Source organism: Procambarus clarkii, chromosome 63 (genome assembly GCF_040958095.1).
Source record: "Procambarus clarkii isolate CNS0578487 chromosome 63, FALCON_Pclarkii_2.0, whole genome shotgun sequence".
Lineage (NCBI taxonomy): Eukaryota > Metazoa > Arthropoda > Malacostraca > Decapoda > Cambaridae > Procambarus > Procambarus clarkii.
Window position 1 is genome coordinate 7,667,422 of NC_091212.1, and position 144,179 is coordinate 7,811,600.

The 144,179-nt window shown below is 43.8% G+C and overlaps 4 protein-coding genes across 5 annotated transcripts in view; 3 read left to right on the top strand and 1 right to left on the bottom strand.

Annotated features, from left to right (window-relative positions):
- Positions 1 to 16,754: 16,754 nt before the first annotated feature.
- Positions 16,755 to 87,319, top strand: LOC123769557 (gamma-tubulin complex component 3 homolog). The gene is made up of 17 exons (XM_045760793.2): positions 16,755 to 17,005; positions 24,440 to 24,612; positions 32,066 to 32,179; positions 34,503 to 34,704; positions 35,547 to 35,660; positions 35,924 to 36,042; positions 36,292 to 36,513; positions 39,372 to 39,539; positions 42,496 to 42,689; positions 46,133 to 46,284; positions 48,481 to 48,673; positions 48,841 to 49,045; positions 49,558 to 49,693; positions 57,827 to 58,047; positions 69,226 to 69,351; positions 76,323 to 76,457; positions 80,466 to 87,319. Exons 1-17 carry the CDS (start codon positions 16,942 to 16,944, stop codon positions 80,637 to 80,639), a joined length of 2,712 nt encoding a protein of 903 aa, XP_045616749.2. The 5' UTR covers positions 16,755 to 16,941; the 3' UTR covers positions 80,640 to 87,319.
- A 4,726-nt stretch (positions 87,320 to 92,045) lies between these two features.
- Positions 92,046 to 118,518, top strand: LOC123769558 (sodium-coupled monocarboxylate transporter 1). Its single transcript, XM_045760794.2, is given in 13 exon segments — positions 92,046 to 92,622; positions 96,276 to 96,573; positions 96,751 to 96,884; positions 97,311 to 97,499; positions 103,406 to 103,426; positions 103,428 to 103,561; positions 107,736 to 107,876; positions 110,406 to 110,624; positions 110,801 to 110,919; positions 111,382 to 111,536; positions 112,398 to 112,621; positions 114,679 to 114,779; positions 116,455 to 118,518. Coding segments are annotated over 13 exon segments (2,841 nt in total). The 5' UTR covers positions 92,046 to 92,343; the 3' UTR covers positions 117,282 to 118,518.
- Positions 118,519 to 124,059: 5,541 nt separating this feature from the next.
- LOC138354437 (leukocyte elastase inhibitor B-like) lies at positions 124,060 to 132,059 on the bottom strand. The gene is made up of 4 exons (XM_069308629.1): positions 131,941 to 132,059; positions 131,722 to 131,827; positions 129,819 to 130,107; positions 124,060 to 124,337 (listed from the first exon to the last, which is right to left on the bottom strand). Exons 1-4 carry the CDS (start codon positions 132,057 to 132,059, stop codon positions 124,060 to 124,062), a joined length of 792 nt encoding a protein of 263 aa, XP_069164730.1.
- A 535-nt stretch (positions 132,060 to 132,594) lies between these two features.
- LOC138349699 (uncharacterized) overlaps positions 132,595 to 144,179 on the top strand; it is a 96,738-nt gene continuing 85,153 nt past the window's right edge. Inside the window, exons 1-3 of one of the 2 annotated variants that reach the window (XM_069308685.1) lie at positions 132,595 to 132,820; positions 134,101 to 134,246; positions 136,828 to 136,931. In XM_069308685.1, the coding sequence (XP_069164786.1) occupies positions 132,621 to 132,820; positions 134,101 to 134,246; positions 136,828 to 136,931 (450 nt within the window). In that variant the 5' untranslated portion in view covers positions 132,595 to 132,620. The remainder of the gene's footprint in view (positions 132,821 to 134,100; positions 134,247 to 136,827; positions 136,932 to 144,179) is intronic. The other variant, XM_069308684.1, reaches the window with a different exon arrangement.

Consider the following 144,179-nt stretch of genomic DNA (forward strand, 5'->3'; position numbering starts at 1 on the left):
GCATAACTGTGGTCCATCGCTTTGCTGTTGGTATTGCTGCATATCGGACTGCATTGATTGCTCGTGGCCGTTTCTTGTGTTGTCGAAATCTGTGCATCTCTCCCATCCAGTATTTCGTTGTTGATGTTGCTGCATATTGGGCTGCATAGATTGTTCATGCCTGCCTCTTGTGTTGTTGGAACCTATGCATCTCTGCTGTTCAATACTTCTTTGTCGGTGTTGTTGCATATCAGACTGCATTGGCTGTTGGTGTCTGTCTCTTGTGTTGTAAGATTCTGTTAATCTTGAGTTACCACTGCTTGCAGTTGCTTTTGTGAATGTTGATGTTCTTGTGGCTTGACTACCCGACTGTTGTTGGTAGTCTGTATGTCCATGTTGCTTTGTTTGTCCTCTTGGGCTCCGTCTTGTCTCAGACTGTCTATTTCTTGTGTAACTGTGGTCTGCTGCACGATCTTGTCCATTGTTACACAAGTTATTTCTTGAGTCTGTTGTTGTGAGGCGTTCTGCGTCATCTGTAGACAATTGATAATGGTCTCTGCCATGATCTTCACGATGTATTTCAGCTGGACCTCGGTAAAACTATATATTTGTTGTGTTGATTCCGATACTGATTGCTTTTTGATTTTGCTGTATTTCTGCAGCATTTTTGTGTATTTTCTGATTTGGGAAATTTTGCTCGGTGAGAGTGGGCGTGTTGTGGCTGTGCACGTGTGTTCCAGACGTTGGAGTTCATGTATATAGTGATGGTCTGTGTGTTTATCCTGGCCTGAGCTGTCTGCACTTTTTCTCTCCGTGCAGAACAGATTGTGCTCCAGGCATGATGTTTGCCTCCACAATTTGGACTTTTGGCTGTTGTGGTCTGGTTTGCCTTGTGCTTGGCTATATAGTCTTTGGTTGGATGCCTCAGGCTGCACACTCCGCATCTCTCCTGTCCGGTGCAGCATGATTGATGGTGGCCATATTTCTGACACCTGAGGCAGCGCAGGGGTTCTGGGACGTATGGTCTCTGTCGGTATGTTCCTTAATTTCCAAGACTGAATGTTTCTGACACATGTCCCATGACGGTCACCAGAACCTGACGTGTCGCTGCCTTGTCTACTTTTGTGCGGCATTGTTCCGCATTCAGGATTTGCTTGTGTTCTAGTACTGGATTAGGGGGAAAATCGATTGGGTATCTCAAAAGCACGACTCGTGTGCGTCTTTCTGAAGGGTCCAGCTTTTCCAAGCATACAGGTTTATCTTGCAGGACTTACTTTTTCTAAGTAATTTGCAGTCTGTTGGTCTTGTGGTGTCATTATTATTTCTCCTTTCATGTTGACACTGTGATGGAAAGTTTGAGCTCTGGTTGTTCCTTTTCCATTGTTGTTACTACTCCATATGCTGTAGGAAAGTGGTTTGTCTGCAGTATCTTGAATTTTGGAAGATGTGCAGAGTCTGGCGATGTCGGGTGTGAGACTGTTGGTGTCCTCTCCTGTCTCTTACTGTTGTCCTGTGGCTGGGCTGTGGAGAGAGGAACATTGTCTGACACTGGCTGGTGTGTGACTGGTGCTGTCCTCTCCTGTCTCATACTGTCGTCTTGTGGCAGGGTTGTGGACAGAAGCATTGTCTGACACTGGCTGGTGTGAGTCGACTGATACTGTCCTCTCTAGGTCCCATAATGTCTGCTGTCTTGTTGGTAGAAGCACGTGATGAAGTCTTGATAGCAGCTTTCTTCGGTGCCTGCTGCACCTCGGTCCACTGTCCCTCCTCGTCTGAAAGCTGCCTCCATTGCCTCTTTCTCTTTGACTTCCCCATGACGTCTCCATGCAGTGAGGACCAATTCACTGCCGTACCTAATGCCTGAGACACTCCTAGGCCGATAGAAATCAATTCCCCTTCAACCTAGGTCGTAAAATGCTTCCCCAGATGGAATTAGGAATACCTAACATCTAAATGAGCAGTTTGGTCTACCTCTCCCTGCCAGGCTCAGTACACCTTCAAAGGTGCCCCCCTTGTGGTGATGCTCCCAGGGTATAGCCTCGCCCTTCAGGGTAAGACTGACTTGATTAGTGATACGGTCCTCACAAAAAAAAAAAAAAAAAAAAAAGTTACGGGTGTCGAGAGTTTGGGTTGCCTGCGTACGTACGTACGCAGAATACCAGTCAGCTGGACAGCAGGTAATCAACAACGTTGTTTCTCCATCAATTGTAGACGAAATCGGAATTGTTTCCTTCCAAACAGAATATTGTCTGGGTCTTGGAGTATTGATGTATTCTTCCTCATAAAACCACGATGATTTGAGCTGATGGGTGTTCAGAATCGTAAGTTTTTCCGGGAACAAATCCGTGTGCGGCCAGCTAGCAGTGGCGCCGGCAGCGAATCCTCATCTGTGGGGTCGACCGCTGGATGTAATGGACTTGAGTCGAGGACAGGTTGAAATGCTTCACCCACGTACTACAAATACAAATAATTGCCAACAGAACCTAAACACCTAACTTATGCCTATATACGCACAGTATGCTAATATATTATAATATTAATTTATATTTGAGAAAATTCCCGTTTTGAATGAACAGCATGTAAACATTTAGAATGCGTCTGTGGGGTCGACCGCTGGATGTAATAGACTAGAGTCGAGGACGGGTTGGTGAAGCAGCAGCTCATGCAGCACGAGCCTATATTAAGCACCTTCCAGAAAATAAGGCATTAATTAAATTAGACTAAAAATGCCATCAACCAGGTAAAAAGGGGATGTGGTACTGGAAGCAGTTCGAACAAACTTTCCTTGTCTACTCCCCTTCGTTTCAGCGGGGTACAGTAGGGAATCGACACTGTTGTTTGGGGAACATGAAGTTGTTTCCGCAGGTGTCCAGCAGGGAGGCCCACTTGCCCCTTTCCTTTTCCGCATGGCTGCTAACGAGGTCTGAAGAAGAAAGAGGTCACAAGCAGGTTGACCAGCGAACTCAACATCTGGTTCCTTTACGATGGCACCCTGGCAGGGGACACAGGAGTCTCTGCTAGGGGATCTACGGCTAGTGACATCTAAGGGAGAGGAGTTAGGACTCACCCTAAATACCCCAAAACGATCTGAAGAATTACCCAAATCCTGCTAGCGTTACGTAAGTAATGAAGAAATATGGTATATTTACTAACTATAATGTTGGTGCTGAATGCAGAACATGATCAAACCTATTTTTACTCTGAAATAATCTAATTTCATAACGAAATTGGAAGTAAATATGTAGCAGGTGACGCTATAGAAGTCCACGGTCCAAGCGACAATGTTGTGGAGTGGCTTATCCAAGATATCTTGGATCACTGTGTACAGGAGGCTGATATGCCAGCTTACACACTCCAGACGACAATATATCTTGGATAAGTCACTCCACAACATTACCGCTTGGACCGTCGACTTCCTGTCACGTGCTACATATTTACTTCTAATTTCGTTATGAAATTAGATTATTTCAGAGTAAAAATAGATTTGATCATGTTCTGCATTCAGCACCAACATTATAGTGAGTAAATATACCACATTTCTTCATTACTTACGTAATGCTAGCAGGATTTGGGTGGATTTAATTAGATTTGGATAATTCTACGGACCCCATCAAAGTGTGAAATCTTCTCATCTAGCCAATCAATCATAGATGCAGTACGAACCATGTTGTCAGGAGCCCCAGTGATCGCTCCCACCAACAGTTGCTAGGGGCACCTCTGGGCTCGAGCACCATTGAGGTAATCCTTGAAGAAAAGCTGAACGACCTGAGGAGGATGGAGGGAAGAATAGGGACTTTGGATGCTCGTGATGCTTCGTACCTTCTCACAAGGTGCCTGGCTTTGCCCAGACTTAGCTATTTCCTAAGGTGTGCTCCCTCCTTTGACAGCCCAAAATTAACTGAATATGACAAACTCCTAAAATCAATAATCACGAAAGTGCTAAACCTCTCCCTGCAAGATGACCAATGGGACCAAGCAATACTTACAGTTAGACTCTGGGGTATAGGTATTCGCAAAATCTATAGTTAACATTGACGGCTGTTAGGATTAAGGTGTTTGTAGGATTTAGTACTACAGACGTTAAGTGTAGCATGTTTTCAGCAGATGCTCTTTAATTGTTTGTGACATTGTAAATAGTAAGTTATTTAATGTATACTTGTGACGTCATTATTGTTATTGAGAATAAACCATGAGTGGACGAAAGTTGTTTCTCTTCTGGCCTAAACATAACAGTGGCGACGAGGACTATTTAACACCTAAGGCAGAGAGCCCAGGTACAAGACGAGGTGTGAGGATCAGGAGAGAGCAGAGTACGTCGTGTGGGTGGGTGGAGAAATTGTAAACTACAGTGAGTTGTGGAACCCACCATGTGGCCATAGCTACCCCACTCATCTCAATGGAGCCATTTAATGCCACCAAGATCTCGTTGGATCTGTGGGTCAGCTTGCTGGAAGCATACTTCCAGTACAGTGAGATTAAGGAGGATGCCAACAAGAAAGCAGTACTCTTAGTTTCACCGAGTACAGAAGTATATAGTGTCCTGGGTAACTTGTGTGCACCAGAGCTACCCCACACGAAGACCTATAAAGATCTCATTACCCTGCATAAACGTCATTATGTAGTGAAACCTACATAATGATTTATATGCAGAATTGAAGGCGTTGGCTAACCACTGCAACTTTGGAGCAGAGTTTGACGGTCGGGTGAGGGACCAGTTGTTCATGGCAGTAGAAAATTAGATATTTACCCCTAACCTGGTGGGAGAAAGCATGGATTTACAATCGACGACTTCAAGTTGCAGTGGTTAGCCAACACCTTCAATTCTGCATATAAATCCTGTACGGATTCCTGCTGCTTTTTCGTCCTCTTCTGGAAATCCATCAAACTCCTGTGATATGAAGGTTTCCCTACATAATGACGTTTAAGCAGGGTGATGAGGTCTTCATAGGTCTTTGTGTAGGGTCCCCCCTCCCTGTTCAGCTCGTTGATGCCGTGAGGGGGGCTTAGTGGGCAGCTGCCAGAGTGTGATGCTCCTTGGGGCAGTCCTCTGTCCTTTTGTAGCCTTGTGCTCCTGCTGCTGTCCTCTCTAACTGTGCTAAACGACTTTTCCTTTTCCTTCTGTTTCGTTTTTCTCCCCCCTCCCCCCCTCAGCTCCTATCTGCTTGTCGTTTCCTGCCGACCTTTTGCTTGTTTTGGTTATTCCTTTGGACTTCTTCTATTTTGACGCCCGGTGCTTGACGAGACATACTCTTGCACCCGTAGAACTGTAGTACCCAACGTCAAGAGCGAGGGGAACCTTTTATTGTCAATCCTCCTTTCGTCACTGAACCCGATCTCGACGGACTGACGGTTCTTAAGGTGGTGTTTATGGGGCGTATACTCACTACGCACCCCTAGGGTGCCCCGACATGATCGGCGATAGCTTCTTGTTGGGTGTCCTGCGTCTAATTGTGGCTCCATGGTGGGTGTGGGGGCACATTCGTAAACGAATGTTTTTCTTTCGTACTCATGTCGAATTCTGTTTCTCCTTTACCTTCTCAGGCTCGTGGGGTGGGCGACCAAGCCCCCGAGTTGGTCCGTGTTGGAAGACCGGGCTCTGTAGCCTCCGCTGCATTGGGCCCCGACCTTGCTTCTCCTTTGGCCTCTCTGACTACTCCCCCTCGGCTCCCCTCCCTCCTCTGTGGTTGGGTCGAGCCCCAACCCCCCAGTGGTGACTACCTCGTCCCCTGGCACGGCTCAGTCTCTAGTTGTGACTACTGCACCTTTTAACCCCTCTCTCTCTGGGGGTTCTCAACGCCGTCCTTGACACGGCCGCACTCGCTCGATTCCTTCCCGTTCTGATACCTATCAAGCCTTGTTTGGTCCCGCTTCGTGGGCCAAATACTTTGATCTGCTCCCTCTTGATTCTGCGCCTCCTGACGATTTCTTCCTTCATAGGAACCTTGTTGATTCCGTAGATGCCTCTGTCACCTTCAACCCCACCCATCTCGGTACACATGTCGTTGCTGCTCCTTCTCAGGATGCGGCCTCCCGCTTGGCTACTTTATCCTGCCTTGGCGAGACCCCTGTTCGAGTCTCCAAGAACGCTGGGTTGAGTGCCAGTGTTGGCACTATTCTCCTTCCGCCCCATGTTGCAACCGGTGTTCGGAATCTGCAGGACTGCCACGATGATATTCAGCATTTCCTTGAGGCCCATGGCCATTCTGTCCTCCAGGTAGACACGTTTACTTGCCCCCCTTGTGGTCGTCGCTGTCAGCCCCTTCGGGTTGTGAAGATTACTTTTGATGGTAGGACCCTTTCGCCCTCTGTCATTCTTGCTGGTGCCAGGTGCTCTGTCCGGGAGTACATTCCTTCTCCTAGGCTCTGTAACAAGTGCTGGAGGTTGGGCATGGTGCCCTCCACTGCTCTGGGCCTGTCTCTCTCTGTCCTTTGTGTGGAGGCGAAGGTCACTCTAAGTCGGAGTGCACTTCTCCCCAGGCTCGCTGCTCAACTGCGGTGAGGCCCATCCTACCTTCTCCCGTGCGTGTATCTATTACAAGCTTGAGGCAGCTGTCCTCAACTTGAAGCACCGGGAGCGTTTATCTTTACCCGAGGCGAGGCGCCAGGTTCGCCGGCTCCCACCTTATGGTAACGTCTCTTATGCTCGCGTGTTGTGCTCTTCCTCTCCTCGTCCTTCCCACTTTCCTCAGACTCACAACCGTTTCTAGGCCTTGGACCCTGATACGCCCACTGCCCCCTCCTCTGTTCCTTTGAGTTCTGTCCCAAAGGGTCCCCCTCCTGGTCCTCTGTCTGGGGTTTCCCTTCTTTCTACCCGGTCTGTCATGTCTCCTGTGTTTTCTTCCTTGTCTCCCTCCGATCCTCCTTCCCATCCTTCTCCTCCATCTATTGACTTTCCCTGCCGCCTGTCAGTGCGGGCTGATGTCCATCGCTCTCCTACTCGCCGTCGTGTGTGCTCGCGTTCAGCTTCTCCTGTTGAGACGCTGGAATCCGTTGCCCAGTACGTAGTTGCTGGGACACTTGTCTCTTTAAGTCATAAGCGTAAGCTTGGCTCCTCTCCTTCCTTCTTCCCGGCGGGTAAGACGGCTTTGCTTTCTTCCTCGGCCCCTACTTCTGACTCTATCGCTCCTTCCCCTCCCATTTCGGTGGTTGCGCGCCCTGTTCCTGCTGTGGAAGTTTCTTTGGCCCCCACTTCCCTCTCAGTTGCTGCCCCTGAGGTGTGCTCCCCTCTTTCTACTTCCCCTCTTCCTGCTGCTGTCCTTGACTGCTCATCTCGGTTGCCTCCTCCTCTTCCTCCTCCTCCGGACCCTGCCCGTCCACCTCTGGTCTGTTCTCCCACTTCTTTCCCTCCGTCTTTGCTCAGTTTACCCATGCCCCCCTAACCCTGACTTTGCTGACCCTGATCCCGACCCTGATCTTCTTTAACGTGCTATGTTGCTCTTTCGCCTTTGTTTCTTCCTTGTTCTCTGTTGTTGTCCTTTCTCTTCTCGTCGATGTCTATTTTTCAATAGAACGTTCGAAGTTATTACGCCAATTTCCTTGAACTCCAACTTCTGATTTCGCAGTTTTCGCCCCTTTGTGTCTGTCTCCAGGAGCCGATGCTTGATGTTCGTCCTGGTCGCTTTCGTGGCTATTCCTTTCTCTCCCCCCCCCCCCCCAGCTGTTGCTGGGGCTCCTAACTCTTCTGCTCTCTTGATTCGCTCTGATGTTCCCTTTGTCCCCATACTTTTTCCTTCGCCTCTCCATTGTTCTGCTGCTTGTATCTTTGTGGGGAAATGGTACACCATTTGCTCCATTTATCTCCCCCCAAGTGTCCGGCTTTCTCTTCCTGATCTGAAACACCTTCTGGACTCCTTGCCAGAGCCTGTGCTCCTGCTCGGTGATTTCAATTGTCGTCATTCCCTTTGGGGTGATGTTCTGACGAACACCCGAGGTCGCCTTCTTGAGCCGTTTATCCTCTCTTCTTCCCTGTCTCTTCTGAATTCTGGTGAGCCCACGCATTTGGATTCTCGGACTCGCACCCTTTCCTGTCTTGATCTTTCTCTTTGCTCATCTTCTCTTTACTTAGATTTCACGTGGCAGGTTCTTGATGACCTCCATGGCAGTGACCATTTCCCCATCCTTGTTACCTTTTTCTCTTTTTACCCTCCCCCTCTCCTTTCCTAGGTGGCAGTTTGCTAAAGCGGACTGGAACCTATTTACCCTCAGTGCTGCTCTCTCTGACCTCTCCCTTCTGCCTCTCCCTCGCTCTCTCCTCCTTTTTCATGACACTATCTTCGATGCTGTCCTCCGCTCTATTCCTCGCTCTTCCTCTCGGGGTCCATGGAAATGCGTTCCCTGGTGAAATGCAGACTGTGCTCGGGCTGTCCGCTGTAAGCGTGCAGCCTGGAAGAGACACCACCGTCAGCAGACGGCCGATTCTTTTTTTTTCTTTCTGAAGGCGAGTGCAGTGGCCTGTAGGGCCATCCGTATGGCTAAACGTGAATGTTGGGCATCTTATGTCTCCACCATTACGTCCGAAACTCCTCTGCCACAGATCTGGAACCGTATCCGCAAGATAGGGGGTAAGTTCGTTCCCGATGTTTCACCGGTCCTTCACCTCCATGGTACTCTTGTGGCAGACCCGTTGCAGGTCGCTACCAAACTAGGTTCCCACTTTTCTTCTGTTAGCTCTGGTCTTCATATTCCCCAATCTTTCCTTCTTCGTAAACCTGTCCTTGAATCTCGTCCTTTAGATTTCTGCACTCGTCTTCGACTTCCCTATAATGATCCCTTCAATCTCTCTGAACTTCGTCCTGCCCTGACCCTCTGCGGTTCTATGGCGGCAGGCTCTGATGGCATTCATTATGAGATGCTACGCCATCTCCCTCCGTGCACGTCTCAGTATTTACTGAGTCTGTATAATTGGATCTGGGAGTCGTTGTCAGTCCCTGAGGACTGGCTCGATACCGTTGTCCTCCCTGTTCGCAAACCAGGGTCTCTGGGAACATCCCCTAAGGACTTTCGCCCTATTGCCCTCACAAGTTGTGTCTGCAAACTCTTTGAACGTATGGTTAACGTTCGTCTGATGTGGTTCTTGGAACACCATCACCTCTCCCCTTCTCAATTTGGTTTCCACAAGTGCCGCAGCACATTGCTGCGAAGACCTCCATTGTTGCCGTCCTTTTTGACCTGGAAAAGGCTTACGACACCACTTGGTGATATCATATTCTATCCCAGCTTCATTCTTTTGGCCTTCGTGGTCATCTCCCTCTCTTTCTCTGCAGCTGTCTCTCTTGTCGTTCCTTTCGTGTGTGGCTTGGTACCACTCTCTCTGCCTCTTTTCAGCAATACAAAGGTGTGCCCCAGGGTAGTGTTCTGAGCACTACTCTTTTTCTGGTTGCCCTCAATGGTCTTCTTTCCTCTCTTCCTTCAGGCGTCTTCTCCACTCTCTATGTCGATGATCTTACCCTTTGCTGTCAGGGTGATGATTCGCCTCTCCTTCAACGCTGGCTTCAACTTGCGATTGATGCAGTGTCGTCTTGGGCCACCGATCATGGCTTCAAGTTCTCTACTTCTAAGACTTGTGCCATGACTTTTACTCGGAAACGGGTTGTTCTTCGTCCCTCTTTGTCACTTTATGGTCATCCCCTTGAGTACAAAGATTCCGCGAAGCTTTTGGGGTTATTCCTTGACACTCGTTTGTCTTGGTCTCCCCATATCTCTTACCTCCGTGTTGAGTGCTCTAAGGCCCTTACCCTCCTTCGGGTCTTGTCCCATACTTCTTGGGGAGCGGATAGGCGCACTCTCCTTGCTTTACATTTCTCTCTCGTCCTGTCTAAGCTCGATTATGGTTACCCTGCATACTCTTCTGCTTCTCCTACTCTTCGCCGTCTTGATGCTTTGCACCATACTAGGATGTGCCTCAGTTTATGGTGTCTTTCGTTTGACTCCCATCCTCAGCTTGTATGTTGACACTGGCTTCCTATCTCTCCAGGACCGCCGTGATCGCTACTGTCTTCACTATCTTGGGCGGTCCTTGCAACATCCTTCCTCTTGCCTTTGTCGTGCTTTAACTTTTATCCCTCCTGTGGTTCCTGTTCCTCTTCACTGCCTCCCTCTTTCTGTCTGGTTATCTCGCTTGCAGGATTCTCTTTCCGTTCGTATTTCTAATATTTCTCGTCGTGTTGTTCCTTCTTTGCCCCCATGGAGAGTCCCCCTTCCGCAGTTTTATACATCCTTGACCCGCATCCCTAGAGCTTTTACCCCTCCTACGGTTCTAAAACGCCATTTCCTTGAGCACTTTTCTTCTCACTCCCACTCCGTTTCCGTCTTCACCGATGGGTCTAAGTCTGCGGACAGTGTTAGCTACTCTGTTGTTTTTCCTGATCACACTTATATGTGTCGCTTACCTCTGGAGACTAGCATCTTCACAGCGGAGCTTTATGCTATTCTCTATGCTCTTCGTCTTCTGCTCTCTCATTGTCAATCTTCCTTTGTAGTTGTTGTTGACTCTCGTAGTGCCCTCATGGCTCTTGGGTCCTTTAATCCGGTTCATCCAGTGGTTGTCGAGATGCAGCATTGGCTGTTTCTTGTTCACAGTAAATTTAAGTTGGTTGAGTTTTGTTGGGTTCCCAGCCATATTGGTGTGTCTTTAAATGAGCGTGTGGATGCTGCCACCGTGGAAGCTGTCCGCTCTTGTCCCATCTCTTGTAAAGGTATTCCTTATTCTGACTTTTACACGGTTATACATACCTCCGTCCTTACCCGTTGGCAGGCTTGTTGGCCGTCTGTTACTGGTAATAAACTACGTTCTCTTAAAAGTTGTGTGTCCTCGTGGCCATCTTCCTACCACCATAAGTGGCGATGGGAAACTGCTCTGGCGAGGTTGCGTATTGGCCATACTCGCTTAACTCATGGTCACTTGATGGAGTGCCGCCCTGCTCCTTATTGTCCTAGTTGCATTGTCCCTCTTACGGTCGTGCATGTCCTTTTTGAATGTCCTGACTTCCAGGACGAGCGTGTGTCTTGTTTTCCGACCGTCCCCCGCGGTCGCTTGTCTCTCGATAGTATTCTTGGTGACTTGGATACTTTTGATATCGTTCGCCTTATGCGTTTCTGTTCTCGTATTGGCATCCTTGGTGATATTTAGCGCCCTCTGATTATCCCGCACATTTGATGGTGCTACATAGCCTTCCCGGTTTGGTGCCTTCTTTTTGATAATTACTCACTTCGTGTAGGGTATCTCTGGCGCACACAAGTTACCCTGGACACTATATACTTCTGTACCTAGTGAAACTAAGAGTACCACTTTCTTGTTGGCTTTCTCCTTAATCTCACGATACTGAAAGTTTGCTTCCAGCAGGCTGATCCATAGGTTCAATGAGATCTTGGTGGCATTTAACGACTCCATTGAGATGAACAGGGTAGCCATGGCCACACGGTGGGTTGCACAACTCACTATTGTATACAATTCGTCCACCCATCCACACGACGTACTCTGCTCTTTCCTGATCCTCGCACCTCGTCTTGTACTCGGGCTCTGCCTTAGGTGTTTCATAATCCTCATCGCCACTGTTACGTTTAGGCTGGAAGAGAAACAATCTTCATCCCCATTGTTTATTCTCAACAAAATGAATGTATGTATCAGTACTTTAACCGCCCAACATTCTGTCTCCCAGCAGGATGAATATGACCAGCAAAGGTTGATGGACTCTGTTATTTTGTCATCCCAAGACATCCCAGCAGAAAGTGAAGGTGAAAAGTGCATTGACATTGTACGTGCTTTCATAAAAGACCAATTGCTCGCTGAGTTCAACAAATTTGACATAATTGCTGCCTACAGAGTAGGTAAAAAAAATCCATCAGGTCAAAACCAGAGAAAAATTCGCCTCAAGCTAGCTACCCAGTCAATAAAATCAGATCTTATCCAGTCAGCACGATCCTCACGAAAGGGGATTTACATCAACGAGTGCTTGACTAGAAAAAGACAGGAACTCTTCTATCGTCTGCGTCTAATCCGAAATGAAAACCGAGATGTGATACATCAGTGCTTTGTTAGAGATAGCATGATAAAAGTAAGGAAAACTCCTACAGGTAAATTGTATACAATTTCAAATGAGTATAACCTCAATGCATTCCTCACCAAATGTGGTTTGTCTCACCTGATTAACCCTATCAATGCCTCATCTTAATTAACCCCTTGTCACCAAACCTAGGTAACCTAGGTTTCTTTATTGCCCTGTTATATTTAAATTAAATTGGAATTTGATTTATATTAATCATTTATTGGAATTAATTGAGTATTTTTATTTTCTTAGGTTCACGTTAATTATAGGAACGTAAACAAGCTAATTATAGTTAATTATCATTAATTATTATAGTTATATTATTAGTTTGTTTTTTCTTTATGATTATTATTCAACTTGTATTTCCTTGTATTCTTTACTGTACCTAGGTTGCTTAGCCTCTCTGTACTCCCTTGCTTCATTGTACCTCTGTGTTAGGATTAAATACTACAGAGGTAAGTGTAGCATGTTTTGAGAAGATGCTTTTATTGTTTTCAATCTTGTAAATAGTAAGTTATGTACCGTATACCTGTTGTTGTTGTTGTTGTTTGTTGACAATAAACCATGTGGACGAAGATTGTTTCTCTTCCACCTTAAACGTAACAGTGAGGCTGAGAGCCTGGGTACGAGATGAAGTGTGAGGATCAGGAGAGAGCAGGGTACGTCATGTGGACGGGTGGACGAATGGTATACAACAGTGAGTTGTGCAACCCACCATGTGGCCATGGCTACCCAGCTCATCTCAATGGAGCCGTTTAATGCCATGTTAACATGTGTCTGAGTCTGTGGTATTTTTCTGGCAAGGTTAGTATCAACCGATGAAAAGAAGCTATTAAATTCAGTTGCCGGTGTACAGCCATCCTTTGAGAGTTTTATCTGGTTATGTGACTGTTGTTTAGTTCCTAGGATGTTAGAGATGGCTCTCCATGTGTTTTTCATGTTGCCTTTTGCTATTTTGAATCTACTCTCATAATAGGAAAGTTTTGCTTTTCTTATTATACTGGTAAGCATTGATGAGTACCTCTTAACTACTTTCTTTACAACTAGACCAATCCTAAGTACTGTATTTTCATATTCATGTTTCTTGTCGATTGCTTTGAATATGCCACTTGTGAGCCAAGGATTGTTTATTCGTTTGTCAGTTACTAGCTTGGTGAGGAGGGGACAGTGAGTGTTGTAGAGGCTTAGTGTTTTGGAAAAGAAGAGGTTAGCTAATGAATTTATATATATATATTTTTTTTATTTTATGTCCACTTATGGATGTCAACCAATAAACTCATACTAAACATAGAAAAGACCTACTACATCTTATTTGGAAGCAAATCAACAAATGCAATTCAGCTTCAGATAGACAATGTTAACATCAGCAATAAAAAATGATGGAAAGTTCCTTGGCCTATACCTAGACAAAAGACTCAACTTCAGCACCAACACACAACACCTAAGAAAGTCTATAAAACTAAATCAAATCAAATCAAGTCAAATCAAATCAAATGTTTATTCAGGTAAAAGTACATACATAGATGAGTTACAAACATAATGTTGGATTTATAGATAGAGCTAGTACATACAATTCCTAAAGTCACTAATACGCACAACGCTTCGGGCAAGGTGTGGGGAAAAAAAAAAACTTAGACTCATTGAGATTAAAGTTTTAATTGTGTTTTAAGAAAGAAAAGAAAAAAAATAATGAACATGGCAAAAAACAACAATTATACAAGTTGGTCACCAAACAGTATTGATTGAAAATAGCAAGACATGGGTTGACATTTATGGGGGTAAGGTAGGTTACATGGAGTTTATTAGGTATGTAGCGAGTATATTATGTCAACAATATATTCGCTCCAAGCTCTCATTAGCTTAAGGAGATCCGTCTTCTTAATCCACGAAATTCATATCTTTTCCTTAATTACAGGTAACATTCCTTCCAACATATTGGAGGATGATGAGATGAGGTGTAGTCCAATCATATAAGCAATCAATTCAATTTCTTTCTTTATTATGTACCCCATACCCATCCCGTGGACGGTGGTATAAGAGTATAAGAGTACAGACACTTTGGAATTACCACACCTCTTCAGCCTCAAGAATGTAGCACTCGGTGTGTGCAGTTCTAACCGACCCCAAGACGCTGCAGCTTCGACACAGAGCAAACATAGCAGACTACAACCACATCGACTTCGACACTCACCATTCCATATCCAGCCGCCACGTTCTCCCACATAGTGCCTCAGCGTCTACGACACTGACAACAACTGACTGATGTAAATATTTGAAAAAAGATTTTTCAAATATTTGAGATTTTGAGAAAAAAAAATTCTAAAATATTTGAAAAACTAATCTACAAGCAGCTTTACTCTAATCGAGCCAAACACAATATACTTAGCTCTTGTCAATATAGATTCAGACCTAAAAAAAGCACTAACGATGCACTTATTTGTATGATTAACTTGATACATGCAGCTCTTGATAAAAATGAGTTCCCTGTTGGGTTATTTGTGGACCTGGGTAAGGCAATTGACACTGTCAACCACCAAAACCTTCTTCTTAAATTACATCATTATGGAGTCAGAGGTAACTTCCTGCAATACCTTCAGTCATACTTTACTGACAGGCTCCAGTTTGTCTCTGTGAATAATTCCATTTCTCCTACACTACCCATCAACATTGGTGTTCCACAGGGCAGCATACTTGGCCCTCTCCTCTTTCTCATCTACATTAATGACCTTCCAAATGCCTCTCAACACCTCAAACCAATCTTATTTGCTGATGACACAACTTTCATTTACTCCAGTCCTGACCCGCTTGCTCTAAATGTCACTGTGAATACTGTACTGAACTAAATAAATTTCATCTTTGGCCAACTGCTAACAAACTCACCCTTAACATTGACAAAACTTTCTGTATTTTGTTTGGTAATAAATCCTCAAATGAAATTAATCTAAGAATAAACACTATACAAATCAGTAGTAAAGTTGATGGTAAATTCCTTGGTGTCCTCATCGATAACAAGCTGAATTTCCAGGGACACATTCTAAATATAGCAAAAAAAGTTTCTAAAACTCTTGGCATTCTTTCTAAGATCAGATATTATGTTCCTCGCCCTGCCCTGGTGACTCTCTATTACTCTTTCATCTATCCTTATCTCAACTATGGTATTTGTGATTGGGATTCTACTACCCAAAATCATTTACGTCCTCTAATTACCCAACACAAAACTTCTATTAAAACAATATCTAACTCTGGCCCCAGACAGCACTCGGTACCCTTACTCAAATCTCTGAATATGTTAGATATTAAGTCACTGCACATCCTCTCATGTGTACTCTATATATTTAAAACTCTGAACTGCAATGTCAATCCTGTCCTTGAAAGCTTCTAGAAGGTTGTAACAGAACCCATGGGCATCACACCAGAAACAAATACCTATTTGATATGGCAAGAGTACGACTTAATCAAACTAGAAATGCTTTACAAATCAAGGGACCCAGAATGTGGAATGACCTTCCCAATCATGTTAAAGACTGTACCTCTCCCAACCAGTTTAAGATAAAAACTAAGTACTTTGTAACTAGCTCATCAAGATTGTAACTGGCTTAGCTAAATGAATTGTGGGGTTCAGTCCCTGAGCCCATTATGTGCCTCTGTAACCCTTTCCACTACCGCCCACAAGATGGGTATGGGGTGCATAATAAATGAATTAAGTTAACTAACATGACTGTAAAACTGCTGCTCAGTTGGGTGGGTGTGGAGCACATGACTGTAAAGCTGCCGCCCAGTTGGGTGGGTGTGAAGCACATGACTGTAAAGCTGCCGCCCAGTTGGGTGGGTGTGGAGCACATGACTGTAAAGCTGCCGCCCAGTTGGGTGGGTGTGAAGCACATGACTGTAAAGCTGCCGCCCAGTTGGGTGGGTATGGAGCACATGACTGTAAAGCTGCCGCCCAGTTTGGTGGGTGTGGAGCACATGACTGTAAAGCTGCCGCCCAGTTGGGTGGGTGTGGAACACATGACTGTAAAGCTGCCGCCCAGTTGGGTGGGTGTGGAACACATGACTGTAAAGCTGCCGCCCAGTTGGGTGGGTGTGGAGCACATGACTGTAAAGCTGCCGCCCAGTTGGGTGGGTGTGGAGCACATGACTGTAAAGCTGCCGCCCAGTTGGGTGGGTGTGGAACAAGACGAGTAACTGTGTGACTCACCATAGATGTAAAGTGCCTTGTATAGTGACTGTTGTGAGCCTCTTTTTGATCACTTGTGACACAAAAGATTATTGATGTGTGTATTTGTGTGGGTGATTAAATATGTATGTGCATGTATATATGTATACGTATATATATATGTACTTGTATGTATGAGAATGTGTACATGTATATATAACATTAATAATTTCGTAACTAGCGTCAAAAAATTGTTATTTGCTAAGCTAAACGAACTAGAGGGTTCAGTTCCTGAACCGATTATGTGCCTCTGTAATCCTTTACACCACAGCCCACGGGATGGGTATGGGGTGCATAATAAAGAAAGAAATTGAATTGGGCACCCACAAAAAGGCGTAAATACCAAGACATTACTCATGTTCAAAATCTAGTTGGAAAAATCCTCAGGAATAATGAGGGGACCTTTGACAAGTCGTCGGCTTCCTGTTCCCGTCGAGGCGCCCCCAGATAAATATAGGTAAATTCGGGTAAATATGCCACCATTATAATATCAAGCAGATACTGCCCAGACCAAAACACAGGGAGCACCAAGCTGTCCCGGGATTGGCTGGCCGCGCCGCCGCTAACCAATAGCAGCTTCGAACTCAAATGAAAACAAAACGAAAATAAATGGCGCCATGAGAATCAAGGAGGTGGTCGATACGCGCAATTTAATGTCAAGACTTAGCAGTTATTCCCTCTGTTTCTTAATAATCAGCTGTAATGATGGATGCGTCAAATACGCTTTTGAAGAGGCTATGTTCTCACGTCACAGGGATCAACGATGGTAAGAGACGGGATTAAGTTTCCAGGGACCAAGTCCTCTGAGGTTCTTACATATTACAAATATATTACACAGACGTTTCAGACGTACCTCGTTTTCTTAGTTTAAAAACTATATATTTGTAGTTTGGTTGGGTTGCTATTTTAAGCAAATCACACCTTATCTAACCTATCCAATTTTAACAACCCTACCTGACCTAACTTAATCCTACCTTACCAAACTTAACCTTACACAAGTAAAAGGTAAACAGTTTTTAGGTTCTGTGCAAGGTGAGCAATGCCACGGGGATGTAATCAGGTTGCTTCAGGGGGATCTTTTTGATACTACTGAGTATCTAGAAGTGGTAATCACTTGTGGGTCTGTCAGAGGATGGAAGTCATATATTCGAGATGGTTTGCCAGTGTATTTTAAAGCTAGCCTAACCATAATCAACCTAATCCAATTTAATCTAATCAAACCTAACACAACCTAACTAAATAATATATACGGTATATTGTTTTGGCAAAAATAACATTAGTATGGTTGAAATTTCTGTGTATGATTTGACTATAGCACCCCCCCCCTCCCCGCTGTTATATAGAGAACAGCTGTGTGGTGTTTGGTTCCTTAGATTTGGGATCTGCTCAGGTCTGGTTGGGGGTATCAGAGCTCTGCAGTTAATGCATAAAATTAACGCACAGATAATGCATGAATTAGATTAAATTTCTCCCTCCCGTTTAGTCACACTTTTCTAATAATAATAATACTGCAATAATAATAATAATAATAATAATATGAAGCAAGAGAACATCCATGCATGTATAAGATACATGGACAGTGAAGGATTCATATATAAGAAAGTTAGGCTTATGTTATGTTTTGTTACTTTTAGAATGGAACAAGTTTGAAAGAGGCAACAACCCTTACATGGTCATGTTATGTTTATATGTGAATAGTGCTTCATACACCATACAGTGCTAGTGTCAGGTTGACTGTCTATCCAACCTGTTTAAAATTTAATATTTCCTAATATATCCTAACTAAATATTACCTAGGCTTTTCCTAACAAAGTGTAATCTAGCCTTACCTAGTTTAATGCTGAATGACATAGGGTCAAAATGTGGATCATTGCAACATTCATTGGTTAATGATTGCAGCAGATAATGGGACATTCCAAACAGCTGTTTCTTAGAACTAATACAAAATATTATAATGATTAATAATTTATTGTGTCAGTGGACAGGCAGCCAGAGTGTATTCACATATACATTAGGCTTATATCGATGCCCCCCCCCCCTCTCACCCTTCCAAGGTCGAAATTACTAACCTAGCCCAGGATGCAACCCCACAACAAACTGACTAACTCCTGGGTACCTACTTAATGCTAGGTGAACAGAGGCATTAGGTGATAAGAAATGCGCCCAACCATTTCTGTCCCGCCCGGGATTCGAACCTGGAATTCCCAATTGTCAAGAACGTATCCGACTGTACTGCCAGGACCCTTATGTTAGAGTATGTTTGGTTTGGTTAGAAATTAAATTTACAGTAGTTTTAGTTAGGATGATCACTTAGGTTAAACAGTTTAAATTTAAATGATATACTGTACTTACATTGTTCCATATTTTCTGTTCTGGTTCCAGACCAAAAGCACAGAAACATTGTATCTGTCATGTGTGTGTAAATAGTGCAGCACCCCTATGGTTGATGGTGTACTCACTTTGGTGAACGTGTCATTAGTTATCTAAGATGTTAAGCTTACATTGAGCTTGAAATAGGCCCATGGGGCAATGTGCTACTGTATTTGAATACTTGATATTGACCTTAGGTTATAAAATAACCTGTATACTGTGTGTATGTGGCATCACTTGGCATCATGTGGTGCCACATACACACTACTGTATGTGTAGCTTCATCAACCCGGGGAATTCCTGGTTTTGCTATCATTTTATTCCAGCATAGTTGAGGCAGTTAATAGTGGTAAGAATTGTGATGTTGTGTACCTTGACTTTAGCAAAGCTTTTGATACAGTGCTACATGAAAGACTGATTAAAAGGATAGAGGCTCATGGTACTGGGGGTGCTATATTAAGTTGGCTTAGGGCATGGCTATACCAAAGGAAACAGTTAGTATAAATGGGATTAATTCAGAGTGGGAAAATGTTGTAAGTGGTGTGCCTCAAGGCTCTGTCCTGGGACCTCTGTTGTTTATAATATATATAAATGATTTAGATTCAGGTTTGAGTAGCAACATTTGCAAATTTGCCAATGATACAAAAATTGGTAGGGAATAAACACGAAAGAAGACTCACTATCACTTCAATTCGATCTGAATAGGGTTTTTAAATGGTCAAAAGATTGGCGGATGCAGTTTAATGCTGATAAATGTAAAGTTTTGAGGCTAGGTAATGATGATAGAGTTACAAGATACGAGATAGATGGTGTTGAGATTGCGAAGTCTGATTGCAAAAGGGATCTAGGAGTTATGATTAGTAAGAATTTAACCAAAGGATCAATGCATGAATGTTTGTAATAAGGCAAATAGGGCACTGTGATTTATTAATCGAAGCGTTTGTAACAAGACACCTGGTTGTGTTCTTCAGCCATATCTTGCTCTGGTCAGGCCCCATTTAGATTATGCAGTTCAGTTTTGGTCACCGTACTATAGAATGGATATAAATTCACTTGAACGTGTCCAGCGTAGAATGACGAAGTTAATTCCCCAAATTAGAAATCTGTCATATGAAGAAAGATTAACAAAGCTTAAATTGCATTCCCTGGAAAGGTGAAGAGTTAGGGGTGACATGATAGAGGTTTACAAGTGGATGAATGGACATAACAAAGGGGATATTAATAGGGTATAAAAAGTATCAACACAAGACAGAACATGAAACAGTGGGTATAAATTGGATAAGTTTAGATTTAGGAAAGACTTGGGTAAATACTGGTTCGGTAACAGGGTTGTTGATTTGTGGAACCAATTACTGCGTAACGTGATGATGGCAGGGTCCCTGGGTTGTTTCAAACGTGGGTTGAACATGTATATGAGTGGGATTGGGTGGTTATAAATAGGAGCTGCCTCATATGGGTCAATAGGCCTTCTGCAGTTACTGTACCTTTGTTCTTATGTTCTTATTTAAAGGTTCACTTGGATCAGCCAATTTTCAAATATAGGGTTGTCAGGTTTACAATTCAGTCAAGTTCTGTACTGGCCAATTAGCATTGGTTCCAGTATGTTTTGTCCTTTTCCTTTGTATTGTGTTTGACACTATATCATGAGACATTTCATTCGCTTGCAGCCCTTCCTATAAATACAGTACCGTACTGTACTGTACTGTACTCCGTAAATCACCTCAGGCTGACCAATCCTAGTCAAGGCAAGAATCCTTAGTATATAATACTACTGTATTTACATTTGATAAACTGCTATTTTTATGTATTAAAAATACAACCTTCTAGGTACCAGATTCAGATCAGATTCAGATTCTTTATTCAGGTAAAGGTACATACATTGCAGATGAGTTACAAACATAATGTTGGATTTAAGCTGCCTTTATAAATATGTATTAGCTAAAGATGTATTAGTTAAATATAGTATTGGCATATTGTACTAGTATCACTTGATTTTTGTACTTTTGTTGCAGGGTGGAGGATAGGTTGTTATGATTCTGCCTATAAAATAGCATGTTTTCCTTAAATATTGCCAAATATGAAATTATGTATACACATGGAAATTTTGAACTGTCTAACTAAACTATCCTAATGTTAAAAGATGCATTAACCTTGAAACATTGCATTCCCTTTCTACCCATTCATCCTGCAAAAAATAGACAAGGAAATTTTTTGACAAATGTTACATTTGGTACTAGGCTAGGATAAGCTTGAAGTCCCATGCTCTTCAACTTTCTTTCACAAAATAAAAGAAATATTTCTGGGTTGAAAGTGGATGTTTTCAGAAAGGTAATTGGAAAAGTTTCTCTAGGAAGTGCTGGACCAGCCAGGTTGTAATGTATATGTGGACCTGTGGGCTACTGCAAGCAACAGTCTTATAGATCAAATTACACCCAGACAAGTCTAGTATCTGGCTGGTCTTGGGAAGTAGAACTCTCAAAATCAACTACAGGTAAATTCACTTGTTCTTAGAAGGTCACCGGTTGTTGGCTGACTGGCAACAAAAATCCTTCAGTCACCACCATAGTACCATAGTTATAAATCTAAACCCGCAAAAAGTCACCAATATTTCAAATATACAGGCCCATTCAAAGCTGGAGAAATTGCTAACCTGGAGAACGCTAGCTACTCGATAAAACATCAAAATTATTGGGTCCGCTTAAAAAATTTAAATCTGTATTTTAGAATGCAGGCAGGAGAGATACATAATAATCTGCATTTGGAAAATATTAGGAGGAATGATTCCAAATCTGCACATAGTAATAACACCACATGCTATCTAAGTTATCCAAGTTATTTTGCACATCCAGAAGGCATGGCAGGATGTGCAAAATAACCCCACTGAAGAGCAGAGGTGCAATAGGCACTCTGAGAGAGAACTTGATCAGCAGCAAAGGCCCGAGACTTTTCAACACTCTTCCCCTACACAATGGAGCATAACTGGATTCAAAGATTCTCGCAGTGTTCAAAAGAGAACTCGACAAGCACCTTTAAGCTTGAGAACTCGACAAGCACCTTTAAGCTTGAGAACTCGACAAGCACCTTTAAGCTTGAGAACTCGACAAGCACCTTTGTGCTTGTCGCACCTTCGACAAGCACAAAAGATACCTGATCAACTAGGCTATGACTCATATGTCAGGCTGTGAGCAGCCACATCAAACAGCCTGATGGATCACACCAGTAACCAGGAGGCCTGGTCAGGGTTCAGGCCATGGGGGACATTGATTCCCAGACCCTTCAACAGGTATAACAGGCGACAGGTATGCTAAAATAACATGTTTTGTTATGAAAGTCTTTTAAAAGAAATGCAATACTGTACAGAAGTTAGAATAAAAGTAATTTAGTTTTGTTTTCCACAACAGCATGCCTCTTACAGAAATTCTAATGAACTTTTTTATTACCAAATTTAAGGCTTATTTTTTATTTTGTTGTAATTTACCCGACTGTTCAGGTGGTTAGGACCCATTCATTTCCTTCATCCTGTTCCTAAATCCTTAAAATCATATAATTTCCAAGTGCTGTATGTTGTAATGGCTTAGGGCTTTCTGCTGATAATTACCTCATCATACTTATGGTGGATATATGGATCTTAAAACAGTAGAATGACACAAAAACAGACACCTAGAAAGGTACATTGTCCAAAAATTGTGGCGACCACTGGTATCACCAAACCATTGAAAACCCCTTCATTGAATGTAAAACACACCATGTTACCCTGTACAGTATATTGTTATTAGACTAACACTTGAGCTGTTCCCTAGAAATGAGGCACTGATCATTGAGGTGGATGATGTTGGCCCTCAGCCTTAGATTGAGCTGTGCCAGGGGATTCTTGGATTGTGTGTCTGGGAATTTCCGGACTGTGAACGTGGAGATTTTTGGACTGTGTTATTGGGGATTCTCGGACTGTGTGCCTGGGGATTCTCGGACTGTGTGCCTGGGGATTCTCGGACTGTGTGCCTGGGGATTCTTGGACTGTGTGCCTGGGGATTCTTGGACTGTGTGCCTGGGGATTCTCGGACTGTGTGCCTGGGGATTTTTGGACTGTGGGGTGGTGGATTCTCGGACTGTGTGCCTGGGGATTCTCGGACTGTGTGCCTGGGGATTCTCGGACTGTGTGCCTGGGGATTCTTGGACTGTGTGCCTGGGGATTCTTGGACTGTGTGCCTGGGGATTCTCGGACTGTGTGCCTGGGGATTTTTGGACTGTGTGCTTGGGGATTCTCGGACTGTGTGCCTGGGATTTTCAGATTGTGTGTCTGAGGTTTGCTGGACTGTGTGTATGAGGATTCCTGGACTATGCCCTTGGGTTCCCATTCCGTGTACCCGAGGTTTCTGAATTGTGCGCCCAGCTGAATTTTAACCATGTGCCCAGCTATTTCTGGGCCTTGTGCTCGAGCAGTTCTTGTCCTTGTGCCTGGGCATTTCTGGGCCTGTGCCTGGCCATTCTGGGCCCATGTGCCTGGTCATTTCTGAGCTGTATGCCCAGCTGTTTCTGGGCCATGTGCCTGGCCACTTCCAGTCTGTGCGCCCAGCCGTTTCCGAGTCATGTGCCTAACTATTCCTGGTAATCTCTCTTTTGCATCATTATGTTTTGATGAGGACAGTTAAACAAATTTTTCTCTTGTTGCACTGGAGAAGTGGGGAGGTGTTGCATTAGAAAGCAAATGAGTGTATTGTTCAAAGAGGTGGCTGTGATAACTTTGGGGCCCATCAGGCTATGAAGGCAAAGACCTTTAAATTTCAGGCAATCACCAGGAAAGGCTGGCCACAGGCCAGGCTGTGGGAGTAGAACTCTCAAAATCATCTAGAGGTAATCAACAGGTAAATTATGCACTCATAGACCTGATTTTTGTGGTACCATTACTTTAGCAATTTTTTAGTTACACCTTAAGAATTTAATCTTCTCAGGGATTTATAGTGTTATACAGTGGTACCTCGGAACACGAGTGTCCCTGTATGCGAGTTTTTCGGAATACGAGCTGGATTTCCTCGGAAAATATGTCTCGGAAGGCGAGGGTTACCTCGGAACGCGAGTTTGTTGATACGCGTTCAGGGCGACCTAGCGCGTGGTGGTACGGTGATCGTCGTCCCTCCGCCCCTCAGTTTACCATTGTCTCCCGCCCAGTGACTATCCCTCCTGAATTCTTCACAAGGATTTACAGTTTTATGTCGGTTTTTGGCCATTTGAGCATAAAAGTTGTTATTATATATATCTCGCCATGGGTCTCAAGAAAGCAATTGATATGGTTCAACCTAAGAAAATAGCTGTGAGTAGAGATAGTAGAGGATGTCCCTTCTTGATTAAGAAAATGTGTGAAGTATGGGAAGAACTGCAAAGTTGAAAATCGAGCAGTGAGCCTCAACCAGGACCTAGTGGCACTCAGATAAAACGTGCCAGGGAGAGCACACCAGTAAAGTCCTCACTGCCTGATGTGATAATGGAAGGGGACTCCCCTTCCAAACAGTAACTCCTCTCCTCCTGCCCCCTCCTCACCATCTTCCATACGCCTACAGCATTCAACAGCAAGGTAAGTAATAACTTGAACATAGTTTTGTAGGTTTATTTAGATAAATTAGGTATAAAAATTTAGATTGATGTGGGGTTTTTGGGGTAGTCAGGAACGGATTAATTCATTTCCCATTATTTCTTATGGGGAAATTAGCTTCGGAATACGAGCCGTCTCCAGGAACAAATTAAACTCTTAAACTGAGGTACCCCTGTATAAGCGATTGCCGGTTGTAATCTAGTTTTATGAAACCATAAAATCTTCCAATTGTGCCTTTTTCAGATCGATTGGTGACACATTTTCAGCTGGCTGTGAGTTTGTTAAATGAGGGTCCCTCTCATCTTTCTGTCAAAGATCATAATGTTGCTGAGAAAATTAAGCGACGACTGGTCAGAGAAAAGCGACTAGAAGATGCTGCTCGGTTTTCCGGCTTGATGAACAGACTTCTAAAATCGGTGAGAGATTTGTTCAAAGATATAACTAGATATTTAAGTGGTAATTTTTCTTCTCTGAGATAGCTCCCATTGTGACTAATCTTGCTTTGATCACTGGCATGTCCTTTCAATACTGAGCAAGGAGCACGTAGGGATCAGAGGTCAACCCACAACTGAAAGATATCACCCACTTAACACTTAATCTCCAAACAGGTTTTTGAAAACTACTGAATCATCCACTGCACTGAACATCTTTTCCATGAGAGGGTCAGATCTCCATCTCATTTTTTTTTTCTGGTGTGGTTCAGCAAACACTTTAAACATTTTAGCAGATATCTCTATTCTTTGTTAAATGATTCTGGTAACTTTTGGATTTTGCTGTCAATGAGTAGGTGTTCCATGCTTTGAGAATGCATCACAAGTGCTCCAAGATTTAGTCATTAAATGAGCCTCTGTAACTGGAGTGTAAATTAAAAAGAAAAAATTAAGCTACAATTATCATTTTTGGACCAATCTGGATTTGTGCATAATCCAAATTTCTAGATAGTCACTATCTAGAAATTTTATCGGGGCCTCGTAGCCTGGTGGATAGCGCGCAGGACTCGTAATTCTGTGGAGCGGGTTCGATTCCCGCACGAGGCAGAAACAAATGGGCAAAGTTTCTTTCATCCTGAATGCCCCTGTTACCTAGCAGTAAATAGATACCTGGGAGTTAGTCAGCTGTCACAGGCTGCTTCCTGGGGGTGGAGGCCTGGTCGAGGACCGGGCCGCGGGGACACTAAAGCCCCGAAATCATCTCAAGATAACCTCAAGATCTACTCCAAGAAAATGAACTAATAATAATAATCATACTTGTACTGGGTGGTACAAATATCATTTAGGAGACGAGGAGTCGCAATAACGTGCCTGAAATACGGTATGAACTGCCTTGTATGGGCCAATAGGCCTTCTGCAGTTACCTTTGTTCTTATGTTCTTATTCCTATTACTATTCCCTTTATTACACTTTACCTTTCATACCTTTTGCCTTGCTTTGTCATTCTCTATGATTTTTCTCTTCTCACTTCTCTCTTGCCTATTTATTGCCTCAACTCCTTCCCTCATCGCACGACACCTGGGTCTACCTAAGTCTGCGAGACGAAAGACGAAAACACCAACTACGGAGGTTACGGATTCCTCAGACGAGGAAATCTTAGTAGGAGCTCCACCGCAGCACCACAAATACGACACCTACTTGGTTCAAGACTTTCTCATGGCGGCCACCTCACCAAACGACAACGACAGCACGGCTCAGCCAAAGTCTCAGGCAAAGGAAAAAAGGAAAACCTAGAGATCTATACTAACCCCACTAGCTCCATAACTGGTACCACCAGCCATCCAGGGCTGAAAATCACCATGAAGACCCCCCATCCATTGCCAGATCTCTAGTATCAGCTATTGATACAGATAATGGCTCTTAAGAGCCTCCACTTACGGGCTCATCATAGCCTGTGTTACTGGAACTTATTGTTCTGAGTAGCTGAATCTAAAACGACAACAACATTCCCTCATCACAATCGACTTGAGAATGGTCCGGAACGGACCGAAACATCGTCGTCCCTTCACTTTCTAGTGTGTGATGTGATAACACCTATTTAGGATTTCCTAGGGCACTGTTAAGAATCAGCAAACATTAATAGAAAGGTGTTTCCAAGTGGCACATTTGTTTTACCTTGAGTCATGGAGTGTGTGTATATACCATCATTCTGACAATTTGCTCTCATCAGAACTAGGTAGGGTGTTCTAATTTAGGCTTTTTGAGATGGAATAGATCAATGTATAGTGGCGTTCACTTAAACTCCTCTATGGCAGTGTCATTAAGTAATGGATTTAACCTATTGCTTCCATGAATCCTGAAGCAAATATAATTTCCTGGAAATGTATTATTTTTCTGTGGAGAGCCCCTCCAACTCGCCAGAGCTATACCTGGGCTGATATGTATTAGACTGTGGCATCAGTCAATTTGATTGGAGTTCTAGCCTACTGGAGCCTACACGAGCCAGAACCTGACTCCCCTCAGAGCAACATAAGGAGCAATGGCCTATAGAAACCCCCATGTGGTTGGAAGTATTCTATGTCTGCCATCTACTGGGTTAGGCACCCAGAAAGGTAGGCGTCTCAAAACAAACTCCACCTAGTTAAAATTGCTAACGAAAACTGAACTATCAAGCAGAATGCCACAATCTGAAAACAAGCAAACAAGCATGACTTTACAACTGCTGCCTCTTTCGCATCTTTCGGGTTTCTCGTAAGGGGCGTTGGCCCTCTTGCGGTTCGCCCCGTTGATGGGGCGATGGGGGAAAGGCTCACTCTGTTTGCTCGTGCCTGGTTCCACAGTTTGTGGGTGTTTCGGGTCATCTAAAGCCTGCGGTGGCGTTGCTTGGCTCCTTCTTCAAGGGGGTTCAGGGGTTCATGGGGCAGGCCTCTTCTGCTGTGCTCTGTCAGGTCATCTTGGAGTGGGAATGCTTGGGTGTGGTCGAAACGACCCCGTTTCTCAGGTGGGTTTCCTGCCTGTTTCCAGTTCTGAAATGGGACTGTGTGGATCTCAGGTTCATTCTGGACTTGTCCCACTTGAACCCCTGAATCTTTTGCCCTTTCAGATGACCACTCTGTCCCAGGTCCGGCTTCTTTTGGAGCTGGATGCTTGGATACTGTGTGTGGACCTCCGGGAAGCATATTGACACGTTCCGAATTCATTCGAGGTTCAGGATCTGGCTCAGTTTTGTCATAGGGCATCAGGCTTACCACTTTCATTGCCTTTCATTCGGCTTGAATCTGGCACCTCGTGTTTTCACACGCCTTACCCAGGTTGTGGTGACCCACTTGCATCTGCTAGGGGTTCAGATTCTGTCCTACCTTGACTGACTGCCTGGTATGAGCTCTCAGCCAATCCACGTGTCTGCTCGCCAGGGGTTTGGTACTTTCCAGCTCGCCGGGTTCGAGTTCTTGGTGAACTGGAGGAAGTCCCATCTGGTTCCCTCTCAGGTTCGAACTCGGCTGGTTCTTGTGTAGGACTCTCGGACCTGCTTCCTTGTCTCCTCTCCTGTGGCAGTTGTTGCAGCTGCGGTTCCCGCCTACGACTGTTTTTCGAGGGCACCCGGGATACACATCGGTTGTTCGAGCGGGTGCAGGAGCCTGAACTTTGTCCATGCTGGTCTACTTGTCGAGACGGATTTGGCTTTGACGGCTGTTCTGGTTTCTTCGGGGACGTCCCTTCCACTGCTCTCGTGATCGCTGGTTCGGATCCCAGGAGCCTTGCATTGGCTGCTGTGTCGCCGGCTTCCTCTGTGGTTTTTTTTGGGTTCTGTGCCGTGGCGCCTCCCCAGGTCCTCGCTCGATGTGTTCATGGATGCCTCGTCTCTTAGTTTGGGTTTTGTGACTAGTGCTCACCAGACCGGCCAGGGTCGGTGGGGTCCGTCCTTCCATCGGGCTCACAGCAATAAGGGAAATATAGCACAGCAAGAGGGAAATAACTTTGTAACGCACCACCAACATGGGTTCAGGGATGGTAAATCATGCCTCACAGGTTTAATAGAATTCTATGACCAGGCAACAAAAATTAGGCAGGAAAGAGAAGGGTAGGGCCGACTGCATTTTCCTGGACTTGCCAGAAAGCCTTTGACACAGCACCCCATAAAAGGCTGTTAAAAAAGTTGGAACAACAGGCAGGAGTAAAAGGGAAGGTGCTCCAGTGGATAAGGAAGTACTTAAGCAACAGGAAACAGCGAGGGTATAGACTCGTTCCTCTCAATGTTTGCTGATGATGCAAAAATTATGAGAAGAATCAAGACTGCTAAATGAAAATGACTGCTAGAGTTCAATTCAGGAAAGTGTAAGGTAATGAAATTAGGCAAAGGGAGCAGGAGGCTGAACACAAGGTACCATCTGGGAGGTGAAATCCTGCAAGAGTCAAATAGAGAGAAAGATCTGGGGGTTGATATCACACCGAACCTGTCCCCAGAGGCCCACATCAAAAGAATATCATCAGCGGCATATGCTAGACTGGCCAACATAAGAACTGCCTTTGGAAACTTGTGTAAGGAATCGTTCAGGACCCTGTATACCACTTATGTAAGACCAATCCTGGAGTATGCAGCTCCAGCCTGGAGTCCATACCTAGTTAAACACAAGACAAAGTTAGAGAAGATTCAACGGTATGCCACCAGGCTCGTCTCGGAACTGAGAGGAATGAGCTACGAGGAAAGGCTAAAGGAGCTAAACCTCACATTCCTGGAAAACAGAAGAGTAAGGGGAGACATGATAATCACCTACAAAATTCTCAGGGGAATTGACAGGGTGGACAAAGACAAACTCTTCAGCATGGGTGGGGGACACGGAACAAGGGGACACAGGTGGAAACTTAGTACCCAGATGAGCCACAGAGACGTTAGAAAGAATTTTTTCAGTGTCAGAGTAGTTAATAAATGGAATGCACTAGGAAGTGATGTGGTGGAGGCTGACTCCATACACAGTTTCAAAGGTAGATATGATAGAGCCCAGTAGGCTCAGGAATCTGTACACCAGTTGATTGACAGTTGAGAGGCAGGAACCAAAGAGCCAAAGCTCAACCCCCGCAAGCACAATTAGGTGAGTACAGCACGGCGCGGGAGTATGTAGTGGTGTGGCATTCGCTTCAGAGGGTTCGTGTCGCTCGCGGAGCAACGATCCGGCTCCATTCGGACTACTCCCCTGTGGTTCATTGTCTGTACCATGGGGGTTTCGATGCGGTCCTTGGTTCTTTGGGGCTGGTTGCTTCGGGTGACTCATCTGCGGAGTTCTCGGGGTTTGGCTCTCCTGGCGGTTCATGTTCAGGGGGTGTCAAATGGCCTGTCTCGGTTCTATCCACGGAATGGATGGTCAACGCCGACTTGTTCAGTTGGCTCTGCTGGACGTACGGGCGCCCGGAGGTGGACCTCTTCACAATGGCGTGGTCGAGGCGTCTTCCAGTGTATGTGGCGCCCTTCCCAAGCTGCGAGGCTGTCAGGGTCGATGCCTTTCGACTGGACTGGTCGAGGTGGGGTTACCTATACCTCTTTCCACCGGTTCGGTTGTTGCTCCGGGCCCTGGCTCACTTGGAGACTTACCAGGGGAGAGTAGTCCTGTTGGTTCCTTGGTGGCCAGCCCAGCTCTGGTTCCAGGCGCTTCTTGCTCTGAACCCGAGGGTCTTCCAGCGGCTCCGCCTCTTTCAGCAGATCGGTCTAGTATGTGGCTGATTCAATCTTCTCCACGTCTGGTCTTTTTGACGTGGGTTTATAACTACTTGTATGGTAATCAGGTGGTTTTGTTGATGGTGTCCCACCTGCGAGTTTCGTTTCGATGGCAGTATGAAATTTCCTGGCTGCCCTTTCGACACTTTTTGTCTCTTCGTAGGTTGTCTTCCATTTCTGATCAGGTTGTTTTGTCCTTTCTCTCTTTTGGTTGTTTCAGGACCGTCATCTTATGCTAGATACTGTCGCCTCATATTGTGCGTAACTGGCGGAGCTGCTGCAGCTTGTATTTGGGGGTGAACGTCACTTTTGCTTCATTCTGCCAGCTTTCTCAGACGTTGTTTCACCTCTGGCCTGCTCTTACCGGAGGTGAAACAACGGAGACCTGAGCCGTCCTGGTCGTTTGACTGGGTGCTCTCTTTTTTTCTCTTCTCCTCGGTTTGTGGTGGTCCCCCTCGGTTCAGGACTGTTTTTCTAAGGCTCTTTTCATGTTGGCATTGGCCTCTGGGGGTTGGGTCGGGGAGCCTCATGCCCTCCTCCTGCGCAGGGGCTTCTGCTCTTTTGATCCTGGTTGTTGTTTCATTCGTTTGCAGCCGTCTCCTTCTTTTCTGATGGAGACTGAGTGCTGCTTTTCGAAGGGGGGTCCTGGAGTTGTTAATGCATGGTTGGTTCGGTCGGGGGTGCATCATGTTTTGTGTACGGTTGTGGCTCTTTGCCGTTATTTGCGCTCCACAGCCTCTGTGGCAGGGGATGTGCTTTGAGTGGACCCAGTTTCTCTTCTTCCCTGTTCTAGGGTGCGGGTCTCCCAAGTCGTCTGCAGGATTATTCGGTCCCGCCAGCCTGCGGACTATCCCTGTGCCCACGACGTTCATAAGTTCGCGGGTTTGGCTGCTGTTTTTGGTATTATGTCCTGGGCTGACATTCAGGCACGGGACTTTTGGAGTTCGAACAGGGTCCTGGTTGCACTGGTACCTCATTAATGTTCCTTGCCCTTCTCAGGGGTGTGTGTAGCCTTGAGTCGCAGGTTGCAGCCAGTTGTCTTGACTTCGAGTTGAGGGGCGAGTGACGGCCGCCTCCCGGGTAAGTCCCTTTGCTTTCTTCTTTATCTTTGGTTAGGTAGCTATGGGGAGCCGAACTGGCTCTCCACAGAAAACCAGCGTTGAATGTAATGAAACACCATTTTCTGGGTGAGACCCAGAGGCTCCACATGCATCCCTCCCTCCAGTTGGCGTTTTTTTTCGCGTTTTGGATATTCAGCCTCTGAACTGAGGAGAGTAACCGGCAGGGGTGGTCTGGAACCCTTCCCCCCTTTTCCCCTCCCGGGAAGGGTGGGGGGTTGCGCAGACGGATGCGTAGCGGTTGTGGTGACTTCGTGCTATTTTCCCTCTTTTTTTTGATTGGGGAGTTCTGCTTGCTAGTTCGGCTTTCAGTTTGCAATTTTTGACCAGCAGGACTTTGTTTTGGAATTCCTACCTTTCTGGGTGCCTGACCTGATAGATGGCAGACAAAGACTGCTTCTAATTACACAGGGGGTGTCTTTAGGCCATTCCTCCTCATGCCTCACCTTGAGGGGGGGTCAGGTTCTGGCTCTGGTCCCCTGTTAGGCCTTGAACTCCTTCGATCGACTGTTGCCACGGTCTAATATATACACATCAGCCCAGTATAGCTCTGGGGAGCCAGAGGGACTCTCCACAGAAAGTAATACAAATTGTATGTAAAACACAAAAGTGTGAGGAGTCACAAGGTCAAAGCATGTTGTTTGAGAGCCTGTTCAAAGTGGCTAAAATGAGCAAAAAATGTGACAAGAGCAGGTCTTGTGCATTGCTTAGTGTTCACTCCCTGTTCACGCCCATGCATAGATCACCTCACCTTGTGCAAAATATCTCGTATCTATTTGAGTACATGTACTTGCAAAACACCCCTAGCAATTAATAATGTTAAAAAATAAATAACACTTGTGAAATTTTGACTTTTTATACTCAAATTGGGGTTTACTCTACAGTACTGTATATATATTGAAGGTTGGACATGAAAAGCTGGTTGAAGGGCACTTGGAAGAGAAGACAATACTTTGTGAATGTTTGTGATGGATATTTGGTAATTAAATATCCCTAATTACATTTCTTTTTGCTATAAGACAGGCTGTTTTTGCAGTCTTGAGAATTAACCTTCAGGCTTTTGATTAAATAACCTTATAAAGGTATTAATTGTGTGTGTTGTGTATTACAGGCTGTCCTGCAGAATAAAACGAGCATTCTTAAATTTTTCCTGGCACTGAGTCAGGATAATGCCTCATACAGCAGCATGCGGATTGGGTCTCCATCGTCAACTGTTCGAGCATCAGTAAGTAATCACGAGGAGTTATATGAAAGTAATTCACTTCTAAGTAAGAAAGTAAGTGAAAGTCACTTCTGGAGTGTGAGTTTTCAGTTGCATATAGTCCTGGGGACCATTCAGGTTTGTTTGCATTTGTGTTCCTCACATGTGCCCCAAAGAATGAGGTGATTTGATAAAATACCATGCCCAAGATTACCAACCGAGTGCCGGCGGGGGGATGGAAATAGCCTCGGCTACCATCCTGTTTTGTCCGGTCGTGTTGGTCGAGCGGTTAAGGGATCCTGTACACCAGCAGAGTGCTCCTGGCAGTATGGGTTTGAGTCACTTCTGGCATGTGAGTTTTCAGTTGCATATAGTCCTGGGGACCATTCAGGCTTGTTCGCATTTGTGTTCCTCACGTGTGCCCCAAAGAATGAGGTGATTTGATAAAATACCATGCCCATGATTACCAACCGAGTGCCGGCGGGGGGATGGAAATAGCCTCGGCTACCATCCTTTTTTGTCCGGTCGTATTGGTCGACCGGTTAAGGGATCCTGTACGCCAGCAGAGTGCTCCTGGCAGTATGGGTTCGAGTCACTTCTGGGGTGTGAGTTTTCAGTTATATATATATCTATATATATATATATATATATATATATATATATATATATATATATATATATATATGTATGTATGTATGTATGTATGTATGTATGTATGTGTAATTATCTAAGTGTAGTTACAGGATGAGAGCTACGCTCGTGGTGTCCCGTCTCCCCAGCACTCTTTGTCATATAATGCTTTGAAATTACTGATGGTTTTGGCCTCCGCCACCTCCTCACTTAATTATTAACTTGTTCCAACCGTCTACCACTCTATTTACAAAAGTGAATTTTTGTATATTTCTCCGGCAGCTTTGTTTCGTTAGTTTAAATCTATGACCTCTTGTTCTTGAAGTTCCGGGTCTCAGGAATTCTTCCCTATCTGTTTTATCGATTCCTGTTACTATTTTGAACGTAGTGATCATATCGTCTCTTTTTCTTCTATCTTCTAGTTTTTGCATATTTAATGCCTCTAACCTCTCCTCGTAGCTCTTGTCCTTCAGTTCTGGGAGCCACTTAGTGGCATGTCATTGCACCTTTTTCAGTTTGTTGATGTGCTTCTTAAGATATGGGCACCACACAACCGCTGCATATTCCAGCTTTGGTCTAATAAAAGTCGTGAACAATTTCTTTAGTATTTCTCCATCCATGTATTTAAAAGCAATTCTGAGGTTAGAAAGTGTAGCATAGGCTCCTCTCACAATGTTCTTAATGTGGTCCTCAGGTGACAGTTTTCTATCTAGAACCATCCCTAAATCCCTTTCTTTGTCAGAATTCTTTAAAGATTCCTCACATAATTTACAGGTTATCTTGAGATGATTTCGGGGCTTTAGTGTCCCCGCGGCCCGGTCCTCGACCAGGCCTCCACCCCCAGGAAGCAGCCCGTGACAGCTGACTAACTCCCAGGTACCTATTTACTGCTAGGTAACAGGGGCATTCAGGGTGAAAGAAACTTTTGCCCATTTGTTTCTGCCTCGTGCGGGAATCGAACCCGCGCCACAGAATTACGAGTCCTGCGCGCTATCCACCAGGCTACGAGACCCACAAAGGTTGTGTGGGGTCTATGTTCTCCAATTCCACATTCCATAACATGGCATTTATTCACATTAAATTCCATTTGCCAAATGTTGCTCCATATACTCATTTTGTCCAGGTCTTTTTGAAGGGCATGACAATCATCTAGGTTTCTTATCTTCCCTATTATCTTAGCATCATCAGCAAACATGTTCATGTAATTCTGTATTCCCACTGGTAGATCGTTTATGTAGACAATGAACATTACTGGTGCAAGAACTGAACCCTGTGGTACTCCACTCGTAACATTCCTCCAATCCGATACCTTGCCTCTGATTACGGCCCTCATTTTTCTGTCAGTTAGGAAATTTTTCATCCATGTTAGTAGCTTACCTGTCACTCCTCCAATATGTTCCAGTTTCCAGAACAGCCTCTTATGGGGAACTGTCGAAAGCCTTTTTTAGGTCCAGATAGATGCAGTCAATCCAACCATCTCTTTCCTGCAAAATCTCTGTGGCTCGATCATAAAAACTGAGCAAGTTCATTACACAGGATCTTCCAGATCGAAAACCATACTGTGTGTGTGTGTATGTGTGAAAGGAAGTAAGAAAAAAACTATTAAAGAATTGTTATTAAATTGATTTAACTTTTGTTTAAATATATTTTACTGTTCAGTAATAGGTTTTCATCTTTCTTGATATATATAGTAATTGGTGAATTATTTTTTCCTCAGCATGAAAATGGCCTGTGTAATGGACATAGAGATGATATGCTCCACTTGCCCAAACTGCATCAACACCTTGATTCAAGTGTTCCCTCGGAAAACATTTTAGCTGGCACTTCACCAAAATGCATTGTCCCTGAATCAATTGAAAGTAGATCATCACTTGCCACAGGAAGTAACAGGGTGTCTCGTTTGGCAGAAATGTATAAAGGTATGAAATGTAATGGTTTATGATTGGTTTGGTTTATTACTGCATTTTAAAATTAGAACAGCAATTAGGAACACACTTACTTGTATTTCTTCTATTAGAGGAGACCTTGTTGGACTTCTATTAAGGGTTACCTTTATGCAGTGCTAGAATCCAACCACTTGGGCTGGACGATAGAGCGATGATCTCGCTTCGTGCAAGTCGGCATTCAATCCCCGACCGTCCAACTGGTTAGGCTTCATTCCTTCCCCCTGTCTCATCCCAAATCCTTATCCTGATCTCTTCCAAGTCCAATATAGTCGTAATGGCTTGGTGTTTTCTCCGAATAATTCCATTCCATTCTATTTATACCAGGATGTATATCTAGAGTTTTCACAAAGACAACTAATAAGTTAGCAAGTGAGAGTGCACTTGTCACTGAGAAAACTGTGTGGTTTTAACCAGTCTGGGATTTCCACATATGGTGGTGACAAAATTTTGCATGTTGCAGAAAAGGATCTTGTGTTAATCCAGGAATAGGTGTACTGCTTCAGGTCTAAAAACAGTAAATGAGTAAAAGTAGTTATTCCAATTATGGTTATGATGCAGTATTTAAGTTTATTACTTGAAGTTTCTTCAGTTTTGGGACATCCATACATTGATATACTGGGCTAGCTTGTGCTCTTTAGCTGTGTGTGTCATGGATACAGCAGCAGATATCTCAGTGGAGTTCCTTAGAAACTCATTAAATATTTTTCTATTCCTAAGGCCTCAAAAGTCTGAAATTTGTTCTGCTTGATAGCTTCAGGAACCTTATGGATCATTGAAGGTGATGTCCGAGTTCATTTGATATTTTATATTTACAGTAGCAGCAAGAAAGATTCCAGACTCACCTTTTGCAGAACTTCAGCACAGTTCACCAACAGTTGATAGATTAAAACTTCATCATCAGCATCATAAAAATACTAGTTTTAAAGAAGGTACAGTATGTTTATTGCATGTCTCCTGGAACAGTGTGAGTTGAACACAGTGCTGGAAATATTTCAGAAAAAATGTCATTTGATATAGAAAAGTTGATTGTAGCATCAGATTATTAAAAAAAAGGATGCTGTAATAAACTGTATTCAACATTCCTGTGATATATATATTGTATTACCAATTCATGAATTATTATAATTGTATAGCCTGTATATTATGTTAGAACTTTGAGGATTTATGGTTTAAGAACTTTTCATATTTGCAGCACTTATTGAGGTGACGGAAAAAGTGTTAATCAGAGAGGTGCTCTTTATATTCCAAGGGATAGAAGGTAAAATTATCAAGATGGATGCTAATAAAGATGGATATAGATTAGATCCTAAGGTAGGTGTGAATGATTAGGTTAGCTTGTTTTTGGCTGGATTGTTATAAATAGTATCTTATATATATATATGTATACAGTATACTGTACACATGTTTTTTAATTTATGTAATATATTCTTTTATATCACTACTAGATTGTTGTACTGTCCATGGATGTTTAATGCTACCTTAGCAATTTGTTGGTGGTTATAATTTGGAATGTGATCCATATATGTTGCTAATACTGTGTTGTAAACCTTATCATTTTAGGTTCGTCTGTCACACAGTCAAAAGGAGATAATTCTCAAGCTATCAGATGTAGGTTGGTTATATAACAAAGTACAAAATTTTTGTGAGTGGGGAGGGAGTATTGCAGGGAATGAGCGCACTAGTGACCGAACTGCATCTGGCCTTGTCAATCAATCTCTGGTGTTGGCGTTGAGAGAAGAGCTAACTGAGTATTGCAGACTCATTGCTCTGCTGGAAGCACAGGTAAATAGTTGTTCCATCTGTTTAGTGATTTCTTTTTGTATGCAGAGTTGTGAAGATGTAATTCAAGAGTGTTAGGATGTAATTCAAGAGTGTTAGGATGTAATTCAAGAGTGTGAGGTTGTAATTCAAGAGTGTTAGGATGTAATTCAAGAGTGTTAGGATGTAATTCAAGAGTGTTAGGATGTAATTCAAGAGTGTTAGGATGTAATTCAAGAGTGAAATATGCAATTATTTTATTTCTTTATCATGGAAAAGGATTTCACATGTATCGCTATAATTTTGTATGGAACACTATCTGGATCAGGCCATGAAAAAGATATAAATAATTACATAAAAATTGGAAATATTGGAAATTACTGTACTTCAATATTTATATTAATCATTGTAATTATAATTGCTAGTTACACTCAATACCCCAAATATTTGGGGCTGAACTAATTGAAAATAACCTGAGCTTTCAGATTCTTTATACAATAGACCCGTGTTCTGTTCAAGTTTGGATAATATAAACTTGATTGTGGGCTGTTTTGTTTAAAGAATGAAATTTTAATATCTTGAGAGTGGGATGTGTATGCAAGTTGATGTCAGATTTGTGCAAAAGAGCATAGATTTGATTCAGAGGCATGGTCTTGGTTCCGCAGAAAGAATAGAAGTCCCACTGAGAAACCCTCAAATGAAAGCAGGGAACAGAAAGCTGAACTGGAAAAACAGTGAGGTAGTGGAAGAGTGTCTAAATTGTACTGTGATGGGAAATATGCGAACATGCCTAAATAGAGCAACATACCCCTGAAGCCTTACCCAAACTCCAGAGAATCAAAGGGCATCCAAATGGATTTGGGTTGCCAGAGGGGTCTTGCAATCGCAAATGTCTGTGATCATACCCTGCCTTAGAAGGGGGAGGATCATAAGGAAGCTTTCATTCCTGCTGGAGCCCAGTGCTTCAACAGAGGTAATAGACAAGGTGTCAACTAGAAAAATCTCAGGAACCCTGGAAAGCCAAATCCCGAGACCCCTCATATACATCAGGGGGCAGATCCTGATGCTGTCACTGCCAGCTCTACATTCATCAGTGCCTGACAGCTCTGAGCATGAGTCTAACCTTATAGGAGTCTAAACTAACAAAGAAGACAGAGGCCAAGAACCAAAGTAAACCAAACTGGCCACTCACCTGCAAAGGCAGAATGAGCATAGGAAGCTGGCTGATACATCACACTAATATCTATGACCAAATGGTCATAGGTATTGTTTAGGTTTAGGTTTATTACATAAATTTATTACATCATAGGTTTATTACATAACCCTCCTTGAAAAACAGAGTATTGGCATCCATACCACCCATTACAGAGGCAACAAGAGCCTATACTGTATCATAAGGTTGGGTCCCACATAGGCAGCTGCTCAAGAAAGTGGTTTGGTCAAAAGAGAAGTTAAGCACTAAGAAACAGAACACAGCTGAGGTTGAAAGACCCCTGAACCCAACAGTTCAAATGATGGAGGTATGGAATCAAATAGGAATCAAATTTGTTTCAAGATAAAACTAAACATGTTCCTGCAAGAAGTACAAGACAAACCAGGCTGTAGTGGATATGTGGGCCTGCAGGCCAAGCTATTACAAATTAAACTTGGGTCCAGGCCAGGCTAGGGGAGTAGAAGAACTGTTAGAACCCGCTCCAGATATATTCCAGGTATAACCCCCTCAGGTATCTTTGGTTGTGCATTGGGAAATACGAGCTGACCTGAGGGAAGGTAACCCTGGTTGCAGTCAAAACAAAATATAATGCTAGGATACACACACATATTGGGTGATGTAAACAATCACGAAGTGAAGCACAAGTGAAGATTAAAAATCAACAGCCCCAGTGGAACAAATGTTACAGGAAAACCCAGCATCACTTAGCTGAAAGTGTTATGTAGGTAATATGCCCCTTTCATCCACAACTTGAGGAGAGTGGCTGGCTGGGATTCTTGGTAATCTGGACTATTGTCTGGTGGTGGCTTGGAGAATTTGGACAGGTGCAGTTTGCCTGTTTCAAGTATCAGTTTTTTGTTAAGTTTTTTCTCATACAGGCATTAGCTGTGATGCCATACAGACATTGGCTGTGATGCCATACAGGCATTAGCTGTGATGCCATACAGACATTGGCTGTGATGCCATACAGATATTGGCTGTGATGCCATACAGACATTGGCTGTGATGCCATACAGACATTGGCTGTGATGTCATACAGACATTGGCTGTGATGCCATACAGACATTGGCTGTGATGCCATACAGACATTGGCTGTGATGTCATACAGACATTGGTTGTTATGCCATACAGACATTGGCTGTGTTGCCATACAGATATTGACTGTGATGCCATACAGACATTGGCTATGATGCCATACAAACATTGGCTGTGATGTCATACAGACATTGGCTGTGTTGCCATACAGACATTGGCTGTGTTGCCATACATACATTGGCTGTGTTGCCATACAGACATTGATTGTGATGCCATACAGACATTGGCTGTGAGGCCTATCAACGTTCTGAGCAGTTCACTTTGTTATTGGTTTAGTTTTCCTTTGATCCTTAGTACTCCACTCGGCTCATTGAGGGGGCCAGATATTGGGCATTGCTTTTGGCAGGTTGAGAAAATGTCAGGATCCTGACATCTGGGGAAGGCTCTGTTGTGCCATTGCTACAAGCTCCAGGGAACTACTGAGATGCAGCACAGAAAGCAGTATTTTATTACACTCCATTTTCTACTTGAATTATTGTTAGTAAGGCCAGAACTTTAATACTGATGAAAACAAAATTAGTCACTGTTCATTGTCAAATTGTGCAGTGGAATATTTTATATAACATTTGATCAGATTCAAGAAGGAGGAGACACACCAATGGGAGAGCCTTCTGGTGGCCTTACTTTACGTCGTTTGGTGATGTGGACTCTTGAACCTCGGGCACGTCTGCGAGCTCTGGCTCATCTTACACATGCTGCTCGTGAAGTGTATGGTGGTGCGTGTGTCTCGGCTATATATCAGGTCAGCTGTCTGAATTATATTGTTCTTTAACAAGAATGTATGTTATTGTATAAAATACTGTTTAAATTTAATGATTATCGGTACTGTATGTTTAAAATGTTGTTATAACTTTATATCTTGAAGTCCATGATGAAGGCAATGATTTTACTGTTTTCCCCAAAGAGTTATATTATGAAGCCTGTTCAACAGCATTTTTTTAAGTATACATTAAATTAAAGTTCAGAATTCAAAGCTAATATACATGTTCATTATTATAAAAAAGGCTCTGTTTATATTAACAGTCTGGCTGCAACTTTTGCTAACTTTGATCATCAGCTTTTATTATTTAATTAAACTGCCATCTCCTAATTTAAGTAAAGTACTGTGTCTCCAAAATTTCCAAAGTGGTTCTTTGGAGCTTCAGTTCTTGAGGATGAGTGTCATGGTCTACCTTGACAAGTGGCTTATTTTGGCTCCATGCTGTCATATCTGCCCGCTAGCCAGAGAGGCTATGTTGGTGATGCTGGGCATATTCAAAGTCCGTTGTGACTGGAGAATTTTGTGGGTTGCATGATTTTACGTTCTCTTCTGGCTAGTTCAGCCCTGGTTCAAAGTACTGGGGCCAGATTCACAAAGCTGTTATGCAAGCACTTATGAACCTGTACATCTTTTCTCAATCTTTGGCGGCTTTGTTTATGATTATTAAACAGTTAATGAGCTCCAAAGTAACAGGAGGCTGTTTATAACAATAACAACAGTTGATTGGGAAGTTTTCATGTTTGTAAACTGTTTAATAAATGTAAAGCAAAGGGGGTCAACAATGGAGGAAAGATGTACACGTTCGTAAGTACTTGCGTAACTGCTTCATGAATCTGGTCCCTGGTCTTCACATGCCTTAACATATCTTCCTTCTTGCACTTGTGCTCAAGCAGGGGACTGGCTGTTGATGTTCTGGAGTCACTGTACTTAAGAGGATCCACGTTATCCATAGCCTTCAGCTTCATGTTGGTGGCAATATTAGATGGCTTAGCAGGCACTGTGGCATTCATTCTGTATCACTGCTCTTCTCCTTGTCTTTCTTGTCTGATCTTAGAAAGGCAGCTCATGTTTATTACAGCCCATCCTCATAAAGTGAAAGTACTTGTAGCAACTATGTGGCCAAATATACAAATATGTCATGATGGACTACCAGAAGGTGGACTTTTGTATTTTTTAATTTGGACAAACAGAAAAGATTTTATATTTATGTAGCTTAATAAGACCTAACCTAATCATCCTAGGCCTATCTGAGACCTATTATAGTACATATATATGTGCTATACTAGGCCTATGAATATTTAAATTTAGTTTTTAGCTTTATCTCTGTGGGAACACGAACGAGCGGCGCACGGTGTGATGACGTGTTGCTTGTTTGCTTGTTTTGCTTTAGGGGAGTTTCTCGCGTCTGTTCGGTCTCAGGTTGCAATATTTCTACCAGGAGGGGTCTGTTTTGAAGTGGCTACCTTTCTGGGTGCTCAACTCCAGTCAATGCCAGACATGAATACTTTCTTTCATGTGAGTTTCATAAGGCCATTGCTCCCTTTGCCCCTCGGAGGGGACCATGTTCTGGCTAGTGGTTCCCGGTAGGTATGACGGCTCCAAATGACTGAAGCCCCATACTATTATTAGCAAATATCAGTACAATAGCTCCAGGGAGCCTCCAGGGCTCCATACAGAAATTCCAGACTATAAAAAAAACACAAAAAGTAGCCTAATGGGGCTCCATTACTACATATTGTTACTTTAAATCACATAATTGCAAATGTATTATCATTTCAAGAGGATGGGTTACTTTATTACCATAATTTCTTATAGGGTAATTTCCTTAATTATAATTTCCTTCCTGAGGAGCAGCTTTTGCTGGACTTTAGACTTAATTGTTTTCTTTCTCCTTTCTGAAACTTGGCAAAATATTTTTTAACATCTACCTTGCCTGTTCACTATTGAAGTCTGTCTGGTCTCTTCATGCAATTCTATATATTTTATGTATTCCTAAGTTTAAGGTGTTTCCTGTGCTTTGAAGACTTGACATGGCTTTACAGTATTTTGTCTATGTTTTTTTCTATCATCATTCTTCCTTCACCGTACTGTGTTTATTTCTTACGATTGGCTAACTTTTTTGTGTCTTTCCTAATTCATTGCTGTTGGTCAGGGGTGAAACAAGTTGGATTTGGGGAAACCCCATCTTGGTGCTGACTTGGTTTGTTTGTCCCTCAAGTGTATCATCGTCTGTACTATACCAGTGTTCCTCCAGCATCTTCTGGCACCTCCTCATACTTCATTCAAGTCACTTCCTCACCCTCTGTACTATGGTTCCTTTACTAAGGCAAAGCTTTCATAGTTACTCTGCAGAGTGGTTAAGCTTGCTTTAATGGGATTATTTCTGTGCTCATGATCTGCACTGAAGTTTGTTGCCCTCAAGGTGTTTTTTTCATGGATGATCTACATGTTTACTTTGCAGTGCCTCTTGCACTTACATGACCTAAACTAGTTATATTATTACAGTTTGTGTTGGCTCTTAAATATTATTACTGCATCACTCAGATATATTGTCATATTTTTGCAGTTTCTTCACCGAAAGTTTTTTGTTAGTCCCTAAATTTAACGCCTTCCCCACCCTAGTATAATGCCCCCAAGCTCACATTTATGGTTAACATGAGTTCAAGCATGGGCTCTAAAATAAAGCCTTTGTAATTTTAGATTTGTGTGTAATTTAAAGATTTTTTTTAGTTTTGACACAAAATAACAAAAAAGAATATTTAAATAAATTTATTGCCATTACTTTAATATTTTACACTTGATGGGAATGTATGCTGTCTTATCTGTCGGTTTGGTTGAATTTTCCCTCTGTGTGAGGTATGTTATTGTTCAAACAATCATTATTTTATTGTTGTAATATTTAAGATAATTAATGAATAACTCACTTGATTCCTAATAGCACATGCACCATGGTAACCCAGGGCATAGGGCTGTTGTGCGTCATGTCCTCAGTTTGGCCTGCACACCTATGTACGTAATGCTAACTCAGTGGCTCTTAGATGGCACATTGGAGGACCCTCATCATGAGTTCTTCATTGCTTCCGACCCCACTGTACCGGATGATAAACTATGGCAGGATAAATATTCTATAAGGTATGGGATTCTTTGTTTTCTTTTATATTATTTGTGTAATTACCTAAGTAGCTTGCTGCTTCACTATTATGGATGGAGTCATATCATAGGTTTAGGCGAGAATAAAAGAGAAAGCTGGAAATCTAGTGTATATATATCTAATATGAACAATTTAATATTCTGTATGCAGATGATTCAGTTCATTTAGCAGAGAGTGATAGAGATGTATGTAGGCCAGTTGAACATTTTATTGATATGTGTGACTGAAGGCTGTAAAAAGGTAATAAGTGAATGTGAATTTAAGTTTAGTTTAGTTCACTTATTATGCACCTCAAACACATCCTGTGGTAGTGGTAGTAGTGGAAAGAGTTACAGAGGCACATAATGGGCTCAGGGACTGAACCCCACAATTCATTTAGTTAAGCAAGTTACAGTCTTGATGAGCTAGTTAGAAAATTCAATACACATCGTCACATCAACATTGGACTCGAGCGCACTAACCACAATTATGTTTATCCTGCACACCGCCCCCCATCCAGTGGGCAGCGATGGATAGGTTACAATCACTTAGTTACTACCTACAGTTAGTAAACTGGGGATATTTATCTAAAATTTCTGGTAGTAGATTATTTTGAATAAAATATTTACACATTCTCTTGAACATTTGTTATAGAATTGTCTCTGAATTCACGTATCTTTTCGCACCCCATTGCATAGTGATGGAAGGTGTGCGAATAATTTTTTTGACACAGTTTACACTTGGTCAGGTCTACATTAGCAGGTAATGGAAATTCCCAGAGATACTTGTAGCCAAGTCTAAGCCAAGCAATAGTAACATCTAGGAGTCTGTTGATTTCATTGGATGATCCATAGATGTGTGGCTCTTCTTGCATGATAGTATGATGAGAGATGGAATTACTGGTGTTGATTTCACTTTGCATCAGATATACAAGATTTTGTTGAAGTTCTTGGTGTATTATTGCTCTCAGACTGTTTATTGGCAATCCAAGTTTATACTCAATTTCTCCTTTAAAGACAAATTCCTTGGCTAACTCATCAGCTCTATCATGCATTCATAGACCAACATGATATGGAGGCCACATGAAATGGACTCATGTTACCATCATTAAAAATTTTGTTGTATTTGTGTCTTGCTTCATATACGAGCATGTTACAGTTATGTCTTAAATAGTTAAGAGCAATTAAAAATGATAAAGAGTCACTTACATGTGCAGGCGATGAGTCACAATAACGTGGCTAAAGTATGTTGACCAGACCAGACCTTCACCTTCTAGTGTGTGGTCTGGTCAACAGTCACTTACAGTTAATGTATAAAGTTTGGAGACTTGTACACATTTTGGTGCAAATGGCAAGGCAAATAGTTCGGTGTGAAGGGTAGAGGCCCAGTTGTTTATATGGATTCCCCACTCAAAATATAAGCCATCGCCCATTGTCAGGACAACTGGACTTCCAGCTGCACCCATGGGGCGGTGTAGGAAACCATCAGTGTATACGGTTTGAGAGAGAGAGAATGCTTTGTAAACAGAGCATCAATATGGCTTAGGGCATTGAGCTTTGCCTCAAGATGAAGCTTGGGCTGATCTCTAATTTGCTTTTTGAGTGAAAAGGGAGGAATTAAAATTGGAAAGGGTGTAATCTTCCACGGTGCAGGAAAGTACCATTATTTTCTATCTCCCTTGGTACAAAATATAAATCTGATACAGTCTGAGTTCAGTTCCAGTTTTAGTTATCCATTTATAACATTGTTGACTTTCAATAAAGAAATTCTGGAGGGCTTCTGTGCAAGGGTTAGGATGAGCTAGCCTAAGCATTTTTATACCAATTCAACATTTAATTTCAGTAACACGATCAACGACGCTCAGAATATTAAGTTTCTTTCTCATGTTAAGTATTTTTGTGGTATGAGGGCACCCAAGGATTATCCTCAAGGCTTTGATCTGCAATTTTTCAAGCCCTCCAAGCTTTCTTTCAGGCATCAAAGCAAGCAGAGGTGCAGCATAATCCACTAAAGATCTGATGTAAGCAAGGTACATCATTTTTGACAATTCTGACATTGGCACCATAGCCTGAGTGTTAACCTGCAACAGCCTTAAGAGCACTGAGCCTCTCTTTATACTAATGACAGAGTCTGAATACAACAGGACCATACAGTGGCACCTCAAGGCCAAAGTATTTGAATCTGTTTACATAGTCAAGCTGGGAGCCATCATGCAGTTGCATCTTGCAAACAGCTCCTCCCTGCCTGGGTGGACGCCGATTTAGTATCTTTGTTTTCTCTTCAGAGACCAGTAAACCTAGGTCTTGACATGAGTCTAATAATACAGAGTTAAGAGTGTTTTGCATGTTACACAGTGGTGTGTGTCATCAGCATAGCTAATGATGTGCATGTTGGGTTTGCTAGGCACTGAGTTTAACAGCATGTTTATTAACACTTTGCCTGACCGATAATGCGTTCGTATGTGAATATACTCGGTGTGTGCGAGGACGCATGCTGCGTCCAAAATCAAAAGATTTGTTAAAATTACATTTATTGTTCGATTATTATAGGACTAGTTTTAAAATGCGTGCCTTTCAATTGTGAACAATTTGATACCATAATGAATTATGTAGCACGAAAATTAGGTGGCTGGGATGTGTAATTCATAAAAGGAATTTCTACAAGCCAAACTGAGAGTAGATTGAGTCAGGGACACAAGGTGGCTGGTGCAATGAAGGTTCCTATTGGAATAATGAGGTTGGAAGAGATGCAGACAGAGGCCACATGGTGTGTTAGAAGCCTGTATAAAGTTAGGAGAAAAGAGTAAGGAATGAAAACATTATGAAGTGATGTGAAATTTGCATGTCGATAAATAGCAGCATTGAGGGGAGCCAAAATCGTTCGAACATGTTGGACAAATGATTTTTTATGCCGTTCTTATCCATCCTGGGAGTTTGTTTTGGTTGTGCAACGATCTGTACCGACTGATACTTGGCAACAGGTGTAACTCTTCTAGGGAGACAGGGGGGGTCATTCTATTATAACCAGTACAGTGTAGATAAAATGCAGGTTCTGTTCAAGCAGGATTCAGTACTGTGCTCAATAGTCAGAGAAAATATTGACAATAAAAATAAAAATAGAACCGAGTGTATTGAAATGCCTCTCTCTCTCTTTCTCTCTCTCTCTCTCTGTCCAACACTGTGCACAAAAAATACAAACGCCAGTACTAGTAGCACTCACGTACATACTCCATTATCATAGGGACAGGCATAAATCTAGGTCATTGTATTATATGAATATCTTTTGGTAGCAAACCTTTCCATATTGGAAACATAAGCAGATTTTGTATTAAATTTAGTAAATAAAGTTTTTGTGTAGCTAGGAAATGCATTAAGTGTTTTAATGTTTTTCTTATTACTGTATTGTACTATATACTGTATATGGTATTACATTTTCATATCCTCAGATGGTCTATGCTGCCAAGCTTTATCAACAAATCTCAAGCACAAAGAGTTTTAGCATCAGGCAAATCCCTTAATTTCCTTCGTAATGTATGTCACTTTCGTGCACCAATAGCTGGCCGAGATGCTATCAAAACAGCGCTACAGCAAACAACAGGTCAGTAAAAAATAACGGTAATCTGAAACCTTAGAGAATAGAAATTCTGTACTGCACTGTACAGGCAACCCATACCCTATCCAAACACTTCATAACCAAGAATGGCTCATAAAAATGCATCCCAAAGAAACCATACCCTATGGCACCCAGAGGCCAAACTCAGCATTCGCGAGAGAGGCAGAAGGGGCGTTCCCGAACGAATCAGAACAGCCGACGAAGCCAAATCACAAGTCAAGCCTAGCCTCGGGCTGGGCTTGGGAAGTAGACGAACTCCCAGATCCTCATCAAGCAGGTATCAAGCAGGTATGAAATCCGGCCTGGAGGGTAGACCATTATGGCAAAGCTCAGACTCCTTCACAAGCCCTTGAGCAACCGCCTCGTAACCCCGGGAGCCCCCCCCAGAAACAGTCGAAGGCAGGACCGCTGCAGGACCACAGTGGGTTTGCAGTAGGACCAGGGGTGCATCATGTGTTGTGTCCGGTTACGGCTCTTCGCTGTTACTTGTCCGCCACTGTCTCGGTGGCTGGGGACGCGCTTTGGGTTGACCCGGTTTCTCTTCTTCCCTGTTCCATGATTCGAGTCTCCCAGGTCACTGGCAGGATTATTCGGTCCAGTCAGCCTGCGGTCTATGCTCGTGCCCATGACGTTTGTAAGTTTGCTGCATTGGCTGCCGTCTTAGGTAACATGTTTTGGGCTGACATTCGGGCATAAGATTTTTGGAGGTCGAATAGCGTCCTGGCCTCTCGCTACCTAGTCAATGTTCCTGGCCCTAGTCGGGCATGTGCCGCATTGGGTCGGCGGTTGCAGCCAGTTGCCTCGATTTCGAGTTAAGAAGTGTGTGGCGACCACCTCCCGCTTAAGTCCCTCTTGTTTCATCTTTGGTTATGTAGCTCCGGGTAGCCAAAGGGGCTTCCCTGTTCCTGGCCTGCTTCCCCCAGAAAACCAGCGTTGAATGAAATGAAACGCAATTTTTTCGGTAAGACCCGGAGGCTCCCCGCAACCCTCTCTCCCTCCGGTCAGCGGTTTTTGCGAGTTTAGACATCCAGCATCAGAACTGGGGGGTGTGGATAGCTGGCATGGGGGTCTGGGGCTCTCCCTTTCCCCTCCCAGGGAGGGGGTAGCTCCGCAGACAGCAGCTCGGTGATGGTTGTGACGTCATGCTTGTTTGCTTGTTTTTCGTTTGAGGGAGATCTGTCCAACAGTTCGGATTTCAGTAGCAATATTTTACCCAGATAAGGTTTTGTTTTAGGGCACCTAACTTTCTGGGTGCCTGACCTGGTCGATGGCAGACATAGAATACTTCCATCCACATGGAGGTTTCTATTCTCCACTGCTTCTCGGGCCTCTCTGAGGGGGACAGGTTCTGGCTTGTGGTCGCCGGTAGGCCTAAGAACTCCATTCGCTTGACCGATGCCAGGGGTCTAATACATTCATATCAGCCCGGATAACTTCGGGAAGCCTCTGGGTCTCACCCAGAAAATGGCGTTTCATTATATTTAACGCTGTTTTTTTCTGGTCAGTAGTTAACACTGCATAATATGTATTTTGGCCTTTCCTCAAAGTCAGTGGCAATGCATATTTTAACACTGGCAGTGCCCTCAGTGCACTACCCATGAAGGTCCATATGCTGGGCCAACTAGGAAAGGTTGGACCTTCCTTGTGGACTGAGGAACTTGCGACTTTCCTGGATTGTTTTTATCTAGACAAATCACAAATGAGAGTTTTGTTAGTCAGAGAAAATTGTGCCCAAAAAGAGCATGGTTGCCTGTTCAATTGCCTAGGTACCGTACTGTAACTGCATTTTGTGTTAATCAGCTGTATAAATACTGAATATATGTACCGTATATTTAAGTACTGTACTTTAATTTATACAGATTTGATGATGCTAGGGAAATTCAAAATATGGAAGTAAGAAATTATTCTTTTGAGAGATAAAGTTTGCAGTGTTTGCCTAAAGCTGTTGGGTTTGACGGTTAAAATTATTTATTTTGAAGTATAACAGGTGAGCAATTATCTATTTGTTTTGTTCTTATCAATATTTTCCAGTTGTTGTAGCAAATATCTGGAAACACTTTTTATAAATGAAAAGTGTGACCCACTACTTGTTTTTTGTTAAGGCAAAAAAATGTGTATACAAGATACTTCTTAATTATTTAATCAGATATTAATCGGCAGTAAATTATTGTCTTTGATTAGTGGAGTCGCTGTTCACGCAAGATGAAAGCAGTCAGCTGGATGAGCTTATAGGATTAACATTCAGAGAAACGTCTTGCCATGTACTTGAGGAGATCCTTACCAGACACAAGCTCATGGATCATCTGCGTGCACTGCGTCGTTACCTCCTCCTCGGCCAGGGCGACTTTATTCACTACCTCATGGAAATTCTCAAGTACTGTACTGTACTTTATACAAATGTTTATGTTTTATCACTGTTTCCTAATATAATTTAGTAATTTAATAATAATAAAAAATATGAAATATATTTTGCGTTTAAATGTTAAATGTGTATGATTTGTACTAGTATACTGAAGCTAGATAAATTGTTACTACTTGCAGTCCAGAACTTGGGAGGCCAGCTACAAATTTGTATCCACACAACCTTTCATCGCTCCTGGAGACTGCTGTGGCTGCAAGTAATGCACAATATGAAGAACCAGATATTCTTAAACGTCTCGATGTGAGACTTTTAGAAATCTCTCCTGGTGACTTAGGATGGGATGTTTTTAGCCTTGACTATCATGTTGATGGACCTATTGGAACAGTAAGTTTGTAAAGCAATATTTCTTTCTGTATACTGTACAGTAAAATCTGTGACTTCCTCTCTCTCATGTATGAAGATTCACCTTCACAAATTATTAGGGTAGACATTAATATATAGGAGAATGTAGGTAATGAAAGGCTGAGGTGGAATGTTAAACTCTCCATTTTATTCAATGTTTTTATAAGGGAATAGTAGAAAAATTTAATAATACAAATTAGACCATAATCATAAATAAGTTGCTGTCTTATGGTTTAAACCCCCGTCAATTTTGTCAATAGATTGTGTGCTTGTTATACAGACAATTTATGTACTTTATTTATAAAAGCCTTGTAATAGAAGTTTACAGGATCCAATGCACATATTAAAAGTTCTGATTAAAGTTATTAAATTAAAATACAGTGTAGATAATACTCTTATATTTTAATTTTACTGCTAACCAGTATTATTATTTTAAGATTGAAGTATAAATTTAATCTAGCAGTAATGTGATCTTAAGTGTATATTTCTTTTAGGTATTCACGGGTGATTGTATGCGCCAGTATTTGATGTTGTTCAATGCTTTGTGGAAAGACAAGAGGATGGAGATGATTCTCTCAGATATATGGAAGGAACAGGCTGCCACATCCAAGTTGTGTAGAGACTTGCCTGGTAGGTTGCTTAAGTCTGCAGCTGGAATGGTTATTTGTCTTAATCTAAATCTCTCTGTTCGTTATCTCTGCCAATCTACCTTATTTACTGTGTGATGGAAAAGTGAAAGAATAGAGCAGTGGCTATTCCGGCAGGTGAAATGCCGGTCACATTAACACTTACGCTCTCTGTTGCACCCCCAGGAGTCACTTATTTTTCTTTCGAGCCCTCTCCAGTGACTCCGTCCTGAGTCACTCATCAAAATATTTGTTAAAAATTCAATTTTATCCAATCAACTTCTGGGTGGCTTCAAAATTGAGCAGCTTTAGATTGCACACAATTTGATACCAAAATGAAAGACGTAACAGGAAAATTGATGTCAGAACATTTGAACGATATAAATAATTTTGTGGTGATGAGCATCCAAAAGTTAAAATATTTGTTAAAATTCCATTTATTGATCTATTATTATGGTTTCAAAATATGCGCCTTTATATTGCGAACAATTTGATACCAAAATGAAAGACGTAACATGAAAAGTAATATCAGAACACTGGAAAGATAATAAATACTTCTGTTGTCAAAATTTTCAAATATTTGTTAAAATTCCATTTATTGTTCTATTACTATGGGACAAGTTTTAAAGTACGCGCCTTTATATTGCGAACAATTTGATACCAATTGAAACACGTAACACAAAAATTTATGTTACCAAACTGAACAAGTATATACATTAGACTGCAGGTGTGCCAGTTGGTGCTTGTTCACAGGTAACTTGGCCGACTTTAGGCTTTGTTGCGGGGAGTCATGCCGGGCTTTTAGACCTTATATGCATATACCCCTGTAGAGAATTCTATTGCGAACACAATGATACCAAAATGAACGACGTAGCGCGAGAAATAAGGGGAGAAAACTGAAACGAGTATACACATTTTACTGATTTTGCGCGCTCATGGGTAACTTTGCCGAATTTAGGCTTTGCTGTGGGGAGTCGTGGCGGGCTTTTGGACCTTGTATGCATATACCTCTATAGGGAATTCTATTGTGAACACAATGATACCAAAACGTACAATGTAGCATGAGAATTAAGGTGAGAATCTGAAACAGGTATACACATTTCGGTGTCACCGCATGCTCGCTCGCACCGCCGGGAGCATGACGTCAAAGTCTGCGGCGCGCGCGAACCGCGCTCGAAAGTGTTAAATTAAAAAAGTAAAACAAAGTAAATAAAACTGCTTCTGACCTCCTTACGGTGTGAGAGCTGCTGGATAAAGGTCAAAGAATGAAAAATTTAAACATTTAATATAACAAAAATGACTAACAATTCCCTTTAACAATTTAACAGTAATATAATTCCCCTATGATAAATGGCAAGACCACTAAATATAATTCAAAAAGAAATATAAACATGTGACAGTTATGTTAATAGCAAAATTAAAGGTGCAGGACATACTTTATACAATAGCTGCTCGAGTCTACCAACGCCCAGGGGAGCGAGAATAGATCTTGCAGCTTGGAGCACTTAAGAGTATTCTGACGTCTGGCTGGTGGTGAGCTGCTTATATACACGGCTGGGTCCATGTAGGTGGCACTGAATTGCAGGTAATTGTAACCGGCAGTCTCAAACAAGCAGTTAGGCTGGAGAGTGGAGTTGGTCCCAGACAGCACGTGTCCAGGTGTGTCGGGTACTTGAAGGGAGGGGGGGAGGGTGGTGGTAGTGTGTCTAGACACGGCTTCTGAGCACGTATTGTTGTTGTTCTTGATGTTAATTTCTTACACTGGAGTATGCAGATGTGTTGTTGAATAAGCTGTAAAGGAATAGGCAGGATCTTCCTGCCTGATTAGGAGATTTTCGTAACAAATGTTACAGTAAATAAGTACAGTACTGGTTCACTTGAGTCTCTTATTCAAGAATCTATGATGTGCAGTTTTCTCAAAACTTGAACAAGAATGTGTAGGACATTTTAAAGTGAATAATTAATAAACCAAATTCTCCATGAGAGAGTAATTATGGGTGTGAAGCAATAGTAGAGGGGGGGGGGGGAATAGTATAGTGTTCCATAAAAGCATAACTCGGTGCAGCATAATGAAAACCTTAAAATTATGATAAACTGTAGAGGCATTAATGATGTGCCAGACTACCATAACTATCTCTGAACACTGCTGACTCTCATTGAGAAATGATTAGAAATCCACAATTTAATAAACAAAATTCTGAACAAATATTTATTAACTTATGAAGTAACTCCCTACCCAACTTCTGTAAAAACCACTCTTATTTGGCTTAAGCTTATTAATATGCTCACTTCCTTCTTCAGTGGAAAATAAGTCTATTTGTAATTGTCTTGTGTTTTGAAAACTTGCATAGGACTCTAATTTATTCACATAATAGGTGATTCCCATTTTTAATGGGCCATTCTTCCCTATTAATTCCATGTTAAGAAAATAGTCATGTAATATAGCCTTGGATAAAAACTAATTTCGTGATAAAAACTAATTTCCTGATTAAAACTAACCAGCTAGCTCTGAAATATCTACCAATTATACTGTAATGGAACTTTTCACTTTCATAAGGAAGATTTATAGAGGTTAGTTCGCTAAACTGGTAAACTGGGATAGACGCTTCTCTGGCCTCAGTTTCCTAGGCGGTGTTTGCCTTGTGTGGCGTTCACTGCCATGTGTTGTGTTGTGCGGTGGCCAGGAGTACCTCATCAGTGCCGGGGCTGCATGCGCTCAGGGGCTCCCTTCCCTAAGCGCGCTGTGAGTACTGCCCTTGCGTGACAGGGGTATCTTCCTGGGGCGTTCGGGAACCATTCCCGTAGATCTTCTTGCTGCTCAGCATTTGCCTCCCCCTTGGGGCCAGCTGGGGCTTGGGGTCCTTGTTTGGCCCTGGTATTGTGCTGGCTAGGGCATCAAGGTGCCACCTAAGCGGCGGCCGGTTCCTGTTGCCTCTGGAGACAGTGTACTTTTGTGGGGTTTTTCTTTTGTTTTTATATTCATTTGCCTGGTGGGGGTCTGCCCAGTGTGGCTATAGTTCCACTGGTAGTGTTTGGTGGCCCTCTGCTAGGCCCCCTTGATTGCACATGTCGCAGGGGTTTTCAGTGCTATCCTCTACCCTCTTGTTATTTTTGGGTTTCTTAACTGGTTAGCAACACCTTGCCCGGGCTTCTTGTAGCAATCAGCCTACGGGCCCTGGAAACCCCTGTCTGGGCTCGGTGGACCATTGAATGTGTCTTCCATGTTCCAACTCGTCTTGTACGAGATCGTTGGTTGCTGTGCCCTTGCCTCCGGGTGACAGTCGCCACTTTTACCTCCGTCATGTTGCCTGTTGGGTCACTGACACCTTGACCCGGAGTCTTGCGAGAGAGATTCTCTGCTTGTTCTCCAGTACTCTCCTGATGTTATTACTGTTCAGAGTACAGGCGGCATCCGTGTTGCAAGCTAGGTTAGGTTGCTGCAACACGCTAGGTTGGTTTCCCACTCGGATGCCCCGAGGCTGCCCCGTTTTGGTTAGGTGCTGTTCGCCCCTTTCCCTCCCTGTTCCCAGGCTCTGAACCGTCTGCAGGTTTCGGGGTCGGGGCGGGGTTAAGTTGGGGCCGAGACTCGGGTGGTTTTCGGGGGTCTGCCCCGTTCGGGTTGGGGACGGAGGTTTTCGAGCCTGTTCCTCCTGCCAAGGCTTCTGGGTCTTACCAGCGGCCCTTTCTTGCTGCCTTTCCCATGGACTCATCCTTTTCTTTAAGGGAGGAGAGCTTGGAGGACGGCTCTGCCCCGGGGCCTCTCTTACTGGTTCCTGTGGCTGTGGGGGATGCCTGCTAGCAGTTCTGGGGTGGTTTGCCCCTGCCTGGGTTTTCTGCTTTTGGGGCAGAGTTTTTCGCCCATCCTGTCTGCTTGCTTCCCACTTTTGCTGGCATGTTTTCGTATCTTTTGCGTCGGTCACAGCCCTCTGTTCTGGTGGCCATTTTCGTCTGCCGGTTTCCCGGAGTGACCACCAGGGCGGCATTGCAGTTTGTTTACATGCGCCTGAGTGTGCGAGCGAGCGTCTTGGGTGAGTTTTTCACCTCCCTTCAGGGGTTTTATTCTCCTGTTGTCGTTTCTTTGTTTTTCTGGTGTTTTCTGCTCGTTTCCTGTTCAGTGTCTCTGGCTAACAGCCAGAGACACTGAACAGCCTTTTCCTGCTTGCTCCCACACCTTGTCCCTCAGTTTTCGGTCTGTTTTGACCGTTTCCCTGGGGGTTCTGTCTGGGGGCTGTGCTTTGCCTTTCTATGGTGTATCTCTGCCGGCAATTGTGGTGGTTTGGGCTCCCCCTGGTTCGATTCCGGGTTCCTTGGGGTTCTTTGGTTTCGTTCCGGAGGTTTCTTCCTCTTGGGCCCCCTTTGTGGGATCAGGGAGCTTTGTTTCCTCGTGTGGGACCCGGTTCTGCCTTCTGGAGTTCTGGGGCCTTCCTGGCTTGCAGACTGATCATTTTGGGTCTTGGCACGTGTTTTGGTCGTGCTGGGACTTTGAAGTTTTGTTGTCAAGGTGGGCCTTTTGATGCAGTTTTGTGCCTTCTTCGCCTGGCCGGTGTGGTGCTTTCTGCCCACTGGTCGGCGGCTTGTAATTTTCTTTTCAAGTATGTGTATGTGTACACATGTGCATGTGTACTTTGTGTGTGTGTGTGCACATGTGTATGCGCATACACACGTGTGTGTAACATACCGTGTGTGTATGTATATATGTATATGTATATGTATGTGTATGTGTATATACATAAATATGTATGTATGTGTACTTTTTCTTTCAAAAGGGGCTCTGTTCTCTTCTTTGTTGGCGGGGTGCTGGGAGCAGCTTGCTCTGTTGACTCTCGCATGGTCCTGCAGTTAGTGGGTGCTTTTGGTTGTCTTCCGGCCTCTGGTGGCGGCAGTGGATGGCTTCTTCCCTTTTGGGGGGTTCAGGGCTGGCGGGGTGGGCTTCTTCCCCTGCGCTTCATCATGTCATCTTAGTGGGTGCGTTGGACGTGGTCGATCCGCCCAATCCTTCTGGAGTTCCTGTCTGCTCCATGCAGACATGGGCCTGTCGAATCTGCGGTTCTTCTGGACTTTTTCAGTCTGCGCCCTGGCTTCTATGCCCTCATCGGAAGACTGTTGTCTCTTGTCCGGCTTCTGTTGGGGGCCGTGTGCCTGGATGGTGGCCCTGGACCTCCAGGTCATTCTTAGCACGTTCCTCTCCAGTTTCCGGGACTTGCACAGTTGGTGGTGGGGCTTCAGGCTTGCCGCTTTTGTTGCCTTCCCTATTTTGTAATTGGCACTTGGTGTATTTTTGCATCTTTACCGGATCTTGGTGCCCTGTCTGAGTCTGCCTGGGATTCGGTGTCTGGCCTACCTCGACGACTGGCTGGTGTGGGCTCCCAGTCGGTCTGCTTGTCTGCTCGCCAGGGGTGTGGTTCTTTCCAGATCGCTGGGTTTGGTTTCCTGGTGATCTGGAGGCCATTCCATTTGTTTCCGTCCCGGGTTCAGACCTGGCTGGGCCTTATTAAGGGCTCTTGGGTCGCTCCTTGTCTTTCCCTCCAGAAGTGTTGCTGCGGCTGTTCATGAGGGGGTCCTGAGTTGCTCAGCGGTTGCTCGAGCAGTTGTGCGGGAGTCTGAACTTCAACGTGCTGGTCTGCCCGCGGGGTCGGGTTTGCCTTGGGCGTCTGTTTGGTTCCTTCGGAGACTCCCCTTCCGCCTCTCTTGCAATCGTTGGGTTCGTTCCTCGGGGGATCTTGTGTTGGTGCTGCATCACCAGCTTCCTCTTTAGGGTTTTCGGGGTTCCGTGCCATGGCACCTTCCCGAGCCTTCGCTCGATGTGCTTACGGATGGGTCATCTCTCGGCTGGGGCTTTGTGATCAGTGCTCACCAGGTCGGCTGGGATGGTGGGGTCTGTCCGTCTGTCGGGCTCACAGCACGGTTCTGGAGTTCGTGGATGTCTGGTTTGCACTTCGGAGGGTTCGGGTCACTCGGTGCTCTACCATTCACCTCCATTCGGACTGTTCTTTGGCGGTTCTTTGTCGGAACCACAGGGCTTCTTTTAGGTGTTTGACCTTTGGGGTTGGTCCCTTCGAGTGGCTTGTTTGCTGGATTCTCGGGGTTTGGTTAACCGTGAGGTTCATGTCTGAGGTGTGTCCTGTGTCCTGGCGGACATCTGTCTCGGTTCATTCCTCTGTTCTCGGACTGGCCGGTCGTCGCAGACTCGTTTCGTTGGCTCTGCCGAACATATGGACTCCAGGCCATGGACGATGGTCTAGGCATCGCCCATTCTATGTGGCGCCCTTACCCACCTGCGAGGCGTTCACGGTGGATGCCTTTCGGCAAGACTGGTCGAGGTGGGGGTACCTGTTCCTCTTCTCCTGGTCCAGCTGTTGTTTCGGGTTCTGGCTCGGTTGGAGCCCAATCCCAAGAAGAGAAGTCCTCATGGTCCCTTGTGGCCGGCCCAGCTTTATTTTCAGACGCTGCTTGATAGGTGTCTGAACCCGGGGCGTTTTCCCGCGGCTCCGCCTCTTTCGGCAGGTTGTACTGGTCCTGTACGTGACTGGTTCAGCCTTCTCAGCTCTTCGCGTCTGGTATTTTGACGCGGGTATCACCTTCTCTGTGGTGATCAGGTGGCTTTGTTGATGGTGTCCCACCTGTGAGCTTCGTCTCGGCGACAGTATGATGTTCCTGGTGTTTCTATGCACCTTTTTCTTGCTCTTCGTAGATTGTCTTCTCTTTCGCATCGGGTTGTCTTGTCCTTTCTTGGGTTTTCAGGACTACAGTTATTTGATGTTTCTTACTGTCGCCTCGTTTTGTGCGGCGCTGGCGGAGCCGCTTCAGCTTGTGTTCGGGGTGGACGTCACATCTGTCCCGTTCCGTACACTTTCTCGTGTTTTGCTTCACCTCCGGCCTGCTCATGCGTCACCTGAGCCGTCCTGGTCCTTGATCAGGGTGCCCTCTTATCTTCTCAGTTTGTGTTAGCCTCCTTTGGTTCATGTTTCTGCTCTTTGGTACTGGTGGTAGGTTTGTACGTTTGCTGCCTTTCTCCATCCTTCTGGCGACGGTTGAGACGGCTGCTTTCCGGAGGAGTCCTTGGGTTATTGATGCTTGGACTGATTCGGCCGGGGGTGCGTCCTGTGTTGTCCAGTTGCGCTTCTTTGCCGTTACCTGCGTACTGTGTCTGGGGATGCGCTTTGGGTTGATCTGGTTCCCCTCGTTCCCTGTTTCAGGGTTCGGGTCTCTCAGATAGTCCGCAAAGTTTTTAAGTCTTCCAACCTGCGGTCTATCCTTGCGCTCGTGCTGTTCGGACGTTTGCAGCTTTCGCTGCTGTGTTGGTGACGTCTAGGGCTCATTTCGGGTGCAAGGATTTGAGGTTCGCACAGGTTCCTGGCCGCCTGTTCTTTATGCGAGTGTCTGCTCCAGTGCGTTCTTGTTGCCTTGGGTCGCAGGTTGCAGCCTTCACGTTGCGGAGTTTGTGGCGGCCGCCTCCTGGGTCAGCCCTTTCTTTTCCTTCTCTTTGGGTTTGAAGCTCCAGGGAGCCATAGGGGCTCCCCCATAGAAAACCAGTGTTGATTGTAATGAAATGCCATTTTCTGGGTGAGCCCTGGAGGCTCCCTGGCAACCCTCCCTCCCACCGGTCGGCGTTTTTTTTTTTTTTGTGTGTTGGTTGAAGCTTAGCTTCTGAACTGATGCTAGGCAGCTGGCGCGATGAGGTCCAGGGCTCTCCCCTCCCCCTCTTGGGGTGGGGAGGGCTGCGCGGACGATCGGCACGGCAGTAAAGTGTGATGTTTGCTTGTTTCCTTGGGATTGTAGGGAGTTTCTACCTCTCTTTTCGTTTTTTTGTTTTAGTTTTTTACCATGTGGGGTTTGTTTTGTTATGCCTACCTTTTTGGTAGGCATAACAAAACATTATGGTAGGCATTTCTTCCTTTCTACCCCCGGTCGATGGCAGATAAGGTAAACCTCAACCACAAGGGGGTTTTCCAGGGCCATTGCTCCCTGAAACCTCTCTGAAGGGGGCCAGGTTCTGGCGCTGGTCCCTGGTAGGTCTGAACTCCTTAGGTAATGTCCCGATCTAATATAACATACATTAGCTCAATAAGCTCCAGGGAGCCTCCGGGGCTCACCCAGAAAATGGCGTTTTATTACATTCAACGTTGGTTTTTCACAGAATTAGGAGTTGTTCTACATGGTCTTCAGTTGCTGACGACGGAAATGGTACATCTAGTTCACCAAATGGAATACTACATGACTTTTGAGGTGCTAGAGTGTTCATGGCATGGACTGATGACCAAACTCAAGTCAGCTCAGAGCTTGGATGACGTCATAGCTGCACACAACCATTTCTTAAACAGGATTGTTGCAGGGGCACTTCTTGATGCTGAATCCAAGGTCAGGTTTTATTGTTTAAAGGAAGTTTTGTAGTGTATGAAAGTTGAAGTCAGTGATGTGTTTGATTAGTGGGCTTATACAAAATATTTGTGTATCATCAATGTATACATTGTAATATAACCAATGAATATATATACCGGATATATTTTACTATTATTAATATTATCATTATTATTATTATTAAAGTAGTAGTATTATCATCATCATATTAAATACAAATATGGGTAGTTAAATTTTCTGGGAAGCCCCTCTCAATAGCTTCACTATGGCTTGTGCTGGGTGAATCCAAGCCTTGAAATGAGCACCAGCTTCTTGAGACCCATGCTGGGAGGCAAGACTAGAATTTAGCTCTCTGTATCCACCTAGTTTTGCTTGCGGGGGTTGAGCTCTGGCTCTTTCGGCCCGCCTCTCAACTGTCGGGTCTGTACAAGGTGATGGTCATTTAGGGAACAGCTATTAACACAAAACCAAGAAAACATCCAACAGAAAGATAAGCAAAACAAAGCAAAAACTACTGAGTTAAGAAATAATTATATTCTGAGGTAAATGAGGTAAATGATTGTTGTCGTGGGGAAAACAACACTCACCTTGATGCGTTTACCTTGGGGCTACCTTCCACAAGTTCCTTGGGTCCTGCCTCTGCTAGGCCAATTTACTGCTTGGTTTTTCGGCTGCCCTTTGGGTGCTTGGGGGGTTTTGTCTCCCTTGTTTACTTTAGGGTAAGAGGGGGTTTGCACTGGTAAGGGGCACAGGGTGCTACGCAGCTTGTTTTCACCATTCAAAGCGGCCGACTCTGTTCCTTTTGGGACCGTTGTCCTCTTGCGGGGTTTAGTTTTTCTTTTTCTTTTTGCCTTGTGGAGGGGGGGGTCTGCGTTGCTTGTTGCCCCTTTGTGCCTGACCTGAATACAGTTCTCTTCTGGTGGTTCCCCCTGCTTGGTCCCCATGAGTGTCCCCGTGAGTGTGCACGTCCCTGAGGTTTAGCTTTAGAGTTGCTCGGTAGTTCTGGGCGCCGGTTAGCAGTACCCTGCCTGGGATTCCCTGAGCGTGAGTTCTATATCAGGACCCTGGGAAACCCCAAAGGGTGCGCGAGTCCGATGAATGTGACCCCTGAGTCTCCCCTCGCTTCGTGCGAGTTCGAGGGTTGCTCGGTCACCTTGTCTCTGGGTGACTCTCGTTTTTGCCTCCGTCACGCTGCCTGTTGGGTCAGTGACACTTTCGACCCGGAGTCCTGCGAGTTTTGCTGCTTGCTGGTGACTCAGTTTACCCAAACTAATGATGATTTTTTGTGGGTACAGGCGGCGCAAGCGCTGCATGTGCACTTTAGGTTGTTGCAACGCACTAGGTTGGTCACTCACCCGGATGCCCCGAGGCTGCCCCGTTTTGCTTATAGGAACCCGGACTTGGGGGTGATGGTCGCTTCGGCCTTGGTTAAGTCCGCAGCCCGTCATTCTTCTCCTGGTGTGGTTTGTTCTGGTCCTTCCCCCCCCCCTACCCCCAGCTTCCGGCCCCGAAACGTTTAAGGGTTTCGAAGCCGGGGCAGGGTTTAGATGGTCTTGAGACTTGGGCAGTCTCGGGGGGATACCCATTCCAGTGTGACGACGGAGGAAGGATCCGGATCGGCCCCGGATCTTGTGGTGGAGGATCCTGGGGCGGGGGAGGGATAGACATGGGGGCTTTGGGGCCTGTTGGACCCCGCCTGGGTTGCCCTGTGAGCGGGGATTACTGTTACAAGGAGTGGGGTTCTCTTTTCCCCCCGCTGCGTATGAATTGGATTTGGTATCTGCCCCTCCCTGGGTTTGTTTCCGTGTCCCCCCGGGTGCGTCGGTTCCGTCCTTCCGGAGTTTTTCGGCTTGCCGCATCCAACCGTTTGCGGTGTGGGCAGCTCTAGCGGCTTACCTCCTGCGCAACCAGATTATGCCTCGGCTATGGATGTCGTTCCCTTTCTGGGTCCATTACAAGGTTCAGGAGTCGTCCTGGCTGGCGGACTGTCCTGTGTTTGCTTTGAAGGCTTGGCATTCCTTCTGTCGTTCCTGCACGCTTGAGTGGGGCGAGGCTTCGACGATGGTCAAGGTTTTCCTGGAGGGCGACTTTGAGCACCTCAATGAGTGTTTGTTTGCCCCTGCCCTTTCCTAGGATGTTGGCATTATGCAGCTCCATGTGCAGGTTTCCCCTTCCTTTTGGCTACGCAGGTTGCTGAGTACTTGCCCGCCCGTGGCCTCTTGGCTTCGGCTTTGCATTTCTTTTCCCTCCTGGAGCTGTCTTCGGACTGACTTGTGGAGGATGTGGGGATGCTTGAGGCCATTCCTGGGTTCAGTGCCTTGGCTTGGCGGCTTGCTCCTCAGCTGCCTTGTTGAAGCTCTTTGCGCCGATCCTGCGGGATGCGGTTTCACTGTTCTATGCTTCCCGGCTTGCGTGTTGGCAGGCAGTGCTTGCCTCCTCTCTGGAATTGGCCTGGGCCCTGGCTCTTAGGATGTTCTCTCCGTTTTTGTCCTCTGCTTTTTGCAGATCTGCCGTGGCGCAGTATTTGCAGGCTGCTTCAGTTAGTTGTCATCCTATGTCTGACTTGTTGGTTCTCCGGGGTCCCGGGGGGGGGGGGGGGGGTCTGTGCCAGGGCTCAGGGTTCCGATCGTTGTGGTAGGCCACTGGTGCCAGGTTCAGGTCCGGCCCCGCCTTCAGACCCACCTTCGTCTGGTTGGCACAGTGTTAGCTCTGTGCGAGGGTCGGGGTCTCATAAGGAGTGCCGGCCCTTTCGCAGTTCGCCCCATTGACAGGGCGATGGGGGGGGGGGCTTGCGCTGTTTGCTCACGCCTGGTCCCATGATTTGTGGGCGTTTTGGGTCGTTTCCTTTGGCCTGAGGTGGCGTCAGGTGGCTTCTTCCCCTTTGGGGGTTCGGGGCAGGCGGGGTGGGCTTCTTCCCTAGCGCTTTGTCCTGTCATCTTGGTGTGGGTGCATTTCGACGTGGTCGATCCGCCCCCATCCTTTCGGGTGTTCTCACTTGTTCTAATGCAGACATTGGACTTTGCGGAGCTGCGGTTCTTCTGGACTTGTTCAGTCTGCACCCTGGATTCTTTGCCCTCTTCGGAAGACTGTTTTTTCCGTTCTGGTTTCTTTTGGGGCTGGGTGCCTGGTTGGTGTCCCTGGACCTCTGGGTCTCTTCTTGCTACGTTCCTCTCCTGGGTTCCAGGGCTGGCACAGTTGGTGGTGGGGCTTCAGGCTTGCCGCTTTTGTTGCCTTCCCTAGTTTGTGATGGGTACTTAGTGAATTACGCATCCTTGCCGGATCTTAGTGACCTTTCTGTGTCTGCTCAGGATTCGGTTTTCGGGCCCACCTCGACGACTTTCTGGTGTGGGCTCCCAGTCGGTCCGCTTGTCTGCTCGCCAGAGGTGTGATTCTGTCCAGATCACCGGGTTCTGGTTCCTGGTGAACTGGAGGCCGCTCCATCTGGTTCCGTCCCAGGTTCGGATTTGGCTGGGTCTTGTTTCGGACCATTAAACCGTTTCATTGTCTTTCCCTCCACAGGCATTGCTGTGGCTGCGGTCCCGCTTTCGGGTGTTCTGAGGGGTCACAGGCCACTCAGCGGTTGCTTGAGCAGTTGTGCGGGTGACTGAACTTCGCCGTGCTGGTCTATCCGCTGGTCGGGTTTGCCTTTGGCGTCTGTTTTGGTTCCTTCGGGGACTCCCCTTCCACCTCTCTTGCGAATGTTGGGTTCATCCTCCGGGGCGTTTATGTTGGTGCTGCGTCTTGGTCCTTGGTCAGGGTGCTCTCTTATCTTTCCTCTCCTTGGTTTGTGGTAGCCCCTTCGGTTCAAGATTGTTTTTCAAAGGTCCTATATTTGTTGGCGTAGCCATCCGGGGGATTGAGTCGGGGAGCTTCTAGCTCTCCTCCGGTACAGGGGTTTCTGCTTTTTTTGGTTCTGGTGGTAGGTTTGTACGTTTCCAGCCTTCTCGATCTTTTATGGCGAAGGCCGAGACGGCTGCTTTCCGGAGGGGTCCTTGGGTTATTGATGCTTGGTTGGTTTCGGCCAGGGGTGTGTCATGTGTTGTGTCGGTTGCGGCTCTTCGCCGTTACTTGCATGCCGTGGCTGGCGATGCGCTTTGAGTTGATCCAGTTTCCCTCGTTCCCTGTTCCAGGACTCAGGTCTTCCAGGTCGACCGCAGAGTTAAGTCTAGCCTGCCTGTGGTCTATCCTCATGCCCTTACCATTCGGACGTTTGCAGCTTTCGCTGCTGTATTTGGTTACATGTCTTGGGCTCTTTTCGGGCGCAGGAATTTGGAGGTCATACAGGTTCCTGGTCACCCGTTATTTTGTGCGCATATCTGCTCCTGGGCGTTCTGGTGTGGTTTGGGTCGCAGGTTGCAGCCTGTTGTCTCGACTTCGCGTTGCGAAGTTTTATGGCAGCCACCTCCCGGGTCAGCCATTTCTTTTCCTTCTCTTTGAGTATGAAACTCCTGGGAGCCGTAGGGGCTCCCCACAGAAAACTAGCGTTGAATGTAATGAAACGCCATTTTCTGGGTGAGCCCCAGAGGCTCCCTGGCAACCCTCCCTCCCACGGTCGGCAGTTATTCGCATTTATTGAAGCTTAGCTTCCGAACTGGAGTTCTATGAGGCTGCGCAGTGAGGTCCGGCCCCTCTCCCTCCCTCTCCCTCTCTCGAGGAGGGAGGGCTGCGCGGACGAGCAGCGCAGAAGTAGTGTGTTACGTTTGCTTGTTTCCTTGGGATTGTAGGGAGTTCTATCTCTCTGTTCGGTTTTTGTTGTTAATTTCTTACCATGTGAGATTTGTTTTGTTATGTCTACCTTTCTTGGTGCCTAACCCTGGTCGATGGCAGATAAGGAAAATCCCCAACCACAAGGGAGTTTTCCAGGGCTATTGCTCCCTGCAACCTCTCTGAAGAGGCCAGGGTCTTTTGTTGGTCCCTGGTAGGTCTGAACTCCATAGCTAATGTCCCGGCCTAATATAACATACATTAGCCCAATAAGCTCCAGGGAGCCTCCGGGGCTCACCCAGAAAATGGCGTTTTATTACATTCAACGCTGTTTTTTTTCTGGGGGGAGCCCCGTCGGCTCCCCGGAGCTTTACCGGCTGATATGCTAATGTCAGACTTTGGCATCAGTCATGTGTATGGAGTTCTAGGGCCTACCGGGGACCACGAGCCAGAACCTGGCCCCCTCAGAGAGGCAAGGGGAGCAATGGCCTATAGAAACCCCCGTGTGGTTGGAAGCATTCTATGTCTGCCATCGACCGGGTCAAGCATCCAGAAAGGTAAGCATTCCAAAACAAACCCTATTCTGGTGAAAATTGCTACCTAAGCCGAACTAGTGAATAGAACTCTTCAACAGAAAACACGGAAACTAGTATGACGTCATACGTCACCGCGCCGCTGTCTGCGCAGCTCCCCCCTCCCCGGGAGGGGGAAGGGGGAGCCCCAGACCTCCCACGCCGGCTATCCACCCATCAGTTCTTCGGCTGATGCTATAGGCAATGGTTATGTGCTCCGGCTCCAGTGGTTGTTTCAGCACTGTACCTAGAGTGTGGTGTCTGTTTTCTAGGTGGTGCGTGAGCCGGGTGTGATTCTTCAGTACTCGGGCTGCATGCGCCTAGGGTTCCCTTCCCTAGGTGCCCTGTAAGTACTGCCCTTGGGGCTTGGGGCCACCTTCCACAAGTTCCTTGGGTCCTGCCCCTGCTTGGCCGTTTACCGCTGGTTTTCGGCCGCTCTTTGTGTGCTCGGGTGTTCTGTCTCCCTTGTTCGCCTTAGAGTAAGGGGCAGTGTTTGCACTGGTGGGGCGCGGGGTACTGTGCAGCTTGTCTTTACCAATCATAGCGGCCGGCTCTGTTCCGCTTGGGTACGCTGTCCTCTTGCGGGGTTTTCTTTTTCTTTTGTTTATATACCTGGTGGGGGGGTCTGCCTTCGTTCTTGCCCCTTGTGTCCCTTGTGTTCTGAGTATTTCTGGTGGTACCCCCTGCTAGGTCCCCGTGAGTGTACACGTCCCGGGGGTTCAGCTCTTAGAAAGTTGTTTGGTAGCTTGGGTGCCGGTTAGCAGTACCCTGCCTGGGATTACCTGAGCGCGAGTCCTCTTAAAGTAAACGCTCGGGACCCTGGGAAACCCCTGGGGCGCGCGGGTCCGATGGATGTGACCCCAGAGCCCCCCCCTCGCTTCCAGCGAGTTTGAGGGTTGCTCTCACCTTTTTGTCTCTGGGTGACTCTCTGTTTTGCCTCCGTCTGCTGCCTGTGGGGTCGGTGACACCTTCGACCCGGTGTCCTGCGAGTTTGGTTGCTCGTTGTGGCTCGGTTCCCCAGTTGTGCTAACAAAGCGGGTGCGGGCAGCAGGGGCGTTGCACTTGAGCCTTGGTGGTGGCAACGTTCTCGTGGTTTCCTCCCCGGGAGCCCCGGGGCTGCCCCGTTGTATTTCGTTTTTCCCCTGGTTCACCCTTCCTGCCTGCATCCGGTTCCTTACCGTCTGTAGGTTCAGGGCGGGGTGTTTGGTGGTGTTGAGACTCGGGCAGTCTCGGGGGAATTCCCCTTCCGGGGTAGTGACGGGGGCATTTGGGCCTGTTCCTCCAGCCGTGTTGTATGAGTCTGCCAGTGGGCTCCCTTCCTTAGTGTTTTCACGGCTGCCCCGGTTTTCTGGTACGGGGGGGCTTTGGGGGAACGGCTCGGCCCCGGGGCCTGTCGTGTAGGTTCCCGGGGCTGGGGAGGGGCTGACTTGGGGGGCCTTGGCCCCGTTAGACCCCGTGGGGGGTTTTATCCCCCTCTAGGCGGACTTGTGGTTACGCGGAGTGGGGTTTTTTCCTCCCCACTCGCCGTACGTGCTGTTGGACGTCGGCCCCTCCCCCGGGCTCGGTTCCTTGGCCTTTGAGTCGGTTGGTTCCGTCCTGTGGGTGGATGTTTCCTCCCCCGCTTTTTGGGACGGTGTTTTTGTCATGTTTCCCCGTTCGATGGGGTTCTGCGTGACTTTTGATCTCGGGTGCGCCTGCGCTTCGGCCTCTTTTTTTTTTTTTTTTTTTTTTTTTTTTTTTTTTTTTTTTTTTTTTTTGTGCCTTCGGGACTAGTGTTGGCTTCTGTGTTCTCGAGGGTACGGGAAGGTTTTTCGCTACTTCCCGCATTATTGGAACGTCTGTCGGCTCCTAGTACTTGTCGCCCTGTTGGGCTACTTGTCGCCCTGTTGGGCTACTTGTCGCCCTGTTGGGCTACTTGTCGCCCTGTTGGGCTACTTGTCGCCCTGTTGGGCTACTTGTCGCCCGGTTGGGCTACTTGTCGCCCGGTTGGGCTACTTGTCGGCCGTTTGGGCTACTTGTCGCCCGTTTGGGCTACTTGTCGCCCGTTTGGGCTACTTGTCGCCCGTTTGGGTTCCCTTTTTTTGGGCTCTTTGCTTCTTTGGCCGGTTTTCTTGTTCCTGCTTCCTCTTTTGGCTCTTTTTCTCGTGCAATAGTCCTGGCTGGCGCCTTCCCGCAGGGAGGGTGTGCGGTTCGGCCAGCGTGTTATGCGCATGCGCCGTGGAGTTTGTTTTGGTCTGGGCGATGGTTCAGTGCTGGGGTTTTGCGCCCTTTTTTGCTACAGTGCTTCGCCTCTCGTTCTTCTCCCTGGCTGCGGTATGTGCCCCTTTGCGCCAGGGTGTCCTGGTTCCCAGTTGTGGGGAGGACACCGCGGTTTTCTGTGTCATGGGTGTGGACCGCCTCCTTCGCCTCTCCCTGTTCTCCTGCGGGTCCGGCTCTGGCGTCTTCACCTGGCGGTGCTCCCAAGTTCTTCTGGGCACGGTTGAGTCGTGTCAAGTTCGAGCCACCATTCGCCAGGTGAGTTTCTGCGGTCTGGCGTCTTTTGGCCGGGCGCTGGATGCGGCGGTGTTCATATACCTGTCTTTATTTAGGTATAATTTTGTACGACTGAGACCGTTCGCACACCAGTGACTGTCCCTTTATCACCCCTTCCTGTCCCCCTCCTGTGCATGTCCAACCCATGCTACAGTCGTTCAGGGGACCCTCCTTTTTTAATGTTGTGAGGTTGTGGGGGTTGTAGGGTTGGTTCTGTACTCACCTGTGAGGCTCCTGGCTGTGCTTGCAGGATTTGAGCTCTGGCTCTTGGGTCCCGCCTATCTGGTAGAACTTGCGGGATAGTACCAGTGGAGTGCAGTGGTGCTATTGGCACTTTTGGGGAACACTGTATTACCATCAGTGGTCTGTGCTTGTTACACGACCTACTTGCGAGCATAAGCCTTCTTGCTGGTTCGTCCGTGGACTTCCAGGGCGCACTGGCCTGTTTTCGTATGGCAGTTCCGGCCCGTCCTGGTTGTGGGGGTATGTGGGCCGGTGGACTGCTCCTAGCAGCTGCCTGGTGGGCCATCCTCTGGCCGGTCTGGCCTGACCTTGGGCCGGGCTTGAGGTGTAAAAGAGCTCCCAGTACCTCATCCAGCAGGTATCGAGCGGGGTTTCTCCGCCGTCGGTCGCCTGGTGCAGGTTTCTGGGCCTGCAGGGTTTTGTCGTGTCTCCGTTGGCCCTGTCTGGGGTCTGCCTGCTCCGTTCTCTGCCTTTGCAGAGGGGAGTTGCTATTTACATGTTGCATGTTGCAGTGGTGCCTGTTGCTGCTGCTGCTGCACGTGAGCATTGGTACCGTGTTTCACGGTGGCGTGTCCTTGTTCCTGTGTCCGGTTGTGGAGTGGCGCTTTGCTGCCGTTTTGTGCCTGGGGATTGCGTGGGGTTTTTGTCCCTGCCTGATTGTCCACCCCTGGTTGTTCTCCTGGTTTTTTTGTTTTTTGTGCTTCTGCTCTTTCTTCCTGCCTCTTCTGCAGCAGGAATGTTCTGCGTGTGTTCTTAGGCGTTGGTCAGCCTGTGTCCTGTGATGTGCTTCTTTGTTTCGGTCTGTTGCAGTTGTTCGGGCCCCTTGGTTCGGGTCCTGTTCTGGCGGCGACCCTTCCGCCTTCTTTGGTTTTCCTAGCTTGCCCTGCCGGTTGTTGTTGTTGTTTTATTTTTTTTGGGGGGGGTTCTTGCGATGTCTCGCGTCGGACCCGTCGTTTCTGAACTCCTGGCGGGCTTGCATGCTTCGGAGTTTTTCTGTTCGGCAGACGTTCCATCTCCTTGTGCCGCCTGGGTTTCGGTGGTCGCGCCCGAGATCTTCTCGCGGCTCCGCCTTTTTCCTGGGCTCGGGGGGGCCTTGTCGGGGCTGCTTATGTTCTGCCTCGTGGTCTCGCCTCCGGTTGGTGGTCGGGTGGCTTCGTGGTAGGTGTCCCACCTGCGTGCTTCTTGGCGGCAGTATGGGGTATTTTGGCGGTCCTTCCTTTTCCTGTCCCTTCTTCGGTGGGTCCTTCTTGTTGGCTTGGTTTACTCTCGGCTTGGTTTTCTAGTGGGGGTTGGGGGCCGTCGTCTTGCCACATACTGTCGCCTCTTTTCGTGCGGCGCAGGCGGAGCCGCTTCAGCTTGCTTTCGGTCTTGGTGTTGCTTCTGCACCGTTAGTCAGCTGTCTTGTGCGTCATTTCACCTCCGGCCTGTTCGTGCGCCGCTTGCACCATCCTGGTCTCTGGTCAGCGTGCTCTGTCTTCTCCTCGGTTGGTAGTGCCCCTTCGGTTCCGGTGTGTTTTTTCGTCGGCTCTTTCCTTTGGGCCTTTGCCTCTGGGGGTCGGTTCGCTGTGTTTTCTTGCTCCTTCGGTTTTAGCGTTTTGGTTGTTTGATGGCAGCAGTCTCCATCTTTTCTGGCGCGGGGTGGGGCTGCTGCATTCTGGAGGGGTCCAGGGTTTGTTTGTGCTTTGTTGGTCGGGCCGGGGGTGTGTCGTTTTTGTGTTCAGTGGCGGCCCTCTGCTGTTGTTTGCGTGCCACGGCTTTTGGGTCCGGAGCGCGTTTTGCGTTGATCCGGTTCTGTTCTTCCCGGTTCGCGGGTGATGGTGTCCCGGGTGGTCAGCCGTGTTCTTGTGGCTAAGCTGCCTGTGTTCTTCCCTCATGCCTGTGGCGTTCGTGGCTTCGCTGCTCTCGCTGCCGTCTGGGCGACGTGGCCTTGCAGTCTTTCGGGCATGGATTTTTGGTGTTCGTGCAGGGGCCTTGCTGCTCGTGGTTCTCGTGTTGTTCCCGGGATTTTCGGGGCTGTGGCGCCTTGGGTTGGCGTTTGCTGCCGGTTGTCTCGCCTCCTTGGGGGGTGCGTGGTGTCCGCCTCCCGGTTTTGTCCCTTTGACCTTCCTCTGTGGGTAGTTAGCTCCGGGGAGCCGACGGGGCTCCCCCCAGAAAACCAGCGTTGAATGTAATGAAACGCCATTTTCTGGGTGAGACCCGGAGGCTCCCCGGCAACCCTCCCTCCCTCCGGTCGGCGTTTTTCGCGTGTTTTGACATCCAGCCTCAGAACTGATGGGTGGATAGCCGGCGTGGGAGGTCTGGGGCTCCCCCTTCCCCCTCCCGGGGAGGGGGGAGCTGCGCAGACAGCGGCGCGGTGACGTATGACGTCATACTAGTTTCCGTGTTTTCTGTTGAAGAGTTCTATTCACTAGTTCGGCTTAGGTAGCAATTTTCACCAGAATAGGGGTTTGTTTTGGAATGCTTACCTTTCTGGATGCTTGACCCGGTCGATGGCAGACATAGAATGCTTCCAACCACACGGGGGTTTCTATAGGCCATTGCTCCCCTTGCCTCTCTGAGGGGGCCAGGTTCTGGCTCGTGGTCCCCGGTAGGCCCTAGAACTCCATACACATGACTGATGCCAAAGTCTGACATTAGCATATCAGCCGGTAAAGCTCCGGGGAGCCTCCGGGTCTCACCCAGAAAATGGCGTTTCATTACATTCAACGCTGGTTTTATTCATTTTAAAATTTAAATTGTGTGTCTTATACTCCAGTAAATACAGTAATTTTTTTCTCAAGAAGTGCCGGACCAACTGGGCGGTGGTGGATATGTGGGCTTGCGGTCTGCTCCAAGCAACAGCCTGGTGGACCAAACTCTCACAAGTCAAGCTGGCCCCAGGCTGGGCTTATGGAGCAGACGAACTCCAGGAACCCTATCTGGGTACAATCCAGGTACCATAAGCTCAGGAAGTTACTGAAGAGAGCCAACCCAGTAATGGCCCCATATCCTCATCTCCACATGTGTTTTCAGGCAGCTCAGTTCTAATTATATAAACTGTTTACTAATGAACATTAAACATTTAAAAAAAAAATGTAAATAATTTTGTTTTAAATAGAAACTTATTAAGTAATTTTTTTTTCAACAGCAAGTAAGAACCCATCTAAGAACATTCTACAATATAATCCAGAATCTCAGGGGCCTCCAAGAGAGATTGTCAGTAGCTGTATCAACTGAAGTTAATGCACGCAAAAATGCTCTTGCTGAAGTTAAGGTGAGTTAGTTGAAAGGCTTTCCCCCAACTACAATACCACATTTTAGCAGTGTCTCCTCACAAAAATGTGAGAAACTTAAAACACATACAGGGGTACCTCGGTTTAAGAATTTAATCTGTTCCTGGAGACGGTTCGTAACCCGAAAATTCATAAACAAATCAAATTTCCCCATAAGAAATAATGGGAAATGAATTAATCCGTTCCTGACTTCCCAAAAACTTCACTTCAAAGTAAATTTTATACCTAATTCACCCAAATCTTCACTGCAAAAGTATGTTCAAGTTATTACCCTTGCTGATGACTCCTGTTGGCGTATGGAAGATGGTGAGGAGGGAGAAGGAGTAGAGGTGTTACTGTTTGGAAGGGGAGTCCCCTTCCATTATAACATCAGGTAGTGAAGATTTCTCTGGAGTGCACTCTGGCACATTTTGCCTGCATGCCACTAGGTCCTGGTTGTGCTCAATGCTTGATTTCTCACTTTTCTCACAAGGGAACGTTCCATTGAAAATTGTTTTTCCCTTCTTAGCATCACTTGTCTGTAGTCAGGCATCACATTGTCATTAAAAAGATCAATGCAACGTCCTACTACAGTTTTATCTGCGTGATTCTTTCAGGAAAACTTTGCAATCCTTCCCATACTGCACACATTTTCTTAATTAATGAGGAAGGGACATTCTCTACTGCCTCCTCTTCCTTCCCCTGAAGATTTGTTGTACTGCCTAGCTAGTTCAACAACACGAGTACAGTACCATTTTCATGCTTACGAACGATCTCTTGTTTTTCCTCTATGGTCATTCTCAAACGTGATTTCTTGCCTTGAACCTTACCACTGGCTTTCGTGGGATGGGACCCATGGCGAGATACATAATAACAACTTTTATGCTCAAATGGCCAAAAATCTGAAAAAAACTGTAAATTCTTGTGAAGAGTCAGTGGGCACGAGGCACTGGTAAACTGAGGAGTGGTCGCCGTGCCACCATGCGCTACGTCGGCCGTACGCGTATCAACAAACTCGTATCCCGATTCAAATTTTCTGAACAAATCGGGCTCGTAACCCAAAAAGTTCGTAAACAGGGAAGTTCGTAACCCGAAGTACCACTGTATTAGTATAAAACAAAGAATGTTGTTTGTTTCCTACAATGAAGCCCTTATAAAGAAGAGAAACAGTACAGATGCAGCTAGAAGTCCTTGTGAAGGAGCAGCCCTTGTGAGTGGATGCTAGATACGGCTGTGGCATGACCATGAAAATTATAGGTTGAACTACAGATATGGTCAGCTTCAATATATTTGTAGTGTAAGAAGAATAGATAGAGTAAGGAATAAATATGTTATGAAAAGAGGTCAAGTACAAAAAAGTAAATTGTGAGATTGAGGACAGATTATTGAAAGGGTTTGGTCATATTGAACAAATAAATGATGATGTAATTGTGGTTACAAGTGTATTTATATTACAGTAATTTTATAGATGAATGACAGTCTAATGGGCCTTCCTATTCCACCCTTTCTTTTCTGTGTGGACCCCTACAGCTCCCTGGAGCTATCAGGCTAATATGTGATACATTAGACCAGGGCAATAGTCTATGAAGTTAGGCTGAGTACTGAGTACCATAAGCTATAACCTGGCCCCCCTCAGAGAGGTGCTGGGAGCAATGGCCCTGGAAAAAAACCCTGTGGTTGGGGGTTTTACTTATCTGCCATCGACTGGCGTTAGGCACCCAGAAAGGTAAGCATAACAAAACAAACCCCACATGGTATGAAAATTACAACTAAAAGCCGAAATGAGAGGCAGAACTCCCTCCAATCCCAAGGAAACAAGCAAACGTCACACTCTACCACCATGTCGCTTGTCCGCGCTCCCGCGAGGGGAGCCCTCCCCCTCCCCTCCCCTCCCCAGCTACCTAGCACTCCAGTTCGTTTGCCTTCTTGGCAAACTCTGCAGTGTTTTGTATGGTGGCCAGGTGTACTCAAGAGTACAGTACCGAGGCTGCATGCGCTTAGGGGTATCATTCCCCAGGCGCCCTGTGAGTACTGCTCTTGCGTGTTAGGGTTCTCTTCCCTGGTGTGTTCGGGAACCTTTTTTGTAAGGGTTATTGGGGGGAAGCCCTGTTGTCTCCCTGGAGCTATCCAGGCTGATATGTATCTAATAGCTTTCTGGCATCAGTCAAAATGCATGGAGTTCCTGCCTACCGGGGACCACGAGCCAGAACCTGGCCCTCCCCCCCCCCCCCTCAGATGAGGCAAGAGGAGCAATGGCCTATAGAAACCCCCATGTGGTTGTGGGCATTCTGTCTTCCATCGACCGTGTCAGGCACCCAGAAAGATAGGCGTCCCAAAACCACCTATTCCGGTGAAAATATTGCTACCGAAAGCCGAACGAGTGGACAGAAACGAGCAAGGTGTGATCACGTTGCCGCGCCGCTGTCTGTGCAACCCCCCTCCCCCTCCTCCCCCACCTGCCCTGAAGGCGGAAAGGGGAAGCCCCAGACCCTCACACCGCGATCCAACCGTCAGTTGTTGGCTGATGTGATGCTGTTAGGTCATGAGACTCTGGCTCCTGTTTTTATTTCAGTTACTGTGCCTTGTGGGGTGGCTACAGGTGTTGTGTGAGCCAGGAGTAATATTCTACTGTACTCGGGCTGCATGTACTTAGGGTTTCCTTCCCTAGGTGCCCTATAAGTACTGCCCTTCGGCCTTGGGGGCCACCTTCCACAAGTCACCTTGGGGCCTACCTCTGCTGTGTCTTTTACTGCTCGGTACATGGCCACCCTTGGAGTCAGCTGGGATTTTTGTTGCCCTTGTTCGGCTCTGGTTAGGAGGTCGTTTTCGTCACTGGTAGGGGAGCGGGGTGCTGCTATAGCAGCCAGCTCTGTTCCGGTTGGGTACGTTGTCCTCTACGCAGGGTTTTTCTTTTGTTTTTGTTTTCCTGCCTGGTGGGGGGTCTGCCTTTCGTTGGTTGCCCCCTTTCTACATTTGGGAGTCTTCACACATACATCTCTGTGTTTGGTGGTATCTCCTGCTAGGCCCCCATAAGTGAACATGTCCCGAGGGCTCAGCTTTTAGAAGTTTGCTCGGTAGTTTTGGGCGCCGGTTCGCAGTACTCTGCCTGGTCTTCCCTTAGCATGATACCGAGGCTAAGGGCCCTGGAAACCCGGCAGAGGCTCCACGGTCCAATGGATGTGACCCTTGAGTCCCCTCTCACATCGTACAAGGTTGATGGTTGCTCTGTTCCCTGTCTCGGGGTAACAATCACCGGTTGTGCCTCCGCCATGCTGCCTGCCGGGTTGGTGATTCTTTTGACCCGGAATCATGCAACGTTTGTTCTTTTTATGTGCTCCAGTTCACCCAAGCTACTGAACATGATATGAGGGTGCAGGCAGCAGAGGCGTTGCATGCTCGATTTAGGTTGCTGCAACGCAGTAGGTTCGTTGCTTCCCTGGATGCCCTGAGACTGCCCCGTTTTGGTTATAGGGACCCGAACTTGGGAGTGGGAGTCGCTTCGACTTTGGTTCCGTCCGCCCCTTTGGTTCATCCGTTCCCCCCCTCCCCCTTGCTTCTGGCTCTGAAATGTCTGAGGGTTTCGGAGTCTGGGCAGGGAATAGTTGGTGTTGAGACTGGCGGTCTCGGGGGAAGTTCCCTTCCGGAGTGGCGGCGAAGGCATTCAAGCCTGGTCCTTTAGCTGGAGCTTCTGGGTCTGACCAGTGGGTCCCCTTTGTTCTTGCTTTTCTTTATAGGCAGGGGAGGGGGTGTTGGAGGATGGCTCAGCCCTGGGTCCTCAGGGTGCGGCTTCCGAAGCGAGGGAGGGGTTGACTTGGGGGGCCTTGGGCCCCATTGGACCCTGCCTGGGTTTTTATATCCTCGGAGTGGGACTTGGTGTTACAAGGAGAGGGGGTTCTCTTTTGCTCCCTCCTTGTACGAATTGGGTTTGGCGTCTACCCCTCCCGGGTTTGGTTCCGTGATCCTGGAGGTTTTTGACTTCTCGCGTCCCATCACATGTGGTACGGGAAGCCCTTGCGACTTATCTCTTGCACGACCCTGATTATGCTTTCATGGTGGATCCGCATTCCTTCATGTATGGATCTTCGTGTCTGTACTAGGTTTGTTATGAAGTGCTGGAGTTGTCCTGGCTAGCAAATTGGCTGCTCTTCTTGTTGGAGGCTTGGCATACGTTCTGTTGGTCCCACACGCTTGAGTGGAGGGAAGCTTAGACGACGTTGCAGGTTTTCCAAGGGGGTGAATTTGAGCATCTCAATGCATGTTTGTTTGCCCCTGCCCTTCCGCGGGATGTTGGTGTGATGCAGCTTTATGTGCAGGTTCCTTCCCTTTCGGCTACCTTGGTCACGGAGGATTTGTGTTCACGTGGCCGGCTGGCTTCGGCCCTGTGTTTATTGTCCCTACTCGAGCTGTCCTCGGATTGGCTTGAGATGGATGTGGAGTAGCTTGGGGCTGCCTCTGGGTCTGGTGCATTGCCCTCGGCAGTGCATACGTCATCTGCATTGTTGAAGCTGTTCACGCCGCTCCTGCGGGATGCGGTTTTGCTGTTTTTTCTTTCTTGACTTGTATATCGGCAGGCGGTGCTCGCTTCTTCCTTGGAATCTGCTTGGGCCCTGCCTCTTAGGTTGTCTTTGTCTTTTTGTCCGTTGCTGTTTGCAGATTCTGCAGTTATGCAGTATCTGCAGGCAGCTTCGGCTAGTTGCCATCCTATGTCGGACTTGCTGGTCCTCTGGGGGGCTCGTAGGGGGCCTTCCTGGAAGGGTCGTACCAGGGCTTGGAATTCTTACCGTTGTGGTAGGCCAGTGGTGCCAGATTCGAGGCAGGCACATCCTTTGATTCCGTCTTTCTCTGGTCAGTGCAGGGATCGCCCTATGTGCTGCTTAGCTTTTCGTTAGGTAAGTCAGCCCTTTCGCGGTTCGTCCCATTGATGGGGGTGATGGGGGAGGCTCGCTCTGTTTGCTTGCAACTGGTCCCACGATTTGTGGGCCTTTCGGGTCATTTCGTGCAGCCTGTGGTGGCATTGTGTGGCTCCTCATTTGGGGGGGGGGGGGTTCGGGGCTGGCAGGGCAGGCCTCTTCTCCTGCGCTCTGTCGAGTCTTCTCGGAGTGGGTTCTCTTGGGTGTGGTCGAAATGACCTTGTCTCCGGTGGGTTTCCCGACTGTTTCCAATCCCATAACGGGACTGCGCGGACCTCGGGTTCATTCTGGACTTGTTCCATCTGAACCCATGGGTTTCTCGCCCCTCCTTTCAGATGACTACTGTCCCAGGTCCGTCTTCTATTGGAGCCAGCTGCTTGGATGGTGTCCCTGGACCTCAAGGACGCGTATTGGCACGTCTCATTTCATCCGAGGTTCAGGGGACTGGCTCGATTTTGTTGTGGGATGTCAAGGTTACCACTTTCATTGTTTTCCATTCCGCTTGAATATGGCGCCTCGCATTTTCACACGCCTTACTCAGGTCGTGGTGGCCCGCCTGCATCTGTTAGGTGTTCGGGTTCTGGTGTACCTCGATGACTGGCTGGTTTGGGCTCCCAGCCAGTTCGTGTGTTTGCTTGCCAGGAATTTGGTTCTTTCCCAGCTTGCTGGGTTCGGGTTCCTGGTGAACTAGCGGAAATCCTATCTGGTTACCTCTCAGGTTCAGTCATGGCTTGTGGGATGCTTGGACTCCTTCCTTGTCTCTTCCTCCAGTGGCTCTGCTTCGCCTGTGTTCCCGCCTTCGTCTGTTCCTGTGGGGCTTCTGGTTCATGCGGTGGTTGCTCGAAGGTTTGTGCGGGAGCCTGAACTTTGCCATGTTGGTCTACCTACTGGGTCGGGTGTGGCTTCATCAGCTGTTCTGATTTCTTTGGGAACGTCCCTTCCGCCTCTCTAATATAATATAATATACATTTTATTAATATAGTATACGGTCTAATATAATATACATTATCTCGATAAACTCCAGGAAGCCTCCGGGGCTCACCCAGAAAATGGCATTTCATTACATTTGATAATGGTTTTTTCGCACGTTTTGAAATCCAGCCTCAGAATTGGGTTGTGGATAGCCGGCTTGGTGGATCTGGGGCTCTCCGTTCCCCCTCCTTTGGAGAGAGGTTTGCGCAGATGGTGACATGGTGACCTCATGCTCATTTGCTAATTTTCATTTGGGGAGTTCTGTCCACTTGTTCGGCTTTCAGTAGCAATATTTTAACCAGACTAGGGTAATTTTTTTGGGGGGAGCTTACCTCTGTGGGTGCCAGACCCCGGTCGATGGCAGACATAGAATGCTTCGAATCACATGGGGGGGGGGGGGGGTTTCTATAGGCCATTGCTCCTTATGCCTCTTTAAGAGGGCCAGGTTCTGGCTCGTGGTCCACGGTAGGCCTAGAACTCCATGTGCATTGACTGATGCCAAGGTCTAATACATTCATATCAGCCTGGCTAACTCCTGGGAGCCTCTGGGTCTCACCCAGAAAATTGCATATCATTACATTCAATGCTGGTTTTATATATATCAGAGTTCTTACATTCCTGTAAAGTCACTAGTATGCATAGTGTTTTGGTTTAAATGAACAAATCCACAAGGGCCGTGACGAGGATTCGAACCTGCGTTCGGGAGCATCCCAAACGCTGCCTTAATCGACTGAGTTATGACATGGTCAAAAGATGCTTCCGGACGCAGACTCCAATCCTCGTCATGGCCCTTGTGGATTTGTTCATTTGATGCATCACGCTATTGTGATTTCTGTGTGTAATAAAGTTTCGTTATAGCGTTTAGTCCTCTTTTTCCCGGAATGTGACCCACCAAATTGTTTAACAACCAGGTACTAATTCACTGCTAGATGAACAGAGGCTACAGTTAAGGAATAGCACCCAGTCAATCCTCCCTGGCAAGGATACGAACCCAGGCTAAAGCGCTCTTGAAGCGCCGGGCGAGCGTCACATAAATTTGTAATGTACTCACTGAATCTTTATGGAGTTCCTAAAATATTATATATTTTCAGGCAAGAACAGATGCAGGTGATTTTGGAACATCAGTAGAACATCAAGAAATTGAAAAGAAGAGAAGAAAGGAGTTTATATCAAAAGTTGTTCCAAAATTAAAATCAGATCTAAGAATCAACACACAAACATATCGGGTATGGTATCTTACCTCTTTTTATCATTATTATTATTATTATTATTATTATTATTATTATTATTATTTACACACAGAAATTACACTAACATGATATATATCAATGAGAAAATCCACTAGGGCCGTAAGGTGGTGCGAACCTGCGACCAAGAGCGGGAGGAGCCGGTCGGCCGAGCGGACAGCATGCTGGACTTGTGATCCTGTGGTCCTGGGTTCGATCCCAGGCGCTGGCGAGAAACAATGGGCAGAGTTTCTTTCACCCTATGCCCCTGTTACCTAGCAGTAAAATAGGTACCTGGGTGTTAGTCAGCTGTCACGGGCTGCTTCCTGGGGGTGGAGGCCTGGTCGAGGACCGGGCCGCGGGGACACTAAAAGCCCCGAAATCATCTCAAGATAACCTCAAGAAGGCATTACCAGCTGCACACCCTACCACTGTACCACCGCTGACTTGTAAAAGTCATACAACCAGATTTCTTCTAAAATCACAGGAAGTCTGGAGGCCCCTACTGAAGCCAGACTAAGTTTTTATGTATGACCCACAAGCACTCGGAGTGGAGGGGCAAAGTGGTCCCACACCTTACGTAACTTAAGATACACACAGAAATCACACTAAAGTGATGTATATCAATGAGAAAATCCACTTGGACTGTGAGGTGGCACAAACCTGCGACCTAGGCATTGCCAGCCACATACTACACCACTGTGGATTACAAGTAATCAGTGGTACAGTGGTAGCATATGCGGCTGGCAATGCCTGTGTCGCAAGTTCCTGCCACCTCACAGCCCTAGTGGATTTTTCATTATTATTATATGTAATAATATGGAGCATAAAAAACTGCTCTTCATCCATACTAAATGTTTATTTTTTAAGACTATAAGCAAATAGTTCCAGTCACCTGGGCTCTAGGAGACCCCGAACTGTGGACCCCACGTGTAAGAGGCCGAGGGTTATCTACATGTTATCTACAGATGAGCATCTCAATGTCATGTGGATATGTTTGCTTCAGATCATCCCCCACAGTAGTTTTCCTGAACTTTAGCTCTAGCCATTACTGGTCAGACTTGACAATGGGCCTTTCCTCTATCCTTGCTTCAGCTAAGTAGCCATCCATCGTTATAGGCTTAGTCCTGTGCATGGGGGGCTTTGCTTAAGACATTTAACATGATTGTATGCTGATTACCTTCAGAGTTTCTTACATTCTGGCCACTTTAGCTTTATTTCTTCCAGAGTTTAGTTCTTGTGGTTTTTCTGTTCCCTCCTTATGGGGATCTCCTCCTAAGACTTTTACAGTTGCAAGTAGTTTAGGGGGGACTTGATTGCGGAGACGAAGCTTATTGAGGAGAGACGTGTTTTCTGTAGGGAGCCCCGTCAGCTGCCTGAAGCTGTCAACTGTTATGTGATATACTGTATTAGTTTAGATATGCTGTATTAGTTTAGGGTCATCAGTCACAGGAGTCCTTATGCCTACCGGGGACCACAAGCCAGAACCTGTTCCCCTCAGAGAGGCATAGGGAGCAATGGCCTATGAGCACTTTACATTTAAAGTATGTCATAATTGCCATTGACTGGGAAAGGACCCAATAAGGTAGGTGAATCAGAACAGACCACTGTCTGGTTAACCTGTGCAATCTACATCTTAAAAGATTAAAATAACTCCCCCTAGAAAGAAACTAAACAAGCAACCCTTCATGCTCAAAGCTCTTAAAATGTACTCTTTGAAAAGAAGATGAGAGAGGTATCAAATAATATATACATGGAAGATACTTGAAGGCCAGGTACCAAATTTGCACAGTAGAATAACAACATACTGAAACGAATGATACGGAAGGAAATGCAGAATAGAACCAGTGATCTCACAAAACCCTCTCCAGGTATGCGACTAGCACTTCTGCTCATTAATGCCAACCCCCCTCCCTCATCCCCAGTAGGGGGAAGGAAGAGCCCACCACACCAGTTCTAACACTGATGTGCTGGTGTTCAGTTCAGTCACCTCTGGCCTCAAGTTCCTGTTCTAGATTTTTGCCCTGTGTAGCTGTTCCAGCTATGTGTGGTGTGGTTATCTTGAGGTTATCTTGAGACGAATTCAGGGCTTTAGTGTCCCCGCGGCCCGGTCCTCAACCAGGCCTCCACCCCCAGGAAGCAGCCCGTGACAGCTGACTAACACCCAGGTACCTATTTTACTGCTAGGTAACAGGGGCATAGGGCGAAAGAAACTCTGCCCATTGTTTCTCGCCGGCGCCCGGGATCGACCCCGGGACCACAGGATCACAAGTCCAGCGTGCTGTCCGCTCGGCCGACCGGCTCCATGCTCCATACTGTTATTGTTTTTATTACACTATTTACACATGTTATATATACCTATCTACACCTGGTAGCCAGGTGTCTTAGTGTTCAGGAGCAGCATGTGCCTTGGGAGACCTTCCCCTAAATGCTCTGTGAGTACTGCCTTTGTGTGTCAGGGGTTATCTTCCCTGGGGCCTTCAGTAATCACTCCACGTTTGAGGACTTTATTGATTGATGTTGTCTTTGCTCTTGGTGTACGTCGGGGGTCTAGAGCTTTCCATCTTGCCCCGGGTAAGGGGCAAGATAGCTTCGTGGTTCGCTATGGGGAACACACATGTACATGGGTATATACAGTGTGTGTGTGTGTATAGTGTAATAACAGCAACAGGAGTATGTTGAGTGGAGCTATTTTGGTGAGGGAGGTGACGTCGTAATCGTAGCGTCGTCTGCTGTGTGATTTCTCATGCAGTGTATGGTAGCCACTGTACTGTTTGGACACAATACCGGCTTACTTGCATAGTTTTGGTAAATAAAACATGTAGATAGGTATATATAACATGTGTAAATAGTGTAATAAAAACAATAACAGTATGGTGGGGAGGAGCAATGTTGGCGAGTAAGATGTTGGCGTGAGGGAGGGCTGGCTGAGTGTGGCTGCTCACACTCGCGGTGTTCTGAATGTGTTGATGGTGAATGTGTATAGTGTGTGACAGTGTATAGTGTGTACATATGTTGTAAATATACATAAATGAACATGAAACATTGGTGTGAATAACTGTATGATGGGAGGAGCAATGTTGGCGAATACAATGTTGGAGGAGTGAGGGAGGGCTGGCTGGGTGTGACAGCTCACACTAGCAGTGTTCTGAGTGTGTTGATGGTGAATGTATATAGTGTGTGACAGTGTATAGTCTGTAAATTGATTGTATATATACATAAAGTATCATGATACATGGTAAATATGTGCAACATATGTGTACACAAGTGTCATGCATGTAACAGTGTCCTCGGACAGTACGGATGTTTTACTGCCATACTATAGTGTACGTGTTCATTATACATAGGATTAGCACATAAAAACAAATAAAATGTATTTGGAATTGTGCGCAAAAAATTAACAAAAATATATTCGCGGCAACTTGTGCGTCCCGCTCCGGGAGCATACGTCACGGGCGAACAGGGAATGATGACGTCACGCGCCAACTTACGGACCCCATAGCAGCCAAAGTAAGTATAATTTAGAAAAAAAATTTGACATATCCATACTGAGGGAAGGGGTTTTGACAAAAAAAAAAAAAAAAAAAAAAAATCCAGAGAATTTATTTCCTGCGCACTGGGGGGGGGGGTGTCATATTTGGAGGTGGCTCAGTTAAAGGGTTAATTAATTTGTATAGCTAGTTTATGTGCAACTTAGGTAATTATTCTCCATAGATGAGTTTGTGCTTATAATTTTCAGTTATAATATGAAGTAATAGGATGCTGATGAAGAATATTTGCCGGTGTGTGGTTATTCAGTATGAAATTGAATGTACAGGTATCATTTTAAATGTCTAGTGTTATTTTACTATACTTCTCCAATGAAAGTGGGAAATGGGTAAATGACGATACTTGCTTTTTAGCAAGACTTCATAGTACTGTATTATGTATTTTATCTCCTATATTTATAAATTAGTAATTTGAATAAGCAAAGTCCAATGATTTTTAGTTAATACTGTTTATTTTCAGGACATGGTTCAGTCTTTCCTGCTTATGCTAACACAACACGAAGACCAAAACCTACATTTGCTGAGCACACGTCTTGATTTCAACGAGTATTATCACAACCGTGACGACCGCCTCAATCAACGCCTCACTTATCATCACAAGCGGAAGAGTATGGGCACATCCTTCTGCCAATGATCTCACATGCCTGTAATTACTGTTCATGGTACATTATTTGAGTGCTTGATTTCCTATGGTGAAATATGTTCTTACTGATCTGTGATTATAGGGCTTATGGGCATCTCCACCGAGCCATGTGGAGCCACCAATGAGAAGAACCACCCATGGTGTGGATTCAAATGTCATTAAAAAATAATTCGTAAGATCCAGTGTCACTACTGTGCTAAAAAATAAAAAAAAAACTTTTTTTTTTGCCTTGCTTGGCTTTATCTTCCGAACACATAGAGTATACTGTATAACTTGATATATTACTGGATTAACCTTTGGCAAAGCATACTGATTTACTGTGAACTAAACTATAAATTGTACTTCATAAAATTATCTTCAAAAAGATATCAATACTACAGATTATTATTACAGTATTATTACTGCCACCACCACCAGGGTGGGACGTAACACCAAAACCCACCAGAGCTTCTTGAAACCAACCATGCCTATATAAAACTAATACAAAATACTGTATACCGATCTTATTAAAGCCCGAGTCAACTAACTACTAAATCCCACCTAGCCGACCAAAACCCCCTAAACATGCTAGTACCTGCCAAAACTCACAGAGTGCCAATAAAAACCTCAATCTACTCAAAACCAAACACATGTTAAGTGTGAGAAAGTCTTGGGAGTAGGATGGGGGGGATGTTTCTGACGTCACTGTGTCACCCCCCAGTGTTGCATCGCCCCATTTGTAGACTATATTCATGATGCTGTGGAAATCATAATTATACATCTGATATTTGCAAGAATCTTGAAAACAGTTTAGTCATGAGTTATTTCTATCCCTTTAGGGTTTTTGTGGTTTGCTATTAACATTTGTTTTTGAACTTTAAATGCCCACTGATCTTATTTTATAGATCAAGTGTGAAGAATATTTCTATTGGGGTGGTACGGCATCATAATGCTAGGATGATGCAACATAATGCTGGGCTGGAGCAGTGTTATAATTCTGGGGTGGTGCAGCATCATAATGTTGGGATGGTGCAGTATCATAATACTGGGATGGTACAGCATCATTATGCTAGGATAGTGCAGCAACATCACTACCACAGCACCTCTGTACCACATCACCACCACCATACCATAGCAACTCCATATCACATCATCACCATATCACCTCCATACCACATCACCATATCACCTCCATACCACATCACCACTGCACCTTCATACCATTTCACCACTTTCATACCACATCACCACCACAGTACCACATCATCACCACAGCACCTCCATACCACATCACTACCACAGAACCACAACACCACATCACCATGCCTTTCTACCCCTTTTCTTAGAGCAATCTATGCTTATTACACAAGTTTGAACCCATACTTGGCACCCTGTTTTGATGACCATGCCTTGTGCATGCCACAATGTCTTTTAATTCACTACAGCAGACTGTACTCATTGCACAATTCGCTACAGCACACTGTATTCATTGCACAATTCACTACAGCACACTGTATTCATTGCACCACTTGTTCTGTATCAGTTAATAATCCAGTCTGGGAACACCGCTCTTAATCATCTACGATCAGAACACATCTAGTAATATTTGTTTTAGGTGTAACTGATTTGATAGACAATAAATATTCAACCTACACTGCAGCTGAAGCCTGCTTTGCAATGTTTCAGTTTCATTATTTTTGTATAAGGTTTTGTTAGTTTCATTATGTTCTACTTTTTTTTCTCCCCACAGGGTATTCAGTGGGTTAGGTAATTGTTGGTTGGGTTGGTTTCAAAATTTATTCATGCTGCATTGTCTCCCTGTTATCTTTTTGTAAATTTGTTCTTTAAACCCAATGAGTGAAATATTACTCTGCAATGTAAATTTTTATTTTTATTATACTGTATGTCCTTGTATATTTTTATAAGTGATATTCCAGCTGACCCCAGGATATGACGATATAAAAATATTTTGGGGAAAACAATTTCGTTCTAAAGACCTTAATTTGAGATCTATTTGCACACAGTTTTGCGTTTCATCAATATTATAGAGTGAAATTTGCTAAAAATATTTTGTTTATAAAAATTACATTTAAATTTCATATTTATATAAATGTACAAACATTTAAGAAAGATTAATGTGTGCTGTAGCTCCAAAAATCTATAAATTGGTAAGATGGTGCACATATTACAAGATCATTATATTCTAAGGTGTTACAGCTTAGAATATGATCCATATTTTACCTGCTACAACTCGTGCTTCAAGTTTACGTGTTACAACATTATGCTCAATGTTTACTTACTGCAGCATCATGCACCAGGTTTACTTAATGGTCTCACACCTTTTAATACATTAAAGATCTATGAATACATTTTTTTATATACTGTAATTCATATTAAATTAAATTTACTGAATGAGTTCCCATTGAACTCCGGCATCACCTTGAGAATGCATCCATCTACAAAATTATTTTGTTGAATCTTGGTTTGGAAGAGATGCTTTCCTTGTATACTAGCTTGAAATGGTTGTAGCTCAGGTTTACTGTAGCAGAAAATCCATGTTTTTCAATTTGAGAAACCTCTGTAAGACCAAGAACTCACAGGGATGATCAGTCTCATCTGTAATCAGTTGACTTGTGCCTCAAGTGTCATTTCTATATAGTATTTTTGTATTGCTTTGTTTATTATTTTATTTATAATCACTCTCAAGGGGAATAAAAATATAAATCAACAAGGTACTATTTTCAGGGTTGCCATTACTAGAAGGATGCCTAGCAAGAATGATCAGATCTGAGGATCCCTACTAGAGTTCAAAGGTACTATGAATTTGTAGTAGAGTCCATGCTAATGTAGTGCTTCAGTTCATATCAAATCAAGCACCATTGTATCTCGCAGCAGACAAAAAATATTTTGCAAAAAAAAAACAAAAAAAATTGACCAGTGGTCTTATCAACCAGCAGATATCATTTATGCATGTATTTTTTTCTTAGTCACATAATTTTAACCGGTTAGCTTGCTTAGGATTTTATCTTGTTTAGTCTTTTCTTCCCAGTTTTGATGGGTGCAGCACACTTTAGGGTGCTCTCAGTAACACATGGTGCCAAACACACTGACAGCAGTCATCCTGTTGACAGGCAGCCGTCAGCCATGTAGACGTTTTATTCAAGTTCTGTAATATTCACAGTTTAGTATGCCATTTTATTTAGCTGTACTGCTTTTTTTAATAAATAAATAATAAGACATGCAAGTGGGATAATGGATAATGTGTGCATCACTCGGTCCATCAGCTATACATCATTTGGTGTGCCTAGTAGTACCTTGTGTTGGGTGACAGTGTGAACAGCATCCTTGGCTAGAGAACCTTGACTGGCCTGACAAACTTCCTAACTCTGACAGTGGAAAATCAGATGAAGCCACTTGGAACACTCACAGATGCGCTTGAAGTAGTTATTGATCTATTATTCATGAGTAAGATAACCATCACAGATGAGACATGTTTAATGTGTTGGGTAAATACAGCTGAGTGTACATGTATAATGTGTCGGGTAAATACATGAAAATGGTAACGAATTACCTAAATGACCAGAAATTGATATTTTTTTCAGAAGGTTCTTCACAATATATGAGGCACAGATAATCTACCATATAAAGTAATATAAAAACACAAATAAAAATAACTAATATTTTTGTGGATACTGTACTTCATTGGTAGCTACCCAATTTGTTTTTTTCAGTTAAGGCATATATTTAATATCGGTATCTGGTTGAATTTCTGAGGAAAGTCGGGCCTGTCACCATGGAAATATAAATCGGTGACTAAATTATTTTTTCTGAACTGTTCCATTCAACCACTCACCGAGGCTAAACCTAATTGGTCCCATGAACAGGATCACTTTGAGTCAGGAAAGTCAACATTCTGCAGCAAGAGTCTTTTCAAATTTCATACCATGCCATGTTAGGGAGACATCAGGGAATGCTCAATCCAGCATTGAATGATATCTAGAAAGCACATCCCAATAAATCTAAAGCCCTTGTAAATTTTACTTGGCATCAGAGAGACCGCCAAGCAGCACACTTACTACTGGTTAGTCCACCCAGTTGCAGCACCTTCTCGACAGTAAGATTCCTCGACTCATGCCTCTTCATTGAGCGTTGTGGAGTGCAGTGGTTTTTGTTAAGCTCTTCATGTGAACTCACCTAGTTGTGCTTGCAGGAGTTAAGCTTTGGCTCTTTGCTCACGCCTCTCACTGTCAATCTACTGGTGTACAGATTCCTGAGCTTCTCGAGCTCTATCATATCTACATTTGAAACTGTGTATGGAGTCAGCCTCCACATCACTTCCTTCCTAGTGCATTCCATTTACTAACTACTCTGACAATGAAAAAGTTATTTCTAATGTCCCTGTGGCTCATTTGGGTACTTGGCTTCCACCTGTGTCCCCTTGTGCATGTACCACTTGTGTTAAATAATAATTTTAAATAAAAGGATATAACCAGGTGCTACCACAACAGAATTTGTCTTTGAGAATGTGAGGTGAGACCTTACAAAATGCATCACTAGGCATCAGACCCAAATAAAAAGTAAAAATGAACTTTGGAGAGTTAATTTTTAATCTTCCTGCTTCAGTGAAGAAAAACATAAGGAATATCAAGAAGATTCGTGCCAGAATCACAAATCTAAAACTTTCTGTTGTTTTCAACAAAATTAATGATACTGTATATATATATATATGTCATACCTAACAGCTAGAATGCACTTCTCGGCCTACTATGGCCCGATTTGCCTAATAGGCCGAGTGATTTTCTTTATTTTCAATAAATTGTTTCCAATTAGTTTATTTGCATTATTATTATTATATTAAGACCATAATTTATTGACTTAGTTGTGTTAGGTTAGGTAGGGTTGGTTAGGTTCGCTCATATATCTTCGTTAGTTTTAACTCAAATTTAAACAAATTAACTTGTACATAATGAAATGGACAAATTTATCATTTCATAAGAAAAAAATTAGAAAAAATATATAAATTCAGGAAAACTTTGCTTATTAGACAAATTGGACCTTGCATAGTAGGCCGAGTACAACATTCTGGCTACTAGGTACAACATACATACATACATACATACATACATATATATATATATATATATATATATATATATATATATATATATATATATATATATATATATATATATATATATATATATATATATATATATATATTAATTATTTTATATATATTTATATTTTTGAACTGACCTAGTCTCTCAATAAGGTGCTGGATTTACTTACTTTAGATAGGTTTACCACCCTTTTTCTTCCTGCCCCTTCTTTTGAAGCTCTTACTATTAAAACTATTTTGACTGGCCCGTTCTTGCTACTGACAGTCAAGACTGAACTCTGTTCTTTGTCGCCCTGGATGCATCTCATTCTGTCATGGAAATGCTCTTATACATTTTCATCTTATCCAGAATTTTTTGGCAAAATAAAGAAACAAGTGCATTCTTCAGGGGACCCTTTTCTTGTTTTAGGCTGAGTTTGTTCATGCTTTTGTTTACCTTGTGTTCTGTCCAGGTTTGTACTTGCACTGTTATCTTTTTACCTTCTAACATTTTCAGTGTGTAGCTTTGTTTCTTATTCACTGTACATTGTTTCCCATTACTTCTTCCAGCTGTTGTGTAGAGTGGTCAAGCTGAGGTAACTGCAGGTTTATCCTTGTGGCCCATAACCCACAGGAGCTCAGCATCTTGAAGGTGATCGCTCAGTGATGTTTTGCACTCACATCACAACTGAGGCATTTTGGAAGGCAAACCTTATGTGTGGGCTTTCTTCCAAGTAATCTACACTTCTTGTCGGTTCGGGGCACTGGAATGTGCGTCTTGTCAACCTCTGGATACTTTCTTTCCTTGTCGCTTCTGACACGACTGCAGAACAGATGAGTTTTACCCAATTGCGTATGCCCTGAGCCTTCCTTTAGGAAGCAGCCAAGTGTAAATGAAAAGATCTGTCACCTATCCCCCTGTGTTTTATGTTTCTTTTGGGCGTCTGAATGGAATGTTAGGAGGCTCATATTGGAAGGCCTTGTTTTGGTGTGATGTTGCCACCTGGTGGTGGTTGCAGGAGGCAACCAGGTCAGTCAGCCAGTAATTAGCAAGAGTGTCTGACAGTGTCTTATGTCAAGTAGTGATTGGATAGGGTTTGAACTTATTGGGATGTTCCTTATAGAGGTCATTCTATGCTGGATTTAACATTCTCCAGTGCCTGGCAACATATTTCTTGGCCTGGACAGTTTGAAGATATTTCCACCATACCAGTGGAAAATGTTCACTCTATCCTGACTGAATATGATCTTGCCTCAAGGAATGACTGTGTATCCTTGGAAAAAGAGCTTTTCATATACAATCAGAGCCTAATTTTTATGGTATTGTTTGCTCTTAACAGTTTGGTTAAATATTACTTAGTTTAAAACTTCTTTTGCCCAAAAAATGCACTTCATACCTCCTATATTTTTGGCTGAGGTGAAATGCTGTGTTTTATAATGAAATTTGTATATAACAAAGTGCTCTTCATGGCTCATTAAATTTTTTAGTGTAGTGTAAAGTATTGTATATGTTTACTGTGTCAAATTATTATATTTACAAGTGACAATACTTGATGAATAGAGTTAATGCATAATTAATATACATGTGTTTTCAGTTTTTGACTTTTATTTAAAAATGTCCATAAATTATGAGTTATCTATAAAAATAACAAAATCCAAATGTATATTTAAAACAAAGGAATTTTGATACACCATAAGCTATGCTTTCAACCTGTTAACATCGAGACCTATCAAGCGTCTGCCAACAAGTGTTAGTTATGCCACTGGAACAACAATGGAAACTTTCAAGATTGATCTTTGCAAGTTTCTGCTGGAGTTACTGGAAGAGCCTGGCTGCAATAGCTGTGTGGGTCTGCTGACTATGAAGACAAACAGCTGCACAGACCAGACAATCAACAAGGAAGGCTGGCCCTTGCATGTATTGGGGTTAGTTACATGGCTGGTTATAGGAACTGGCACTCAACACATTAATCCTACCTCTCTAAACATTTTCCCATTTCCTACCTCATTATGGACAGTAAGTTCTATCATTAGCATATCCTTCTCACAGGTTACACAGTGACTTCTGCTGTTTCGTGGAGCTGGTGTGGTGACTGAGGGCATGCCTCATTAAAAAATATCGCCCATTGGTTTTCCTTTGCACTTTGCTTTTTATCAGTAGCATTTTTGCTGTGGTCGATTCCTTTTTTGATTAATGATTATCAGTTAACTCAAAATTCTTATCAAATTAAGCTAATAAATATTCTTGACACCCATTATCTTCAAAGGATTTTTCATTACAACATGCATACATACACCCAAACCATGAGGATATTCACATATAACGTTACCTATGTCATATGTCAGGTTTTTGTGCACACAACTTGAGAAAGATTAGACAGCTTGTTTAATGAGATAATTTGTACATTAACGTGATTTGTCAATGCCCTGAATGTTTCATCTTCTTTTCTTCTCATCTGTTTACAATTGAACCTATTTACCAGCACCTGCATATTTTATCTCAAGCATTGAGCCAATGCTGTTTCCATTTCACACAATCAGTAAATGGTCTTATTTTTAAAAGTGAACAATAGTATGTTTTAAATAGTTGGCAGCAGTATAAATACGAGCAGGGAAGGTGTAATAAGTTAGGGAAGAGTGGTAGGAGACGGAATAGTATAATGATAGGAAGTACAAATAATTAGTACAGTATAAGAAAGGAAAAGAAAGGAATAAGAGATAGTGAAGGGGGGTATGGGCTAAAGAACTTAATGGTTTGCGTGTTGATAGAACCTCTCAAATGGAGAAAAAGAAAGAAATATGTAATTTTAATCATTCAAGATGAAGGTTTATTATCTCCAATGGGAAATAATAACCAAAATAATAATTTACGTTAAAGAAACTTCTGGTATGGCAATTCCTTCATGGGGAGCTCGCAAGGATGCACTAGTAAGCTGTAAGGGCTATAGGATAAGGTAGAATTTTGTGTAAATTGAAAAATACCCAAACACCTGCATCAGTTTTGGAATACCCCCATAGAGTACTGGTACTCTTTCTTACGGTCCACTTACTAGTTGAAGTTGCTCTGTTGAGTACAAATAAGAATTAATTGAATGAACAACAGGGGGTCAGGTCACACCCACAGGTGTGAGCAAGAACCCACTGGTCTGAGCGAGCACCCACAGGTGTGAATAAGCACCCACAGGTGTGAATAAGCACCCACAGGTGTGAATAAGCACCCACAGGTGTGAATAAGCACCCACAGGTCTGTGCGAGCACCCACAGGTGTGAGCAAGCACCCACAGGTGTGAGCGAGCACCCACAGGTCTGAGCGAGCACCCACAGGTCTGAGCGAGCACCCACAGGTGTGAGCGAGCACCCACAGGCGCACCAGCACCTGTGGGTGCTCGCTCAGACGTGTGGGTGCTCGCTCACACCAGTTGGTGCTTGTTCAGAACTGTGGGTGCTCGCTCACACCTGTGGGTGCTTGTTCACACCTGTGGGTGCTCGCTCAGACCTGTGGGTGCTCGCTCACACCAGTGGGTGCTTTTGCAGACCTGTGGGTGCTCGCTCGCACCAGTGGGTGCTTAGTCGGACCAGTGGGTGCTCGCTCACACCTGTGGGTGCTCGCTCACACCTGTGGGTGCTCGCACACACCTGTGGCTGCTCGCTCACTCCTGTGGCTGCTCGCTCACACCTACACATAGTACCAGTTCCCCCATAGCAAGTCCACCATTTTCATAACACCCACCATTCAAGTATCATACACAACAGTCACCAAGAACGGTAATGAGAATCTTGGTCTTCTTAAAGCTGTCACACTTGAAACAATTGCCTCTTCCATCAAAAATTTTAAATCTCACGAGCACTGTGTGTACACCAACGGGTCAGTCCAATGTTGTTCTGGACGGACTGCAGCAGCATGTAGGTTTTATAGAAATAATATTTGCACACAGACTGTCAGTGTCAGTTTAAACAACGGGGCTGACCTCCGCACAAACAAAATTAGCGGCATTACAACTAGCTACCAGAACATTAAAAAACATTGGAGGAGGAATAATATTTTGTGATTCAATGTCTGCTCTTCAAGCAATCGAAAACTTCTGGAAGGTCCAGGAAGATCCAGGATCTTCCAAGATCTTCCAGGATCTTCCAGGATTGTTTGGATACCATCACACACAAATATAACCCATCATAATGAGACAGACATTGCAGCCAAATTAGCATGTAACAAAGATAAAGTTGAATTAGACCTAAGTATCCCCCATCTCTGCTGTCAAAACTATATTGTACCAACCACTCAGATCTGATAGGAGAGAAATTACTGATTCCCAATGACCTGAAAGCACCAGTATAAAAACCTATGAATTCTTCAGATCTGAAACTTATGTTTACAGGCAGCACAAATCAACCACTGTGCGACACAGTGGTTGCCAGAATCAGATTGGGTTACCGTTTCCTGTGGCAGGTTGCTACAGGTGACGGGTCTCCCAATCCTGAGCACTCCAGGTGCAAACTCTATGACCAGGAACTGGGAGTTGGGTGGCAACCACTGGCCGGGTCGGACGTTCCTGAGGTCTCTCCGCTCCTGCCTAGTGTTTTCGATGGACGATTGCTGGTTGCCCTGCCTGGTGGAGGTGGTTTGCCACTGACAGGGTGACGTTTGGATTTGCCATGGGGACTTCTGGACCTCCAGTGAAGAGAACATTGTCGGCTGGTCTGACATTTACGGTGCCAGTGGACCATCTGTTAGTTGGTGTCGGCCTGGTGGACGTGCTACATATTCAGTTGTCGGAATTAGCGGGCGTCCAGCTGCATCAGGGTAACTGCCCCTCCGTGGTGCCCCATTGCCATGGTGAGGGGCTCACGTACACCTCCCTGGGACCGGTGTGGGTTGCCTGTGCCCCCTCTCCTGCCCCCTCTTTGGGTGGTGTACATGCTGAAGGGCCTTGTGAGCCATCGGACCACCCGCTGGAGGGGTCGCCTGTGAGGGGCCGCCCTGAGTGGATCCATCACGGAAATAACCACTTTTGTCATATACATCAATGCCACAGATGAGAATATTACGAACATCAAATGTGCAGGTGAAACAAGATCTATGGTAAAGTGGGAGGTGAAAATGCCGTGAAATCCCACGACATGACACGTGACAACCCACAATACTTCTTTTGACTCCCCATGACACAATATGTGTCCCTTCACACTATCTCTTGTGGCTCCCTACATTACGACATGGGACACCCCTGGACACGACACATGTTGCAGGAGAGGCTACCATAATGGTACACCGGGAAATAAGTCGTCATTCAGCAGGCACTGACCAATAGCTTTCTGCTGTAAACTGATCAGAAGTATTTAAGAGATGATCTATCACGACAATCGTGCCTTCACCAGCCACAACAAGACGTCTGGGATAAACACTGCGTGTTTACCAGGTAAACTGGAGTAGTGTGAGGAATTAGATGAACAACGCAGCAAACACAAAACATTTCTGAATCGTTTTAATGGGTTTAAGAAAAGTCACACTGTAGTTATTTATATTAAGTCATTTATCTAGCATTTAATTAAAAAAATACAAACTTTAAATATTTTATAGAAAATACATAATATTAATTCCTCACCAACACTGTCCTATGCTGCCATCCTCACCAACACTGACCCATGCTGCCATTCTCACCAACACTGTCCCATGCTGCCATCCTCACCAACACTGTCCCATGCTGCCATCCTCACCAACACTGTCCCATGCTGCCATTCTCACCAACACTGTCCCATGCTGCCATCCTCACCAACACTGTCCCATGCTGCCATCCTCACCAACACTGTCCCATGCTGCCATCCTCACCAACACTGTCCCATGCTGCCATCCTCACCAACACTGTCCCATGCTGCCATCCTCACCAACACTGTCCCATGCTGCCTTTCTCACCAACACTGTCCCATGCTGCCATCCTCACCAACACTGTCCCATGCTGCCATCCTCACCAACACTGTCCCATGCTGCCATCCTCACCAACACTGTCCCATGCTGCCATCCTCACCAACACTGTCCCATGCTGCCATCCTCACCAACACTGTTCCATGCTGTCATCCTCACCAACACTTTCCCATGCTGCCATCCTCACCAACACTGTCCCATGCTGCCATCCTCACCAACACTGTCCCATGCTGCCATCCTCACCAACACTGTCCCATGCTGCCATCCTCACCAACACTGTCCCATGCTGCCATCCTCACCAACACTGTCCCATGCTGTCATCCTCACCAACACTTTCCCATGCTGCCATCCTCACCAACACTGTCCCATGCTGCCATCCTCACCAACACTGTCCCATGCTGCCATCCTCACCAACACTGTCCCATGCTGTCATCCTCACCAACACTTTCCCATGCTGCCATCCTCACCAACACTGTCCCATGCTGCCATCCTCACCAACACTGTCCCATGCTGCCATCCTCACCAACACTGTCCCATGCTGTCATCCTCACCAACACTTTCCCATGCTGCCATCCTCACCAACTGCTATAGGTATGAGAAAGAAGGTAACTCGCACACAAATAATGAATTTAAAATTTGATGAGTGTCCTTGTCCACTGAGAGAGCGGAGGCGCATGCGCCTCAGGTAAGCACAATGGACAATGAAATTTATTGCAATACGCGCTCACAACATCACCGCCACCCCTACCAACAACACCACCATCCCACCATTCACTTGCCTGCGTCACCATCACCACTACACATCTGTTGCCGCTCACACCTGCCGTCTACACCACTACCACTACCCACCTGCCGGTGCCACCACCACTACTAACCTGCTGCGACCACCACCAGTGCCACCAACCATCACAACTACCATACCACCACTCGCCTACCACCGAGGTCTCCAAATCTACAACACCTGCGACTACTGTTGGCAGGTTTGTTTACATCTTGGGAATCATAAGAGGTTTATATGCTATACTAAGGGCATCTCATTACTAACGAATTTTACCTTATTTTTCTCAGTATATATCAAGCTGTTGATAGAAGAAAGGATTGCGACGTTCTATATTTTTACTTTAGCAAAGCCTTTGTTATGTACCTCATGAGAGACTCATTAACAAGTTAGAGGCACATATTTGGGGATGTTATTTTCAGTTGGATTCGGGCTCCGTTATTTTAAAGAAAATCAAGAAGTTAGTATAAAAGAGTTATGTCCGAGTGAGAGACTTGTAAGTGGAATGTCCTAGGACTGTCCCTTGGGCCCCTATTGTTTACCTTATATGTGAACGATTTAGATATAGAATTTCACATCAATAACAAATTTGCAGACGATATAAAAATAGTGCTGGAATAATTTCCGACACAAAATTGCTATGAAACTATCTATATAGGCTTTCAACATGAACGAGCTTGACAGATACAGTTTAATGCTAAAAAAATGTAAGGTTCTGAATATAGGTAATGCTAACAGAGTTACCAGATATCAACTGGACTATATTGAAATTGTGATGTTTAAATTCGAGAAAGAGATAAGTTTGTATTCTGATGTCTAACTGTATTAGTTGGCATCTCTCTACCACTGAGAGTATTGTCTCAGTTGGCATTACAACTTCACTACAATGAGAATTTGGCCCTAGCAGCCGTGGAGTGAGGACGTCTTGCCGACCCTACCTGAAATGGGGTTGTTTGCCATTTTGGTTGCCAGGTGGTGTAAGCGTCTCTGCCCTCCCAGTCTGTTGCTGCCTGGCTGCGTGTTGACGTGGCAGTTCTGACATGGGAGGCCATCTTCCCCCTGTTGTGCGTGTGAACTCTGTGGGCCTGAAGTTCACTAGTAAGGCTGGATATCCGACATTGAGATGGCTATGTGTGACATGCTTCGTATCCCGGTGGAGGCTTTCTACGGTGTTGAGCTTGTTACAGCCCACCGGGTTGTTATCAAGTTCGTGAGGGAGGAGGAGTACCCGGACTTCTTCCGTCGGTACGAGGGGCATACGTTGCCGTTGCCGGGTGATGCCGGCTCGATGGCGATTTCGGATCGTAGTGGTGCCCTGACTTATGTCAGTGTCCATGGAGCGCCCCTGGAGTTCCCTGAAGACCTCCTCCGGCGTTACTTCGGGAGGTATGGTGCAGTTGTCAGCGTGCGGGTGAACACACTCTCCTCGGGAAGGTATACTGGAAGGCGGACGAACATTCGTACCTTGGGAATGCGCCTGCAGTCGGATATACCATCTTCTGTCCGCCTGATGGGTTACTACGTCTGGGCAGCCCAGCAACCCCGTACCTCTTTCCGGTGTGGCCTGTTGCGGCATCAGGCTGCCCGGTGCTCTGAGGCCCCAGCTGCTCCTGTCAACTTGTTCCGGGAAGAGGATTTCCCGCCGCTCCCTCAGGGCGAGGATTCTGGGGATGAGGAGGTGTGAGTCCCGTTAGCTGCTGAGGACCCCCCTTGCGACGCCCGATAAGCCTCCGGTAGTTGCTGTCCCTCCTCTGGGTATTGCGGTGCCGTCGGTTGGTCTACCTGCTCCCGTCACTGTCCTTGCTGCTCCCGATGGCCTTCCTGGTGCTCCCTGTGAAGAGGCACCGTCTTCTCCCACGTCTTCGGCTGCTACGCCTGGCCCTGTGTCCGTGCCTTGGGTCCCGGATGTGCTGGGGTGGATCCGGCGCTTCCTCCTGTTCCTGGCCTGGTGCCTCATGTGGTTGAGGATGCTGCCGTTCTGCGACGTGCATCGGTTCAGCCGGCTTGTGTTGCGCGTGTCTCTGAGTCCGCCTCCGGGTCTGACGATGTGCGGCCTGAGCCTTAGCGTTCCCGGCGTTCTTCTCAAGTCTGGGCCGACGTTGGCGAATTCGGCGATTGTGGATCTTCTGGCGGCGGCGGGGTGGCCCGGGTGTGTTGAATAGTACGGTGGTGGCTAGGTGCATTTGCCTGAGGATGCCAGTGCCGGTGTTTCGGCCTCCGCTTCAGATATGGTGTCTGTGGATCCTGCTTCGGGAGCATCGCCTCCGTCGGATGGCTCCAGTTCTACATTGGGGTGGTTTCCCCTGCTGAGGTTGGTGGTGAGCGGGGTGTCCTGGTGGTGGTGTTGAAGAAGGCTGGTCACTCTGAGGATTCTGTTGCCCCTTCCTCGGCGGCGGTCTCGACGCTTCTTCCATCTTCGGCCGTCTCTTCAGTACCTCCTGCGGTCTCGGTGGAGGTGTTACCATCTCGTCGAACGTCCCCTGCTCCTGTGCGTACGGCGGCGCGGCCGTCTCGGCAGCCCTCGTACGCTTCTTCGGTGTCATCTGCTTCCTCGAAGGGTGTGGTTTGCGCTCCCCAGCCTCGTTATGCGACTTGCGTCAGTGAGCTTCGGGAATGGCCGATGCCGCCTGATCTGGAGGTTCCTGAGTTTATGCTGGCCCCTCGGCAACAGGGGAATCGTGTCCCTACCGATTTGGAATATTTGATTTGGGAGGCATATAAGAGGAAGTATCCTAGGGATTTGTTCCCTGAGAAACATGCTCCTATCTCTGAGTTCTATGCTCCTCGCCTATGATTTATTTTTCTATTGTGTGTTGTGGGTTGGTTCCGTTTGTGTGCATAGTTGTGGGGTGTGGGTGGAGTGAGCGTGTGTGGGTGGGTGGGGCGGGGTATGTTTCTCGGTTCCTGCGTGCTCCGGTTTGGTTTTGTAGGTTTTCTTTGTATGGCTTGTGTGTGTGTGTGTGTGTGTGTGTGTGTGTGTGTGTGTGTGTGTGTGTGTGTGTCCGATTCCTATGCGGTCCGGGGTTTGGTTCCGTGTGTGTGTCTGGTTGTGGATGTCATGTTTTTATTGTTCTGTTTTTTTGTGGTGGCATGTTTTTATGGGGCTGTTTGTACGCTTGTTTGTGTCGAGTTGAGTGCCCTTCGGGCTGATGGCGTGACCCGGTCTGGGTTTATGCTCTTTGTCGTGTTTTGCCTTTGGTTTGTTATGCATTTTGTTTCCTTTCTTGTTATTTTTATTATTGTTGTTATTATTATTATTGTTATCATTTTGTAGTATATTCCCTGATTATCTGTTCCTATGACTATGTTATACTGTGTGCCTCTCTGGCTATATTGTTTGTCCTATTGTGTTCTGTGCTTGTGCCTCTCCGTTTGTTTATTGCGAGGCCGGTGTGTTCGTGTTTAATGTATGTGTTATTATTGTGCCCTGTGCAGCTTGTTTTTTTTCTTGGCTTGTTGTTTATTTGATTTCTTGTTATATTTTATGTTGTCTTTATGCCTTACCTGTACGTTGTGCTGATATTGTTTGTTTTGTTTCATGTGTTATTATGTTTTGTGTATTGCTAGCCTGTTTACATTGCTTTCTCTTGTATTCTGTTTTGTCTTGTTGTTTGCTGTTATTTCTTGTTGTTTGTACTGTGCTGTCGGTCCCTCTGGCCAGTAGCTTTTTGTTTTTGCTTGTTACATTGTTTTTTCTGTTATTTGTATTGTATTTATTGTATTTACCTTGCATGTTTGCATGTAAAAATAAAAAAAAAAAATTCACTGCAACAGTCACGGACGTGCCAAAGTGTTCTACAATATGCTTGTGTAATAAACGTGATATCTTCTATGCCCTTCTGTGCTTTAAAACAGCTGTGGTGGCGCCCCTGGGAAAACGCTTGGTCTCTGCTGAGGATGGACGGGACTGACCCGCAGGCGGAGGGGGAGCCGATGTCCCCTGACCCGATGTCAGGGTCGAAGTTCACTGTGGTGGACTATGGGGTGTTCGGGCTGCTGCTGGTGGTGTCGGCGGGTATCGGGGTGTACAGTGCCTTGAGAGGCCGCGGCGTCAGCTCCACCCAGCAGTACCTGCTCGGGGGACGCCACATGCCCGTCCTCCCCGTGGCACTCTCGCTCCTCGGGGGAGCTATATCCGCGATATCAATACTTGGTAAGTATATGTATAATACAGTTTTATTGACGAATTAAGTTGATTAGTGTTAAGACGTGTATATTAGGGGCTAATTACATATTCACCTTTGTGCAGCTGTGAATGATGGCGTGTATGAGTGTGTGCGTTCGGTGTTAATTAATTAACGAGGTGTGTAACTGTGTGTACCGCCCACAGGTAGCGCTACGGAGATCTACTTCTACGGTACACAGCTAACGATGAGCCTGTTTGGATTCATATTTGGCGTCCTGATGATCAGGAACATTATACTGCCGGTCCTGTACCCTCTCCATCTCGTCTCCATATTTGAGGTACTCCATACTGTCGCCTCGCTGGCGTCCCCTCTCTCTCTCACGCTTCGCACCAGCCAATGTACTCTCTGACCCTGTAGCAAGTATGCTTAACTTCCCTGTATCTAATTTACCCTTGGGCAAGGAGTGGAATGGGCATACGGCGGCCTCTGTATTATAAACGTATTCCTGGTTAAGTGGGCATCCTGGAGATACCCAACATGACAGTTTGCCATCCAGGATTAACAGAGATTGGGCTTGTGCACGAAATCGGCGCACTGTGCACTGCAATGAGCCATTCAAGTCAGCTGTGGGAGAATCCTGAGAGACCATCCTCTCACACACTGTTGATTTAATGATTAGCCTTATTTCTGAGTCTTTATCCCACCATGGATAATATCTATCAAAATCTGAAGACTAATCCTCATTTAACGTCCCTCCTTACAGTACATAGAGATGCGGTTCCAGTCACGAACGCTGCACAAGATGGTGACAGTAATGCAGCTACTGGCATCGTTCGTGTACTCTGGGATATGCCTGTACGCGCCTTCCATCACCCTCTCCTCCGTCACCAGCCTCCCCATCTGGGCCTCCATCGTCACAATGGGTCTCATCTGCTCCTTCTACACTACCATTGTAAGCTGACCCGCCTGCATACCTGACCTCACATTAACTATCCTTTAGGTATACATACATATACAAACATATTTGTGTTTACGTATTATGGATACATCACGTTTTGTGATTTCTTTGGATAAAAATATGACAAAAACAACATGCTCCATTGGGGATTGCAATTTTGCACTGTATGATTTTGCAACATTGCATGCTACGTTTGGCGTTGCAACATTGAATGCTACATATGGAACTGAAACATTGCATGCTACGTTTGTGACATTGCAAAATATAAATTTTCAACATTGCAAAGTCATGATGCAAGCATTAAGCTTTAAGCAAGAAGAACAGGTTGAGTGGAAGAAGGGCATGCACTCAGGACAGGTAGGCGAAGGGTCGGCCACCACGTGTTTTTTTTTTTTAGAAACTCCATCAGTCTCAGGAGACTATGGAGTTGCGCTCTGGTTGTCGGTCTGGAGTGGCCTCACCAGGGCGCCAATGATATCCCATTTTCTATTGACGGAAAATTCCACTACAAGCTACATTTTCTATGGGTTAACTTGTATATACAACACAGCAGCAATATTAGTTGCCTATTGTATGTAATATTAATAAATGGTGTCGGATTTTCCGACATAATTCACCGGGGGCTGCTCACGGGTCGAAGTCCTATTTAGAACAGACGAACACCGTTACTCCACCTTCGAATTATTAGATTAATTTAATGTTAGTTGTTAGTAATCACACATTTGTGCATCTGTTTGTACAGGACGGATATCCCATACTTGAGTTGCAGGGGGTTAGAAGTCTAATGCGATTTCATTTCTCTGTTAACTCTTGAGAGGCTAAAATTCAAGCCTAATTACATATTAACCCAGAGGACTGAATGTGATCAAGTACTACAGTCAAGTATGATTCAGGGACTGCAGTGAGATCAATGACATCAGATATAACTTGAAGCTTGTTCAGGTAACTGGTCACTGATATATAAACACTGAGGCCCATGGAATTCATCTTGATTAAATAATAAATGTATCAAAATCAGTCATCGGATTAATTGGTGTTTAATTTAGTTAGTTGATTCAGAGGATTGAAAAGTCCATCATTAAAGTCAAGTATGGTTCTGAGACTGCAGTGGGTTCAGTGACATTGGTCGCAGTGACTTGTAGCTGTTTAGGCTACTGTTCACTGATTTGCCACTGAGGCCTCATGAACTCAGTGCGGTCTGCTGCATGATGCGAGGAGGACGTGTTGCTCCGCATCTTCGTGTTTGCACGTGGCTGCTGCAGCTAGATGTTGTGAATTTGTTCTCGACTGTTGCAGTGATACAGTGCCTTTGTGTATCGAGGAAATGGCTGAGGCGGTCTGCCTAGGTGATGGAAGATCCTGTACTGGGCCTGGAGAGTGTGACAGTGGGGATGGCAGACAGGATGATACTAGGCCGTATCAAGCAGTAGTAAACAGATATAAACGGAGAAATATTCAAAGACAGCGAGACGAAGACAGTGAGGAGGAAATAACAAAGAGACCAAAAAATGAAGACATGCTCAGCAGGACGCGGGAGATGCAGACTAATGGAAGGAAGAGGCTGTTGTTCCCTACAGCATGTCAACTGAATTTCCATCAAAGCTGGAGTGGACGGTTCGTTTGGCTAAGGAGTTTTTTGAATATGAACCACTATTCAAGGAGGGTCTTCACCGGCCCTATATAACAGTTGGGACAGAGGAGGCCGTGGAACACCTAACGAAGGATGGGTTTGAGAATATTGTGATGGTTACTCCGGAAAAAGGTATGATGTACACCAAGGTCATAGTGTTTAAGTATCCAACTTATTTGGATCCTGATTATCTATTGCTCAACAATGATAGTGTTGTTTGGGCAAAGAGGAACAGTGTTCGTGGTGAAAAACAAAGCCAGGTTGTTGCCTTGGTAAAGGGTGAGGCTCCAGAAAGAATTTTTGTGCAAGGACTAGGCTACAGGAAAGTTGTAAAATACATTGAGGAGCCCATATTATGCATGAAGTGTTCTCGTTGGGGACATATGGCTTGGAAATGCCAGTTTGACTCCAGGTGTCGGTACTGTGGTAAGAAACACGACTCTCGAGAGTGTAGAGTCAAGATTAAAAACGGTGAAAAAATCGTCCCATCTTGTTGCAATTGTCGAGGAAGCCACAATGCTGGTTCCTATCTATGTCGCATGAAGCCTCATCTGAGAGACTCGAGGACGGGTGCTACAAGCAGGATAGATGTATCCTCGAAGGAAGGAAGATTGTGCAGCAGGAACATGGAGGAAACAGTTGGAAGCCAATGACAGCGCCTATGAACAATGTGTGGGAGAAAGGAACAGAGACAATTAAGGCGAGCCTAGGGAAAGTAGGAAATGCAGCTGAAAAAATTAAACCTTGTGGAAACAAGGTTCAGGTCAATATAGTGAACTCTGAGGTTGGTACTCAAATATTGGAATATCTAAAAAAAACTAGAAAAGAGGATTGAGGCATTAGAAAAATTAACTATGGGGGGGTAGACGGGGTGAAGATGGTGGTGAAACAGGACGTGAAGTGGAAAGTGAAACAGGACGTGAAATGGAAAGTGAAACAGGACGTGAAATGGAAAGTGAAACAGGACGTGAAATGGAAAGCCAAACAGGACGTGAAATGGAAAGCCAAACAGGACGTGAAATGGAAAGCCAAACAGGACGTGAAATGAAAAGCCAAACAGGACGTGAAATGGAAAGTGAAACAGGACGTGAAATGGAAAGTGAAACAGGACGTGAAATGGAAAGTCAAACAGGACGTGAAATGGAAAGTGAAATAGGACGTGAAGTGGAAAGTGAAACAGGACGTGAAATGTGCGTTGAAGAAAGTAAGGAAGAACATGACGTATTGATGATAGAGGATAGTCAGGAAAATGAACTTTCTAGTAGTGTTAGCGTTCAACCTTCTGTAGTGACAAATGTCGAAACAAAGGTTAAAGTAAAACGGTATAGAGAAATAAGAAAGAAATTAGATATGAATAAGATCACCTTTGATGCTAGTAGCTGTTGTGCAAATGAGGAGAAAGCAGAAATGTTACAGTGTTGGGAGAGTCTGTCTGAGAAAATCTCGTATCTCATGGAATGTGACAGACAGGGCAAAGGTAGTTTTATTAAATCATGGATGAAAGTAGAGTGAGAATATATCTTGGAGCGTTAATGGGTTAAAATCTAGTGCGGTGGATGTACACTATTATACTCTTAGATAGTACTATATTAACCTGATATGTTACATGGGATTCTTGTATTTGTACTCACTGAATTTGTGCGCCCCTTGAGGGACTTGAAGTATGGGAAGGGGTAGAAATAGCCTAAGCTAATCTTTGATTTTTTTTTTTTTTAACTTGTCTCAATAAACCTACTTGAACTTGGAAGACCATTATGTATTAAAGTGTCAAATTATGGATAACCATAGAAATAAGGAAATAAGTAGTGTACCACTTCAAATTGTTTGGATGTGTGATAATGATATGATAGACAGAATACTTAGGAACTACAAGAATTTTGCCCCAATGATTGTAACACTTACTATATTAATATGCAATGTTAAATGTTGTATTGTGATTTGTGTATCTGTACTCACTGAATTTGTGCGCCCCTTGAGGGACTTGAAGTAGAGGGGGGTAGAAATAGCCTAAGCTACTCTATCCCTTTGAGATGTATTTTTTTCTTGTCTCAATAAACATACTTGAACTTGAACTCATGAACTCTCTCTTTGACTAAAGTGGGGACATGAGCTAAAGTTCAGTAATTGTTTTGAGTTATTGTACAACATCTTAAGTGTGTTTAAAATTGGCCAAAATTGGGGCTATTAGTAGTGAAACTATACTTGTAAATGTGGTCTCTGACAAATTTGGGTCTTAAAACGAACTTTGATTAATTTCGGTCTTTACTGGACTCTGACTATTTTCAGGCTCAAACTGGACTGTGATGAAAATTGGTTAAGAAAAATGGCTCAAACTGGACTCTGTTCATTTTTCGGTCTTTTACTCTGAATAATTTTTCGTCTTAAATGGTCTCTGAAATTATTTTGGTCTTTTACAGGTGAAATAGCCTTAATGGATATTAAAATGAAAACTTACTGCTAAGATATCTATTTTCCTTAACAAAACTTTGATGACAATTTTCTCTGAAAATGATTTTTGGATAATTTCGGTCTTACACTCTTAAATAAACATCTATGATTATATGAACTCTGAAATATCTTCATAAAACTGAACTCTGAAAAGTTTTGAATTTCCTCCATAAGAAACCTGTAACTCCAAATCAGGCCTTTTGCTCTGAATTTCCCGATAAGAACTCTAATTTCAAATGAGTGATTTAAAAAACAAAAATGACCGTAGAGTTTATTTTAAAAAAGACGGGAACTAACTTTGCCCCTGAATTTTTGTATGAGATTTCTTGAAAAACTATTATGATCATATGAACTCTGAAATATTTTCCAAAACTGTACTCTGAAAATGTTTAAAGTTCCCCTATAAGAACTCTTTAAGAACGTACTAAGTGATTTTTGGTCTGAATTATCCCCATAAGAATCCTTAAACTCCAAATTGTAAACTGGGAAATTTATAAGGAAACCCGATGCCTCAGCGAGCATTGGAAAATTTATCAGAAAACCCGACAATCTATGAGTGACTGGAAAATTTACATGGAAAACTGACAGTCTATGAGTGATTGGCCCCAAAAATTCTCACTCAACCGCTGACGCATCATCGCTACTACTCTCATCTTTTTTGTATGCCTGAGTAAATGTATTTTTATAACACACTTCAATGTCTCCTCTTGGAGGTCGACTTTCCACCCCTGGGGCCTGATTATCCTCAGTCAGATGGCGGCCTAGGTTCTTACGATTTCATCGAATTCTGTATTGCTGTAATCGTAGTTCACAACAATTTGTCGGATTCGTTCAAGTTCCTGGTGCAAGAGCTGCCAAGAAGAGAATATACGTATTGCACAACCTACATATGTTGGCAGGTCAAGGGAATCGTAAGTTTCTGTACTAAGCTGAGCTCATGAGTTATTGTTAATCTTCTTTATGTGATAAGTGTGCTTGCAGCCATTTATGGGTGAACACCCATTTAAGATCAGGTTATTTTTAATTAGTGATAACAGTACATGAATGAATCACAACATTTTTGCTTCATTTAGCTAAGAGGTGTTCTGTGCATGCAGGTATCACAGGTATCTGTGAGGGGACTATATCCAGATAAACGGAGCAGCCAGAGTCTACAGTAAATGTGGTGCTTGCGTTGATTAACACATTTCCACATTCCTAGTGGCGTAAAAGATTCCCTATGTTGTCCTCTCAATTTTATTTTGCCATTAAAACACAACAGCTTGATAAGTGTCTGTGAATTTATCGCTTAAATTTTGACTTGTGTTCAGTTGTGAACCAGGACAGTTCAGTCATGAAGACTCATGTTCATCCATTGAGCCTGAGTGTTCATCTGGCGAACTCGTTATTGATAATTCTTTTTGATGAAGCCAATTCCATTTGTTTCAGTGTGTAAAATAGTAATATAAAACTGTTCTTATGGAATTTCCTGTTCTTTACCTAACCTTGTTTTAACCTTTCTATTATAACACACTGATGCTCTTTACTATAAATCATATTGTCCTTATTCATATAAACGTTTCCGATAATCCGTGCCAGTAGAGTATTTATCTCCAGCTTAACTATGAAACTGCACTCTTGATGATAAGATTATCTCTCTTTAGTCCCAAGTTATCATTTTTCATAACTGGAATGATATTCTACTCAATTTTCACATATAGGAATTATTATGATATTCGTCAAAATAAATTATGATACTTGTTTATGATGTGTAAATAACAGGCGTTTTTCCTGTTATTGTGTGTGTGTGTTCGCCTGCAGCGAGACTTTGTGTGTTGCACAGGGCGGGGTGAAGGCGGTGGTTGTACACAGACGTGGTACAGACGCTGCTGATGTTCGGTGGCGTGTTAGTGGTGTCCGTGATCTGCTGCCTGGACTTGGGCGGCCCCGCAGGCGTCTGGGATATCGCTGACCAAGGAGGACGCATTGAGTTCTTCAAGTGAGTGATGAGTCGGACTTGCACCTGGTCTATTTTGCTTGTTTTTAGAATGTGTGTGTGTTTATTTACTGTTTGTATTTACTGTTTGTGTTTTCAGGATGGAACTGATAGTTCTTGGACCCGCCTTTCTAGCCGTCGGTTGTCAAATGTACTGAATCCCGACCTATTTTCCTGTATGATATCTACTACATATATTTCTCTTTTGCACACACACACACATACACACACACAACACACACACACACACACACACACACACACACACACACACACACCACACACACACACACACACACACACACACACACACAGAGGAGAGGAGAGACTACGGGAATTAACCTCACGTCGCTAGAAGGCAGAAGAGTTAGGGGGGATATGATCACTACGTTCAAGATTCTCAGAGGAATTGACAGGGTAGATAAAGACAGGCTATTTAACAACAAGGGGCACACGCACTAGGAGACACAGGTGGAAATTGAGTGTCCAAATGAACCACAGAGATATTAGAAATAATTCTGTTAGTGTCAAGAGTTCTTGACAAATGGAATGCATTAGGCAGTGATGTGGTGGAGACTGACTCCATACACAGTTTCAAGTGTAGATATGATAGAGCCCAATAGGCTCAGAAACCTGTACACTTGTTGATTGACAGTTGAGAGGCGGGACCAAAGAGCCAGAGCTCAACCCCCACAAGCACAAGTAGGTGAGTACAAATAGGTGAGAACACACACACACACACACGCACAGAGTGTGTGTAGGTCCCAAAGACTACACTACAATAAGGAAGGTAGGGGAGGAGGCAGAGTGGCCCTACTAATGAGAAAGGAATGGAGTTTCAAGGAGACGGTTATCCTGGACTGCAAGGGGTTCAGAGACTACATAACAGGCACCATGACAATGGGAGGACCAAGAGGAGTAGTAGCAGTGATATATAACCCTCCACCAAACAACAGAAGACCCAGTCAAGAGTATGACAACAACAACATGGCAGTTAACACTATAATTGAGAGGGCAGCCTCTGCTGCCTGTAGAAATAAATCCCACCTGCTCATCATGGGGGGATTTCAATCATGGAAGGATAGACTGGGAGAACAAGGAACTGCACGGAGGTGAGGATACATGGAGAGCTAAACTATTGGAGGTGGCAACAAGAAACGTTTAAGCCAACATGTCAGGAACCCTCAAGAATGAGAGGGTACGATGAACCAGCGAGACTCGACCTAGTCTTCACTCTGAACGACTGACATAAGTGAAATCGGTTTTGCGGCGCCAATAGGAATGAGCGACCACAGTGTACTGACGTTTGAGTATCTGGTCGAAGTATCTGGCTAATGAACTCGAAGAGGGGGAACTGAAAAACAAAAGGCTGGTATTTCGAAAGGGATCCCCATCCCCTCGTCCTCACAGTCCCAAACTTCCCTGTCCCCTCGTTCTTCCCCACCATTGCCCCCTCCCTTGTCCCCACCATCTCTCACTTTCGTCCCCTCGTCATCCTCACCTTTTCCCACTCCCTCGTCCGATGCTTCCCAAATGGTCTGATGTTCCCATCAGAAAATTGGGAACATCAAGTGATCTGATTGTTTCCCGTCACTGAAATAATAAGAAAAACAGTTAAAAATTAAATGAAAATATGAAAAATATAAACTATTCTCACGAAATAAACGGTCTGGTAAATACACAGTTACGAACTGTCATCATAGAGGTTCATGGAGGAAAGAATTTCCCCTATAACCTTTTTGTCTATGTGAACTTTGTTTCATATTAATTGTCATATAGCGAGAGTTTAATTAATATTAGCTTTCATGTGATAAACCTTGTCCTTATTATCTCGCATAGTTGGGCATATTATAGGAGTTATTTCCTCCATTTTAACACGTGCTATTGCGCATGCGCGAGCGAGATGGGGAAGGAGAGAGAAAAAAAGCATCCATTGATCTCGCCTAGAGATAGTGTCTGGAAGCTCGCTATATATACCGGCCCATAATAACGTCATCCTTGCAACTGTAGACGTCAGAGTTTCGGAGCAGCTTCATCTTTTCACAGACACTAGTATTGGCAAACGTTTGGTTCCTATTTACTGTTATTGTTTGTGATAACAATTAAATATCAGGTAGGACGTTTGTCGTCATGCTGCATGACAATTAAAAATTAACAAGTGAGTTTATTTCAGGCCGCTTTCACATTTCCTTCAGAAATATGTGTGGTAGAATATCCTTTTAGATAGTATTTACTTGCTACCCATATTTCAGCCCGTGTCTTATTGGCTACAAAGGAGATAAGCGTCTGTTTCGGTCACATGTTCTTAGGATATCCTGATGCAACAAGTTTCAGTGACGATTGCCAGACGCAGGCTACTATTTCATCATACAACTAAGCTGTTATTTCGTTCTTGTACTGTAGTAGAACTTTAATTATCATTTATTTGATGATCTTCAATATATGATCTAATATTCCATATATATATATTCTTTGCCATGTGATTTATTATTAATATGCATTAATATCTCATTACTTTAATATGGGTGTGCATTAGTATCTCATTATTTGTGCTAGAAACACATTATTTTTTCTGTACTAATCAACCCCCCAAAGTTTGTGGTGTGAGTCTACTCAATATTTTATTTTATTGCTTTAATATTTTCATGAGTAAGTGATCAAGAGATCCATAGGCACTGATTCTCAAATTTATTTTCAATTTATTTCCTTATATTATTTCCCTTTTATCTGAAGGGTGGTCCTTCGATATTATTGAAATTTATTAGTATTAGTCAGAGTTAGATTTTCCCACATGTACTTAGTTTTAAGATAGTAGTATACTGCCTAGTAAGAAATTTTTAAAAATTAAATATATCTAAAAAACAAACTTAAATATTCCTAGGCGTAGTATAGCAGACATACTATATTATGCCTCAGATATCGAGTATTAGGCCTAGGAAGGTTAGGTTAGGTAAGTTTAGTTTGCCAAAGCAACACAAGTAAATAATAGCTTTCCAATTTGTTCAACTCAATAGTTCAGATTTCTACTTTCTTTTTGCGTTGTACGTCGGTATATATACTATTGTCCTCATCGTTACTATAAGTATTACCAAAACAGGAGGATGGACTGCATTCTCTCTATGATTTAGGTCATGTATGATAAGTAGTTTAGCTTTTATGCTGTGTGCTGCTGCTGCTGTCCTTTGCAGTTCATCTGTGCTTTGTTTGTGCTCTCATATTACTGTCTAGGTCTTCTGTTGTTTGCTGAGAGGTTGTATAATACCAAAGCCACTATTTGTGTTCTGTCTGTTGTCAGAGTTGAACTCCTCCTGATTGTCCTGATTGCCTGGTATCCACTTGAAAATATTGCATCGAGAGAAAATACTGTTTAACTTGATTTTCATTATTGCAATTACATGAGGCTCATTTTTTCTAAACCTTTCTTTTATTTCGTCTGTTGCATTTGTATCTCCATTTGCATCTTATAGTATATCTTATGTGTTTAATTACCGAAGTGTGATTATCTAAATATAGTTACAAGATGAGAGCTCTGCTTGTAGTATCCCATCTTCCCAGTACGCTAGGTCATGTAATTCTTTGAAACTGCTGGTAGTTCTGGAATCCATTGCCTTCACACTTAATCAACCTGTCTTTCACACTTTAAAAGTATTTTCACAATCTTTTTATTGTCAGGTTATCTAATATCTTACAAAGATTACTTTTTAGTGATGTTGGCTAGTGGCTCCTGGCTTCCTTCTATCTTATTGTTACGACCCTGGGTTCTCCAGTGGAAACCAGAGGTCAAAATTGAGCTATTAAACTTTCTAGTAGTACAAGTTGAGTGCAACTCGAATGGCAATTGTTTGTATCTTCCCTGCCAGACGTAAGACTATTATTGTTTCTCAAAGAGCATTTAAAGACTGAGCTGGGGGTTGATTATTAAATAATAACATAGGCACCAACTTTGCTTACTAATACTTTCTAATCATTCATAAATAACACTTATATACTTATACCTCAATAACCACTTTCTCCCTCCCTCCTTCTCTGCTCGTAGGAGAGAGAGAGAGAGAGAGAGAGAGAGAGAGAGAGAGAGAGAGAGAGAGAGAGAGAGAGAGAGGGAGAGAGGATGGAGCAATAGTCTCACCAAAAGGACTTCTTTTCCGTGCATTTCTGGTGTTGGTGGCGGCGGAGGCAGTATGGACCCGAGCCCCTTCGTGCGTCACACTTTCTGGTCGACGCAGGTGTTGGGGGCATACTTGGCCCTGAGTGTGGCTGGCGTCAACCAGCCACAGTTCCAGAGGTTCATCTCCGTCAAGAGTCTCCAGCTCTCCCAGTCGTAAGTTCACCCTTCTCAATCTGTACTTACCACCGAATACACCTATTTAGCTAAGTGATGACTTTTGCCTATCTATGTAAGTTTAATTTTGTATTAAAGTTCCTTCTTACTGTTGTATCTTAATCACTAATGTATATGGGTAAAAATAAAGGTGGGACAACGTAGCCCTGCAGCACGCCACTTGCCACTGTTCTTCACTCAGACTACTCCGTTAATGCTTACTGAAGCAAATCTTTGGAACAAGCGGGGAATTGACCTTGCAACACGGTGTAGTATTCAACAATTTTCTGGCCACCTCTGCTAGCAATGTTGCCCCAGGCAGACCGCTTGCAGAGGGTATCCAGGAGCTATGCCAGAGCAGCTGCACACACTCATAAGTTTCACTTGTCGAGATAAAGCCTTACTGTAGATGGCCTCCCTAAGCCAGGTGTTCCAGTGAACATGGTCTACTTGACCGTGAGACTCTCCTGCATAACACCTTGGCAGGGATAATTTTACAGGCCCACATCACGTTTAATATTTAAGTATGAATTGTGCTAGAGCCATTTACGGGATATGCAAGGGGGAGTTGCAGCATCTCCCTGGGCGAAGGCTTCACCGAAATATTGTGTTTAATAACAAGTTTGCTCAATAAAACTTAAGCTCTAATGCACTTAGCATTTATTTTACCGTAATTGGGGACATCCAAGAACAAATCCAGACAGATCTGGATGGACTGACAGACAGATTATGTAGCGTGATAGTCCAACTGAACGACAAATGGTTCCCTAAGGAATGGCCACCCAATTAATCAACACGGCTTCTATCAATGCTGTTATCAAAGGGAACACATGTAGCGCTAATGAAAAACTTTGATTGACATATACATTCAGAATCAACAACTCATTGCAATGTCAATGGGACATTTACATATACTGAAAATCGATCAGCTATATGTGGAGTGTTTGTGTACACTCCCATCACTATACTGAACAAAACTTTGAATCAGGTGTGACTCTCGTATCGACACGGGGAAGTCTGGTGTCCACCGACCGTGTCCTCGTGTCCCAGTCCCTCACCTCTTGCAAGTGTTCACTGGGAGAGTTTACTGGGTAATCTCCAACAGTTTACCTGGAGACAAATATACAAAACCAGAAAGGTTCAAACTAGCGTATTGTACCTTTCAACTGGTCTTGTTTACCCTCACTCTCCTGCCGTCAATACAAACGACATGAACCTGTTGGTTTCCTTCACGCCGCACGTGGCTTGTGAAGGATTACGTGGCAAGATGTCGTGGCTTGAGCTGATACCAAAGACAAGATGGCGGCTGGGACAATGGTCAGGTGGTAGCGGTCCGTCGCTTGGCTACACGACACATGTGGCCACAGAGGTCGCGACGACGACGACGGATGCACACAGGTCGACTGGTTCATGTGATCAATAATGGTTCACGCCCTTCCTCACAGTCTCTGAGATTACCATGATAACACAGGATCACATTGACAACACTTGATTTCAAGTCCCTCGAGAATGTCTCGAAGTTCCCTCACTTCAACGATAAATGAGCGAAATTTATTCCATTAATTCGGTTATTAAGTTTAGTGAGCGGATGATAGTTAAGTTGACGTTGGTGAGTGACTTGTGCAGTAATTCTCCCTATTGGCTGAGAGGAATGTTACCAGCTGTGGAGGCTACCACAGCTGGTAGCATCCAAGAAGGTTTCTGGCTATCGGCATCTCTTACTATACTTACTTTTCTGTGTCATAATTAATCAGTCCAAAAGCAGAGAGCGGTCATTGTGTGACAACAATACTCTGGGCACCCAGAGCTCTATATGGGATACCCAACACCACCCAGGACATCCAGAGCTCTACATGGGATACCCAACACCACCCAGGGCATCCAGAGCTCTACATGGGATACCCAACACCACCCAGGGCATCCAGAGCTCTACATGGGATACCCAACACCACCCAGGGCATCCAGAGGTCTACATGGGATACCCAACACCACCCAGGGCATCCAGAGGTCTACATGGGATACCCAACACCACCCAGGGCATCCAGAGGTCTACATGGGATACCCAACACCACCCAGGGCATCCAGAGGTCTACATGGGATACCCAACACCACCCAGGGCATCCAGAGGTCTACATGGGATACCCAACACCACCCAGGGCATCCAGAGGTCTACATGGGATACCCAACCACCCACATCCAGAGGTCTACATGGGATACCCAACACCACCCGAGGTCTACATGGGATACCCAACACCACTCAAGGCACCCAGAGCTCTACATAGATACCCAACACATCTCAAGGCACCCAGAGCTCTACACAGATACCCAACTCCAAAGAGTTTATTCTGCAATTTGACAAGTTTAGGTCGGGTGTGGTCAGCCTGTACACCATGATGAACATCCTCCAAATATCTGACATTCAAAGAGTCCGATTAACTCAAGCAGAAATGACGTTCAAATAGAGGTACCTAATTAGTGGAATTATCATTATTATTATTAACTTAGAGCCTTCTCTTGCTTCCTCTGCAGCTTGTGCATGTTGTTCATAGTGGGTTCGTTGATGCTGTGGAGTGTCTTCTATATCTCCGGCCTCGTCGCTTATGCCGTGTATAGCGACTGTGATCCGCTCACCTCGGGAAGAATTGAAAAGCCTGACCAGATCATGCCTTACCTGGTGGCGGACAAGCTGAGGCACCTGAAGGGTATGTCTGGCCTGTTTGTGGCCGCGGTGTATGGCGGCGCCCTCAGGTCAGTTACTCAACCACCTCACATTTTCCTCTGGAAAATGATGAAATAAATACATTCACCTTGCATGATATATTGTTAATACTGAGACCACTGAGCTGTGGAGGGTGTATTAGTTAAGGTATTTGAGTGTTCCTTATCGTGAGACTAAGATGTTGCTCGTCTTTACCTTATGTCAGTTCGCTGTCATCATATGGGAACGCAATAGCTTGCATGATCTGGGTGGACTTCCTCAAGGACAGACCAAACTTCAAGAACATCAGCAATCGCAACTCCACCAATATTATCAAACTCTTGTGTAATTATAAATGCCTTTATTTTACGGTTAGAATTTGCCAATAATATATGGTAATGTTCCTATTACAGAACAAATAATATATATATATATATATATATATATATATATATATATATATATATATATATATATATATATATATATATATATATATATATATATCCAGGGAGGAACTACCTCACACCATATGTTCCATTCAGTCGCCCCTCACAACACCTTAAGTCTGCTCTTCAAATTCATTGAATTTGAATTCAAATTCAAATTCACTTTCTGCTCTTCAAAAAAGATTACATTCAATTATAAATACAATGACAATGAAATGAAAAAAATAAGTACATTAATTAATGCTAATCATCACAGCATATCTCAATGAGCAGAAGGGTAAAGCTAGACGAAAAAAACACTCACACACCATAACCAAATATAATCCTAAATATTTTCTCTTGGTATGGATGTGGGCAGCAACCATGACGGGAGTGGTGGCCATATTCTTGGGGCTGCTGGTGGGCAATCTGGGCACCATCTTCCACGTGACGAATGCCCTGATAAGTGTCGTTAAGGGCCCCCTCATCGGCATATTCTTGGCGGGTATCTGTGCTCCATGGGTCAGTAAAAAGGTAAAAAAATATTCCCGGTGTTTGGTTATGATGGAGGCCTTCGTTTTTGGGTTTGGAGAAACAGTATTTATTGTTACTTAATTTTAATTCATTTAAAAAGATTATATGGTCAAATAACCTCTTATCCGTCTCTTTTCAATTCCAGCGTGATGAGGTCTAGTTCCCTCACCAATATATACCAAGGGTCCAACCTCATAGCAAATCTCTGGACAATTAGTTTTCTTTTAGGTATTTCATAGTAGGGTTACACATTTACTGCTTTACTGCTTGCATTTATTACTGCTATTATATATTCTCTATCCATAGTTTGGTTAGGTTAAGGTTACTTTATGTTAAGGTTTGATTAGGTTACGTTTGGTTACATTAATATGGTGTATTATTGACGATAATATGAAATGGGGAATTCGAAAACTATTTCAGTGAACTCAAGGATTCTTTTTACAGAAAAACGAGATTCTTCGAAGAAAACGTTTTCAGCATTCACTTTTTATATCTTAAACCAACGTTTTATAATACAAAAAAGTTATAACATGAGAATAATATCTGATTAAGACAAAGGTTTATATACCAGTTTACATGTAGACTATTACAGAAACCGTAATATGCTTTCAGACCATCACAAATATCTAGTTAAGTATCCAGGTAGTTGGAGGGATGGGGGGAGGGGACTGGTTTCTCATGGTAATGGATTTGGTCTGAGGATAAGCTCAATGTCTGGCATATAAACAGCACCTATGAATCCTACATTAATTATATTAAACTTTCGTTAATTAGGTGTGTGTGAGAAAGATAATGTGAGTGTATGAATGAATAAGACTATAAGAGCTTCAGACAAATACCAGACTTTCGGCTGTTTTGCAGGGCGCCGCAGTGGGCTTCATCCTGGCCACTGTGTTCAGCGTGTGGCAGATGGTTGGCAAGTTTATTAAAGGTGGTGGCAGCCCAGAGAAACTGCCCCTCTCCACTTTCAGCTGTCCAGAGAGTCTACAAAATAATACACTGGGCGTCAGCCTCAACAACACCCTCTTCACCGCCATCGACTCCGTCTTAGGCAGCCTCAACAACACACGCACTCTCGCACCTAAGTCAGTCATATTCCACCACTTTAATTTTTCTGCTCATTTAGTTATTTTTATTTTTTTAATTGCAAGTCTCAACTCTGTATTTACTAGACAAGAACTTAACATTATCTCTGCAGCTGATCTGATCAACTCTATATAGGTGATGAGGAGGGCAAGTTGACTAGTTTAGTTGCCAAGGAGGAAGTTATATCAATATACAAATTCAAGCCAAGTTCCCAGGGCCAGAAAAAAAGTATTTGTCAGGGTTCCTGAAACCTTGTCTTGCATATTTAATAAATTATTAGAATCCATTAGAGTATCGAAATCATAGAGAGATGCAAATTTTGGGCCGATAATTAAGAAGTGAGATAAAAAACATTCTTCGAACTATTATTCATTTAACTTAACGTTTATTGCAAGAAAATAGTGTGAATCGATTGTTGCAAAAAACATTAATTTACATCTTGCACTCCACTTACATTTTCCCACCCTGACTTAACTCCATCTATAGTTGGTTATAGTTATAGTTAACTATAGTTATATATAACTATAACTATATATATAACTATAAATATAACTTATATATAAGTATAAATATAACTATATAGTTATATATAACTATAACTATAGTTATAGTTAACTCCATCTATTGTTTCCTTTGGTATAACCATAACCAATAATGTAACTTAATATAGTATCCCCAATACCATGAGCCTCTATCGATTTAATCAGTCTTTCATGTGGCACTGTATCAAAAGCTTTGCTAAACCCAAGGTACTCAACATTACAAGCCTTTCCGCTATCAACTGCCTCAACTATGCTGGAATACAGTGATAGCAAATTTGTTAAACATGAACGGCCGTTTGTAAAACCATGTTGTGAATAATTTATTAATCAATATTTTTCAAGATGAAGACGAATGGCTTTTGCAACTATCGATTCAAGCAACTTTTTCACAATAGACGTTAAGCTAATTGGCCGATAATTTGACGCAAGGGATCTATCTCCTTTCTTAAAAATTGGTACTACATTAGCAACTTTCCACTGCTCTGGCACTCTGCCTGACTATTGATTTATTAAATATGGTTGACAATGGCTCGCAAAGCTCCTCTTTCAATTTTTTAGACACCTTGGCAAACACTTCGTCTGGCCCTGGGGATTTATTTGGCTTGAGTTTTACTATTTGTTTAATAACATCATCCCTTGGTAACTACTAAACTAGTCAAACTGTCCTCTTTCCCCACCAATATAGACTTATTCGGCGGAAGGCACAATATTAAGTCCTTCTTTAGTAAATACAGACAGATAAAATGTTTATTTAAAATACTACTCATCTCTTCGTCATTATAAGTTATCTGACCTGTCTCAGTTTTCAATGGACCTATTCTTTTCCTAACCTTTGTTCGATATAACTGATAAAAAAGTGAAGGATTTGACTTTGCTTGCCCTGCTATGCTAACTTAATAGTTTCTTTTTGTTTTACCATTTCTTACCAGCAGGAGGAATTCTTGTTCTAGACTGACTTCCCCATTCTTAAAGCTTTTGTATCAAGCTCTCTTTTTACGTATAAGGTTCTTCAGATCCATTGTTACTCATTTCGGGCCATTATTATTTGGTCTATTAAATTTGTATGGTATACTACGTTCCTGTCCTTTGTTTAGAATTTTTTTAAATAAGTTATATTTTGAATCCATATCGAAATCCCTTTATACGTCACCCATTCTTGGGTTCATGTCTCGCTCCACAATGTTGGTGCTCAGTCTCGTGTTTATGTATAGCTTCCTTTATTCATATGTTATGCCAATATTTACTTGTCACAACATTTATACTTGTTGCAATAGTTGTCATGCCTTCATAGTAGCGTGTTGGGTTACAGCTTACCTGCCCTTTTACACAAAGTCACCGGCTGCAACGTTGATAGAGATCAACTATCAACTGTCACTCAGTGACAGTGACGCTGTCACTGAGTGGTAGTGATACACCGTCACTGAGTAGTGATACACTGTCACTGAGTGACAGTGACTGCCCTCAGAGTGGACAGTAACTGGTGTAAGAGTTGTAGTATGTGTAACTGTCCACAGGAGCTCCGGCCACAGCATATATGACATATCCTACTGCTACACCGGCGTCATCGGCATCCTCAATACCTTAATCTTCAGCTCCATCGTCTCGTTCATTACAGGTATCTCGTTTACTCACAGATGACTCACTCACCTCTGGATGAGTGAGTCGTCTGTCTACATTCATCCACTCACAGGTAACACTCTAACCCAAAGGAAACTCACAATTACTTCTTTCTTCAGAGGTACGTCTTCTGCTCAGAACTAACTAACTGCATGTGACAAACATCAAATCGAACTAGACCTAGACATCGCATTCTCTTGTTAAAATCACAAACCGTTTCAAGACACTATAGGTCTGGCAGAATAATAATCCTAAACTCCAGGGGCAGAAAGCACTAGCTGGTATTAAGACCTACAATGTGTTTAGAACTATGAAATATGTATACGAATGATACAAAGCGTCCACCATTGGGAATGTTTGGTCATCTACAATGTCATTACTGTGTCATTGTGACACAGTAACCGCCAGAGTTAGCCTTGGGAATCATTCCTTATGCCAGTTCCCACTGTAAACTTGTGAAAAATATTTGTAGAACAGGTTTCTTCAATTTAGGGATTTTTTCCATTAAAAAGAAGGTACAATATATTATTTATCTTAATTATTTATTTATTTGCTTATAAATTTATTTAATAGTTTGGTTTGTAAATGTAAATCTTCGCAAAGCTACATTATTGGTTGTCTTAAAATGACCAAAGTAACTGAGGGATACATTGGGCATGGTCAAGCGGATTAAGGCGTCCTGTAGATACCAGTTGTGTTGCTCCTGGGAGTATGGGTTCGAGTCACTTCTGGGGTGTGAGTTTTCAGTCGCATATAGTCCTGGGGACCATTCAGGCTTGTTCGCATTTGTGTTCCTCACGTGTGCCCCAAAGAATGAGGTGATTTGATAAAATGCTATGCCCAATATTACCATCCGAGTTGCTGGCGGGGAAGTGGTTCAAATAGCTTCGGCTATCACTTCCTTTTGTCCGGCCGTGATGGTCAAGCGGACTAAGGCGCCCTGTAGTTACCAGGGCGATATATATATATATATATATATATATATATATATATATATATATATATATTATATATATATATATATCAATGCAATCAATGCCAAAATCATCATTGTATGTGCATTCAATATGTGACTATGACAGGCTGTTTTCTCATGAAGTACGGTGATGCCGACCAGACCATGTTGGATATGCACCCAACAGCAATTAGGGTGCAATGTTAAGTGAGACTCGGCCCAAACATCTGGTCTCCATCCTTCAACAGCCAGACATTCGAGAGAAAAGAGCAAAATTTCTAGGTACTGTTATCCAAAATCCAAAAATTTTGTGGTGGGTCACCATGGCAACCGACCTTTTTTTTTAATGACAGCACTGGGCAGCCCCGACCCACCGATGTTGGTAACCTATCCCTCTCCTATCATTCTGCAAACTTGAGTGAACTAGCCTAAAGCATCTAGCTTCCAGCCTTGGACAGACAGACTTATAGATGCAGACTTAATAAGAGATATGCAGGTCAGGAGTAATTGCACTAGTTTACTGATATCGGGAAACAGAGTAATCAACAGCCTGGTCCAGCAGGCAGAGTAAGTTAGTACACACACCGGCACATTAAAGCTAATTAACACAACGCCACAAATATCAACAACAAAACTAAACACCTCTTGACTTCCTGTTATGTGATGTATATTGTTAAAAAGAGTGTTGCCATTGAAATAATTATAGGGACATGGACAGGTCCAGTGGCGCCAGAGGAGGTGGACCCGCGAGTGGTGAACGCGACCTGCTTGCGTCTCTACCAGCGACTGTGGGGGCTGGCAGTGGGCAAGTCCACCCACCAGCCCCACAGTGTCTTCACGCCAGCAGAGAGCAAGGCTCAAGTACACGGGCTCTCCACGCTCCAGGACACTGACCAGGTCCAGGACCAGACCACTGATCAGGCCTACAACCCGGACACTGACCAGGCCCACAACAAGGCCAGTGACCAGGCCCACAACAAGGCCAGTGACCAGGCCCACAACAAGGCCAGTGACCAGGCCCACAACAAGGCCAGTGACCAGGCCCACAACAAGGCCAGTGACCAGGCCCACAACAAGGCCAGTGACCAGGCCCACAACAAGGCCAGTGACCAGGCCCACAACAAGGCCAGTGACCAGGCCCACAACAAGGCCAGTGACCAGGCCCACAACAAGGCCAGTGACCAGGCCCACAACAAGGCCAGTGACCAGGCCCACAACAAGGCCAGTGACCAGGCCCACAACAAGGCCAGTGACCAGGCCCACAACAAGGCCAGTGACCAGGCCCACAACAAGGCCAGTGACCAGGCCCACAACAAGGCCAGTGACCAGGCCCACAACAAGGCCAGTGACCAGGCCCACAACAAGGCCAGTGACCAGGCCCACAACAAGGCCAGTGACCAGGCCCACAACAAGGCCAGTGACCAGGTCCAGAACCAGGCCATTGACCAGGTCCAGAACCAGGCCATTGACCAGATCCAGAACCAGGCCACTGACCAGGTCCAGAACCAGGCCAGTGACCAGGTCCAGAACCAGGCCAGCCACTGACCAGGTCCAGAACCAGGCCACTGACCAGGTCCAGAACCAGGCCACTGACCAGGTCCAGAACCAGGCCACTGACCAGGTCCAGAACCAGGCCACTGACCAGGTCCAGAACCAGGCCACTCACCAGGTCCAGAACCAGGCCACTGACCAGGTCTAGAACCAGGCCAGTGACCAGGTCCAGAACCAGGCCACTGACCAGGTCTAGAACCAGGCCACTGACCAGGTCCAGAACCAGGCCACTGACCAGGTCTAGAACCAGGCCACTGACCAGGTCTAAAACCAGGTCACTGACCAGGTCTAAAACCAGGTCCAGAACCAGGCCACTGACCAGGTCCAGAACTAGGCCACTGACCAGGTTCAGAACCATACCAGAGACTATTTACAGTACAATACCAGTAACCAGGTCATAGACTATTTTTAGGACCAGGTCAGTGACCAGGTTCAGACTACTGTCCAGGTCCAGGACCAGACTGCTGTCCAGGTCCAGACTGCTGTCCAGGACCAAACTACTGTCCAGGTCAAGAACCAGGTCCAGGACCAGACTATTGTCCAGGTCCAGGACCAGACTACAGTCCAGGTCAAGGACCAGGTCTAGGCCCAGGACCAGGCTACTGTCCAGGTCCAGGACCAGACCACTGACCAGGTCAGACAGCCAGCCAGGGCTCCAGGCACCATAGCGTATCCAGTACTATACCACTTGCTAGACCACGGGCTGTGGTGAGCCCATAGTGGACTTACCTGGCTTAGGAGAGGGGCTGTAACTGCCGCTGATTGATTGATTGATGAAGATTAAGCCACCCAAGAAATGGCATGGGCATGAATAGCCCGTAAAGTACTGCTGGAGAAATCTATACATTTATAAGTGTGGGTACACCTCACTCTACGAATCATCTACCCGTCCAATCGTCCCCCTCCCCCAATCGTCGGGAGCGGCGAAGGGGGGAGTGAGGTGATAGAGTGAATGAGTGAATAGAGTGAGGTGATTGGTGCCTGCCTCTGACTTCTAGCAGTATGCCAGATCTTCCCTTCCCTCTGGAACAATGGAGGACCATCGAACAGTTGTATATTCGAAGTCGAGTTCACCTGGATGTTGATTACAGGTGTCAGCTCCCAAATGAACGCAGCCTCAAGTATAAGACGCCTCCTACGATCGTCGTGGCGCGTGATTACTGTCGTATATTTCACTGTCTTGGCTATTTTGAATGGTGTTGTGGTGTTCAAATAAAAATTGAAAGATTTAGTGGTCTAGTGTTTCTTTACCCTCCAGATTGTAGAAGATATTTGCGTAGATTGGAAAATATCCAAAAGAAAATTAATAATAGTCACCATGCTGTTCTGTTTAATTGTGTAACTACCTTCGAATGATTGTCCCTTGTTTAAGCTAAATTAACTATGGTGTTTAGTTCCTGAACCCATTATGTGCCCCTGTAACCCTTTCCACCACCGCCCACGGGATGGGTATGGGGTGTATAATAAAGAAATTGAATGGAATTGTTTTATATATATATATATTAGTATATTTTGGTAGCAGTCTTTCCTGTAGACATATATTATTAAATATGACCGAAAAAGTAAGATTAATAATTCTAACACGAATTTTCTCAATCTTTCGTACATTACGCTTCACTGTTGGAGGTAAATCAAATATCAATTCTCCAAAATTCATTTTTATTTCTAGTCTGACGCGACACGGGCGCGTTTCGTAAAACTTATTACATTTTCAAAGACTTTAGTTCACAAATACACAACTGAATAGAACTTACGTATCTCCGATTTTATATCTACATTTGAGTGAGGTGGAAGGGGTGATGTGGCATTAACACAAGACAGAACAAAGTGTGGTATTAATAAGGTATTAATTTCATCAACACAAGACAGAACAAGAGTATTAATAGGGTATTAATTTCATCAACACAAGACAGAACACGAAACAATGGATATTGAATAGAAGTGTTTGTAGAAAGCCTATTGGTCCATATTTCTTGATGCTTCTATATTGGAGCGGAGTCTTGAGGTGGGTAGAATATAGTTGTGCAATAATTGGCTGTTGATTGCTGGTGTTGACTTCTTGATGTGTAGTGCCTCGCAAACGTCAAGCCGCCTGCTATCGCTGTATCTATCGATGATTTCTGTGTTGTTTACTAGGATTTCTCTGGCGATGGTTTGGTTGTGGGAAGAGATTATATGTTTAACGTTTAACGATGCATAAGCAACAGGGCTCCATTAAGGAACATATAATCTCTTCCCACAACCAAACCATCGCCAGAGAAATCCTAGTAAACAACACAGAAATCATCGATAGATACAGCGATAGCAGGCGGCTTGAGGTTTGCGAAGCACTACACATCAAGAAGTCAACACCAGCAATCAACAGCCAATTATTGCACAACTATATTCTACCCACCTCAAGACTCCGCTCCAATATAGAAGCATCAAGAAATATGGACCATTAGGCTTTCTACAAACACTTCTATTCAATATCCATTGTTTCGTGTTCTGTCTTGTGTTGATGAAATTAATACCCTATTAATACTCTTGTTCTGTCTTGTGTTGATGAAATTAATACCTTATTAATACCACACTTTGTTCTGTCTTGTGTTAATGCCACATCACCCCTTCCACCTCACTCAAATGTAGATATAAAATCGGAGATACGTAAGTTCTATTCAGTTGTGTATTTGTGAACTAAAGTCTTTGAAAATGTAATAAGTTTTACGAAACGCGCCCGTGTCGCGTCAGACTAGAAATAAAAATGAATTTTGGAGAATTGATTTTTGATTTACCTCCAACAGTGAAGCGTAATGTACGAAAGATTGAGAAAATTCGTGTTAGAATTATTAATCTTACTTTTTCGGTCATATTTAATATATATATATATATATATATATATATATATATATATATATATATATATATATATATATATATATATATATATATATAATATGAAAACTCACACCCCAGGCTTGTTCGTATTTGTGTTCCTCACGTGTGCCCCAAAGAATGAGGTGATTTGATAAAATACTATGCCCAAGATTACCATCCGAGTGCCGGCAGTGGTGGGGGGGGGGGGGTTTGGCTCAAATAGCTTCGGCTATCACCTACTTATATCCGGTCGTGATGGTCGAGTGGATTAAGGTGTTCTGTACACACCAGTTGCATTGCTCCTGGCAGTATGGGTTCGAGTCACTTCTGGGGTGTGAGATTTCAGTTGCATATAGTCCTGGGGACCATTCAGGCATTAACCATTAGGCTACCCTCAGATCGTTAAAGGGCGGAAATTTGGGTGGGTTTTCCACCACGATATCTTAACCCCCCCCCTCCCCAACGACACCAGAGGAATAGTTTCTGATAAACACTCATTTTCTATCAACCACATTTACTATAGAAAACTCGAGTCTTGAGTATACCGTACACTTACATGAACTCACAAGCAATTTAACAAACAGAACACTTCTCCATATGAGAGAGAGAGATGGACAGGGGGAGAGGAGTGAGAGAGAAAGAGAGAGTATAGAGAGAGATGGGAGAGCGAGAGAGAGAAGAGAGGGAGGAGAAGAAGAGAGATAGAGAGAGAAGAGAGTGAGGAGAAAAGAGAAGAAGAAAGAGAGAGAAGAAAAGAGAAGAAAGAGAGAGAGATGATGTAGATTTGACTAAATGTAAACTTTGTCAGCAGAACTACTCGCATACTTTGCGTCATTATATAATGGAATGTGGAAAAATCGCGGAATTTAGAGATAACACCATCAACAGTGTCCAAGAAATGTGTAAGTACTACATTCATAATGATGTGCTGCCCGAAATCTTAGCGAAGTATCCAAAATTTGCTTACTGTAAGTAATGCATGCACATCACTGTAAAGCTGCCGCCCAGTTGGGTGGGTGTGCAGCAAGACTAGTAACTTATCATAGATGTAAAGTGCCTTGTATAGTGACTGTTGTGAGCCTCTTGTTGAATCACTTGTGACACAAAAGATTATTGATGTGTGTATTTATGTGGGTGATTAAATATAAATGTGTATGTATAAATATGTATACGTATATATATGTACATGTATGTATATGTGTACATGTATATATAATATTAATAATTTTGTAATTATCGTCAAAAGATTGTTATTTGCTTAACTAAACGAACTAGAGGGTTCAGTTCCTGAACCGATTATGTGCCTCTGCAATCCTTTACACCACCGCCCACGGGATGGGTATGGGGTGCATAATAAAGAAAGAAATTGAATTTAATATGTATATTTTCTTCAGTTCCTCATTACAAATTATAATGGTAAAAATAAAATAAAATAACGTGGATTATTATTTACTTCCCAAGATGATATTTGACTACAATAAGTAAAGGGTTGCTGAAGGAAAAGTGTAGAGTGATTGATGTTCTCACAAGCAACACATTCTGGTCACATTAAGGCTTCACCAGGTTCCTGATAAGTTCAGGTGAGTGTACTTGGTTCAGGAAGGAAATATATGCAGCAAGATCAGTGTGTTCCATTGCTGAAGGTGGTGTTGACGACCAGGATTCCTGCATTTATTCTGGTATTATGAATACACTCTGGCTGCCTGTCCCCCGGAACAATGAGTTATTTTTATTATTATTATTATTATTATTATTATTATTATTATTATTATTATGATCATGTCTCAGATCTCAGAAAGGATGACAAAAGGGGCATCTTTAGTATTAACTAATTGTTTGTTGCGTTTTCTTTACATGACTTCTTGACTCTTGTAGCTCTTTCTTTTGATTAAATATGAATCCTGAACTCCAGTTTATGTTGTTGGCAATATTTTCAGACACAAAATGTTGTTTAAACAGAATCTTTGCTCCGGCTCGGTTGCTGTTCTATGTACTCTTTAATGGTTGTCTGTAGACTCCCACGAAGAGAATGTTGTTTGTATGGTTATCTTGAATAAAGAAAACGAAGGGTCGGTCACACGTGAACTCAAGAGTCTGTTTCATGATTTTAAGGTCAATGATTATGCTTGTGGCAGCAGCAGCCTCGGAGCCCTCCTCGTTCACCTCTACCACGGCCTTGTGGATTCCATTGGTAACCACCAATCTCCCACTAGGATCGAAATTCGTGAGATCAGCAGCATTGGAGAACAGGTCGCTGATTCCCAGGTGCTGAAGAGCCTGTAATATAGATGAGATGGCTACAAGCAATTCAAATGATGATTGTTTCTTCAATGGTAAAGTCTTCCGGACAACATACTAATCAAAATCAGAAGTTATGGCTCAGCGTTTTCGAACATTCTTGTGTTCCATGTAATAGAATGACTGGCGGGAATTAACAAAAAATGAATGATTAAGTTCATTCAGATTTGCCCATTCAGTTTTTTTGACAAAATGCTCAGCCATAATTTCTATTTTGTCTGTCTAAAATTGGTGGGCAGACGCTTTGGGTAAGCCTCACCCAAATATTGTAGGGGGGGGGGAATTGTCTGGGGTATGGGACAGACATAGGCTGTATCACCTGCCAGTATCACTGTCACATGTGTGTTAGGTATAATATGTTAGTAGATGTTATGTGTCATAGGTATCACATGGTAGAATGTATCTGTAGGCCACTTGCATACCTTCAGGACATCTGACTGTTAAGTATGAACTTGACTCCACTCTGGAGAGTGCTCGTGTAGGAAGTCAGAGACACCCCTAATATTGATTATGTCATAAATACATTTTGGCCAATTACAGGAAAAATATGAGTAGATTTATTCAACCTATTTTGAAATTTTCAGTGTATAATAGTTGATGATATGGTCAGAATAATTATTGTTTTAAATTTTTTTTTTCGAAAGTCAAGACAGTCCGAAAGTCACCAAGAGTTAATGGGGTTCTCTGTGTTATTGCACAATGCTGTATTTGTGTGATTAGTTACACATCATTAGTTACACATCATTAGTGTAATGATGTTGAAGCTTTACAAAGAGATCTGCAGCAATTCCACAAATGGTCAGATGACTGGTAAATGCTTTTTAATATTGACAAATGCAAGACCTTGCATGTGGGGCACAACTACCAAATTAATAACATTACATTACAGCAGAGTGATAAAGAAAAGGGACCTTGGAGTCAAAATCCAACACTCAATGAAAGTTGCACAACAGATAGGGCCAGCAGTCAAAAAAGTATCCAAACGGAATAATCAAGCATACCTTTGACTTCAAGGAAAAGAAGAAAGTGATTTAATTGCATAAATCTCTGGTTCCCCTTCCCCCCCCCCCATTTGGATTACTGTAACCAAGCATGGAGGACCTCATCTTCAGAAGGATAAAGCTGCTCTGGAGAGAGTGCAACACTGGCAACAAAAATCATTCCATTGCTAAGTTAACTCGTATCAGGAACGGTTGAGGGCCACAGGGTTAACAACAGTGCAAATCAGGCATGACAGGGCGCATCCTATTGAAACTTTTAAAATCCTGAACAATATGGAGGATGTTGATCCAGACAGTTTTTTCAAAAAAGTCAGATGTAACTCAGACAAGGAGCAACGGTTTCAAGCTCAACAAGCTACATTGTAGGACTGAGAGCAGGAGTTGTTTTTCACTCACAGGGTTGTTAATACATGGAACCGTCTACCCGCCGAAGCTGTAAATGCCAATTCCCTATTAACTTTTAAAGTAGAGCTGGAAAAGATCCTCAAGGCAAATGGGGGACCTTCGACAAGTCCCCGTCTTCCTGTCTTCGTCGAACCCACTAGTGTTAGTGTCTCTCGTGTAAACTCAGGTAATAATAATATAACTTCGAAAGACTGATGACTCACCCTAATAGTTCATCGTTGATTGTTTCCTCTATCTTGAACTTTGGCAACTTGAGATTGACTTCCTCGTATGTCATTTTTGTGAGGCATGCTTGAAGGTGCGGTGGGAGAGGCGTTGCAGCATGGCGTCAAGGGGTGTGTGGCGTTGGCAGTGGCGTTGGCAGTGGCGTTGGCAGTGGCGTTGGCAGTGGCATTGGCACTCGTGTTGTGAGGCAGAAGCACCAACATGGAAACCGCCTCTCCCTTGTATGGCATCTCTAACACTGTCGCTCCCAGCTCGCTTGAGTCTCCTGCAATCACAACCAACGAAACCATTAACCACATTCAGCATAGTCCTTCACCTCTCCTTCAACCTCTCCCGTCACCGTGTCCGTCCCTACTTAACTAGCTCAACTAGTTACTGGGCACAACTCCTGTGCCAGGCAAGTACAACCTGCTCACCATAACCCGTGCTGCTTGCAACGTTTTGTTCCGAGTAGCTGAATCTAAAATAACAACAACAGTAGCGACAGATGGCGCAGTAGCAGTTGGAAATGTAGCTGTTATAATAGCAGAATTTATTGTAGTAATAGTTGTTGTAGAAGTAGCAACATTCGTTATGGAAGTAGCAGTAATAGCTGTAGAAAGTAGCATAAGATGATGTAGAAGTAGCACAAGAACCAGCAATAGTGTTTGAAGAAGCAGGAATGGTAGTTGTTATCTTACAAGTAGAAATTGTAGACGAAATTTCAGTTGCTAAAGAATTAGCAACTATGCTAAAATTTGTAATAATACTTGTAGAAGTGTCAGTAGAAGTTGTAGAAGTAGCTTAAGTTTTTATCCAGAAATTAACAATATAAACAATATTTATAATAGTTGTAAAAGTTGCCATAGTAGTTGTAGAAGTAACAGTAGTAGCTGACATAGTTATAGAAGCAACAGAAGTAGCTGACATAGTTGTAGAAGCAACAGAAGTAGCTGACATAGTTGTAGAAGCAACAGAAGTAGCTGACGTAGTTGTAGAAGTAACAGTAGTAGCTGACATAGTTGTAGAAGCAACAGAAGTAGCTGACATAGTTGTAGAAGCAACAGAAGTAGCTGACATAGTTGTAGAAGCAACAGAAGTAGCTGACATAGTTATAGAAGCAACAGAAGTAGCTGACATAGTTGTAGAAGCAACAGAAGTAGCTGACATAGTTGTAGAAGCAACAGAAGTAGCTGACATAGTTGTAGAAGCAACAGAAGTAGCTGACATAGTTGTAGAAGCAACAGAAGTAGCTGACATAGTTGTAGAAGCAACAGAAGTAGCTGACATAGTTGTAGAAGCAACAGAAGTAGCTGACATAGTTGTAGAAGCAACAGAAGTAGCTGACATAGTTGTAGAAGTAACAATAATAGTTGAAATAGTAATATTTTTATATAGCAGTAGCAGTAGTTGTTGTTGTGGTTGTTGTTGTGGCTGTTGTAGTTGTTAATTGTAGAAGCATTCTCAAGTAGAAATTGTAAGAGAAGCAGCGTTAATTGTAAAAAGTATGAGGAATAGCTGTAGAGTAGCGGATGTAGTTGTCCAAGTAACAGTCGTAGACGTTAAGTAGCAGTCGTAGATGTCCAAGTAACAGTCGTTGCCGTTAAGTAGCAGTCGAAATTGTCTAAGTAACAGTCGAGGACGTTAAGTAGCAGTCATAGTTGTCTAAGTAAAAGTCGTCCGCCGTTAAGTAGCAGTCGTAGTTGTCTAAGTAACAGTCGTCGCCGTTAAGTAGCAGTAGTAGTTGTCTAAGTAACAGTCGTTGCCGTCAAGTTACTGTCGTAGTTGTCTTAGTAAGCGTTTTTGCAGTAAGTTGCAGCCACAGTTGTCTAAGTAACAGTCGAAGTTGTAATTAAGTAGCAGCTGTAATTGTATAAGTAGCATTAGTAGTTGAAGAAGTATCAATAGTAGTTGTAATAGTACACAAAACCTTTGCACAAGTAACAATGCACAAAGAAATCGCATTAATGTGATACATCAATAAGAAAATCAGTAGGAGTCCGTGAGAAGGATTCGAACCAACACTCTGGGTACTCCCAAGCATGAACCACTCGGCCACGACGTGCTCAAAACCAATACAACCTGGGATTCAATTGAATCCTCTAAGGGTCTTGAGGCGTGTACTGGAGTGTTAGAGGTGGATCTTTAAAACTATAATAATAATAATAATAATAATAATAATAATAATAATAATAATAATAATAATAATAATAATAATAATTCATTCACTAGAAGGTACAATGGGTTGGTGAGATTACATAAGCTTGCTATTTTTACATTCATACAAAGCCACTAACACGCAATGCGTTTTGGATACGGTTCTTACTCTAACATATCAGGTAGGATGAAAGAGTACATTGTAGCAAGGTTTTTATATCAACAAATATCTACAACATAAGTTGTCAGAGGTGGTTACACTGGTAAGGATATATGTCTTAAGTACTAATATTGAGGAAGTGGGTAGTTCAAGATACAGTGTGAGGTTGAAGCACAAGGTAGGAAACTATGAGGATGAAATTAGGTACTTTATGGTTTTACTTTTGAACATTGCATAGGCTGGATAATTCTTTATTTCACCGGGGAGTTAGTTCCAAAGACTGAGCCTTTTTATTTGCATGGAGTGTTTGTACAGATTTAGTTTGATTCTGGGGATATCAAAGATATATTTATTTCTGGTGTGGTGCTCATAGGGTTCTATTACACCTATTAAGGAAAGTTTCAGATCAAGATTAGCATTTATGAACAAGGTTTTGTACATGTAGATAGCACATGAGAATGTGTGGAGTTAGTGTATGTTTAACATGTTACGGGACTTAAATAGAGGGGCTATGTGCTGTCTGAAGACAGAGTTTGTTATAGTTCTGATAACTGATTTTTCCTGGGTGATGATGGCTTTAGGTAGTTTGCAGAGGTTGAACCAAATGCACAGATACCGTATGTAAGATAGGGTTAAACTAACGCATAGGTATAGTGAGAGGGGGACCAGAGTTAGGGACATAATATTTGATTTGATAAAGTAAACAACCGTTTTTGAGTCTTTCTTGGTTATGTGTTGTAGCGTGGGTGTTGAAGCTGAGTCTCTTGCCTAAGTGTAGGCCAAGGAACTTTCCATCATTATTATTGCTATGTTAACAATATCTATCTGAAACTGAATTGCATTTGTTGATTTGTTTCCAAATAAGATGTAATAGGTCTTTTTTATGTTTAGTGTGGGTTTGTTGGTTGACATCCATAGGTGGATTTTTCTTAATTCATTATATATAACATTATTTAGTGTGTGTGGGTTTGGGTTACATATACCGTTGCCAGAGTGCATGCGGGAAATATGTGAAATCCTTTAGTGGAAGCCTAGCTCAGGGCCGCTAGAGGATTTAGTTGAATCCCAAATTGCATTGCTTTTTGATCATGTCGTGGCCGAGTGGTTTAGGGGGCATGTTTGGGAGTACCCAGGTGCAGGCTCCTACTGATTTTGTCTAAATCCCTTAATAACAATCCCATAGGTCAATCATGTTCATCAATATATTGTCAATTGTTGTTCGTCAATCATTTCAATATATTTGGTCCCAAAAGAATCACAGAGGCATGATATCATCAATGAGATGATCACGTGGATCAATGAGGTGACTTGAAGCAGCCATCTAGTGGTTCCCTGATGCTGGTTCAAGCCATCTCGTTGCCTCAAATGATCTTCTCAATAAAGTTGATGTGGAACCAATAATAATGTTTTTTACAGCTTGCAACATTAGAATTGACAAATCACTTTCAATATTTCAAATCAGTTTCCTCTTTGGGTTTGTCAAATTTGTTCAATGTTTTGCGACTATATATTAGATCCCTCTCATAATATTATTTATTTGAGTGTGCTTTCACATAGTTAAGTTAGTGATGGACGAAAAGATGTGGGATTATAGAAAAGATTAATAGAAGAACGAGAGGGAATACAAATCTGACGAATCGTTTAAGATATTAATGTGAAACCCTTTGAAAACCAGTTCTGATACGAATAACAATTAATTATACAATAAATAATTAAATGATACATTACACATAATGTTACACATACAAAAATTAAGGTTAATACAAGAATTACATTACGACAGTGACTAAAAAAAAAAAATTCCCTCGCACAAAAATTGAAAGAAACTGAAAGTTGCAATTCTGAAGCGATTTGATATGGTCGTGTTGCAGCTGCTTATTGTCAGTTGAAATACAACACGTTCCAACAACTGAGAAGTTGCAGCCAATTGCATTCCTGGTGTCATGTGAACATGCAATGTCCAATTTAGAGAGTACATGCAGGTTGAATGACCTGTAAAATTAGACAAACTTACAGCTACTGAATATCATGTGATATAGTTGCACGGTTCCCCGAGTGTATGACACACGGTGGTCACGTGTCCCAACCACATGGAGCATTGGACAAATTACTTTCATAAGAGTATTGATCATAGAGGACAGTAGCTAGAGATAGACATAGTGGACAGTCATGCTTCAGCCTTCTGCAGCCCTCTTCTGTTTTAATCATTCTTATAATTTTAGCATCATCAGCACACAGTAAGAGAATGAGTCTATTCCTTCTGGAAAATCATTCACGTATATCAGAAACAAGATAGGTCCGAGTACAGAACCCTGCGGGACTCCGCTGGTGATATCACGCCAATCTGAGGTCTCACCCCTCACAGTAACTCTCTGCTTCCTGTTGTTTAGGAATGCCCCTTATCCATAGGAGCACCCTACCACTTACTCCAGCTTGTTTCTCCAACTTATGCAACAGTCTATTGTGGGCACTGTGTCAAAGCTTTCTGACAGTCCAAGAAAATGCTCATCCTTCTCCTTCTTGCGTAATCTTTGTCACCTGATCGTAGGCTCAGGTGGCAGGTAGGCTTAATTCTATTAAGCCTGTGAGACATTACTTTCCGTCCCTGAACCCATACTGGTGGTGAGTTTCAAAGTCTTTTCTCTATAGATGTGATTTCAGGGTTTTTCTCACGATCTTCTCCATCACCTTGCAGGATATACAAGTTAAGGACACTGGCCTGTAATTTAGGGCCTCCTGTCAATCACCCTTAATCACCACATTCAAGATTCTGAAGGGAATTCAGATATAATTTATATAGAACCATTCTGAAGGGAATGATTCTTTATATGGAATCAAGACATGATCACCACATTCAAGATTCTGAAGGGAATTGATAGGGTTGATAAAGACAGGCTATTTAACAAAAGGGGCACGCACACAGGGGGACACAGGTGGAAACTGAGTGCCCAAATGAGCCACAGAGATATTAGAAAGAACTTTTTTAGTGTCAGAGTGGTTGACAAATGGAATGCATTACGAAGTGATGTGGTGGAGGCTGACTCCATACACAGTTTCAAGTGTAGATATGATAGAGCCCAATAGGCTCAGGAATCTGTACACCTGTTGATTGACGGTTTAGAGGCGGGATCAAAGAGCCAGAGCTCAACCCCCGCTAACACAACTAGGTGAAATACAACTAGGTGAGTACACACACACACACACACCAAATAGGAGAGTACACAATGGAAGCAGTCCATAATAGCTGTTTAACTCTCAGGTACCTATTTACGGCTAGGTAACAGGTGCAGCAGGGTAAAAGAAACTCTGCCCATTTTGTTTCTGCCATCACTGGGGATCGAGCCCGTACCCTAGGATTACGAGTCCAGAGCGCTGTGCACTCAGCTATCAGCCCACAAGTGTATAAGTGTGTGAGTGCCTGCGTTTTTGTATACGTATGTATTAACTTACCAATTCTGAAATAGTCAGTTTGGGTCATCATGTCCACAAGAGTGTGTTTATCCGGGGTTGTGTAGAACTTCGTCTGGATCGTTGCCTGTTTCTTGAAGGCCGCCAGCCAGAGACCCTTGAAGTAGGCGGCGTTCACCAGAACCATCGGCTTGTCTTTCACTGTTTCACCCTTCACAATGGTTGGTATCTTGCCTCGTGTTACATTCTTCACGAACTGATTGATTGTCGCGGCCGCCTCTTCCTCCTGATTGTTGGAATAAAATATAATTAACAAAATGGAGGAGAAACACTTTATTGAATGAGAAATGTTTTAAGGAAAATAGATGGGGTTGTATCCAAATGTGAAAGTATAATTTACTTAATGAACAGAAATTAATTTAATTAATCGAAAAGGCTTTGTGGTCTTTCTACATGCGTGTCAATGGAAGAGTCAGTGGACGATGCTACAGTACACTCGGGCCTTCAGTAACGTCGTTCACACTAATACGCCCCAGGAACATGGTAATGAAAAGCTCCACACCCCAGAAGTGACTCGAACCCATACTGCCAGGAGCAATATGCAACTGGTGTACAGGAGACATTAACCACTCGACCATCACGACCGTACAAAAGATGATGGTAGCCGAGGTTATTTGCCCATCATCCCGACGGCAGTCTGACGGTAATCTTGGGCATAGTTATTTTATCAAATCACCTCATTTTTGGGGGCCACTTAAGCAATACAAATCCGAACAAGCCTGAATGGTCCCCCAGGCATATATGCAACTGAAAACTCCACACCCCAGAAGTGACTCGGGACCCATACTGACAGGAGCACTATGCAACTGGTGTACAAGGCACTTTAACCACTCGACCATCACGAGCGTACAAAAGATGATGGGAGCCGAGGTTATTTGCCCATCATCCCGACGGCACTCTAATGGTAATCATGGACATAGTTATTTTATCAAATCACCTCATTTTTGGGGCCACGTGAGCAACACAAATGCGAACAAGCTTTACTTATGTGGGTGTGTGGGTGTGGGTATCTGGCTGATGATTGGACGAAGTTGGTTTCTAGGATTGTGGGTCTTGACATTTCCATATGCATTTCCATATGCATTTCCATATTTCCACTAACATACAGACTGGCTAAGCGACTCAATGGTTTGCTGACTCCTTATGTACCTTGTGCTTTCAGCCAGAAGTCTCCAAAGGAATTTGTTGACTTACTGCGGGGAGCACGGGCCATGGGAAAAGAGCCTTGTTGGTTGTAGAGTCACTGTTTACCAATGATAAATGAAACAAATCGGGATGAAACAATTGGGATGAGAGCAGACAGAGTGTATCGTGATCCGGCTGCTCCTCTTAAACATACCAGACAACATACTACGGAAATTACTCCAAGCCTGCACTAAAGAGGCACCCTTCTTGAGCCCAGATTGGCTCATGTATAAGCAAGTAGATGGATCCGGCTAAAGAGAGTCACTGTTCAGTGAAATATGTACAGTATTTTCATCTATATTTGCAACATATTCATTGCATTGGTAACCTTCACTTAAATCTATGAATTTTTACATTTATATTCTTTGGCAGGTGTATTCCAAGACTTTATGTCGACGATGTTTTAAATTGCTTGACGAATTGGATGAAATGCAGCAGCGATCAGATGTCATAAAAAATACGATAACAGGATGGTACAACCGCTCTTTCTTGCGGAGACTAAAGCTACCAGGAGGAACTGACGAAATATAGGTACGAAGAATTTCCCATCTCCTTTTTCAAGAAAAAACTAAAGAGACAAGTATAGAGTTCTGGGAAATGGGAAGATATTTAGTGTGGAATGTGCATGGTCCTAGTACAGTGAGAGGGCCCAGTTTTTTCTTGTCTTCTCATATTTTCCTATTCTCCTAAAATCACTGACATTTTCCTTTGAATTTAGGCCATCTCCTAAACCTACTGTATTCTCTATGCTTTTCATCTCTTCTATTGCTCTATCTACCCTGGATGATATTTCCTTTTCTAAACATCTGAAAATTATTATGGACTTACTTCTATCTGCAGTGTTTTGCACTAATTACCTAATTGCTTGTCTAACTTCTGCATCTTGTTGGTCATTTCTGATTTTTACTTCCAAACATACACTTCCTTATGATCTTCTCTTTTGCAACTTGTGCATATGTCTCTTATTTCCTCTTTGTCATTTCCTAGTTCTTTATTAACCTCCTCTATGTGAGTTGTCCATGAAGTTTCTCTTTGCATATCCTTGCCTAACTCTGTTGGCCTTCATCGTTCCTTGGAGTTGTTCACCATATGAGTCTATTTTCTTGTTTATTTCTTCAAATTCACCACTCTTCACTTTCCATGCCTCATTATCTTTCACTAGTTCCTTGATGTGTGCCTCCTGTATCCTAACCTTATCAATTAAGCTGGTCATTTGCTGGAAAATACTTCCTTTTAAATTACAAAACTCAATCTTGAGACCTTCATTTTCTTGTAATTTGATTACCTTTTCTTCATAATTCCTTTAACAGGTCCTCAATAATCGCAAACCTGCCAAGAAAACCTCCTTTCATTATATCTTGTGCTGAGAAGCCTTCTTAACAGATCTAAAACTTTTTTAAAAAGATAAAAAAAAAAAGATGAAGATAACAAATTCCACCAACTATTAACATAAATATTTGGTAGGGTTTTCGAATACAGTATTTTGCATTTCCACAGCCAGAGTAACTGCATTTCTTTTTAATGACTGAATAACCTATGTTTAAAAAGTGATTGATCTACAATATCAAATTTTATGGGCAATCGCCTTCAACAGAGTCAATGGATATTGATGACAGTCCTGTAGAAGATGATGAACCAAGCATTAAGCTCAAAGTTGAGCCATTAGAGGAAGACGATGACCTTTTAGCGGATGAACTACGGCCAGAAGACCAGGGAATCAGACCGGATGATCCTGAGTTTAATCCAGCATATGACAACGTGTGGATGATGGGCAAAACTCGTGGGAGAGGGCGTGGCAGGTACAGTATATAGAAAATGTGGTTGTACTCTTGTCAGTATGAATGCTTCATGGAAAATTAATCCCTATTATCGGGGGACAAGGAGCTAATAGAAGTCCCCTTAGGTCAACTCCTGATCTTCCTTAGGTTGCAACCTCACAACAGTTGCCTAACTCCTCAGTACCTGCTGACCGCTAGGTGAACACACGGCATCAGGGGAAAGGAAATGTAACCCTCTATTTTTGTCCCATTCGGGAATTGAACCCAGGACCCTTTATCGTAAAAGGACGTAGACCATTGTGCTATAATGCTTTGTATGTCATTATATAAAAGCATTGGAACAAGATTTTGCATGTTAAGTAATAATAATAATTATAATTGTTTTATACGGCAAAAGTAAAATCATTATTGTTGTGGATTTTAGAATCCATCCACACTCCGAGATATTGATAATGTGTAACCCACAATGCTTCCCTGTTGTATCTATGGGGAGTGAGATCTATCTCTTAAGCCTCAGTTGACAGAAAATTTGCTTTCTCTTCCAACATGCATTCTTATGTTACTTGCATTGCACTTGACACACATTATTGCATTCTATATATAAACAGCAACTAAAGGTAGATGTAGACTAAAAATAATAATAGATTCTTTTACAGTAATAAATATTGGTCATAATAGGTGTCATTATATTAGAGAAATGGAATTTGTGAATTTGAAGGGAAATTTAAAGATGAATTTGGGCGAGTGTGTTCTCTCCTTCATATGTGTACATGATCTAACTTCAACTCCTAAGTCAAGTATTTCCAGTTATTAGTAAATACAGTGATTTGGTTCCTGCGATCATTGTTTTCCAATTTTTGAAAATGAGAATGGAGGTTGCTTCAACAATTTTGCCATGAAGGGCAATTTTGCCCTAGACCAAATAGGTGACCTTCTCCAGGAACTTCCCCATGTCCAAGTACTACAGTAACTACATTTTGTATTATAAAACTTGGGTTTTCCTGTGTCATGTAGCAGCGGTTGGGCCGTGCGTCTTGGCAGTCTGTTCGGTACTTGTGTGGTCCTGTAGTATGTGGATGCTTGTTATCAGGTTACTTCAGATTTTAATTCATTCATACATCACACATTACCATATTTTCCACATTCATGAGGTGGGGAAGCATTAATCCAGAGAGAAAATAGTGAGTAATATTGTGAGAGAAGGTTGTTGATATTAGTAAAACTAAAGTTACGTGATTTTTTGTAATTCTTGGAACTTCATACATGCTGTTTTAAACTGCTATTCTACTTCTTTGTCATAGAGGACGGGGCCGCGGGCGAGGTCGAGGAAGAGGTCGTGGACGTGGCCGAGGCCCAGGCAGACCACCAAAGAATCCTAAAGAAAATTTGAGCCCAGGAAAAGCATCTCTGGGAGAGAAGTTAGGACAGCTTGTAACAAAAATATTGGGTAAGTTGAAGACTAAAGAGTATAGCATATAAACATAGAAATACTGTTGTGAGCCTTTTGGCCCCATGTGATATAGGAACTTTAAACACCCAGAATCAATATGTATTATGTATTGGTTTAATTTCCCAATGTTGGAAACTGGATGCTGTTAAGCTTATCGAGGTCCAGCTAGACCAACTACTTACCTTCCACAGGATACAACCCACAACAGTTGGCTAATTCTTGGGTACCTATTTACTGGTAGGTGAACAGAGGCATAAGATGTTAGGTCCCTCTGAACCAACGACAGACTTCCCCAGGATGCAACTCAAAAGAGTTGCCTAATTTCTGGGTATCTGGGTATCATTTGAAAGGAAATGTTGCTGAAATATCTTTGTCCTTCTGCAGGAATCGAACCCAGGACCATTATGCTTTAATTTAATTTAATCTGCTTGTAAACTGAATATCAAAGTACAGTGCTGTAATCCCTCATTTTATATCCCTGATGCATTCTTGGAAATTTTAAAATTTTAAATAGAAAAGTGTCATTCTGTCATTCCTCTATAAATGGAGAAATGACAGAATCGTTATTTGATTAAGTTGGTGAAAGGGTCAGGTGGTAGCTGAGAATGGTTGTGATATGATTCATCTGGATGGCCACTCAGAATAAAAAATGTCATCCTTCACTGCAGATTTTCCTGAGGCAGATGAACCAATTTTGGTGCAAGTTGAGCACTGGCTATGGAAGCATTGATTTCTCATGATATTAGTTGGAAAGTTAATTTGTTAATTTTGCTTAACAAAAATTCCTGTTAACCAATTTTAGTCCCAGCTAATGTACTTGAATATTGTGGGGCATTTCCAGTGACATATTGGTTTTTGGTTCATTGCTGTTTTAATTTTGCTTAACCCTCTCACTGTGCAACTTTTTTGATACTTTATCTGTCATACACAAAAAAAAGTTCTTAATAAATTCTTAATCTTTTAACTGTTAATATCCAGAAAACATGAAAATCCATGTAAAATGTCTTTACCTATTGTGGTTTACCTGTAGTGGTCTGAAGAAGTTGGGTTTCTTTGGTAGAACTAAGGTGAGGTGACATATGGGAATAACTTGATCCATTTATTTTCATTGTTTCTCATTTTATTTAATTTTTTGTTGTGGTCACATGTTATATTGATGTGTCAATAGTGGAATTCTTTATAAATAACTATGACCACGACCAGAGTTCGAACCTGCTATTATCACCTGGTATCACCTTCCTGGTGTACACAGTACCATAACAACTTTACCAACAATCGTCTATAGGGATTGGTTAGTCCTGGAGCTTATTAACTAAGCTCCATAACTAAGCAATCCCCATTGACACTGTCATTGACAATCCCCATTGATGCTCGTGGTGTAATTTCGGCACATTTTATTCATCAAAGCCCTGGTACATACTTGGGCCACGCCTAGCCTAGAATGTGAAACAATGCTTGAATGGGGCCCAAGCCATAAATCACTTAAGAACTCCATGACCCGACCAGGTTGTCATGCCTAATAGCAAGAACACAATGTTTGGCCTAGTATGCAAGGTCTGATTTGTCTAACAAGCAGAGTGATTTTTGAGATTTTCATTTTTTTTCAAATTGGTTTATTCCAATTAATATTATATTAAGAACATTAATTAGTAACTTAATTATGTTAGATTAGGTTTGATCAAATTTCAATGTTAGTTTTAACTCAAATTTAAAAATTCAAATCATATGCAACTGCAAGCTTTGTCATTCTATAAGAAAATTTGTTGAAAAATATGCAATTTCAGGAAAATTCAGCTTGTTAAGCAACTTAGCCTATTAGGCAAAACAATACATATACGCAGTTGTAAAAGTTCAGTGGTTCCAAGCATGTCTACCCTACACGTTCACTCACTGGAGGGTGATGCACCAGACATGGTCATCTTTTTTTACTAAGGCTCTAAAAGGAAACTAAAGGGACTCAGGAATGTTCCCAAATATGGCAAACAGTTGACAGAGGCCTCTAGTGTCACATTACATCCCCCTAGAATGGGTGGGGGATGTTGAATAAAATGGGGGCACTTCAAGACGATTTAAGGAGTTTAAGGGTTAACCTTATGGCTGCACTGATCAATAGCAGTCAGGTCATTAAAAACTACCCAAGAACACAAAAATCCCCCAAGTAGTAAGTAAGATCTTTGCTTTGGCGCTCATTACCACTGCAGATGCCTTTTCTGTTATTTTCAGGCCTGGTTTGTTGCATGTATCAGATTCCTCCCTTTGCCGTCCTGGAGTTAATAATGGAGTGTTGTAACGAACACCTGCCAATTTCCTCGTGGTTCTCTTGATATCATACCTGGTATGAAGTCCTGCTGGTTGCTTACCGCAGGACTTGCTTACGTTGCTTATCTGTGTGTTTATGTGACTGATGGTAGAGGTGTCTGTGGCTGTAATGGTAGAGGTGTATGTGGATGTGATGAAAAATGGGGGCTTTAAATAAACATGGACAGAAAGTCATCATGTTTTTTCTCTGTAGAAAATGACATGTTGGAATGATTGTAATTGTTTCCTTGGAATTGTTGACGTAGACCCCCTGTTTCAGGAGACGACGACACTGAGGAACAGCCTAATCTGGACGCTGATGACTCTGCTGGCAACGCGGAAGCTGACGAAGATGATGCAAACACCAGTTTGAAGACAGATAAGGTAAGCCATCAATTTCTTATATGGTGTGCAATTTTCCTTTGCCATATTGTGAATGCAGCTTTTGAGGTAGGTGAAAGTTTTATTTTTAATTTATTAATAAATTCAATAATTTTTAGATTTAATAAATCATAACTCATACTCAGTTTTCTACATTCTTATTTTGGCTAACATGGCAGATGTACAGGAAAGTTGATTACTTATTAAACACACATTAGTTGTTAGATGGGGTGACATGATTGATGGTGCATTATAGACAGTCCTCCCCATTACAAATGGGTTACGTTCTGCAAATGCATTCGTAAAGCATTTGTATGCATACTGTGATTTCCATAGGCACAATGTTATAAATGAGGGATGTACTTTCAGACCACCAAAAATCATCACATAACCCATATTTTTGGGACATATAATGATGGCATTGTCTTGTTTGTCATAGTTAGTTGTTCATTAAGAGTGAAGAGATTAGTTGCTGGAGACGGCGGTGGTAGGTGATGTGTGGGCTGTAGGTAGCGATGTGTCTGCAGTGGAGATTGGCCAATCATTTTCAGTGTCAATAGCTGCATTTGATGTTGGGGGATGATGGGTGAGTGGCAAACACCTTTAGGTCATCATCAATGTCACTGTCGTCGATTTCGGTGGTGCAGGATGGTCCCAGTTGGCGAGTATTTCATGCTGTTAATGCTTGCAAATCTCTGTTGGTTTTTCATCCTTCACGGAGTGCTTGATAATCTCCAACTTGGTACGTAAGGTAATGGGTCGCCTTTTCATTGGCACTGGTGCATTACCAACACTCATTCTGTTCCTATCAGCCATTGTTAATGGTATTTTCAGCGATAAATTCCAAAGAATTTCAGTGTGTCTAGGTTTGTGCATGAAAAACCTGTTGACTGTGAGGCAGTGTGGATCTTCTCGGACAGAAGTCACATCTCTCGCACGACAGTTTGTCAATGTATTTTTAAACTATACCAACTTTTCCCAACCAAACCTAACCTTAACCTTGCTCAACCAAACCTAACCTTGCCCAACCAAACCTAACCTTGCCCAACCAAACCTAACCTTGCCCAACCAAACCTAACCTTAACCTTGCCCAACCAAACCTAACCTTGCCCAACCAAACCTAACCTTGTCCAACCAAACCTAACCTTGTCCAACCAAACCTAACCTTGTCCAACCAAACCTAACCTTGTCCAACCAAACCTAACCTTGTCCAACCAAACCTAACCTTGTCCAACCAAACCTAACCTTAACCTTGCCCAACCAAACCTAACCTTACCCAACCAAACCTAACCTTGCCCAACCAAACCTTACCTTATCCAAACAAACCTAATCTAACTAACTCAACTGAGCCTAACACACTCTAATCTAAGTTAATACATCCCAACCTAATGATCTACTGTATATTGTTTTGACGATCAGAAAACCAGCTGTTGAATAGTCAAGTGTACCATTTGAATATATCCGTCTCCCCTAGTGGGTTGTGCAGGCCTTTTTGTGCTAACCTATGCCACCATGTGGCCACCGTACCGATGTTTTAGTGCCGCTTGTAATGCTGGGGTCGGCAGAGTGGGCTTGACTAGTGAATTGATGCAGGAATGGCGACTTGAGGGGCCATTTTGTTGGAGGAGTGTTTGTATAACCGGGACCTCCTGTACTTGATTTTAATACAGATACTACCAGTTAACACTTTCGCGCTCTCGGCGAAGGTCACTCAGCCAACCGTATGTGCGCGCGGCGTTTTTATCGCTTAAGCGTAAAAACAAAAATGTGTATACTCTTTTTACTTTTCTGACCTTAGTTTTCATGCTACGTATTTCATTTTGGTATCAACGTGTTCGCAATAAAATTCCCTAGAAGAATATCAGTAAAAAAAGTCGCGAAAGCTATAGAGATACCAGCATGAAATAAATAACTACGAAGATGAGTCGCCGTGAGCGCTCAACAGCAACAAAATGTTTTTACTCTTGGGACTATTATCACCTCTACAATTGTCCTACAGCCTTAATTTTGGTATCAATGGACTCCCAATAAAATTCCCAACACGGTGATATGAATATAATCGTAGAATAATGGTCCCGGCCCACCCGCAAGAGTGTGGGAAGTGGGCGCACTGTTACCCGGTAACGGTGACCGGATGACACACGCGCGAAACGTTGCTTTGAAAGTTTATACTTATTTCACTGTTCTGATATTATTATTGTATGTATGTCATTCATTTTTGTGGCAATGTTTTCGCAATAGAATGTTCTATGAGCTAAATTATACTACACAAACTTGGACCAAATAGGTGTACTTACCAAGGGAAGGCTGGTTGTGGAACAGTAAGTTGAGCATTTGTTCTTCACTCCACCTTCTTCAGGTTCTTCATTCCTGAAGTTGCTCAACAGATGGTTTGTAGGTGGAGTGAAGCTGTTGCGGGTGGTTACTTCTTCACCACCCAATACACCTGTTTCCGGTGGTAATTGGTGTAGCAGGGAACAACACAGAGTGTAACACCACAGGTCTTGCATCCATAGTTCGTGTCCTTCCTTTTACCGGACCGTGCGCATGCATGACACTTGAGACGTTTGGGCAGTCTGTAAATTTCATGTTTCAGTTTGTAGTTCATGCGATTTTCTGAATCAACAATAGGGCGGCCAGGTCCTCTCGCTGGAGGTGTAACAGGAGTTGCAGGAGAGTCAGATTCATCTGACAAAACAGTTTCGTCAACTGGCAGTGTGGCAGACATGTCGGGTTCAGATTCGTTGTCTGCTTCATCTTGAGGTGGTGTAGTGAACAAAGGCCGCCTCACACCAGATGGTCCGGGAGTTGGCATGGCGTCAGCATTGGCAGGAGCTGTGTCATCATTTATGTCTGGAGCGTGCCGCAAGTGTTGAGATGATGATGTTGTTTTAGGCCACTCCTCTGTGTCCCAGTGCAATAGGGCCCAGATTGCCACTTCGTGGAACTGTAGCAATGTTAGCTTTTTTCAATCAGTTGTGTTGTATTTGTACAAAACATAGGCATTATGCAATGCCATTTGCAGGAAATAAAAGGTAATCTTTTTGGTCCACTTGTGAGTTTTCCTGGTAAAATGGTAATATTTAACCATTTGATCGAAGTGGTCCACACCTTTCATGAACTTATTGTACTCGCAAATTGCAGTCGGTTTGTTCACTGTTACCTGTTGTATTCCACTTGTTCCGTCTCGGTTGCGAATTCGCTTCCTTCGCTGAACTCGCTGAGTATCTGCATTGTGGATGTTGGTAATGATTGAAACCACTCGCTTGTCTTTCCACAGGAGAATGAAGGTATTATCTTTGCGGCGGTATACTGTGGTATCCAGTGGAAGTTTACCCTTGGCTAGAGCTTGCAATACCTTTGGGGCGCCACGTAGCATTCTAATTGTGCCACATGTGTACACCCCAAGTTCTCTCAATGTTTCTGTCAGGGTAACCGAGTTGTAGTAATTATCCATGTACAAATGGTAACCCTAGTTCACTAAAGGCTGCATCAACCCCGTTACTGTATCCACTATCGTCTTGCTAATACCTGAGTATACGTCAAAGTCATATATGTACCCAGAGACAGATTCAGCAAGCATATAAAGTTTCACACCATACTTGTCTGGTTTGTTTGGATTGTACACTTTGAAGGATAGTCGGCCTCGCCATGCCATTGTACCCTTATCCAAACACAACTCTTTCTTGGGGATGTAAACTTGAGCAAACCTCTCTTTCAAGTAATCCATCACTGGTCTCACTTTTATCAGCTTATCACGATTGTTCACGGGCACTGCATTGGTATTGAATGTGTGGAAAAACTGGTTTATATGCTGGAATCGTCTGGACGGCATGAACAAGCTGAAGAAACGAGCATGCCATGGCTTTGCTGTTTGCCAATACATCCTCATAGTTGGGAGCCTAATTATGCCCATCAATATGAACAGTCCTAGGAATCGCGCCATTTCACTCACCTTCACTGGGGTCCAAATATCTGATACATTTTCATTGGCCATCCGGAATAACTGCGAGGCGTACAAATTTGTTTCAACGGTAAAGAACTCAAGGAGGGCACGCGTGATGAACAATTGAATATAAGCCAGTGCACTAGTAGGCTAGGGAATTTTCAGTCCAGGATCTCCAGTAAAATCATCAACAACTGGAGAAGTATTGCTACGACTCCAGCCCTCACCAGCCCCAGCCTGCCGAGTACGTACTGTACGTGTACGCCTTTCAGCAGGCTCGAATGAATCCTCATCACTTTCCTCATCACTTATACTTTCAGAATCACTTGGCGCAATTTGTCGTGTGTTCCTACGACGCGTAACATGTCTGGTAGCAACTTTTCTAGGTAGCCTAGATGCACCACGTGTGCGCCGAGATGGAGGAGGAGGAAGGGGTCGCGGTGCCTCCTCTTCCTCGGTGAGGGCCTCAGTCTCCTCATCACTCGTTGCCGTATCATTCCCTCTAGCTCTAGGTACACTATAATCGTTGTGGATTCCAAAATCTTCCTCCAATACCTCTACATCACCTTCAGCTTCTGATAAATCCTCCACAAGGCCTGGAATTTTCGTTGGTGTGAGCTTCACTCCGCTCCACTTCTTAAAAATTTGGGTTATTTTGTCCACTCTCGATGACCTGGAGGCTTCCTTGGGCGTAGAAGTGCTTGGGCCTTGACCTTGATCCATTTTTGATGAAGTAATTGGGTATAATCCACACGGAAACGGGTAAAAATGCTCGAGTTTGGCGCGTGAGGGGAGCGTGATCGACTCACGACACGTGACACGAAAACAATGGGCCCGTCACGTGACCGGGTAGGCCGACGCGCCAGGCGGCCTAGTGGTGAGAAAGAGAACTTCATGGCGCGTCGTTTGAAACAAACCCCAATGAAATCGGATTAAAATTGAATTTTATACAAATATTTTAAAAGTTGACATAACTTTATGTCCACTATGCGTTTACGTTAGAAGAAACCGAACGCGCCGGCGCGTCCAGATAGCGCGAAAGTGTTAAGGAGTGTTATTAACAAGTTTTCTAATAACAAACATTCTTGGTCAAAGTCTATGTATCAAAATCATTAATCCATATTTTCAAAAGTTATATTTGATATTAGTGGAGTGCTTTGTGGAGCTGTTGTTATGGGAAGAACGTTATTTTTTTTTTTTTTTTACCTTTGAGTACAGTCGCACCACAACTCACTAGCAGTTGAGCTGTAGCATTACCTGTCAGTCTGTGTGCTTGTCTATCTGTGCCTATAGGGAGGGGGAGGGAATTATCAGGAGAAAGTGCCAAACCATTATGAATATATAGCACTTGGAGAGGCTCAGGATAAGGATTTGGGATGGGTCAGGGGGAAGGAATGGTGGCCAACCACTTGGATGGTCGGGTATTATTTAGGAAGTGAAATTGAGTTCATGGGCCTCACCTAATATATATTGTACCTGGTGCATTTATAACTCCCAGTGTTGTACTCTGTCGTAGTTATTCTTGGAGCTGTAAATGTAAGGGTCTTCCATGACCTCTGCTCCAAGTTCTTCTGCTTGTTTATTACCTGCACTCCATGTGAACATTGTAGTAGTAGTAATAATAATAATAATTTATAAAATATACACATTACCAATTACAGTGGTTACTGAGTAGGTACAGTGTGAATTTTATAAAAGCATTAATTTTATGCAGTGTGCATCTTATTTCCTGGTGTATGACCACTACCCACACTCAAATGAACATTAATTTTGTATTTTCTTGTATGTTTATGATGCAGTGTATATAGAATTTACACCCATACACCTTCTCATGCTATTTCTCATCCTACCTACCTGTTGTCTACATGTTGTTGGTTCCAAGAATCAATGTTGCAGGCGATGAGTCACAATAACGTGGCTAAAGTATGTTGACCAGACCACACACTAGAATGTGAAGGGACGACGACGTTTCGGTCCGTCCTGGACCATTCTCAAGTCGATTGTCGACTTGAGAATGGTCCATGACGGACCGAAACGTCGTCATCCCTTCACATTCTAGTGTGTGGTCTGGTCAAGAATCAATGTTCCTGCAGCCATATCTCTGACCAGGCCTCCTGGTTGGTGGTCTGGACAACCAGGCTGTTAGACACACTGCTTCTCGTAGGCTGACGTATGAATCACCGCCCAGTTCATAAGTTATCTTTTGGAGGTGTTTATCAAATTCTCTTTTGAACATAGTGAGAGGTTGACTAGGAATGCCCTATGTTTAGAAGGAGAGCGTTGAAAAGTCTTTGTCCCATAATGTTGATTCTGTTGTTAATTCATCTATCGTCTATGACTCTCGGTATATTAGTGCAATAGTCAGCGAATTGTTACAATGTGTTTTTAGATGGTGAATGGATAAAGATAGAGTGATGAAGAGAATGTGTTCAAGTGAATTTGTATATAGAAGGAATGGAAGATCACGAAGATGGACAGATATGGTGAGAGTGTAAGGACATAGGGATGGAGTGCGAACTGTGTGTGAGCAGAGTCACTCTATGATGTGACTCTGCCAGCACACTCGACTCTCAAGTGAGACTATCTGGGGTTCAAATCCATTGCAGGTTGGAACAATTGGGCACTCTTTTCTGTTCACCCCTGTATATCCAGCAGTAATTGTGGATTGTGTTCTTGGAAAAACAAGTAGGGCAAGGCTTCAAATATGACTTGTGGTAGGATGAGCTCACAGCTTGTAAACAAGTTTTGGAAGAATTCTGCTCCCATTCTCTCTAATGTGTAAATCTAAGGTGATGCAATTTAAGTCCAAGAGGAAATGAGTTTATTAAGAGGGTATGATTGCTTTACATATTATAGATGACAAATCATTAGAAGCTTTAGATGACAAATGGGTGAAAGCCTTAAATCTACTGCACTCTGGATATTTTGCTGGTGTTTGTTAATAGATTTGGAAGATAAGGTGAATGGATGAACATCTTTTTAACCCTTAACATGGCTCCAATGGCTATCTAAAATTTTCTCCTGTGCTCCAGGAAGAAGCACCATGATGTGGGACTTTTAATTAGCTTTGTCATTCAGGGTTTAAGCATCTTTAACCTTCTTGTGCAGCACTGCTTTATTTTCCTGCAGCCTGTTACCTCCACACCCAATGAAATTGGAACAGAGAGTGAGAGAGAGTCATGATAATTATGATACAAGAATGTAATTAACCCTTAAGCTGCTAAGGGGTCCTGAGGAGATTTACACCCATGTGCGCAAGAAAAAAAATTCTAAAAAATTATTTCGTCTTCTAAAAATGTTAATTT

What these genes read in the sequence shown, in the direction of transcription:
- LOC123769557 (XM_045760793.2), top strand. Translation starts at nt 16,942, where the DNA reads ATGATGGATGCGTCAAATACGCTTTTGAAGAGGCTATGTTCTCACGTC. An exon ending in TTTGGCAGAAATGTATAAAG is followed by an intron (nt 34,705 to 35,546) that starts GTATGAAATGTA and finishes TTATATTTACAG; the next exon opens with TAGCAGCAAGAAAGATTCCA. An exon ending in TTCTTGATGCTGAATCCAAG is followed by an intron (nt 58,048 to 69,225) that starts GTCAGGTTTTAT and finishes TTTTTTCAACAG; the next exon opens with CAAGTAAGAACCCATCTAAG.
- LOC138354437 (XM_069308629.1), bottom strand. Translation starts at nt 132,059, where the DNA reads ATGCAAAGAGAAACTTCATGGACAACTCACATAGAGGAGGTTAATAAA. An exon ending in AGAGAAGATCATAAGGAAGT is followed by an intron (nt 131,828 to 131,940) that starts GTATGTTTGGAA and finishes AATAATTTTCAG; the next exon opens with ATGTTTAGAAAAGGAAATAT. An exon ending in GCCTAAATTCAAAGGAAAAT is followed by an intron (nt 130,108 to 131,721) that starts GTCAGTGATTTT and finishes CATTCAATAAAG; the next exon opens with TGTTTCTCCTCCATTTTGTT.